This window comes from Hemitrygon akajei, chromosome 4 (assembly GCF_048418815.1).
Source record: "Hemitrygon akajei chromosome 4, sHemAka1.3, whole genome shotgun sequence".
In the NCBI taxonomy this organism is placed as follows: Eukaryota; Metazoa; Chordata; class Chondrichthyes; order Myliobatiformes; family Dasyatidae; genus Hemitrygon; species Hemitrygon akajei.
The window spans coordinates 183943967-184088145 of NC_133127.1; the positions used below are offsets into that span (position 1 = coordinate 183943967).

A 144179-nucleotide genomic window follows, 5' to 3' on the forward strand; every position below is an offset into this window, starting at 1 on the left:
GATCCTCCAATGATTACTGGCTCATGGACCTCTGGGTTCCCTCTTCTGAAAGCTACAATCAGTTGCTTGGTCTTATTGGCATTGAGTGAGAGGTTGTTGTTATTACACTATTCAGTCAAATTTTCAATCTCCGTCCTGTATGCTGATTCATCACTAGCTTCGATACAGTCCACAACAGTGATGTCATCAGCAAACTCGTATACAGTGGTGGAGCTGTATTTAGCCACACTGTCATGGTTATAAAGCGAGTAGAGAGGGGGGGGCTAAGTACACATACTTGAGATGCTCCAGTTCTGATGGAGATTGTGGAGGAGCTGTTTTTGCTAATCCATACTGACTGGGGTCTACAAGCGAGGAAATCCAGGATTCATTGCACAAGGGGGTATTGAGACCCAGGTCTTGGAGTTTACTGATTAGTTTTGAAGGGTTGATGGCGTTAACTGCCGAGCTGAAATCTATAAAGGGCTTCCTGATGTATGCATCTTTGCTGTCCAGATGTTCCAGGGTTGTGTAAAGACCCAATGAGATACATCTACTGTTGCTTCAGTAGGTGAATTGGAGTGGATCCAAGTCACCATTCAGACTGGAGCTGATATGCTTCAACACCAGCCTCTCTAAACACTTCATTGCTGTGGATTTAAGTGCCACTGGGTGATATTTATTTAGGCAGGCTATCACGCTCTTCTTGGGCACTGGTACAATTGAAGCCTGTTTGAAACAGGTGGGTACCACACACTGCCAGAGTGAGAGGATGAAGATATCCAGGAATACACCAGCCAGTTGGTTGGGACAGGTCTTCAGTACTTGGCCAGGTACTTCATCCGGACCAGATGCTTTCCTTGGATTCACTCTCTTGAAGGCACATGATCTTCAGATACTGAGACCAATGGATCATCAGGGGACATAGAGGAGCATGATGGTTCCTCCCTGCTTTGGTCATCAAAACGAGCATAGGAGGCATTGGGCTCATCTGGAAGTGAAGCTCTGTTGTCCCCTATGTTGCAAGTTAGAGGTTACAGCATTCAAATCCTGCCACACCTGTTGATTCCAATCTCGTCTGGAATCTCCATTTTGCCTGAGAGATGAATTTCTGGAGATCATACCTGCACCTCTTGTACAGTTCTTGATCTCCTGTCTTGGGCGCGCCTGGTCTGGCTCTCAGCAGGTTCTGGATTTCATTGTGCATCCAGGGCTTCTGAATAGGGAAAATCTGGAATGATTTTGTGGGAACGCACTCATCCACAGCTGTTTTAATAAAGAATATAATGACCCTGGTGTAATCATTCAGGTCCTCAGATGAGTGCTTGAACACAGCCCAATCCACTAACGCTGGCAATTCTGTAACCATTCCTCAGCCTCCTGTGACCAGCTCTTTGTTGCTTTGATCTCTGGAGCCTTGCTCTTTAGGCTCTGTCTGTATGCAAGTAGTAGGAGTACAGCCAAATGGTCCGACTTGCCAAAATGCGGTCTCAGGAAGGAATGATAGGCATCTCTCATTGTAGTGTAGCCGTGGCCCAGAGTGTTGGGATCTCTGGTGCAACAAGTGACATTCTGGTGATAATTGGGCAGGGTTAAGGTCACTGATTATAATTTGAAATGGGTCAGGATGGAGCAGTTCTTCTTTACAGACACATTGTGCAATTTCACATGTGCTTGCTTATAATTGGCCGTTGGTGGTATGCAGTCAGGATCACGGATGGGAACTCTTGGGGCAAGTAGAATGATCCACATTTAATTTTTAGTTGTTCTAAGTCAGGAGAACAAGAAGCTGACATAAACCCAATGTCCATGCACCAACGAGAATTAATTAAAGAGCATAAGTCCCCACCAGAATTCGAGGTTCGATCCTTACTGAAAATCGTAAAATCTAATGAAAACAATGGCAGAATATCAATGTCCTGCAGACAGTCTAGGTCAGAGCTTCCCAACCTTTTACGTGCCATGGAGCCTCACCATTCACCATGGAGTCTGTGGACCCCAGGACGGGAACTCCTGATCTAAGTGATCTTTTCATACAGACTCTTTAGCATTGCACTCTGGAAAGTGCAATTTTAAAAATTATTCAGAGATGGTGTGGAACAGGCCCTTCCAGCCCAACAAGCCACACCACCCAGTCACCCATCTACTTAACTCTAAACTAATCACAGGACATTTTACAAAGTCCAGTGACCTACTAACCAGTATGTCTTTGGCATAGAAGACCATAAGATATAGGAGCAAAATTCGCTCTGCCATTTCATCATGGCTGATCCAGTTTTCCTCTCAGCCCCAGTCTCCTGCCATCTCCTTGTATTCCTTCATGCCCTGACCAATCAAGTATCTATCAACCTCTGCCTTAAATATGCATAAAGACTTGGCCTCCACAGCCACCTCTGGCAACAAATTCCATAGATTCACCAGTCTCCGTCTGAGGAAATTCCTCCTCATTCTAAAAGGACGCCCCTATATCCTAAGGCTGTGTCTCTGGTCCTATACCCTTCCACCATAGGAAACATCCTCCCCACATCCACTCTATCCACTCTATCAACTCTATCCACTCTTTCACCATTCGTTAGGTTTCAGTGAGGTCACCCTTCCCTCAGAATATGGGAGAAAACCAGAGCACTCAATTGAAGGATTCCCTTCAATTTCTATAAACACCAGCTCAGTGCAAAGAATGTTTTCCATTTATTCCACTTAATGTTTCAAAGCATTAGTTGTTCTTTTATAATAAAGGTGGTGCTTTTGGATGTAGTGGCCTCACTGAGTACAACCAAAGGTTAGATTTCATCCTTTATGTCTTCTTCACGATCGCAAGACACTGGTGTTTATCAAGAATATCGAGTATGGCAGGTCTAGAGCACGACTGAGTTGCTAGAGAGCAAAGGAGCTGGATTTGTTGCGCAACGTGCTATAGCCAGCTTCAGACACCCAGGGAAGAATGCTTCAGGCTGTGCACAATGTAGCAGGTGGTGTGGGTGATTGTCTTGGACATTTCGATTGTGATCGCAGGACCCCGTTGGCCATTGGTACTGCAAGTCTGATTCGTTGGTCCATTGGTGAGACCAACGATGGAGAGCTGCGTGGCCTCGGTTGTGCCATGGACGAGGCCCCAGTTGTACCTTGGGGTCGCCTGTTGCAGCTGCTGAGGAAGAAGGCACCAGCTTTGTGCTGCTGGATTCTGCACTGGGCTGTGGGCTGGCCCCTCTCATCAGTGCTACACTCAAGTGCTCACTTGGCGGAAGGCAAGCGGGATTGCATTGCAGGATATATGAACAGCCACGGGCTTGTTCTTGCAGAAACATGGCTCCTGGACAACATCCATGCATCATCAATCTACAGGCTATGAAACTAAGGGAATTGGGCTATACTATTATTATTATTTTGTCTAACTTTATGTTTTTCTGCTGTTGTGTGTTATGCATGCTGTGTGATGTGTGTGACAATTGGTTTTATGTTTTGCACTTTGGTCCAAGAGGAAAAGAGTTTTGTTTGACTGTATTACTGTGTAATGTTGAATGACAATTTTATGTATTTCTTAATGTCTTATGAACTTCATTCTGAATTTATTATTTATATAATTTTCATAAATCTCTATCAGAGAAGTTCTGACATTAAACTTGGCTGTACTAGTATTTGTAAACCATTGCTTCCCCTCCACCTTTAGTGACATGTGTCTTGACCACATCTGTTTCACTTCTGCTTTCAATACTTCCTCTCTGACACAGAGCACGGTTTGGGTTTCCCATGTGCTTACCTTGCATCCCACCAACCTCCAATTTCCATGGACCATCCTCTGCAATGTCCATCACATGGCTCGGAAGTGTAGTGGTTCATGCAATCGCCTTACAGCATTGGCGATCCCTGATCGGAGTTCGATTCCCATTGCTATCTGTAAAGAGTTTGTAGATTCTCCCTCTGAGCACGTGGGTTTTCCTTGGGTGCACCAGTTTCCTCCCACAGTCCAAAGGCGTACGGGTTAGGGTTGTGGGTTGTGGGCGCCGGAAACATGGTGACACAGCGGGCTGTCCCCAGCACAACCTTGGACTGCGTTGGTTGTTGACGCAAACACCTCATTTCACTATCTGTTTTCGATGCGCGCGTGACAAATCTTCAATATGCTCGGCCAGTCGCTCGGAAAAGTGAGATATAACAGCAGAATCATGTTTAATATCACCACCATATGTCATGAAATTTGTTAACTTTGCAGCAGCAGTACAATGCTATGCATGACATAGAAAAAAAAATCCAGAATCGTTGAGTCTGTGCCTTCATGCTTCTGTACCTCCCCACCTACATCCGGGATACATCCCATGCACTCCACCTCTTCAATAACTTCCAATTCCCCGGTCCCGACTGCTTCATTTTCACTATGGATGTCCAATCCTTATACACTTCCATTCCCCATCAAAAAGGCCTCAAAGCCCTCCACTACTTTCTGGACAATAGACCTCACCAGTTCCCCACCACCACCACACTCCTCCAGTTGGTGGAACTGGTACTCACACTTAATAACTTCTCTTTTGGCTCTTCCCACTTTCTTCAGACCAAGGGTGTAGTTATCCACACTCGCATGGGCTCCAGCTATGCCTGCCTCTTCGTTGGTTATGTGGAACAGTCTATGCACCAAACCTATACTGGTACTGCTCCCCAACTTTTCCTTCGATATATTGACGACTATATTGGTGTTGTTCCTGCACCCATGCTGAGCTCGTCAATTTCTTTGACTTTGCCTCTAACTTCCACCCAGTCCTCAAATTCACTTGGTCCATCTCGGACACTTCTCTCCCCTTTCTCGGTCTCTCTGTCTCCATCTCTGGAGACAGACTGTCCACTGACATCTTCTATAAACCCACTGACTCTCATAACTACCTCGACTATACCACTTCCCACCCTGCCAAATGCAAAAATGCTATTCCCTATTCCCAGTTCCTCCGTCTCCACCGCATCTTCTCCCAGGATGAGGCTTTCCATTCCAGGACATCTCAAATATCCTCTTTCTTTGTGGTTTCCCTTCTGCCATCATCAATGATGCCCTCACCCGCATCTCCTATATTTCCCGCACTTCGGCCCTCACCCCATCTTCCCGTCACCACAACAGGGACTGAGTTCCCCTTGTCCTCACCTACCACCCCACCAGCCTCCAGATCCAGCATATTATCCTCCACAACTTCCACCACATTCGGACCCCATCACTAAGCACATCTTTCCCTCTCTACTCCTCTTCGCTTTCCGCAGGGATCGTTCCCTTCGCGACTGCCTGGTCCACACGTCCCTCCCCACAGATCTCCCACCTGGCACCTATCCCTGCAAGCGTAAGTGCTACACCTGTCCCTACACCTCCTCTCTTACTATCATTCAGGGTCCCAAACAGTCCTTCCAGGTGAGGCAACACTTCACTTGTGAGTCTGCTAGAGTCGTCTATTGCATCCGGTGCTCCCGGTGCGGAATCCTCTACATCGGCGAGACCCGACGCAGATTGGGGGACGGCTTCATCGAGCACCTACGCTCCATCCACCACAACAGACAGGATCTCCCGTTTGCAACCCACTTCAACTCTGCTTCACATTCCCATTCGGATATGTCCATACATGGCCTCCTCTACTGCCATAATGAGGCCAAACTCAGGTTGGAGGAGCAACACCTCATATACCGTCTGTGTAGTCTCCAGCCCCTTGGCATGAACATTGAATTCTCCTACTTCCAGTAATTCCCTCCCTCTCCCTTCCCCCATCCCAGTTTCACTCTGCCTCCTCCTCCAGCTGCCTATCACCTCTCTCATGATTCTGCCTTCTTCTACTACCCATCGTGCTTTCCCCTTACATTCCTTCTTCACCTTTCCTGCCTATCCCCTCCCTGCCTCCCCTCCCCTACCCCTTGATATTTCTCCTTACTAGTTTTTCACCTGGCACCTACCAGCCTTCTCCTTCCCACCCTCCCCCCACCTTCTTTATAGGGCCCCTGCCCGCTCCCTCTTCAGTCCTGACAAAGGTTCTCGGACCGAAACGTTGACTGCTCGTTTCCACAGATGCTGCCTGACCTGCTGAGTTCCTCCAGCGTGTTGTATGTGTTGCTTCGACCACAGCATCTGCAGTGTACTTTGTGTTTCTGTACCTCCTTCCTGATGGTAACAATGAGAAGAGGGAATGTCCTAGTTAGTGAGGATATGGACCTAATGTGGAAATGGGATTAGTGTAGAGTAGAAAGTGACCAGCATGGAGGTAGTGAGCTGAAGGGCCTGATTCTGTGCTGTGCAATGTCGCCAATAATCTTTGAGGGAGAAAACTAGCTGCACTTACCTGTTCCGGCCAGTAGATGGATCCAGAGCCATGGAAATGCCTAACCCCTCACTCCTCCAATCATGGGTGGTGAAATATGCTAGCTTTTCCAGTGATGAAAAAGTCCATGAATAAAGCAACTCAAAGTAAATGTATACAATCATAGTAAGGGGCTCTTTCAGCACACCTCATTAAAGCTGACCATGGGAGCTTTTCTACACGATTCCCATCAGGCCCACCTCTGTCCATGATTTCCTATCCAAACTCTCCAAATTCATTTTCCACTGTATCTGTCCCTATGACCTCTTCTGGCAGCTCATTGCAGATATTTACCCATGCTGTGTGTAAAAAATGTACCCCTCAGATCTCTGTTAAATTTCTCACTCCTCCCCTTAAACCTCCTCCCTCAGTATTTACACTCCCCTGGCCTAGCAGAAAACTTGGACTATATGTGCTATCTATGACATTTCTAATTTTGTAAACATACAAAATGTCACCCCTGCAGCCTTCTACAATCCAGTAAGAGTAAACCCTGCCTGTTGTATATTTAATATTTCAGTAATATTTGAGTAATATTGTAAATATATTGTTTGATTAAGCAACACACACAAAATGCTGGTGGAACACAGCAGACCAGGCAGCACCTATAAGGAGAAGCACTGTCGACGTTTCCGGCCGAGACACTTTGTCAGGACTAACGAAGTCTAACGTTAGTCCTGACGAAGGGTCTCAGCCCGAAACATCGACAGTGCTTCTCCTTGTAGGTGCTGCCTGGCCTGCTGTGTTCCACCAGCATTTTGTGTGTGTTGTTTGAATTTCCAGCATCTGCAGATTTCCTCGTGTTTGCTGTTTGATTAAACAATCTTTTTTGTTTACATAATTTATTGAGTTATATGTAAAAATAGATGAATGTCATATGTCATTATGCCACCTTGTCATAAATGCGTGCTTCATCAAAGTAAAACTAAACATACGTGAGTTACCCTGGATCCCATGCTTTCTTCAATTTAGTTTTATGATTTGAAGTTACAAAACAATAGTGGCAATGAGTAACTTTTATAAAAACCCAAGACGATTACCTACCAGTTGAAGTACAGCACATTTTTTTCTTCAGAATGGTAAGAGAAATGCTTGAGTTTTTAAAAAAATTCATAAAATGGATAAAGTCCATGTGTTCATAAATTGTGAATACCAGGCGATAATCATAGTAAATTTTTAAAAAGCAGAAAAATGCAGGTTATTTAAGAAAGATAAACATAGTTGTGCAACAGATAACTGGGTGACGTGTACTGAACAAATTCAGCAGTATTTTGTAGCAAATGAAATAACCAATGGAAAGCGAGTGCCGGTTTTGCTGAGCGTAAAAGGTAGAAAAGCATAGAAGTTTAACATAAGCACGAGAAATTCTGCAAATGCTGGAAATCCAGACCAACAAATACAAAATGCTGGAAGAACTGAGAAGGTCAGGCAGCATCTATGGAAATGAATGAACAATCGACATTTCAATCTGAGACACTTCTTCGGGACTACAGGAAGGGGAATATGCCAGAATAAAAATGTGGGGGTAGGGGATAAAGTTTACTTAGAAGTTTGACTGCCCCAACCAAACCAATCAACATGAGCTTTGCTGAACTTAATGCAGGAACATTTAGAAAGAAAACCATTGTTGATTGCAGAACACATTAGGTTTCATACGCAGAATCAAAAGGCAGGGGAGTCCATTTCAGCTTACGTGGCTGAACTGAAGAAATTGTCCAAGCATTAATTAATGATATTACTTAATTAGTTCATTAGAGCTCTATTGTTATTGCTGAGGGCAATGAGATTTCAGTGCTACTCCATTTAGTGCCACACAACAAACACACTGGCAATTCAATTACCAAAAACACAATCACTAAATTTAAAATAACGTCTGGGTTATTTAGAGTGACATCTAGGTTACAAATGAATTAAAAATAAACAACTCTGTAATGCAGAATTTTTTTAGTTGCGCCACAGCCCTGGGGAAAAAATTGTTTTCAGTCTGGATGTCTGCACAGAGATCCTTCTGAATCCCCTGCCGGATGGAAGGAGGTTAAACAGCTGGTTACTCGGGTAGGATGTGCCAATCATGATTTTGTGATCCTGCCGTAGACAGCAAGTTGTACGTTACCTTCCCTTCGGCTAGCGGCTTAATCTAGGGGATGATCGCCCCTGGCCCGGCCAAACTTAAGAAATGTCATTTGGGTGGATGCTGCGCTGTGTCCCCTTTTACAAGTCAGTACCACGAAATAACAAACAGTATACAATATGCGATGAAGCAATTGAGCTTTATAATTATTAATTTGACTATATAGTTAATAAAGAAACAAAAAAAGAAAAAGGCCCACTCTCATGAAACAGTCTAATGCGCAAACGTTGGAGCTCACGGTTTCGTCCATTTGTTCCCGTCGACCTCCTGCGAGTGTAGCCGACCCTCGGACCCTCAATCCAAGTCCACTCTGTCAGCTGGTCTATCAACTCTCTCCATTTGCGTCCTCTCTCTTCAACGCTCCCTGACAAAAGACCACAAAATCACTGCTTCCAGACACACAAGAAAGAACAACATCCTGCTCATTGGCTAACCCCTGTTATCTCTAGTCATAACCCAAACTTTGCTGCTACAGAGAAACCATTACCTTAGCAGTGGAACATTACAGAGAAGCCATTACATTAGCAGTGTACCCTCCCAGCGTGTTACATGTAGATGGTCTCCATATCCGATAGTTGTGTCCCAGTGATGTTCTGTGCAGCTCTGATCACTTGTAGGAGTACTTTCTGGTCAAACTGTTACAACTAGTGCATCATACTCTCATGCAGTAGGTCAGTATGCTCTCAATTACACATCAATAAAGGGTTAACAGCAGCTTTTGGGGCAGAAATGCTCTCTTGAAATTCCTAAGATAGAATAAGCACTGCTGAGCCTTACTTACGATCAAGGAGATGATGGTGATGCAAGCGAGCTCCTCTGTGATGCTAACTCCCAAGAACCTAAAGCGGGTGACCATTTCACCTGCTTCACCATTTTAGTCGTGGAGCTTGTTCAAACCTTTTTGATTTCCTGGTCAATAATAATTTCTTTGTTTTATAATGTTGAGTGAAAGGTTATGGCTATTGTACCTTTCAGACAGTCTCTGTATGCTGTTTCATTGTTATCGGTAATTAATCCAATCACTGTGATGTCATCTGCAAATTTGGAGTTGGTGGCATAGGCAGGAGACAGTCGTGGGTGAGAAGAGTGTAAAGGATTTGGGCTCAGTACACATCCCTGTGATGCCTGGTGTTCAGGGTCAGGGAGGTTGATGTGTACTTGCCTGTCTGACTGTCTGGGTGCAGATGCTAAGAAAATCCGGAATTCAGAGGGTTGCAGATAAATGCAGCCAAGAGAGTAATTTTAGGAGTGTCTCTAGCTCTGGATCCAGCCGATTTTTCCCCTAGTGTCACATTTTTAAATGATAAAATTCCATCTGCTATTGAACGCCTATCTCAGCAACTCATCAATTTTGTGATGTAACTAAAGACCAATCTCCTCACCATCAACACCACCACCAAGTGTCACGTCAGCTGTGAACTTACAAATCAAACCTCTGACATTCACATCCAGATTGGTAATGCACTGGTGAACCATGCACTATGAAGAGGGATTTTGCAGTTGTGTTCAGAATCAGTCAGGTTTAATATCATCGGCATATGTCATGAAAGTTGTTGTTTTTTCAGCAGCAGTACCATGCAATACAGAATAAAAACTGTGAGTTACAGTTAATCTATATATAAAATAATTAAATTAAGTAAGTAGTGAAAAAACAAATAAAAAAGTTAATGAGGCAGTTTTCATGGTTTCAATGTCCATTCAGAAACCAGATGGCAGAGCGGAAGAGGCTGTTCCTGAATCGTTGGGTGTGTGCCTTCAGGCTTCTGTACCTCCTTCTCAATGGTAGCAAAGAGAAGAGGGCATGACTTGGGTGATGGGGGTCCTTAATGATAGATTCTGCCTTTCTGAAGCATCGCTCCTTGAAGATGTCCTGGATACTACGAAGGCTAATGCCCATGATGGAGCTTCCTGGAAAAATGCCTGTTTCATGATTTTCCATAGTGTAAGCCCACATCGTCTGCACTTTTATCAAGAGACATTTTTAAAAATTGTGTTTATCATTTGTTATTTTTCATATAGATTCTGGACCTGGGCATAATGTTTTATACCAACTGCGATTGGGGTTCAATTCCCACTGCTGTCTGTAAGGAATTTGTCTTCTTCCCATGACTGCTTTCCTTCTGGGTGCTCCAGTTTCCTCCCACAATCCAAAGACGTATGGATTAGTAGCTGTTGGTGAGTCTTGGGCATGCTACGTTGATGCCAGAAGCATGGCAACACTTGCGGGCTGCCCCGGGACACCGTTGACTATGTGGGTTGTTGACACAAATGACACATTTCACTGCATGTTTCAAAGTTCCCGGGTATATATTACAAAAAAGAGTTATCTCTAATCTCTCTTTAATAAATTTATCATCATATCCTTCCTACAGTGTGGTAATGTTTAAGATGGAATGTAACCAATGTTTTATATAATTACTCCATAGCCCTTCCTGATCTTATTTTCTACAGTGTAGTTAGTGATGAAAGGTTTCAACCCGAAATGTTGACTGTCCACATTCCTCCACAGATGCTCACTGATCCATTAGGTTTCTCCAGCATCTTGTGTGTTGGTCAAAATTCCAGCATCTGCATTGTGTCTCCATAAGGCAAATACCCTATCTCTTTTCTAAACCACATTACAGTATATTCCTGTGCTGGGGACTTTGGACATGCAAGCACACAAAATGCTGCAACTCGGCCAAATCAAGACTTCCCACTTCTTCAGAAAAGAAGCCAACATAATCAAAGACACCCCCCCTCCCACACCTCATTCCATTTTCCATCTCCTTCCTCCCACTGGGATAAAGATACAAAAGCCAGAAAGCTCGTACAGCCAGGCTCAAGGGGAGCTTCAATCCCACTGTTACAAGTCTAATGAATGGTCCCCTTGTACAATAAGGTGGATTCTTAACCTCACAATGCACTTGATAATGGCCTGGACACTTATTTATATTCTGGTATTGCTTTTCCCTTGTATAACAAATAATGCACAGATGCAAGAAAAAAATCTGTATGACTGCCATGCAAAACAAGTTGTTTTTGTACTGTTGCTCAATACAGTTTAAATTTTTTTAAATTTATTTTATTACGATACAGTGCTGAACAGGCCCTTCTGCCCTTCTGGCCCTTCGTGCCATGCTGCCCAGGGATCCCCCGATTTAATTCTAGCCTAATCACAGGGCAACTTACAATTAACCAATTAACCTACCAACTGGTACGTCTTTGGGCTGTGGGAGGAAACCAGAGCACCCGGAGGAAACCCATGCAGTCACAGAGAGAGCATACAAACTCCTTACAGGCAGCGGCAGGAATTGAACCGGGTCGCCTGTACTGTAAAGCGTGTGCTAAGCACTACACTACTCTGCCACCCAGGCATCTCCTATAGCTGCCACTTTCTCTGGTTTAGTAGTCATCGTTGGATTGAGACAGTTAGAAATGTAGACACATCAAAAACCTTCAGCACAATACAAGCCCTTTGGCCCACAAAGCTGTACCGAACATGTCCTTACCTTAGAAATTACCTAGGGTTACCCATAGCCCTCTATTTTTTGAGCTCCATGTACCTATCCAGGAGCCTCTTAAAAGACCCTATCATATCCGCCTCCACCACCATCGCTGGCAGCCCATTCCACGCACTCACCACTCTCTGCGTAAAAAGCTTACCCCTGACATCTCCACTGTAACTTCTTCCAAGAACCTTAAAACTGTGCCCTCTCATGCTAGCCATTTCAGTCCTGGGAAAAAGCCTCTGACTATCCACATGATCAATGCCTCTCATCATCTTATACACCTCTACCAGGTCACCTCTCATCCTCTGTCACTCCAAGAAGAAAAGGCCGAGTTCACTCAACCTATTCTCATAAGACATGCTCCCCGATCCAGACAACATCCTTGTAAATCTCCTCTGCACTCTTTCTATGGTTTCCACATCCTTCATGTAGTGAGGTGACCAGAACTGATCACAGTACTCCAAGTGGGGTCTGACCAGGGTCCTATATAGTTCCAATATTACCCCTCGGCTCTTAAAATCAATCCCATGATTGATGAAGACCAATGCACCGTATGCCTTCTTAACCACAGAGTCAACCTGCGTAGCAGCTTTGAGTGTCCTATGGACTAGGACCCCGAGATCCCCCTGAGCCTCCACACTGCCAACAGTCTTACCATTAAGACTATATTCTGCCATCATATTTGACCAACCAAAATTAACCACCTCACATTTATCTGGGTTGAACTCCATCTGCCACTTCTCAGCCCAGTTTTGCATCCTATCATTGTCCTGCTGTAACCTCTGACAGCCCTCCACAATATCCACAACACTTCCAACCTTTGTGTCATCAGCAAATTTACTAACCCACTTCCTCATCCAGGTCATTTATGAAAATCACAAAGAGAAGTGGTCCAAGAACAGATCCCTGAGGCACACCACTGGTCACCGAACTCCATGTAGAAAACGACACGTCTCCAATCACTCTTTGCCTTCTGCAGTAAGCCAGTTCTGGATCCACAAAGCAATGTCCCCTTGGATCCCATGCCTCCTTATTTTCTCAATAAGCCTTGCATGGGGTACCTTATCAAATGCCTTGCTGAAATCCATATACACTATCCCTACTGCTCTACCTTCATCAATATGTTTAATCACATCCTCAAAAAATTCAATCAAGCTTGCAAGGCAAGACCTGCCTTTGATAAAGCCATGCTGACTATTCCTAATCATATTATGCCTCTCCAAATGTTCATAAATCCAGCATCTCAGTATCTTCTCCATCAACTTACCAACCGCTGAAATAAGACTCACTGGTCTATAATTTCCTGGTCTATCTCTGCTCCCTTTCTTGAATAGGGGAACAACATCTGCAACCCTCCAATCCTCCTGAACCTGGCCTCAGTGTGACTACTTCCTTCTGCTCCTATCTATCACCTCGTCACTCTCCCTGACCAGACGAAGGTCATTGATGATGAGTAGTCATGATATTTCAGCTCGTTTATTAATATTCCAGAGAAGAAGAAAAATCTGAATGATTTTATAACTAATTCTCCACAGATGCTGCAAAGCCATCTGAGAACTTTAATTATTTCCTGTCTTTAATCAGTGACTGATCTTTAGAAACCATGTGTGTAACATCTGAGGCTGCTAATTTCAATGAACACAGATGAATTCCATCCTGTTCCAATTTTAGAATCAGAATCATGTTTATTATTATTATTACCATTGACATATGTTCAAATGGTTCAATCTAATATCAGGGAACGCATACAGTATACAACCTGAAAGTCATACTCTTCACAAACATCCATGAAAGAAGAAATCTCATAGAATGAATGACAGAAATATCAGAGCACTGAAGTCCACCACAACACTAGCATCAGCAGAGGCAATGACCCTCCTCCTCCCCTTTCCCCCACTTTCACCAGCAGAAACACTGAACCACTACCCCCCACCCCACCATGCAAGCAATAACAAAAGCCCCCAAAGAATTGAATTGACTTTATTTCTTAAATCCTTCACATACATGAGGACTAAAAATCTTTGCGTTACATCTCCGTCTAAATGTGCACCTTGATCCAGAGTTCATCAACGCTATTCTAGTACTTTGGTACCTCAGACAAGTTCTCCCTGTCCTTCAAGGGAGCAAGAGCTCATTCCTGCAGCAAGAATGGAGCCCAGCAACTCACTGTTCCAATGTTACAATCTTGTGTGTCACTTTTCAGGGACTGACAGGCTCTTACTCTCCATCAAAAAGGGAGAGGAAGAGGGAGGGAGAGGGAGAGAGAGGGGGAGAGAGGGGGGAGAGAGGGGGAGAGAGGGAGAGAGGGGGAGAGAGGGGGAGAGAGGGAGAGAGAGAGAGAGATCATTCAAGCACAGAGGCCTTCATCGACAGCAGTACGCACAACCCACGGTCTTGATGTTTCAGTCTCCCATGATGCTTCAGTCGGTGAAGCCAGCGAGGAACCGGGTCATCTACAGGGCTGCTCCCCGAAGGTACACATCATCCAGGCCATTCCTGGAGACAGCAAAGCCCCAGGCCGCACAACAGTCTGAAAACTGCAAAGAACTGTTAGATAAAAGAGAGTTAGATAGATACTGTAGATAAACAGACAGATAAATAAATAATTAGTACATGGCAACTCACACAAAATGCTGGAGGAACTCAGCAGGCCAGGCAGCATCTATGGAAATGAATAACAAGTTAACTTTTCAGGCTGAGACCCTTCATCTGGACTGGAAAAACAGACGAGATGTCAGAGTAAGAAAGTGGGGGGAAGAAAGGAGAGGTATAAGATGGTAGGTGATAGGTGAAACCAGGAGAGGGGAAGGTGCTGAAGTAAAGAGCTGGGAAGTTCATTGGTGAAAGAGATAAAGGGCTAGAGTAGGCTGAATCTGACAGGAGAGTGTGGAAGACCATGGAAGAAAGGGAAGTGGGAGGAGCATCAGTGGGAGGTGATGGGCAGGTACGGAGATGAGGTGAGAGAGGGCAACAGAAATGGGGAATGATGAAAGGGGAGCAATTACTGGAAGTTTGAGGAATCGGCGTTCATGCCATCTAGTTGGAGGCTACCCAGATGGAATATAAGTTCTTGCTACTCCAACTTAAGTGTGGCCTTATTGTGGCAGTAGAGAACGCCACAGGCTGACATGTTGGAATGGAAATGTAATGTAGAATTGAAGTGGCTACTGAGAGATCCTGTTTTTTTTTCCGGTGGACAGATCATAGATGCCCAGAAAAGCCATCTCCCAATCTACATCAGATGTCACCGATATACAGGAGGCCACACTGGGAGCGCCGTGTGTGTGTTGGTTGTCCATCGTTTCTGATGACGTTTGTCTGTGCAGCTCATCAATTATTGGGTAAAGAGCTACATGGAGAGAAACCTCTGCAGGAGGAGTTTGAGAATGAGAAAAGCCATTGCACTGGGGCAGTTCCATTCTCTCGGCCTCAGAAACCTTGGTCCAATGCTATGAAAAATCGTCATGATTGGAGACTTCGTCAGCTGCATTGAATATCCATGATGCCCTCTGTGCCTTGTCATGTCCTTCGCTCTCCATGAATCATTGCAGAACCCTCTTCTTGGCTGTTGGATCTTGTAGTTGATCTTGTCCACCTAGTCCACTGAAACTAGCTTTGCATGCTGGGGTAGGCATATCCCTGTCTCTCCGGGGTTGGACGTTCCTGCCTACGCTCACTTGATTTAGCCCACCTGTTGAAGCAGTGCACAGGAGTGTATCCACTGACTCAGGGTAGATCCTCTGAGACACATAGGAACTTCAAGCTGCCCAACTTTTCCACTAATAACTCCTCAACATGGACAAGTCTCTGTTCTCCCGACTTCACCTTCTGGAGTCCACAATTAATTCCACGGTCTTGTTGATATCGAGTGCAAGGGAGTTGTTGCGACATTACTCAACCAGCTGATCCACCTTGCTCCTGTACATCTTTCTGTTACTATCTGTGATTCAGCCAACAAGAAGAAGTAGGAAGTCAATCAAAGAGAGAGGGTGTTTTGCAGAAAGGGAAAATGAATTGAAGAAGCTGATAGAGTTTGCAAAACAGTTTAAGAGTTTCCATTTGTGATCTAGGCCTCAAAACGTGGTGTCAGCTAAAGTTTACAGCCACCAGATGGAGGCATCAAAGCCAATGTGCCCCATCAGGGGTTCAGGGCTGGAGTGGTGCGGCGTCTAGGCTGGAGTCGGTGCTGACCCCAGTGTTTGCTCAGCGGAAGACAAGCTCTGTCGTGATCGATGTCACTCAGATGGACTCGGGGCCTCAGGCTGTCTGGAGAGAGGTGTTAGAGCTGGTGTTAGAGCTGCTAGGGGCAGCATGGTGTAGCATTCAGGCTGGAGTTCACGCTGCTGCCTCCAGTGCTAGCTCCATAGAAGACAAGCTCTATCGTAGTCGGCCGTAGTTAGATGTCTCGAGTTTGACCTTTTTATTGCGTAGCTGTGAAACCAGCATGTGCTGATATCTTGTACAAGCTGTGTGTGTTTTGTGCTGTGTTTGACTCTTGGTAGTGTTTTGCACCTTGGTCCCAGAATAATGCTCTCTCCTTTGGCTGTATCCATGAGTATTCATGTATGGTTGAACTTGAATTGAGTTGAATCTATCAGCCCACAAGAAAGCTTGCTTGTTTTCAGTTACTCACTGCAAACTAAAATAGAGCAGACGTGCGGGAAATGGGAGAGATGCGTTTGAGAGCAGAGTTGATGGTGGAGGAAGGGAAGCCCCTTTCTTTAAAAAAGGAAGACCTCTCCTTCGTCCTGGAATGAAAAGCCTCATCCTGAGAGCAGATGCGGCAGAGACGGAAGAATTGCGGGAAAGGGATGGCATTTTTGCAAGAGTCTCCTTGCCTGCTCTCCATCACCCTCTGGTGCTCTCCTCCCCCTTTCTTTCTCCCTAGGCCTCCCATCCCATGATCCTCTTCCTTCTCAACTGTATATCCCTTTTGCCAATCACCTTTCCAGCTCTTACCTTCATCCCTCCCCCTCCCTCCCGTCTTCTCCTATCATTTCAGATCTCCCCCTCCCCCTCCCACTTTCAAATCTCTTACTATCTTTCCTTTCAATTAGTCCTGACGAAGGGTCTCTGCCCGAAACATAGACTGTACTTCTTCCTATAGATGCTGCCTGGCCTGCTGCGTTCTGCCAGCATTTTGTGTGTGTTGCTTGAATTTCCAGCATCTGCAGATTTCCTCGTGTTTGTGTATTAGAAACAGCTTTACACGAATAGTAGCAATTGTTGCTTTGTTCTTGAGAACTCGATACTCATACAAGAATGAAGTGTGTCATTTGTAATCAGCTGCACGTCAGCTCGTCTGAGCAAAGGTGCTTAGTGCAAACCATGCCTGCTACTTTGTAAATTCTTCACATGAGACAAAAAGCACGGCTTCCTTTATCTTCACACAATCTTTTTATAGTGAAATTCCAAGGCAACACACACAAAATGCTGGAGGACCTCAACAGGTCAGGCAGCATCTATGGAAATGAATTGATGCACCATCAATAACTCTCTGAGACGTGAGACGAGATATCGGCTTTTATTGACTGGAAGAAAGAACAAGCAGCAATTGACCACCATGCTACATCCTGGAGACTGAGGGCAGGGCTCAGGCCTCAATCGCCTTTATACCGGGGTCTGTGGGAGGAGCCACAGTCTGTGGGAGGAGCCACAGGAGCAGTCAGCGGGGGGGGGCGTGTCCAGACAGGTATATGTAGTTCACCACATTCACCCCCCCTTTGTTATAAAAGAGAGTCCCCATGGGGCGAAGTTTCTTACAAGTATATTTACAGGTTAAGTCTATCAGGTGGTCGAATCTGTCGCTGCGATCTACGTAGCACCGGCTGTGATTGCACAGGTGCCGGTGGTGGTGATTGCACAGGTGCCGGTGATGGTGATTGCACAGGTGCCGGTGGTGGTGATTGCACAGGTGCCGGTGGTGATTGCACCGGAGACGGTGGTGGTGATTGCACAGGTGCCGGTGGTGATTGCACAGGTGCCGGTGGTGGTGATTGCACAGGTGCTGGTGGTGATTGCACAGGTGCCGGTGGTGATTGCACCGGAGACGGTGGTGGTGATTGCACAGGTGCCGGTGGTGGTGATTGCACAGGTGCCGGTGGTGATGATTGCACAGGTGCCGGTGGTGATTGCACCGGAGACGGTGGTTGTGCTGGTTCCAGCCTAACTGGAGGTGTCAGCCCACTAGGTGTCAGTGATCCCTCATGCGTGTGCGAGACGCCCGGTATAGGAGTGTCGTGAGGAGTCTGTGTAGGGCTCGGTGTTACCGGATGGGGAGCTGGTGATAAGCGGATTTCAGATCTATGGTCGAGTACACCTTGTACTGAGCTATCTGGTTGACCATATCCGCGATGCAGGGTAGGGGGTACGCGTCAAGCTGCGTGAACCTATTGATGGTCTGGCTATAGTCCACAACCATCCTATTTTTCTGCCCGGTCCGAACAACCACCTGGGCCCGCCAAGGGCTTGTGCTTGGCTCAATGATCCCCTCCCCGAGCAGCCGCTGCACCTCTGACTGAATGAAGGCCCTGTCCCCCGCGCTGTACCTCCTGCTTTTAGTTGCCACAGGTTTACAGTCGGGGGTCAGGTTGGCGAACAGCGGTGGGGGAGGGATCTTGAGGGTGGAGAGGCTGCAAGTGGTGTCAGTAGCACAGCTGTCAGCATGGTGCTGGGTGGGACGTGTGGTTCTGTGTGTGTGTGTGGTCAGTAGCGGGGTATGTGACGAAGTCCCACAAAACTGAGGATTCCTGACAGTGATTGGTGGGAGGGGCCCGTCATATGCCATAGTCACACTTCCAAGGTGGCTCTGGAAGTCCAGCCCCAATAGCACAGGTGCGCACAGTCGAGGCATGACCAGTAGCGCAAAGTCCTGATATTCTGTGCCCTGCACCACCAGTGTCGCTACACAACCCACCCGGATGTCTGTGGAATGCGACCCAGAAGCCATGGTGACCCTCTGGCTTACCGGCCGTGTCACGAGTCCGCAGCGTTGCACCGTGTCAATAAAACTCTCAGTGCTGCCCGTGTCAAACAGGCAGCTAGTCCTATGCCCCTCCACCAGGATGTCCATCATTGACCTTGCAAGCTGGTGTGGGGCGCTTTGGTCGAGGGTTACGGTGGCCAGAGTTGAACTGCTGTCTTGGTGCCCAGTAAGCACCAGTGGGTCGGGGGCGGGGCGTGTTGGCGCCGACAAAGATGGCCGCCCACATCCGGGCATGCAAGATGGCGGCCCCCATGCCTCACACACAGTGCTGCCCGACCCCGCTCGTGGTTCAGACTTACAGACCCTGGCGAAATGGCCCTTCTTCCCGCAGCTGTAGCAGGTCACTTCTCGGGCCGGGCAGCGTTTTCAGGGGTGCTTTTCGAGTCCGCAGAAGTAACACTGCGCGGGCTTGCATCTGGCAGCAGCTGTGGTCAGGTTCGGTGAGTTCGTGGAATCACGACTGGCAGCGACGTTGGCGAATTCGCTCGCGGGAACCGGCGGCGGCGGGGTCTGAGGTGTCCACGGAACCGGCGGGGGATCGCGTGGCTGAACAGCGTCAGCGTTGTGCAGAGCAGCCTCCAGCGTGTCGGCCGTCTCGATCGCCAAGCGTAAGGTAAGATCGGCATTTTCCAGCAGCCGCTGGCACACGTACACTGACCTGATCCCTGTAACAAAGGCATCTCTTACCAAGAGCTCCGCATGCTGCTCCGCCATCACAGCTTTGCAGTCACAAGTTCGCACGAGTGTCTGTAGGGCTCGGAGAAACACGGCGCTCGACTCTCCAGCCCGCTGTCGCCACGTCGCTAAGCGATGTCTTGCGTAGACGGTGTTCCCCGGCCGCAGGTACTGTCTTTTGAGGGCGTCCAGTGCCCCTTGATAAGTGAGTAAACTTTCTTGGGGGTCCAAGTCCAATTTTTCCAGATGTAAAATACTTTCCATGTTTTAAAACTTCCAGTCAATAAAATTGATGCACCATCAATAACTCTCTGAGACGTGAGGCGAGATATCGGCTTTTATTGACTGGAAGAAAGAACAAGCAGTAGTTGACCACCATACTACATCCTGGAGACTGAGGGCAGGGCTCAGGCCTCAATCGCCTTTATACTGGGGTCTGTGGGAGGAGCCACGGTCAGTGGGAGGAGCCACAGGAGCAGTCAGCAGGGGGGGGGGGCATGTCCAGACAGGTATATGTAGTTCACCACATGAATAAACCATGTTTTGGGCCGAGGTCCTTCTTCAGGATTGCAAGGGAAAGGACAAGATGGCAGACTAAAAAGGTGGGGATGGGGAAGGAGCACTAGCTAGAAGATGGTTGGTGAAGCCAAGGGTTTTGGAAAGGAGAATGAATCTGATAGGAGAGGACAGTGGACCAAGGGTGAAAGGGAAAAAGGAGGGGCACCAGGGGGAGGGGATACGCATGTGAGGAGAAAAAGTAGAAGACCAGAGTGTAGAATAGAAGAACAGGGAAGGGGGAGGGGAAAATCTTACCAGAAGGAGAAATCGATGTTCATACCATCAGGCTAGAAGCTACCTTGTTGTAATATGAAGAGTTGCTCCACCAACCTGACCATGGCCTCATTGTGGCAGAAGAGGAGGTGATGTACAGATGTGTCAGAACGGGAATTAGGATAGGAATTAAAATGTCTGGCCACCAGCAAATTACACTTTTGGTGGCTGGAGCAGAGGTGCTCGACAAAGCGGTTCCCCGATATACGTTGTGTCTTCCCAATGTAGACGAGGCTGCATTGGGGGCCCCGGGTGCAGTTGATGACCCCAGAAGATTCACAGGTGAAGTGTAGCCTCGTCTGGAAGAACTGTCTGGGGCCCTGAATGGAGTGGATGAAGGAGGTGAATGGGCAGGTGTAGCACTTCTGCTGCTTGTCGGGATCAGCGCCAAGAGTCAAGTCAAGTCACTGTTTATTGTCGTTTCAAGCATAGCCGCTGGAACAGTACACAGTAAAAACAAGACAATGTTTTTCAGGACCATGGTGCTACAAAAACTACACTGAACTATGTAAAAACAACACAGAAAAAAAACAAGTGAATCTGCAGCTGCTGGAAATAAATAAAAACACAAAATGCTGGCAGAACTCAGCAGGCCAGGCAGCATCTATGGGAGGAGGTAGTGACGACGTTTCGGGCTTAAACAAAAAAAATACTACACTAGACTACAGACCTACCCAGGACTGCATTAAGTGCACAAAATAGTGCAGGCATTACAATAAATAATAAACATTAGGCACAGTAGAGGGCAGTAAGTTGGTGTCAGTCCAGTCTCTGCATATTGAGAAGTCTGATGGCTTGATGGAAGAAACTGTTACACAGTCTGGTCGTGAGAGCCCGAATGCTTCGGTGCCTTTTCCCAGATGGCAGGAGGGAGAAGAGTTGGTATGAGGGGTGCGTGGGGTCCTTCATAATGCTGTTTGCTTTGTGGATGTAGTGTGTGATGTAAATGTCCGTGATGGCAATAGACAATAGACAGTCGGTGAAGGAGTAGACCATTCGGCCCTTCTAGCCAGCACCGCCATTCACTGTGATCATGGCTGATCATACACAATCAGTACCCCGTTCCTGCCCTCTCCCCATATCCCTTGACCCCGCTATCTATAAGAGCTCTATCTAACTCTCTCTTGAATGCATCCAGAGACTTGGCCTCCACTGCCTTCTGGGGCAGAGCATTCTACATGGCGGGAAGAGAGACCCCGATGATCTTCTCAGTTGACCTCACTATCCACTGCAGGGTCTTGCGATCCAAGATGGTGCAATTTCCGAACCAGGCAGTGATGCAGCTGCTCAGGATGCTCTCAGTACAACCCCTGTAGAATGTGCTGAGGATGGAGGTGGTGGGAGATAGACTTTCCTCAGCCTTCGCAGAAAGTAGAGACACTGCTGGGCTTTCTTTGCTATGGAGCTGGTGTTGAGGGATCAGGTGAGATCCTCTGCCAGGTCAACACCAAGAAATTTGGTGCTCTTCATGATCTCTACCGAGGAGCCGTCGATGTTCAGCGGAGAGTGGTCGCTCCGTGCTCCATGCATTCCTGAAGTCAACAACCATCTCTTGTTTTGTTCACATTCAGAGACAGGTTGTTGGCTCTGCACCAGTATGTTAGCCGCTGCACGTCCTCTCTGTATGCTGACTTATCGTTCTTGCCGATGAGACCCACCACAGTCGTGTCATCGGCAAACTTGATGATGTGGTAGTTTACTGGGGAGAGACAAATGGACTAGAGAATCATGGAGGGAGCAATCCCTTCAGAAAACAGAGATTGGGGAAGGGGTAAAGATATGTATGCTTAGTGGTAGTGTCCCATTAAAGATGCCAGAAGTTTCAGAAAATGATGTGTTGGATGCAGAGGCTCATGAGGTGGTCGGCGAGGACAAGAGGAACTACCTCTGTCCACTATCCATCAAAGAAATTAAAAATAGCTTTTCCAGTACCTTAAAAATGATTTGCGGGTTGGTAAATTAATTGGCCATTGTAAATTGTCTCTCATGTGTCAGCGAGTTGTAGAACCTGAGAGGAATTTTCGGGCTGTGAAGAGAACAAAATTTTTTGTTAGTGTAAGTTGGTGTTTAGTGTTAAAATCTGAAGTTTGAGTCTAAACCGGTCTTTATCTCAGCAAATACTTCAGTTTTGCTAAATCTGCCTTGTAATACAAGATTGCGTTAATCGCCTTTCTGCGGTGCATCACCTTCAGAAAGGAAATTAGTCATGCTACATGAATAACAACTAAAATTGGAATTAATGCTTTCAGCCAAACATGTTCAAGGAGGGAAAGAAGAGCTGGCAGCTCACCTCTCTTAGAAGAGGTTAAAATATTTTAATCCCCTAAAAAGGTTGTTGCTTCTGTTACATGAGGGGCCCAGGAAATTCACAAAATTTATCAGCATAATCCACACCCTTCAGCCCACGGTGTTGACTCAGCCCTTTAATTTACACCAAGATCAAATCTTTTGTTCCCTCCCACATAGTCTTTCATTTTTCTGTAATCCATATGCCTATCTAAGAGTCTCTTAAATGTCTCTAATGTATCTGTCTTCACTAGCACCCATGGCAGTATGTTCCAAGCCCTTTCCACTCCCTGTGTAAAAAATACCTCTGACATTCTCCCTACACGTTGCTCCAATGCCCTTTCCACCCTGGGAAAAGTGTCTCTGGCTATCCACTGAGTTTACATATATTTATTTGTTTTTAACAAAATAAACTTTATTCACAATAAAAATTATTTACAAGGATAAACCTTTTCATGACTCTCCATTCTTCACATACATGGTCCTTGCTTTCTTTTCGGTTCTAACACTGCTGTCACTCATGTGACACTCTTAAGTTTTTGTATTAAGTGCATCAGTAGTTGAAGTGTTTCCTTCCCCCACCTGATTTATGCCACTTATCATCTCGTACACCCTAATCAACTTTCATACACTCAACGCCTCCTAACACCTCAAAGTTAAGCCACCCTTGTAAACCATACAAAGAGTTAATTTGAAAAGCCATTCATGTGGAAGGGTTTTTATTTACAAATGCTCAACCACGTTTGGAAAGGGGTGTGGAATTCTATTCCCTGTTTTAACGAGACTTTGGTGTTATTATGTGGAGGGTAATTTCAGGCCTGTTGACAGTAATTATCTTTCCCCCATGAAGTCAAAAAGCACAAGAATAAATCAACTTCCTGTTCTGCAAACAACTGATATCTTTTTGGACAGCTTGGGCCTCAAGAGCGGCTATTTCCCTTCTTGAGCCATGCTGCACAGCCGTAATCACCACCTCAGTATAGTAACACAGCAAAAATGCTGGAGGAACTGAGCAGGTCGGGCAGCATCTATGGAAGGGAATCATCAGACAATGTTTTGGGCCGAGACCCTTCAGCTTGGGCAGAAAGAAAGGGGGCAGAAGCAAGAATAAGAATGTGGGGGGAAGGGAAGGAGGGTAAGCTGGTAGGCAATTGGTGAAACCAGATGAGGGGAAAGGTGGGAGGGGAATGGCCTCAGCCTGAAACATCAACTGCTTACTCTTCTCCATAGATACTGACTGACCTGTCGAGTTTTACCAGCATTTAGTGTGTTTTTCAGGATTTCCAATATCTGTAGAATCTCTTGTGTGCAGTCTTTGATCACTTTTCACAATGGATTTTCTGTTTCTATGTTGTAATTGTGTTCTTTCTTGTAAAGATTCTGTACAATTTATGTTAAATTTATGTTTTTCTTCTGAATCTTGTGTCTTTAATGCAACACACACAAAATACGGGAAGAATTCAACAGGCCAGGCTGCATCAATGGAAAAGAGTATACTGTCGACATTTTAGGCTGAGTATCTTTTTCAGGATTGGAAAGGAAGGGGGAAGATGCCAGAATAAAAAGGTTGAGGGAGGGGAACGAGGCTAGTTGGAAGGTAATTGGTGAAGCCATATGGGTAGGACAGGTAAAGGGCTGGACAGGAAGGAATCTGATAGGAGAGGAGAGTGGACCATAGGAGAAAGGGATGGAGGAGGGGACCTGGGGGAAGTGATAGGCAGGTGAGAAGAAGTAAAAAGTCAAAGTGGGGAATAGAGGAATGGGGGGGTGATATTTGCTCACTGGAAGGAGACATCAATATATTGATATTCACACCATCAGGCTGGGGAGTACCCAGACAGAACATAAGGTGTTGCTCCTCATCTTGGCACAAGAGGAGGCCACGGATTGACACTTCGGAATGAGAATGCGAATCCAAATTAAAATATTTGGCCAGGAAGAAGTCACACTTGCGACAAATGGAGTGGAGGTGTTTAACAAAGCCGTCATCCAATCTGCATTGGATCTCTCCAATGTAGAGGAAGCCACATTGACAGCACTAGACAAGCCCAACAGATTCAGAGGTGACGTGTTACCTGGAAGTGCTGTTTGGGGCCCTGAATGGAGATGAGAGAGGAAGGGAATAGGCAGGTGTAGCATTTCTCTCGCTTGCAGGTATGTGTGCCAAGAGGGTGATTAGTAGGGAAGGGTAAATTGACAACAGAATCATAGAGGGAGAGATCCCTGCAGAAAGTAGATAATAAGAGGAAGTAAAGATGTGTTTGGTGGTAGGATCCCATTGAAATGACATCACTCAACATCATCAAAACCAAGGGGCAGATTATTGACTAGAGGAGGAAGAACCTGGAGTCCATGATCCATTTCTCGTTAGGGGTTTGGAGCTGGAGAGGGTCAGTAACTTCAAATTCCTTGTGCTTATCATATCAGAGGATCTCTCCTGAGCCTATCACGTAAGTGTCATTACAAAGAAAGCACAATGACACTGATTTGGCATGTCTTCTAAAACTTGACAAACTTCAATAGATGCACAGTGGATAGTATGATACTGGTTGTATCATGACCTGATATGGCAACACCAATGTCCAAGAATGGAAAAGCCCACAGGAAGTGGTGGATACATCCCAGTCCATCACAAGCAAACCCCTCCCCACCATTGACCACATCTACAAGCATCAACATTAAGCAGAGTCCATCATCCAGGCCCCCCACTCTCTATACCATGCTCTGTTCTCAGTGCTGCCTTCAGGAAGGAAGAACTGGAGCCTTAGGTTCCACAAAGCCAGCTTCAGAAACAGTTATTACCCTTCAACCATTAAGCTCCTGAATCAACGTGGATAACTTCACTCACCTCAACACTGAACTGATTCCACAAGCTTATAGGGTATCTATAGTACTTGGCAAAAGTCTTAGGTATACCAGAGACATTTTGAAATGATAAATAAACCAGTCGGAGGGAATCAAATTACCATGCCTGGTGTCTCAGGGCTGGGTGTGTCTGTACCCTTACCACTTCCCTGACCCTAGTACTCCTTCTCTGCCTCCTGCCCCACACCCCACCCATGGGGCTGCACTCTCATCATTCCCAACGTCCTTTGCTTCCATCAGATTTACAATCTTGCTCCCCATTCCTCATTGACAAATACAGTACTTTGCACAGTGCTGTAGAAATTTTATGTATTGCACTGTACTGCTTTCACAAAACAAACAAATATTGTGACATATGTGAGTGATGATAAACCTGATTCTGATATGGGTCTCTATTGTGGACTGAGAGTGGGAAGGGGGCAGGGAAACAGAAACACAGAAACAGAAAATAGGTGCAGGAGTAGGCCATTTGGCCCTTCGAGCCTGCACCACCATTCAGTATGATCATGGCTGATCATCCAACTCAGAACCCTGTACCTGCTTTTTCTCCATACCCCCGATCCCTTTAGCCACAAGGGCCACATCTAACTTGAGGGAGAGGGGAATCATGGTTGGGAAAAGGGGAAGGGAGAGGGAAGGGTGTGGGAAGCATCAGAGAGATATTCTGTAATGATCAATAAACTCATTGTTTGGAATCAAATGACCTTGCTTGATTTCTCAGAGTGTCTACACCTTCGCAACCCCACAGCCCCTGGTATTCCTTCTCTGCCTCATACCCCTCCCATGGCTCTCCACTCTCACCGTCTCTAACATCATTTGATCCTGCCAGATTTACAAACTCGCTCCCTGTTCTTCGTTGACAAATACAGTACTGTGAAAAAGTCTTAGGCACCCTAGCTATGTATATTTGTGCTTAAGATCTTTGCACTGCACTGTACATGTCATGTTCTCACTATTTATTTATCATTATTATTGTACTCGAGATAGTCTTCTTTTGCACATTAGTTGTTTATCAGACTTTGTCTGTGTACAATTTGTTCTACTGTGAATGCCTGGAACAAAATGTATCTCAAGGTAGTATATGTGTATTTTGATAAAAAAAAACTTTACTTTGACTTTGACCTTGAAGCAACACAAGTTCACCATCTGAGTTTCTGCCAACAGCAGTGGTGTCACTGGCAAATTTATAGGTGGTGTTTGAGCTCTGCCTAGCCACACAGACACGAGTGTAGATAGAGTAGAGCAGTGGGTTAAGTGTGCATCATTGAGGTGTGTCTGCACTGACTGTCATCAAGGAGGAGATGTTATTGCAGATCCACATGGACTGTGGCTTGTCCTGGATGGGTGAAGTTCTTACTGATCGATGTCACCTTCATAAGGAGCTGCATTTTGTCCTTGATAGTAGTGGGTCCAGTGACCATGATTGACATGACTTAGTCTATAACACTCTGCAGTCTTTTTGAATCCTATCCATTGAAGCCTCCATAACTCTGGAAATCTACTGGAGTATTTGGTAACATACCTAATCATCTCAAACTCCTAATGAAGGAGACATTTCATCAATACATTGGGTCTCACCAGTGTAGATCGTCTGAGATGTTGATACCCAGGAACTGTTCACCCTTCCTCTTGCTGAAGTACACAATCACTCCTTGGGCTTACTGACATTGAGTGCTAAGGTTTTGTTGTGACACTACTGATCCATCTGTGGCAAGAGTCCTTAACAAGGATGGCTTGGACCCAAATGCTGGGGTATTCAGAGTAAGGTTTGAGACATGGTATCACACTTGATGTGAGTACAAAACAGGAGCTAGATGATATCGCTAGTAGGCTTACGATTGAGCACTGAACCTATGTTCAGGGGTTCCTTTAATACTCGATTCTTGGTGCCCAGAAATTGATTATCAATCAGTGGGACTGTCTTGAACCCTTAAAGGGTTTGCTCCAGCTATCCGTAGTCTGGGGAGTTAGAATGTCTAAATCCCAGAAGCCAGTGAGGTTTGGGAGCTTCTCGTACAGGACGTCTCCCCTATGGCTGATTCCTGACAGCCTGGGTTGCTCGGTGAGGCAGTGATGGTAATCGTGGATGAGAGCTGGATCCCAGATTTTTCTTTCGGGCACACAGCACCTCTCCTAGTGTCTGGATCCTTCTCAGTCCACGAGGTATTGCTGAATACTTCACAGTATGCGAGTCTAAAAGTCTTCACACTGTGAAGACCAGTACCTCCTCAATAAACCAGGGTGGTGGCAGGATAGTCGTGGGGCTCAGGGGCTGGTACAGACAGGTTTTAATTTAGAGATATGGAAGTTGGGATTGATCGTTAGGGTCTTGGGGAGCTGCAAGTTGTAAGCCACTGGGTTTACTTTCTTCAGCATTTTGAAGGGTCCAATGAACTTGGGCACCAACTTTCCAGATTCCACTCGGAGAGGCAAATCACAAGTGGACAGCCAGACCTGTTGCCCAGGCTGTAAAGCAAGCCCCTGCCTTCTCTTTCAGTTCACCTTGGTCTCCACTTTCCGGTAGATTCCAGCAAAATCTCTCTTGCCTTAATCCATTTTTACTTGCAGTGTTGGATGAGATCTTCAGCCACAGAGACCCCAACCTCAGCCTCTTGCTCTGGAAAGAAAGGCAGAGGATAACCAAACTAGCACTCGAACGGTGACATCCCGTGTGCTGAATGCTGTAAACTGTTGTGAGCAGCCTTGGCCCACATCAAATGGTCACACCGGTTGGCTAGTCTTTCCGAGGCCAGGCATCTTAGGCTAAATTCTAAATCTTGGTTGCTCTGCTCCATCTGGCCATTGGACTCCAGGTGAAAGGCATAACCAGGTACTCATAGTACCCTATCAGTGTTTTGAATGCAGTCTTCCACTCATTACCTTCCCTAATACAGACCAGATCATAGGCACTCTGTAGGTCTAGTTTTGTGAATACTCTTACTCCTTCAAGCGTCTTGAAAGCCATGTCATGATTGGAAGAGGGTAGTGATTCTTGACCTTTATGTCGTTTCATCCCCTATAATCAATAGGTGGCCACAGGTTCTCATCTTTCTTTTGTACAAAGAAGAAGCCTGTGTTGGCAGGTGAGGTAGACAACCAAATGAAGCCCATGGCAAGCGCTTCCTTTATATACTCTTCTATTGTGCTTGTCTCTGGGCCTGAGAGTATGTACAATTGACCCCATGGGCAACAGGTACGTCGAGGCCTTTTCCTTGATGAAGTCCTCCACTCAGTCTTTGTAAGCAGAGGGGATTTCGACCAGTTTGAGTGCTGCTGTCTCCTTTGGAGATAAGGCTTTCTTAGGTGACAAGGGATATTCAACAGACCTCAGACCTCAGAGTCCCGTCCTTAAGCTCACAAAGTTCATTTGTAGAAACGGCGGCCAAATCAAGAGTCCAAATGCCCGTCTGTATCCTCTGGCAACAGCAGTGATGGTGTTACAGAGGGTTTTGCCCCCCCCCCCCCCACCCTGGGAATAGGCTTCAAGGATTGATGTAAAGGTGACTTTCCCTTCCTTGAAAGGCTGGATTCGTTAAGCTTAGCGGCAAGTTTCCCAGACTTTCCTTTCTCTAGTTCCTGTGGGATCCTGACGAGACAGTGTCGGGACTTACACAGTCCCGTTGGCCGGAACTGGCTTGTCTGCTCTTGAGGACAGGACTAGGTCTCCGGAAGATCTCAGGTTCCCTCACAGTGAAGTCCATCCCCTTATTGATCACTGGTCATGAGGGAGTCTGGGTGTCGGAACACCACGCCACAAACAAATCCTTTTACAATATCTGGACCAAGCAGTTATTCTCCCCTCTCTCCAGTCCACAGATGGGTTAAGCGGGGAAAGCCAAGGGTACCTGAGGATCAGGGGTATGAATGGAGAGTCAATAATGTAGAAACTAATGTCTTCCACATTATCACCCATCCTCATCTGCAAAACCAGCCTGTTGCTGGATCTGCCCTGACCCTAGTGGGCTGATGTCCAAGAGAGATGCAGGCAAGGACTGGTTCAACTCTCACAGTGGTGTATCAAACCGATGGGCAATTCCTAAATCCAGAAAATTACCCATTGCCCCTGAGTTCACAAAAGCCTTCACTTGCCCCAGGTGAAATCTGCCTTCAGAATGAAACCCGAATCTGTGGAACTGGGAGGGGTTGCTGCTACCGTCATAATCCTCCCAACACCGGGCATTCTTAGCAGTTTCCTGACAGTTGCAGCCTGGGACACTCGGCCCGCAGATGACCTGCTTCCTCACAGTAAAAGCAGCGACCTTGACTCCAACACTGGGACCTCTCATCAGCGGATATTCCAGTGTCACTGGCCTGCATGGGGTTTGACTCGATCTTGAGCAGACGACTGCTTTTGAGGTTGGGGAGTGGAACTGGCATGTGTAGGGACTGGGTTCGGACTGCCTCTCTTCGACCCCCTGGCGTGGTCCTACTTTTACTCTGCCAGGCAATTATATTTAAACTGGTAGACTGGTCGACGAGAACCTCTAAGTTCTCTGCTGGCTCTCCCAAGGTGAGGGCATTCTTCAGTTCATCTCAGAGTCTGTGGCAGTACAGCATAACCAAGACCTCCCTGGTCCAACCACTCTCCTGGGTCAAGGTCCAGAATTCAATGGTATAGTCAGCTGCTGACCGTCCTCCCCGTCGAATCTTCATCAGAAGGTCTAACTCTCTGCTGACTCTGGCAGGGTGATGAAACACCTTCCTGAAACCGGCCATGAATTCCTTCAAATCCAAGCAAATATCTGACCTACATTCCCAAAGTGCATTGGCCCAAGCCAGGGCTCTTCCAGTCTCCTTTTTGTGCTCTGAAGGGAACCAGGGCAGCTGGAGTTCAAATACTAATGAGCATTGGACAAGGAAGCCGCGGCAAGAACCCAGGTCGCGGTCGAATCTGTCCGGGGTCAGAAGATTGACTGGCTTCGCAGAGCGACCAACAGCCTCACCTGAGCAACTTTGGCTGCCCTCCTGCAATAGCTGGCACACAGTGACCTAGAGGTCGTTGTATCTCCAGGCTCTGTCTGGACATTTTCTCACTGTGGCTGGCCACAGCAGACGAAAGGCTCAAATACCCTCAAACACACTGTTACAAGAGTCCTTGATGAGGAAGATTTGGACCCAACTGTTGGGGTATCTGAAGCAAGGTTCAAGACACGGTATCAAACTAGATCTGAGCACAAAATAAACACTAGACGATATTACTAGTAGGCTAACAATTGAACACTGAAGCACAGTTCAGGTCTTCCTTAAATACTCGATTCTTGGTGCCCAAAGCATGATTATCAATTAGCAGGATTAGCACTCCAGGGAGTTTGAGCATCCAAGTCCCGGAAGCTGGCATGGCCGGGAGTGTCCCACAACACTATCTCACTCTTGTATGCCTCCTCATCATTATCTGAGATTCTGCCAACAGTTGTGTCACTGGCAAGTTTAAAAATGGCGTTTGAGCTGTGCCTAGGCATGCCATCATGAGCGCAGCGAGAGTAGAGCAGTGGATAAGCATACATAAGTGATGCACACCCTGTGTGTAGCGATGTTATTGCTGATTTGGACAGACTGCGGTCTCTTGATGAAGAAGTTTCGGCACACCACCCAGCAATCCTTGATTTAATGCTAGCCTAATCATGGGATAATTTGACAATGCCCAATTAATTTACAGGCATGTCTTCGGACTGTGGGAGGAAACTGGAACACCCAGAGAAAACATACACAGTCCACTAGGAGGATCTTACAGACTTTTTGCAGATGATGTTGGGATTGAACTTCACACTCTGAGCTGTTATAGCATTACGCTAACCATTATGCTAAGGCTCAGGCTTTGAAACTTGTTGATTAGTACTGAGGGGATGGAATTATTGAACCCTGAGCTATAATGAATAAAGGGAAGCCTGACATAAGTACTGCTGATGTCCAGATGGTTCAAAGCTAGTGAGATTGCATCCACTGTAAACCTGCTTCGGCAGTAAGCAAATTGCAGCACCTTCAGGGTTTGCTCAGGCAAGAGTTATTTCTTATCACATCAATACATCAAAGTTGTACAAGGGAAAAGCAATAACATAATGCAGAAGGTAGTGTTACAATTACAAAGAAAGTGCACAGCAGGCAGGTAAAGGGTACAGGTTCCAATAACAAGGTAGATTGTGACGTCAAGAGTCTTGTCACGATATGCACTAGCAATATTGGAACCCAAGTGCGGAAGAACAACAGACTCCGAGGTAGAGGGTTTAATCATAATAATTCCAAAGGAACATTAGAGCCTTGGCCGAGCAACACAAACAACAACATTAACATTCTCAAAACTAGGACCCCACGATTAGCACTAATCAGGCGTCCGCTTACATAATACAAGTAACGCGGAATACTCGAGCCTATTAAAATAAGCCTAACAAGCTTAAACAGAAATCACCAGGAGGCCTCATTACAAAGAGTGAGTCACTCAAGAGAAAAACCATGAACTCTAAATGATTAAAATTCTCATTGAGCAGCGATTAACCAATGCAGATGCTCTAAACCCTTGGAGTCCAATGCTCACTGGCTCCCCACACAGGCCAAAAGAGCTCATTACAAATCCATCTATTATCTGAGGGAAACATTCAATAGTCTTATAACAATGGGATAGAAGCTGTCCTTCAGCCTGGTGATACATGCTTTTAAAGCTTTTGAACCCTCTGTCTGGTATAACCTTTAACACGGATAAACATTAAAGTTTGCATCGATAAAACTGAAAGTCAAATTATTGCATAAATGAAAATACAATTGGTTGGGGAAAAGGGAAGATACAATGAGATTCAAGTCTCCCTGTAAAGTCATGACTGAAAGGAAGAGTTCTGTTGTTACGGAGTGTTCTAGAGTTATGTAGATAGAGCATATATTAATTTAAACAATACCCGTTTTCAGTTCTTCATGTAAATTGTAGATTGGAAGCTGTAATTTGAAGTTAAAAGCAGACCTTTGAAAATAAATAACTCTGTCTGTGGAGCTCAGAGTGGCCTACAGCACAGGGCTGGCTGATCAAGAGATGCAACGTAAAACAATGGGATTATGTTAATTGGGCCTAAATCAAACCAAGAACAGGCTAAGTTACTTGCACCGTTGCAAACAAATTCAAGGAATATTGAAGACCAGGTTGATATTAAAGTTCAAAGTTCAAAGTAAATTTTATTATTACAGTACATATATGTTACCATATATGGCCCTGAGATTCATTTTCTTGTGGGCATACTCAATAAATCTATAGAATGATAACCATAACAGAATCAATGAAAGATCATCCCATTAGGGTGTTCAACCAGAGTGCAGGAGACAACAAACTGTGCAAGTGTAAAAAGAAGAAATAACAATAATAAATAAGCAATAAATATCACTTAGCACATCAAATAGCTGATCTATCAATAGTTTAGATATCTGGAATCACTGTCCCAACAAGCTTTTCAGCTACTTGTATGAATTGCTTTGTCTCATCAAAGCTGTTTCAACACTCGGTGACATCTGTCACTGTCGATGTAGACATAATTCAACGGGAGCATTGTCAGCCCCAAACATTGAAGTAAACAATGCCATTGTAACAAACAAAATTGTATTGAATCACCTACTGGTACCTTTGATCTTAAGGGTGTAAAAATGTGATGTACTTTTGAGTTTGCGGAACCCTCCTGAGAGGATCCCGAGAAAACTGACTGCTTGCCATGCTGATTAAAGACTTCTTGTATCATCAGATTCAGTGCCTCTCTGGTGACCTCGATCACAGTCACAACGTGTAGTTAGGAAAGAAAGTAGTACGTTGATAACACGAGTGAATCTGCAGATGCTGGAAATAAATAAAAACACAAAATGCTGGCAGAACTCAGCAGGCCAGACAGCATCTATGGGAGGAGGTAGTGACGACGTTTCGGGCCGAAACCCTTCAACAGGAGTGAAGTAACATGGGATGGTCGAGGGGGGATAAGAAGTGGGGGCAGGGATGAAGTAGAGAGCTGGGAAGTGATAGGCTGAAGGGAAATGGGCTAGGGGGAAGGTGGAGAATTATGGGAAATAAAAGAGAAAGAAAGGTAGGGCTGGGGGGAGATTATAGTGAAGGGGGAAAAAAAGAGACAGAAAGAGAACCAGACTAAAATTATAGATAGGGATGGGGTAAGGTGGGGGCAGGGGTATCAACGGAGGTCTGTGAGTTGGATGTTCATGCCCGCAGGTAGGAGGCTACCTAGGCGGGAGATAAGGTATTGCTCCATCAACCTGCGTGTGGCCTCATCTTGACGGTAGAGGAGGCCATGGACAGACATGTCGGAGCGGGAGTGGTCTGTGGAATTGAAGTGTATGGCCACAGGGAGATCCCGCCACTGCTGGAGGACTGAGCGCCGGTGTTCGGCGAAATGGTTTCCCAGTCTGCGGCGGGTCTCCCCAATGTATAAATGGCCACATCGGGAGCACCGGATACAGTATATCACCCCAGTTGACTCACAGGTGAAGTGGTGCCTCACCTGAAAGGACTGTCTGGGGCTGGGATGGTGGTGAGTGAAGAAGTGTGGGGCCAGGTGTAGCACTTCTTCCGTTTGCAGGGGTAAGTGCCTGGAGGGAGGTCAGTGGGGAGGGATGGTCTTCACTGTGAGGGAATGTAAGTACAGGAGCAAATATGTTTTTATGTGGCTGTGAAAGGCTTTGTTGAGACCCTGTCTAAGCTCTCTCATGCAGTTCTAGTTCCTTATCTGAGAATGGATGTTCTTGCCATAGATGGAATACAATCAGCTTGGTCTCATTGCTGGGGTGGCGAGAGTGAGAAGAAAAGTGAAATTGGGCCATTTGGAGTTTAGAGAAATAAGAGTGTATCTCATTAGAAATAAACTACATGGTTCTTACAGGGCTAGATACTGAAAGAATGTTCTTTATGGCTGGAATCAGGAATCACTGCTTCAAGATAGAGCCATTTAGAACAGTATGAATAAGCAGAAAATGCTAGAGGATCTCAGTAAGTCAGGCAGCATCTATGGAAAGAAATAAAGAGCCATGGTTTCAGGCCAAGACTCTTCATCGAGACCCTGATCACTATTTGTTATTCCTTTCTATAGCTGCTACCTGACCTGCTGAGGTTCTCCAATGTTTTGTGTGTTTTACTCCGAATTTCCGGTATCTGCAAAATTGCTTGTATTTAGAACAGGAGGAATTTCTTCACCCCGAGTGTGGTAGACTTGTGCAATTCTGTACTACAAAGGGCAGTGGGGAAAAAGTGATTCTGTGCTCTCAGGAAGGAAGTGACTATATTTTTAAATGCTAAAATGATCAAGATGTGTGATGGGATGATGGGAAACAGGGTATTGATCAGGTGCAATGCACACAATATGCTAGAGGAACTCAGCAGGCCAGGCAGCATCTATGGAAAAAGTACAGCAGACATTTCGGGCAGGATTGGAGAAAAAATGCTGAAGAGTAGATTTAAAATGGAGGGGGAGGGGAGGGGAGAGGGAACCACTGGGTGGTGGGTGAAACCTGGAGGGGGAGGGATGAAGTAAAGAGCTGGGAAGTTGATTGGTGAGATGAGGTGAGAGAGGGAAAAGGGGATAGAAAAAAGAGAATGGGGGTTGGAGGGCATTACTGGAAGTTTGAGAAATCAATGTTCTTGCCATCAGGTTAGAGGCTACTTAGACGGAATATAAGGTGTTATTCTCCCAACCCAAGTGTGGCCTCATCACGACAGTGGAGGAGGCCATAGATGGACATATCTGAATGAGGATAGGAAGTGGAATTAAAATGGGTGGCCCTGGGAGATCCCACTTGTTCTGGTGGACAGATCTTAGATGCCGGTGGAGCAATCTCCCAATCTACATCGGGTCTCAGCAATGTAAGGAGGCCACACTGGGAGCACCGGACACAGTAATTGACCCCAGCAGACTCACCGGTGAAGTGTCGCCTTGCCTAGAAGGACCGTTTAGGGCCCTGGATGGTAGTGAGGGAGAAGGTGTACGGGGTAGGTGTAGCACTTGTTCCACTTGCAAGGCTGGTGCCCGCAGGGAGATCAGTGTGGCAGGACGAATGGAAAAGGGAGTCACATAGGGAGCGACCCCCACAGAAAGCAAAATGTGGAGGGAAGGGTGGTAGGAAAAGGTGTGCTTGGTGGTGGGATTCTATTGGAGGTGGTGGAAGTTTTGGAGAATTATGTGCTAGACGCGGAGGCTGGTGGGGTGATAAGTGAGAACAAGAGGAACCCTATCCCTGGTAGGGAGGCAGGAGGATGGAATAAGAGCAGATATGTATGAAATGGAAGAGATGTGGTTGAGGGCAGCTTTGATGGTGGAGGAAGGGAAGCCCCTTTCTTTGAAAAAGGAGGACATCTTCTTTGTTCTAGAATGAAAAGCCCTATCCTGAGAGCAGATGCAGCAGAGACAGAGGAATTGAGAAAAGACGATGGCATTTTCACAAGTAGTAGGTTGGGACAAGGTGTAGTCTAGGGAGCTGTGAGAGTCCGTGGGTTTGCAATAGACATCGATGGATAAACTGTCTCTGGAGATAGAGACAATGAGAACAAGAAAGGAAAAGGAAGTGTCGGAAATGGACCAGGTGAATTGAAGGCACAGTGGAAGTTGGAGGAAAAGTGGATGAAGTTGACGAGGTCAGTGCGGGTGCAGGAAGCAGCTCCAATGCAGTTGTCGATGTAGAATAGGAAAAGTGTGGGATGGTCGCCAGTACTGGAACATTGACTATTCCACGTAGCTGACAAACAGGCAGGCGTAGCTGGGACCCATGCCAGTGCCCATGGCTGTCCCTTTAGTTTGAAGGAAATGGGAGGAGCCAAAGGATGAATCATTAAGAGTGAGAACAAGTTCTGCTAGGTGGAGGAGAGTGGTGTTGGAGGGGTCTGGTGTCCAGAAAGAAGTGAAGAGCTTTGAGGCCTTTCTAGTGGGGGTGGAGGTGTCTAGCAACTGGACATCCTATTGATCAGGTGATCAGCCAGGAAAAAGCCCAAAGGGTTGTATAACCTGTACTCATTCCAGGTTCTGCAATCTCTCCTTCCAAGCTGAGGTGATTCTTCTTTGGTTGTCCATCAGAATCCAATGACGACGTCCACTCCTTTAACAGTGAGATCTTTGATGACTATACAGTCCTATCCTGGACCCAGAAGCTCTATTGCAGGTGGGACATGTATATGTGGTAGTGGTGGTAGTGATAGCAACCATGGCTGCATTTCTCCTGGCTCTCTTCTGCTGTCTTCTGGTTGTTCTTTCCATCTCCAGAATACGAACCCCATCACTACACAGCTGTCGCCAAGTGTTACGGTCGGCAGCAACATCCTCCAGGTCCTCGGGTCTGATCTTGCACTTCCTTAAATCATTCTTCATCCGATCCTTATAGCGCTTCTTCGGCCTTCCAGCTGAGCGTTGACCATGATGTAGCTGGACGTACAACACTCTGTGGGGTAGCCGACATGGGGGCATCCTTATCACGTGTCCCAGTCACTGCAGCTGACGCTGGGTGATCATAGCCTCAATACTTCTGCAGTTGGTCTTTACAAGTATTTCAGTGTGAGGCACCCCCCTCACGCCAGGTAATTCCCACAGTGCACTGAAGGCAGCTTATGTGGAAGCGCTCCAAGGACTTGATGTGACGGCTGTAGATTACCCAAGCTTCACAGCTATAAAGGAGGGTGGTGACACAGACCGCTTGGTATACAGCGACCTTTGTGGAGGGACGAAGGCTCCTGTTCTGAAAGACTCTACGCTGAAGTCTCCCAAAGGCAGCTGATGCCTGTTTAATGTGGCTCTGGATATCGTTGCCAATGCCGCTATCCTCAGAGAGAATGCTCCCCAGATATTTGACAGATGGCACTACTGACAGCTTTTCATCACCAAGTGAAGGCGGGTAGGGTGGGTGGGACACTGGTACTCCATTGGCAAACCACTTCTGTCTTGGTGATATTGACAGTCAGCCCCATCCTGCTGTGCGCTCTCACTGCCACAACAAGGACAGTCTGAAGATCCTCCGGAGTATGGTCCACAAGAGCACAGTCGTCTGCATACTGCAGCTCCAGGACCCGTTCTCTATGGAGTTTGGTGGTTGCGTGGAGCCTCCTGATGTCAGAAAGGTTCCCATCTAATCTGACATCCACTGCCACACTGCTGCTGTCCTCAACCTCATTGTGGAGCCGCTTGGTAACACACGAGAGGAAGATGTTAAAGAGCACTGGTGCTAGCACACACCCCTGCCTCACGCCTGAGCGTCCAAGGAAGGGCTCGGACTCTTGTCCTCCTATGGTCACCCGAGCAGTCATCCCATCATTGAACTGGTGGAGGATGTTAACAAATTTATTGGGACAGCCAAACCTGAGGAGGACATTCCATAAGAGCTCTCCTTGCACAGTGTCGAATTACCGGGCAACTTTAGATAACCCATCATCCATCAGCATCAGACAGCATTGGCAGGCAGCGGGGAGGAAAGTTCAAAAGGCAATATGGGCCAGACAAAATGAGTGGTGGACTGAAAAGGCACGTGAAATCCAGTCCTTTGCCGATAATAATGACATGCATAATTTTTACAATGCTGTCAAAACCATCTACGGCCCAATAAATCGATGCGTTACTCCCCTGAAAACAGCAGGGGGTCAAACACTTCTGAAGAATCAGAATACCATTCTGCTGAGGTGGGCTGAGCATTTTAACACCCTGCTGAATCAGGACTCTGACGCAGACCCCACCATCCTGGACAAGCTGCCTGAGCTTCCTACTATCCACGACCTCAGTCTACCACCAACCTTCCAGGAAGTTCTATCAGCAAGAACAGTAAGTCCCCTGAGATGATACTCACCCACAGAAAATACTTTCAGAAGATCGTTTAAAATGATTAGTCATATACTTTACAGTGTCTGCTGTAAGATTGGTGTTCAATTCCCATCACTTATTTATTTAGAGATACCACATGCAAACAGGCCCTTCCAGCCCAATGTGCCTGCACTGTCCAATTACAGCCGTGATTTATTAATCTACTAACTTGTACATCTGGTGGAAACAGCATGCAGACACAGGGGAAATGTACAAACTCCTTACAGAAAACAGCGGGAAGTGATCTCGGCTTGCTGGTGCTGTAATACCATGGCACTAAGTGCTATGCTACCATGTCTATATGTCTATAAGGAGTTTGTATGTTCTGTCTGTGACTGTATGGTTTCCTCCAGGTGCTCCAGTTTCCTCCCATATTCCAAAGGCATACTGGTGAGGGTTAGTAAGTCGGCACCACAAATGTTTAGACACTTGCAGGCTGCCAAGCGCATACTTCGCTGATTTGATTTGATGCAAGTGACCGACAAATTATGTAAATACAAAAATAAAAAAGTAATAATAATAATATTAAATAAAAATGTAAATAAGTAAAACTGGGAACGAGTTGTTAATGTTTTCAGACCAGATAACAAGCCCAGATGACATTTAAGAATTCATCACTTCCTCCTCTGCAAGATAACCTTGTACTGACCCTAACACGATCGAATAGATGCCTTATTCCCTTTCTGAAATTGCTCAATACAAGGATGTGCAGTTAATTTTTATACTTCCTCTGAAGACATGATATTTGCACATTTCTCAACTGAATAAGCAACTTCAGAACACCTCAAACTGGAAGTGTAGAAGGTCAAAGTAAATTTATTATCAAAATACATATATTTCATCATATACAACCCCGAGATCTGTTTTCTTGCACGCAAGAATCCATAATAGAATAATAACCATAGAATCAATGAAAGACCACACCAACTTAGGCATTCAACTCGTTTGCAAAAGACAACAAAATGTGCAAATACAATTAAAAAATAAATAATAGTAATAAATAAATAAACAATAAATACCGAAAACATGAGATGAAGAGTCCCTGAAAGTGAGTCCATGAGTTGCGGGAACAGTTTTGTGCTGGGGTGAGTGAAGTTATCCTCTTTGGTTCAAGAGCCTGATGGATGTTGGATAATACCTGTCCCTGACCATGGTGGTGAGACTCCCAAGGCTTCTTCCTGTCGCAGCAGTGCGAGGACTGCATGTCCTGGTTGGTGGGGGGTCCCTGGTGATGGAACCTGTTTTCCCATGACAATGGTTGATGTAAGTGTGCTCAGTAGTGGGCAGGACATGAAAATAAAGAATTGCAACATAATTTATGAAAAACTGTACATAAACAAACACTGACAAACCTCCTTTGTGCAAAAGACAAATCATGCAATTAAAAAATGTAAATAAATAATACTAAGAATACGAGTTGTAGAAATTTTGAATGTGAGTCCATAGGTTGTGGGGTCAGTTCTGCATTGAGGTGAGTGAAGTTATACATACACATGTCTCTATCAATATCAACAATATAAATAAAAAGATGAGTCCAGGCATTATAGGTAAAATGAAGACTCCAGGCATTGTCCAGGGAGCTATGAAAATGGTTAAAGATCAAGATGTTGAAGGTAGTAATCCCCAGGTTAGTATCAGTGGCATATCATAGATAACACAATCAATAGAAGATTGAGGGAATGATGAAATAAACAACAGAAAGCATCCTGATAGGGTGCATTTCAGGCAACTAGTGGACATCACTGCTCAGTCCATCAACGGTCCATCACATCCATCCATCCTATCTTCATGGAACATGGCTTCAGGAAGGCTGACAGTGACGTCAAGGATTCTGTCACACTGGCCATTCCCTTTTTTTCTCTCCTGTCTTCCAATAATAGATACAGGAGCTTGAAAGCTGCAATGACCAGTTTCAAAAAAAACTGCTGTCAGACTTCAGGACCAAACACATCTTTCAAACCTCCTTCCCAATTGTGCTGCCAAAGCCTGGGACTATTAATTTTACCTCCTTGGGTTATTTCACCCTAGTCACATTAGCATTTCTTTTTGCACAACTTCTGGTTATACAGACAGACAGACAGACATACTTTATTGATCCCAAGGGAAATTGGGTTTCGTTACAGTCACACCAACCAAGAATAGTGTAGAAATATAGCAATATAAAACCATAAATAATTAAATAATAATAAGTAAATTATGCCAAGTGGAAATAAGTCCAGGACCAGCCTATTGGCTCAGGGTGTCTGACACTCCGAGGGAGGAGTTGTAAAGTTTGATGGCCACAGGCAGGAATGACTTCCTATGACGCTCAGTGTTGCATCTTGGTGGAATGAGTCTCTGGCTGAATGTACTCCTGTGTCTAACCAGTACATTATGGAGTGGATGGGAGACATTGTCCAAGATGGCATACAACTTGCACAGCATCCTCTTTTCAGACACCACCGTCAGAGAGTCCAGTTCCACCCCCACAACATCACTGGCCTTACGAATGAGTTTGTTGATTCTGTTGGTGTCTGCTACCCTCAGCCTGCTGCCCCAGCACACAACAGCAAACATGATAGCACTGGCCACCACAGACTCGTAGAACATCCTCAGCATCGTCCGGCAGATGTTAAAGGACCTCAGTCTCCTCAGGAAGTAGAGACTTTTCACTTACAAACTCGCTCTCTGCTCCACGTATAGTTATACCGGTGCTTTAAGAAAAACATGGTAACCTGCCTCAATAAATATAGTCCAGCAAATCTTGCAATAGTATGCCTAAGTCTTAAGCAGACACACACACAATAATATATGAGAGAGATCGAGAGGATGCCTGAGACTTTTGCATGATACTGTATTTGTCAACGTAGAGCAGAGAGTGGGATTGTAAATCTGACAGGAGCAAAGGATATTGGAAACGGTGAGGGTGGAGTGCGGTAGGAGGAATGTGGAACAGATGGCAGAGAAAGAGTGTCAGTGGGGTGGGTGGCTCGAGTGCTAATACACCTAGCACCAAGACATTAGGCAAGGTCATTTGATTTGATTACAATCAATTGGTTTATTGATCTTTACAGAATGTCTCTATGGTGCTTCCTGCTCCTGTCCCCTTTTCCCGACTATGACTTCCTTTGCCCTGCCCCCTCCCACTCTTACCTTTTGAATCATTGCCTTGTGAAAATGTCCTTGTTGATGGGAAGGCTTCTGCTATAATTGAGCTGGCTGAATTTACAGCCTTCTGCTGTTTTATTCTGATCCTGTGCATTGGTGCCTCCATACCAGATGGTGATGCAACCAGAGAGGCTTGAGAGTTCCTGAGATCCCCAGAATGATACCATTTGGAATTCAGCCATTTCACAGGGTCATCCATGGTGTTAAGGTCAAGAGGGAGGTTCCAGACTAAGAGTGGCGAAGGTGTGGAAGATGATGACACATTACAATGACAACAAAGGCGGAGAATGACTGCAGAAGTGAAGGGTCACCTGTTGCCTTGCGTCCCATACCACTGGACCCTGATCCCGACCTGCCAAAGGCTGTGTGGTGGCTGCCCATGCATCAGCTTCCCCACATTACACAAGTCATACACAGGCATTCTCCGTTAAGGGAATTCACCCCAACATCCCAGGTTAAGTCACGTGGCGATCAGCAAGTGGTGAAGAGCCAGGATTCAGAATATGTGGATCACATTTAGGTTTCTCCAGCCTTCTGAAGACCCACCAACAGACGACCTTTTAAGAAAACATCACACTCGACTCAAGTGATTGCACTATTACTGCACCAGCAAGACTAGGACCAATATCTATGTATGGCATTTGCTACTGCAACGTTAGCAAGTACCCTCTTCTTTGGGTGGTGGGTTGAGATACATCTCTTCAAAAAGAGGTGTAAGGTGCTTCTTCCTTCTGCTAGCTGGCAGGTCACCCTTGGGTAGAACCTGCTTGGCCCCCTGACCAGGCTCACAAGAAGCCATGGGAGCAGGTGGTGGCTGGTTGTATGAGCTGCTGGTGCACGTCACAAGTCCTGGTTATGCAACCACTGATGCCAGGCAGACAATCGCTGAAGAGTGTTGATAATGGCTGGGGTCACCCATCTTGTAAAGATACTGCCCAGAAGAAGGCAAGGGCCAACCACATCTGCAGAAAAATTTGCCAAGAACAATCTTGGTCAAGACCATAATCGCCCACATCAACAACACAGCACATAATGATGGCGATGATGAAGATCCTCTTCTTATTACTAACACCAGTGGAGGGGGGGGGGGGGGAGAGAAGAACAGGAGCCTAAATACACACACTCAACATTTTAGGATCAGCTTCTTCCCCTCTGCCATCAGGTTTCTGAATGGTCCATGAAACTTGGTGGGAGAAAGTTTATAGGAAAATTGACTGAGACAAGGCTAATAATCGCCTGGAAGAAAATGGATTAAAAAATGTCAAGCTAGAGTTAATTTACATAAAGCAAATCATTTTTAAACAATTCAATAGAACATTTCCTTAAGGTAAGTTGTCATATTAACAGTGACTTCCTTCAGCAAGTGGTCCCAAAGCCATTGGCACAGCACAGTAGTTTTGTGGCATTGAAGCTAATCCTATGGCCATTGTGAATGCAATGTTCTGCTACCGCCGATTTCTCCGGGTAACCCAAACGGATTCACCTCCTATGCTCCTTGATGTGGGTTACCACAATGCAACCTGTCTGGCCGATATGCTGTATGCTGCTACATCTTCTGTAAGTGCCAGCTGTCCTGAGTCCCATATTATCTCTGGGGAATGAAGCCATTGAATTAAAGCTAGAGAAGGATTTTTACAAAGGTGAAGGTCTCACTCTAAGAACTGGAAATTGATTGTAAGCAAAATGGGACAGCAGAATGTCATATGGGGGCCATTGGGAGTGGACCCAAAAGCAAGACACAGACACTGAACTACCAGGAATAGTTCAGACTATCCTGGTAGACTATAGTTCAGACTGGTCAAACTATCTGGTTTGAGTCTCCCCTTCTCTCAATGGAAAAAGCCTTTCCACGTCAACTCGATCTATCCACCTCATTATTGTAAATACCTCTATCAAGCCCCCCCTCAACCTCCTACGCTCCAAGGAACAAGTTAGGTCTTTAAACTTGTTCAGCCTTTCCCTGGTAACTTAGGTGCTGAAACCCAGGTAACATTCTAGTAAATTTTCTCTGTACTCTTTCTATTTTGTTGACATCTTTCCTATAATTCGGTGACCAGAACTATACACATTACTCCAAATTCGGCCTTACCAATGCCCTGTACAATTTTAACATTACATCCCAACTCCTATACTCAATGCTCTGATTTATAAAGGCCAACATATCAAAAGTTTTCTTCACCACCCTATCCACATGAGATTCCACCTTCAGGGAACTATGCACCATTATTCCTAGATCACTCTGTTCTACTGCATTCTTTAATGCTCTGCCATTTATGACGTATGTCCTATTTGGATTATTCCTACCAAAATGTAGCACCTCATACTTATCAGCATTAAACTCCATCTGCCATCGTTCAGCCCACTCTTCTAACTGGCCTAAATCTCTCTGCAAGCTTTGAAAACCTACTTCATTATCCACTACGCCACCTACCTTAGTATCATCTGCATACTTACTAATCCAATTTACCACCCCATCATCCAGATCATTAATGTATATGCAAACAACATTGGACCCAATACAGATTGCTGAGGCACACCACTAGTCACCAGCCTCCAACCTGACAAACAGTTATCCACCACTACTCTCTGGCATCTCCCATCTAGCCACTGTTGAATCCATTTTACTACTTCAATATTAATACCTAACGATTGAACCTTCCTAACTAACCTTCCATGTGGAACCCTGTCAAAGGCCTTACTGAAGCCCATATAGACAACATCCACTGCTTTACCCTTGTCAACTTTACCCATTGATGAACAAATTTCAGTGCATATGTCAATGATAATGGATCTGATTCTGATTCTGATGCTTGCGATCCTATGCATTGCAGCCTTCATACCTGCATGTGATGCAACCAGTCAGAATGTTTTTCAACAAAATCCATCTTTTTCAAGGGGGTTCAAGAACCGAGAAAGCTGGGGATATATGCCCATCAATTATGGAATGTATCAGAGACAAAGAAGAAATGTACAAAGTGATGAGGTCTGTGGAAAGACCAGGCTGTTTCCATTGGTGCACAGACCAAGTACCCTGAGTCACACTTACAAACTAAAAAAGAAAAGATTTAAGAAAAATACCATAAACACAAGAGATTCTGCAGATGCTGGAAATCCAGGGTAAACATTCACAAAACGCTGGAGGAATTCAGCAAGTCAGGCAGTATCTATGAAGAAAAATAAACAGTTTCGGGCTGACGCTCTTTGTCAGTCCTGACTGATGAAGCATTGAAGTCCAGGGCTGATGAAGAGTCTCAGCCCAAAAATGTCTACTGCTTATTCCTCTCCATAGATGCTGCCTGATCTGTTGAGTTCCTCCTGCATTTTGTGTGTGTTTCTTTAAGAATAAAAATTCTTCTGTGGAACATCTGGTTGGAAGCTGGAACACATTGCCTGCTGATGCGGGGGGAATAGTTTTCTCTGAGGCCTTTAACAGAGCAAAGGAAAGCTTGCAAGTCTGCACAGAAAGAAGATGCTGGAGGGCGTGTAATGAATTTTGCTCTGACAGAAAGCCAGCAAGCACAATGGCCCCTTTCTGTCCTCTATTCATTCTGTGACTGGGGCATCTCACGATACCTGAAGGGACAACCTGGGCAAGTTTTCTTGTGGATGGCTTTCTGTGTCTCCTGAACCCTGTTGCCCAACATAACTAAATGTGTTAGTTTTGCAACATTTCCTCATTCTGACTTGAAATATTAACTCTGGCCCTCCCTGTCTGACCCTCTGAATATCCCAAACATTAAAAAAATTATTATATAAAAGACTGGTCTCCTCAGACATTCACAACATTTGAACTTCCTATTCAATGGAACAGCATAAACACAAGAGATTCTGCAGATGCTGGAAATCCACAGGAACAAACACTAAATGCTCCCGAGGAACTTCAATAGGTCAGGCAGTATCTATGGAGAGGAACGTTCAGTCAACCTTTCAAAACAAGACCCTTGGTGGGGCTGGGAAGGGGGAAGGAGTCATAGTAAGACGGTGGGGAAAGGTGAGGAATACTAGCTGGCAGGTGATAGATGAAAGCAGGTGAGGGGAAAGGTGGTTGGATGGACGGGGGTGGCAATGAGGTGAGAAGCTGGGAGGTGAGAGGTAGAAGACGTCCACCAAATAGTTTGCGGGTGTATGATCACTCTGCAATCATATATTTTACAACTAAGTACACCTCATGCGCAGGCTTCTTGGGTACACGAGCCTTGCTCCCAAATTACTATGTTCAGCAGAGCCGGCGGGTGTACAGGTAACTGTCCCGTACCTGCTGATACTCGTTATCTGCCTTGCACTGTATCGTTAGGCGGTGTGTCACTGGGTGGATTCCCAAATTGGCTGTTTCTTAGAATTTCAGGTCCCGCCTCCTTTTTACCTGCTGATCTGACTCGTGACGTTCTGATTTCCAAACGCAACCCAGCTCGCCGTCAGAGAGTGCCCTTTGGAAGTAGCGCAGAGTTTATGTTTACTTTATCGGCATAGCCTCCAGCGTTAGGGTCGTCCCATTTCTGCCCTTGTGTCAAAACCGGCTCCCCCCGGATTCTGGCGCTGGAAAAGCTGATTTTCTCTCAAATCAACGACGTGTTGAACGGATCAAAGTCCCACCAGTCAATCGCCACCTGCTTTAAACTGTAAGTAACTTGCAGCTCCAATAGCGAGCCTAATGAAGGAGAGTGATTACTCCTGCTTTAGATAACGTTATCATTTCGTCTAGTGAAAGTCTGTCATTCAAAGTCTTCTTGTTTCGCAAGTTGCATCCCTCGTGTTAATAATTTACTGTAAGAATTAACGAATATCACCATTTCCCTTATTAAGCGGACGCAAAAGACTGCAGATATTGGAATCTGGAGCAACACACGATACAGTGGAGGAACTCAAGGAGTCAGACGATTCACATGAATGGTCTGACCATCTGACTCCATGGATGCTGTGGTCGCTCAGCATCTCCTGTATTTTGTCACGGACATTAATGTTTCAATAGCATTTCTCGTTTTGATATCGGCATCGGAAAAAATAATAATATTGTTGTTTAATATATTGTTCTGAACACCCAGTTTTGATATTGATCCCTTTGCTAGAGAGTGGTGGATATGTGGAATGCTCTGCCCCAGAAGGCAGTGGAGGCCAAGTCTCTGGATGCATTCAAGAGAGAGTTAGATAGAGCTCTTATAGATAGCGGGGTCAAGGGATATGGGGAGAGGGCAGGAACCGGGTACTGATTGTGTATGATCAGCCATGATCACAGTGAATGGCGGTGCTGGCTAGAAGGGCCGAATGGCCTACTCCTGCACCTACTGTCTATTGCCTATTGCTATGTGTGATACCGCTGCTGCTACTTGAACTTACAGGATTTTTCCAATAGAGAAATTCAGACTGGTATCACTGTGTGTCACAGTGAGCACTGGCAACAACTGAACCCAGGTGCAGAGGAAGGACAGGTCCCCATTGAGACTGAAACAAGAGTTCATCCATACAAGATCGTACAGACCCATTCCTGAAACACCAGGATCCTGCAATAAATTCTTCTTCTCCTCCTCCTCCTTCTCCTTTTCTTCCTCCTCCTCTTCCTCCTCCCCTCCTCCTCCTCCTCCTCCTCAGTTGGCAAGCAGCTTTAAGATGCGTTACTGCCACCTTTTGAAGTGGAGCATGGGTCAGATATCTAAATCCTATGGATTTATATTTGTATCAAACTCTGGGGAAAAAAAACATGTATTTTGCACTTTATATTTAAAGCAATAAGACCGCTAAGATATAGGAGCAGAATTAGGCCATTTTGGCCCATGGGGTCTGCTCTGCCATTTCACCATGGCTCATTCACTTTTCCTCCTAGTCTCCATCTCCTGCCTTCTCCCCATATCCCCTCATGCCCTGAATAGCCCTTTAATGCAATTTTCCCCTTACACTATCTTTTCTACAACTGCTCATTTGCCAATGTTTAGTACCTTTGTTGCTTCGTCCCTCAGCTCTGAATTTTTTCAACCAACCAACTGTGCTCTCAATCACGTGGAATCTTTGCCATACTTGTATCTCCCTGTTAACTTCTTTAGATTATTAGTCAATGCTATTGGACTCAGTGCATTTACTTTACTCCCTTGCTTATACTTAAACATTAATCTAAACTCCTCTCCCTTCAGCTGATCATTGTTCTCTGTCATCAATATAATTTTCTCCCTGATTTCCAGTTTTCCTCCCGCCCACCATCCAGCTAAGAACTTATACCGGAGAAAAGATAACTCCAGTGGGAATGAAATTCATAATAGTGAAGTACAACAACCACAGAGCCACGTTAGGCTTGCATGTGGTAAAAACAGGAGGGCTTGATAGATGGAGGGAGAGTTGGAGGATGTTGTTTACTTGGATTCTCAGAAAGCTTTTTGTCATGTTTTGCAACTCCAATGTTGTCAGGAGGAGTGTCTTCTTTTGTAAATTGTTCAGCTATTATGTTTTCCAAAGGTAAACAGGTCAATCCATCAGCATTTCCAAGATTTGTCTTGAATCAGATTTGTAATTATAAGTCCTCCAAGAAGCACAGCCCATCTCTGCATTTGTGTGACTGAAGCACCTTTCGGTGGATTTAAAATGAACACTAGTAGCCGATGAAGGTAAAATCTCTCCCATAGGAGTACTGGTCGAAATGCTTTACACCCCAAACCAGACTCAAGGCCTCTCTGTAAGTTTGTGCAGAATTTTTCTCTACAGCCCTAAGGGAACATAATGTCAAGAGTAAGGAGCATTCACTTCCGTCACTCTTAATAAGTGACATGCCTGTACATGTACCATTAGGTGAGGCATCACAAGCAAACTTCAATGGTTGATGTGGATCATAACATGTGAGTGCATTGTCTGACGTCACCATTCTTTTACCCTTTGGAAGGCCACCTCATATTGCTTTGTCCATTGCCATTTCTTTCTAATCTGTAGTAATGAGTTCAAGGGGTGGAGCACAGGAACCTGTAATAGTAATTGATAAATCCTAAAAAGAACTGCAATTGTGGCACTTGCTTTGGCTTTGTGGCATCTACCACTTCTTGAACTTTCTCTGCACACTTGTGTAGCCCCTGTACATCAACAGAATGACCACAGTTAAGTGGTGCTTGGTTTAAAGAATTCACAATTGTTGCATTGTTCTCTGAGCCTAAAATCTTCTGATCTTTTTAACAGTGTCTTGAGATTTTGGAGATGTTCTTTGTCATCATTTTCGGTAACAAACATGTTATCCAGGTAACACTGAGTGCCTGGGCAGCCTTGCAGCACCTGGTCCGTAGCTTTCTGCCAGAGTGCAGGTGCAGATGCTACTCCAAAAATAAGCCTCTTATAGCGATAAAACCCTTTGTGAATGCTTATGTTGAGAAGCACTTTGGACTCTTCTTTCATGTCCATCTGTAGGTGGGCCTCAGCGAAGTCCACTCTGCTAATGTTTTTCCCTCCAGAAAGTTTTGTAAATTTATACTCTGTACTGGCCAGATGGCATTGATCTGCTTCTCCACTGACTTTAAAATCAAGGCAGATCCTGACAGAACAATTCTTCTTGACTGCTGGGTCCACTGACATTGTACATGGGTTTCATTCAAACTTGGAAATAATTCCTTCAGCCTCCATGCGATCTAGCTCACTGGCTACTTTATCATGGATGCTATAAGGAACCAGATGGGCTTTGTAAAACATGGGTACGGCATTTTTATTTAACACTACTTTACCCTTGATATGCTTGAGTTTTCCAATGCCATTTCTGAACACTGCTGTGGCATTATCAAGTACCTTTCTTAAATCCACATCATGCAAATGATGGAAGGATCTCCACTCAACTCTCAGCCACTCACACCCCCACAATGCTGGCCCTCCTGTTTTTACCACACACAAGCCCAATGTGGCTTGTTGGTTGTTGTATTACACTGTTACAAATGTCATTCCCACAGGAATTTTCTTTTCTCCAGTATAACTATTTATTTGGATATCTGCAGGCTCCAGTTCAGTATCTTTGAAATGTCATTCAACCTCAGTTTGTGGAATGACTGAAACAGCCGAGCCAGTGTCCAATTTCATTTCAATTAATTTGCCATTCATTTCTGGTGTAAGCCATATTGCTTGTCTCTGGTTATAATACACATTGCGTCACTTTTTCATCAACAGCCCTCAGATTAGTGGGCTTTTTGAAACTGCAACTTGACTTTTTATCTTTTTCTCTTCCTTGCGCAGTCCATTTACTTTTGTCTGAGGAAGGCAGGATAATGGGACTGAGAGGGTCAATAATCAGCCATAATCAAATGGTGGTGCAAACCGGATGGGCTGAATGGCCTAATACTGCTCCTATGTTTTATGATCTTATGAAAGTTAATGTTGCCAGCTCGCTAGCACTGAGTCTGGCTCTATGGCTCAGAAAGGAATGGGCATGAAGGGGTGAGAGACACTGATAGGGGATTCATTGGTTAGAGGAGCAGATAGGACACGCTGTGAGGCTATTGGATGGTATTGTGCCTCCATGATGGTTTTTTGGATCAATTCCATGGCATTCTAATCGATGCTAAGGGGGATGGCGTGCAGTTTGAGTTCATTGGACCAATAGCATAGGCAGGAAGGGTGATGAGGTCCTGATAAGTAGGTTAGGTGCTAAGCTGAAAGACAGGACTTCCAGGGCAGTGATCTCAGGATTGCTACTCATGCCATATGCTAGTGAGTGAGAAATAAGATGATGTTGCAGTTTAACATGGGGATGTGAGGAAGGGCCAAAGAGTTTTGGATCATTGGGCTGTCTCCAGGAAGAGCTGTAAAAATTCCACAGTTTGCACCTGGGCTGGAGGGGGACCCAAAGCTTACAAGAATGATTACTGGGACAGGTCATAGCGGGTTAAGCTAGAATTGTGGTGGGATGGAAACCAAAGTGGCCAGACACAAGTGGAACAGCAGTGGGAAAAGCTTCCATCTGTGCCTATATGCAAAGATGGAAGCTGTAAGGCTGAGCATAGAGAGACTAATGACCTGAGTTGCCTCCATTTCAGTGCAAGGTACATTTTTGTATGTCAGCCTATGGCCTACTCTACTACCAAGATAAGACCACTCTCGGTATGCAGGAGCCATTCCTCATATTCTGTCTAGGTAGCCTCCAACCTGCAACATGAAGCTCGATTTCTCTAACTTCCAGTTATTTCTCCTCCCTTCCCCATCCCTCTTCTTCCATTCCCTATTCTGGCTCCCCTCACCTTCCCTGTCACCCATGGCCCACTCTCGTCCCCTATTGGACTCCTTCTTCAGCCCTTTTCCACCTATCACCTCCCAGCTTTTCACTTCACCACCCCTCCCCTGCCCACCTTCCTTCCCCCTCACATGACTTCACCTATCACCTTCTAGCTTGTCCAACTTCCCCTGCCACTCAACTTTTTTGTCCTGGTTCCTTCCTTTCCTTCTAATCCTGATGAAGGGACGTGGCCTGAAACATCGACTTTATAGAGGCTTTCCAATGGCGCAGCCTGAACTACTAAGTTACTCCAGCATTTTGTCTATGTTATTTTGATAAGACAGATGAACTTGGAGCATGGATCATATGGAGTTACAAAATTGCAGCCAACAGTAATTTCACTGCCATCGTTTGTCTTGTATGTCTTCATATCAGCACACAGCAATTGCAATCAGAGCCAGAATCATCCAACAAGCCCTTCGGCTCAATTTGTCCCATCCAAATCAAAGCTCTAAATACCTTTATTATCAGCGTATGTATACATTATACTATCTTAAGATTCATCTCCTTTCAGGCAGCCACAAAACTAAGAAACCCAAAATAACCCATCAAAAGAAAGGAGAAGGTCAAACACCCAATATGCAGAGAAAGAAAGCAAATCATATAAACAATAAAAGTAAGCAAATAGCACTTGGGATGAAAGTGAGTCCACAGTCATGAAGCCTGAACCAGCCAGAGTAGGCCACAGCCCAAGTCTCAGTTCAGTGCAGAGCTGAGTAAACGTCGCGGAGCAGCAGGCAGAAGCAGTCCAGCCCCGGCCTCTGGTCCCAACACTCAGCCATTTCAAACTGGCCCAACATTTAAATCCTCCAAACATTGCGTTAGGACTCGGGCCCTGTCACTTCAATATGCTCTGGGCCTCGACTCTTCCTTATCTCTGCTTGCTGCAAATTTGTCTCACCTTCGCTCACTTCGACCTCACTTCGAATTCACCTCATAGCTCCTCACTTCAACCCTCGACTCTTCCACACCTCTGCTGCTTCCCCATTGTTTACAGTGATCATTTGCAATTAATTTTACCAGAAAACTGGTATTTATAAAGTATTGCTTTGCATTGTTTTGTTTACTGCAAATAAGTAGTTGCTCGACTTCACCAGTACCACTGTAAACTGGAAGATCCCATTTGCTCACATTTAAACCATACTCATTTAAACATTTCCAATCCATGTGCCTGTCCAAATGCATTTTAAATGTTGCTATTGTGCCTGCCCCATTGACTACATCTAGCAGCTCACTCCATATACATGCCAATCTCTGTGCGGAAGAAGTTGCCCCTCAAGTCTCTCTCCTCGCTTGTTAAATCTATGCTCTAAAGTTCTTTATTCTCCAACCTTGGAAAAAAGACTTTGTACATGACCCTTTTAGTTTTTTTCTTGCATCTGTATGAGATCATCTTTTGGCCTTCTATGCTCTAAGGAATAAAGTTCTAGCCTGTTCAAACTCTCCCTATGACCCTTATGTTCAGGAGAATTGTAAAGATAAGATAGAATGGCACTGACATGATTGCTACCCTTCCCATTGATAATGTTCTGACAAATGTATAAGCATTAGATTGTATATTATAAATATCATAATATCAAGAATACATGGTCGTAGGATGAACTTCCAATCATATGTTAAAGCCATTGTTGGATGCAAAAGTCACACCCATTAAAGTTCAAAAAGAGTAAAGCTGGATGGCAAACCTTCAAAGGTTAAGCAAGAAAAAATTGCAAGGTATTCTATTTTATATATTTATTCTCCTTAGTTTGTGGTGGTGCCATCGTTCTACATGAGTTTGAAGACTCATCACCATGTCGCTCATCCTCCCTTCCCTACAATTGGTCATGATTTGGATGATCACCATGAATGGGTCTCCTTCTGCTTCTGCGGTAGAAATGGGTGAGTAATCACATCTCATACATGTCAGATGATCCAGAGTTAATATCTGTAATCTACTTTGTCACCTTCTGAAAGATGGCATCAATATTCCTTTTCATAAGTAGTTAATCCTTTGAAAGGTTTGTGCAGAAAAACAGCGATTTCCAAAATGCACCATTCCTTGTATAATAACAGTGAAATGTATAAGCCAGTGCAGTCTGCAAAGCTGAAGTAAATGTTTTGCATGAATGATGCAGCAAAATGATCTTGTTACCCACAAAATAACTGTTACTATTTGTAATGATGAAGTCTATATTTGAAGTTAAGTCTTACAGGGTTGTTCTGCTCTGCAAACAGAATTATGAGAAATAATTCTTTCAACATACTTAATGAGTATTCTATCATTTACTAGAGTTGTTTTATTTTAATTTTATATCTAAGTTTAAAAGGATAATGACTGAAACAACATAGAAATGATTAGCTTAACTTTATTTTATCATATGCATTTCGAAACATACAGTGAAATGCATCATTTGTGTTAACGACCAACACAGTCCAAGAAAATTCTGTGGAGCAGCCTGTAGTGTGGCCACACTTCCAGCACAAACACAGCACGCCTGTAACCTACTAAACCCAGCCTGAATGTCTTTGAAATGTGGGAGGAAACCAAAACACCCAGAGGAAACCTATACAGTAGAGAATCCTTCCAGACATTGGTGGGAATTGAAACCCGCTCCTACTGCTGACATTGTAAAGCATTGCGCTAACCACTACACTACCTTGCCACCCAATATAAGACATACAGGTACAGGAATGGGCCCTTCAATCCTTGGAGCCTGCTTTGCCATCTAATATGACCATTGCTCAATGCCACATTTCTCTTTCTCCACTCCTGATGCCTTTGGTATTTAGACATTATCCTCTTATTTACGTATATTCAGTGACTTTGCCTCTACAACTTTCTGTGATAATGAAATCCAAGCTTTCGCTACCCTTAGTTCCTGAATTATTTTTTTTAGTTTTTAAAATTTTTAATTATGTAGTGTGGAGTAAGCCCTTTCGGCCCTTCAGACTGTGCCGCCCAGCAGTCTCCCAGTTTAAACCCAGCCTAATCACGGGACAATTTACAATGACCAGTTAACCTACCAACCAGTTCGTCTTTGGTTTGTGGGGGGAAACTGAAGCACCCAGAGGAAACTAGCATGCTGACGGGGAGAACGTACAAACTCCTTACGGGCAGCAGCAGGAATTGCTTCCAGGTCAGTGGCACTGTAAAACGTTGTGCTAACCACTATGCTAACGTGTCACCACACCTTCTTATCACCTTCCACCTGATCACCTAAGTAGGCTACAGAAATGGTCGTCTTTTGCTCCTGCTTATCTCCCTACAGTAGCCAATTCCATCTGCATCCTCCTAGCTCCATCTGCCTCCTTTTTATTGGCTGCGTCCTTCTTTTATCCACATGCCTCAGTCTCCCAACTCCACGTGTTCTTTTGTTTTTCATCTAATTGTGTTTTTTTCTTGTCAATGCTGCTTATACAATGCTATATTCTGTGATGCTTCCGCAGGAGTGTTTTTCATTGGACCTGTGCATACATGTACTTGTCCATATATCAGTAGTAAGTAAGCTCATCTTTTCAAAGCAATGCCAAATACCAAATTCACTTCTTCCTGTACCTGATTCTGTGATGGATGTTCATTTTGCAGGGCCCAGGAAGCTTATTGCTAAGCTTGGCATTCTGGCAAAGCAGCACAACCTTTCCAAAGGGCCAGAGTTGTTGGTGATAAAATGAAATATATCATAAATATTCTTTGTTTCGCTTTATGCTGCAAACGAGAACCCATTCTCAGTTCTTAATGTAAACTGCAAGCAGCAAGCAGTTTGAAATTGGAGACACGTCTTTGCAAAGTAAAGTGACCATGAGATTTGTCTCCGTTAGCTAAACGCAAGAGTTTAGAATCTCGGTTTAGACCAGGCCTCTCCCTTTCCATAATTACCTTGAATCTAATGGCATTATGATCACTAGATGCAAAATGTTCCCTGACACAAATTTTTGTCACCTGCCCTGTCGCATTCCCTTATAGGAGACCTAGTATCACTTTCTTTCTGTTCGGGTCTTTTTATACTGGTTAAAGAAACTTTCCTGAACACATTAGATAAACTCTTTCCCATCCAGCCCTTTTATGGTATGGGAGTTGTAGTCAATATGTGGAAAGTTAAAATCACCCTATTACAACAACCTTATGTTTCTTGCAACAGTCTGCAATCTCTCTCCAAATCCCAAGGACCACTGGGTGATTGATGATATGATCCCATTAATGTGGCCATATCTTTCTTTTTATTCAGTTCTGTCCATAAAGCCTCACTAGACAAGCTCTCCAGTCTGTCCTGACTGAGCACTGCTGTGACATTTTCCCTGACTAGTAATGCCACCCCTTCCCCTAAACTTCCTCCTGCTCTATCACGTCCAAAACGACTTAACCCCATAACAATGAGCTCCCAGTCCCACCCCTCCTGCAACTAAGTGAAAGTATTCATAGGTCAGATAGGGCTTAAAGTCTTCTTTTGGGTTTGTTTGTGGATATAGTATAAAACAGGCCCTTCTGGCCCAGCAAGTCATTCTGCCTAGCAACCCAAATATTTCACTGTTGACTAATCGCAGGACAATTTGCAATGAATCAGTCGACTAACCGGTATGTCTTTGGACTGTGGGTGGATATCGGAGCACCTGGAGGAAACACATGGTCACAGAGAGAATGCATAAACTCCTTGCAGAGGGTGCTGGGATTGAACTGATGTCCTGAGCTGCAATAGCCGCGAGTTAACTGCTACAGCACCGTGAATGTTGGGCTTTGAGGACAAGGGAGCCCAATACCATCACAATTCATATATAACTTTCAAACAGCTCTAGGTTTGCACCTAAAGATTCCTCTGTGTATCCTTAGGGCCCTGCTAGCAACTGTATATTTTCCTGTTGCATTCGACCTCCTAAAGAGCAATACTTCACATGGGATTAGTCTTCCTCTGCCATTTCTCCGCATAAATTTCAAACTGTTCCATATCCTAAGCAACACATGCAAAATGCTGGAGGAACTCAGCGGGACAAGCAGCATCTATGGAAAGGAATAAACAGTCAACGTTTTGGACCGAGACCCTTCATCAGGACTGGAAAGGAAGGGGGAAGATGTCTGAATCAAAAGGTGGGTGGAGGGGAAAGGAGGATAGCTAGAACTTGATCCGGGACCCTACTGTCTCCCTTGACAACGTTCCTCACCCTCCGCAGCTCCACAAATTTCTGTCTCATCTGCAAACTGACTAATGAGACGTATATTTATCTGCTTCCTGGTGCTAGGTTGTGGGAAGAAAAGCCAGGACAATATCACTTGTTCTCTGTGAGAGGACGCGGGTATCTACTGCTCCTGTGGTGGAGCAGCTCCACTCTAATGCTAATGAAAACACGGGGAGAAAACAACATAGGTGACTCAAAACATCCAGTGAAATGCTTTGAATAACGCTGTTATGTTTGTATGAACTACTCGAGACGTGCCTCCGACTCGAGGGAAGGCACCCAAGAGGAAATAAATTTGGTCTGAAGCTTCACATGTTGCTGTTAGTACTCTACAAGTGACACATTCTTGACATGTTTTTCAGCATTATGTCATTCAGCTGTGGTTCAGCTTCATTTGCACTACCTTTGCTATCATATAGGAAATGAAGTAATCCAGTTATATAAACCACATAAAGATTCCATCAAACTATGTAAAGATCTACACAAATATCAGTCAGGTTTATTATCACTGACATAGAGCTATGTTGTGAAATTTGTGGCTTTGTGGCAGCACTCATAAATTATAATATACAATAAATTATAATAATATTTATTGACTTATTTGTCTTGCTTATTGAGATACAGCGCAGTGTAGGCCTTTCCGGCCCTTCGAGCTGCCCCTGATATAACCCCAGGCTAATCATTGGACAAATTACAAAGACAAATTAACCTTACCAATTGGTACAGTACGTCTTAGGACTGTCAGAGGAAGCCAGTGCACCCAGCGGAAATGCCACACGGTCACAGGGAGAACATGCAAACTCCTTACAGACAGCAGCGGGTATGCTACAACATATAGTACGCAGACTGATGCTGTAATTTATTGCAGGGTGAACATTGTCTCATATTGTGTGTCGTTCTGGTTACCCTCCTACAGGGAAGGTATTAATAAGGTTGAAAGAGCACAGAGAAAATCTAGAAGGACGGGCCAGAATTTGAGGACCTGAGTTTTTAGGGGAACATACTCCTATAAAATTATGAGCGGTATACACAGGGTAAATGCAAGCAGACTTTTCCCACAGAGGCTGAGTGAGAATGGAACTAGAGGTCATGGATTAAGGGTGAAAAGTGACATGGTTAAGGGAAGATGAGGGTGAACTTCACTCAAGAGGGTGGTGAGAATGTGGAACGAGCTGCCTGTGGAAGTGGTGGATTTCAACATTTAAGTGAAGTTTGGATTTTTGCATCAAAGATGAACGGGCTGTCATCCAGGTGCAGGTCAATGGGACTAGGCAGGACAGTAGTTACTAGCTCAACATTGACTAGACAGTCCGAGAGGGCTTGTTTCTGTGCTGTAGTTCTCCATGACTCTATTACCACTAGATTCCTAAAAATCACTGACTTTTATAATTTATATATCATTCATGGTCTAAACCTGTATGCCAGCGTTACACTTTATAGGACTTTGGTTAGGTAGTACGTGGAGTTCCAGTTCCCCCATTACGGGAAGGCTGTGGAGGCTTCAGAAAAAGTTTATCCAGGATGTCGCATGGATTAGAGGGCGTGATCTATAAGGAGAGGTTGGACAAACCTGGATTGTTTTCTCGAGAGTTCAGGAGCCTCAGGCAGACCTGAAAGAAGTTTACACAGTATTGTGCAAAAGTCTTCAGATCATGTTTTACATATCTGGGGTGCCTAAGGCTTGTGCACTGTACTGTACTCCTACCACAAAAAAAACTACATGACATACGTGAGTGATAATAAACCTGATTCTGAAATGAGTCTCTATTGTGGACAGAGAGTGGGAAGGGGGCAGGGAGAGGGGAACCACAGTTGAGAGAAGGGGAAGGAAGAGGGCAGGGAGCAGGAAACATCAGAGAGATGTTCCGTAATGATCAATAAACCAATTGTTTGTTTTCAAATTACCTTGCCTGGTGTCTCACGGCTGGGTGTGTCTGCACCCACACAACTCCCACCCCACCCCGGCACTCCTTCTCTGCCACCTGTTCTACAACTGTCCTGTGATACTCCGTCCTTCCACTCTCAACGTCCTTTGCGCCCACCAGATTTACAAACTCGCTCTCCGCTCCACATTGACAAATAATGTGCAGAAGTCTTAGGCTCCTTAGCTGCACAGTCGGCCCTCCTTATCCGCATGCACGGATTCAACCAACCACGAATTGGGAAAACCCGGAAGTTCTCTCTCCAGCACTCGTGGTTTGAGCATGTACAGACTATTTTTTCGTCATTATTCCCTAAACGATACAGTATAAACAACTATTTACATAGCATTTACATTGTATTAGGTATTATAAGTAATCTAGAGATGACTTAAAAGTACAGGCAGTCCCCGGGTTATGAATGAGTTCCATTCCTGAGTCCGGCTTTAAGTCGGATTTGAAGTCGCAACAGGTACATCTGGTGTTATTTAGCGTCAGTTAGTCAAACGTTTTTCTTAGTATATAGTACATATTTTACCTTTCTATGCATATAAAACACTTAAGAAACATGTATTTCAATAATTAAACCACTGCTTTGCTTAGTAATAATTGTAGCTTTCATCGGGGCAGTGTCTTTCACATACTCCATTAAAATCGTTCCGATTGTTGACCGACTGTAGCCTAATGCTTTTCCAATGACCGATGGCGTTTCACCTCTTTCCGATCGCTTTATTACCTCCACCTTATTTTCAATCGTGATCGTGATTATCTTCGTGAACAGAAACACTGTGGATTCCGAGCTGCACCGCCAGGTCCTAATGTCCGCCGCACAGAGCGTGTTAAATAAAGTCCGGGGTTCCGCTGGGTCCTAAAGACCACTGCACAGAGCCAGGTTAAATAAGGGACTTGAGCATCTGTGTTTTTTTGGTATCCGCGGGGGGTCTTGGAACCAATCCCCCGCGGATAAGGAGGGCCGACTGTATATACTATTGGTGCATGAGACTTTTGCACAGTACTGTAACATTATGAGAGGCCTTGAGAACATAGCCAGTCAGAATCTTTTTACCCCCCGAGCTGAAATGTCAGATATTAGGGGCTGTGCTTTTAAGGAGAAAGAGGGAAAGCACAAGTGAGATGTGCAGGATAATACTTTGTGACAAAGAATGGAAGATACCCTGGAACTGACTGCCAGGGGCAGTAGCAGAAGCAGATAGGAAAGTGGTATTAAGCTTTTAGACAGGCGCATGAATATGCAGGGAAAAGAGGAGTGTGGATCATGTGCAGGCAGAAAAGATTTTGTTTAATCTGAATAAGGAATAAATTTAATTTGAATAAGGAATAAATATTGGGAACATGCGATGAAGAGTCCTTGAAAATGAACCTATAGGTTGTGGGAACAATCCAGTGATGGGACAAGTAAAGTTGAGTGAAGTTATCCCCTCTGCTTCAAGAACTTGAAGGTTGAGGGGTAACAACTGTTTCTGAAGCTGGTGGTATGAGTCCTGAGGCTCCTGTACCTTCCTTCTGATGGCAGCAGTGAGAAGAGAGTGTGTCCTGGGTGGTGGGGATCTCAGGCTGTGATTCAAGTTATTAAACTGGAATTTAAATAAAAATCACAGGGAAGTAAATTTCTTGTTCTTATCCTACCTGGCTTGTACCAGTTCTATCAGTAATCTCTATGAATGCATTGGTCAGTCTCTAAGTTGACTTGAATAATAAAGTGATCCATAGGTAACCTAGTGATTCCTCTCTCACTATTTAGGGATCTAGATCCTGGTTAGTCGGCATCTGTAGAAGGAGAAAACTGAGGTGTAGGTATGATGGATACTAACTGTTCAAAATGCATATTGCTCATATTATCCTTTGTAACACAGCAGATAAAAGATCTCCAAGGTTCAAAATGCTTATTGCTGCTCAATATCGTCAAGAACAGTAGAAAGGCTGTTGAAACTTCCATTACCCTTTACCCATTCACTTGACATCATCAAGAGAAATTATAGTAACGTTATTAACCTGATTGAGGCTAAATAACATGTATAGAACAGTACAATACATTACAGGACCTTCAGCCCATGATGTTGTGCAGACCTCTTAACCTAGTCCATGATCAATCTACCCCTTTCCTCCTACTCAGCCCATAGCCCTCTATTTTTCTTTCATCCAGTTACCTCTGTAAATCGCTTAAAAGTCCCTGTTGAATCAGCTCTACCACAATCCCCAAAGCTCTTGGTACTCCGTGTTTAAATAAAACCACCTGAGAGGAACACAGGGGTCTCCCTACCATCCATCTGGGACGTTTATCAGGAGCACTGAGTATGCAGGGCCCTTGATATTATCGAGGATCCCACCCGTCCATCCAGTATCCTCATTGACTTTTTGCCATCAGACAGGAGACACATAAAAACAAGAACGGTCAGGATAGGAAACAATTTCTTCTCTCAGGCTTCTGAACTCTCTGCTGCATCACATTCAAAGTGTCACTGGTTAATCTACTCCATTCCTTACTGTACAGGTAGACCCCGAGTTACGAGCGTCCGACTTATGGACAACTCGTACTTACGAACCGGGGAAGAAGAACGCCCTCCACCATTTTAAGTCGCTGCAGTTGACACTGTGTTGAGTGTTTAACTTTGTATTTGGCTTATATTTTTCTTAGTAAGATTCACCCTGACCCCGCCCCTCCCGTTCCAGTCGGCTGGTGGCGCAGTGAGATCGGCGCCAGGCTCAAGAACGGAGGTTCCTGAGTTCGATCCAGTGACAGACCACTCCCGTGCTGGGTTGATGTCGATCCAGTGACTCCCGTACCATCCGTGCCGGGTTGATGTCGATCCAGTGACTCCCGTACGATCCGTGCTGGGTTGATGTCGATCCAGTGTCTCCTGTACCATCCGTGCCAGGTTGATGTCGATCCAGTGACTCCCATACCGTCCGTGCCGGGTTGATGTCGAGCTCGCAACTCGACCTCGTAAAAAAAAACCCACTGCCACCTCCTGTTTAAATTCCCACGCGGAATATTGTGGAGGATCAAATACCCAAACCTAGCACAGCCCCCACTTGTCCCATTTAACCTGTCTCAGTGCAGTGGTTCTTAGGATCCAGCGGACCTCGGGAGCCGGCAGAGCTCGGGACCCACCGCCCGCAGTGTTTCTGTTCCATTGACGGGAAGCGATCGCGATTGAAAATAAAGTGGAAATAATAAAGCGTTTGGAAAGAGGTGAAACACCATCGGTAATTGGAAAAGCGTTAGGCTACAGTCGGTCAACGATCGGAACAATTTTAAAGGATAACGGGTAAAGTGAGAATAATGGAGCATGTGAAAGGCCCTGCACTGATGAAAGCTACAATTATTACTAAGCAATGCAGTGGTTTAATTATTGGAATACATATGTTTCTTAATTGTTTTATATGCATAGAAATATATGGTATATACTAAGACAAACGTTTGACTAACTGATGCTAAATAATACCAGATGTACTTGTTATGACTTATGTACAAATCCGACTTAAAGACGGACTCAGGAATGGAACTCATACGTAACCCGGGGACTGCCTGTATTTAATTTATGGACTTTAGTTTGTTTATTTATGCGTAATTCTTTTGTAAACTTTATTCTTCCTTTTCTAAGTTATTGTGTGTTATTTGTGTGCCATGTGTACCATGGTGCTTTACCCCTGATCCGGAGAAACATTGTCATATTTGATGATATACATGTCGAGTGATAGCCCTCACCTTCAAATCAGCATTTGACTGAGTATGGCATCAAGGTGCCCTGGCTAAAATGGAGTCAATGAGAATTAGGGGGAAACCCTCCGCTGGTTGCAATCACGCCTGACACAAAGGAAGATGGTTGTGGTGGTTGGAGGTCAATCATCTCATCCTCAGGACATCACTGCAGGAGTTCCTCCAGGAAATGTCCTAGGACCAATCATCTTCAGCTGCTTCATCAATGACCTTTCTTCCATCATAAGGTCAGAGGTGGGGATGTTCGCAGACGACTGCACAATGTTCTGCACCATTCATGACTCCTCAGATAGTGAAGTAGTTCATACCCAAATGCAACAGGACCTAGACAATATCCAGACTTGGGCTGACAAGTGGCAAGTAACATTCGAGCCATGCAAGTGCCAGACAATGACCATCTCCAGCAAGAGAGGCTCTACCCACCATACTCTGGGACAGTATCTACTCCACCGTTATCAGACTCCTGCACTGAAAGATGAAGCCTTAAATTCCCATTTGCACTTTATTTGTCTAGCTGCCCTGAACTTTCTCTGTAAACACAACACTACATTCTCATTTTGTTTTCTTTTTACCCTCCAATATAAGTAACATTTATATCTCTGTAAGATCTGCTGTTGTCATCACTTCCTTGCTGAGTGACCTTGGGAACTACCTCTTTCTTCAAGACATTTTGGACCAAATTTCCCTGCCTCACTGAGGGAACTTCCTTTATACTTGCCAAGAGATCTCATCTAAAGAGATCTCTCTTTAGAAGGCAATAGAGTGCTGGCTTTAGTAATGGGAACCAGCTTCATTCGTGGGAAGTCCCACAGTGTGTGGCTGTGGTAATTGCTTCTCCAGAAAATCCTTAGCATCTTGTGCTCTAAAGCCTTTCAAAAGGACTCAGGGGAGTGCTGGAGGACATAACACTTCTCAGAGGAGCACAGTTAAGAAAAACTCCAAAGCAACCCATCTATCAGGCACCTCCTTCTATCCTCCACCAACTGAGGAATTTGGCTGCATCTGTTTGGTCTGCAAAAGGGCAGCAGTTACCCGCAACTACGGCTGATATGAGAGGACAACTTTTAAAGTGAGGGGAGGGAAGGTTAGGCTAGGTGTTAGAGTCAAGTCAAGTTTAATTTATTGTCATTTAACTATATATTTTATTCATTCATTCACGGATGAGGGCCTCGCCAGCTAAGCCAGCATTTATTACCCATCTCTAGCTGCCTTTGAGAAGGTGGTGATGAGCTGCCTTCTTGAACCGTTACAGTCCCTGAGGTGTAGGTACACCCACAGTGCTGTTAGGGAGGGAATTCCATGATTTTGACCCAGCAACAATGAAGGAACAGCGATATGTTTCCAAGTCAGGATGGTGAGTGACTTGGTGGGGGATTTCCAAGTGGTGGCGTTCCCAGGTATCTGCTGTTCTCGTCCTTCTAGATGGTAGCGGTTGTGGGTCTGGAAGGTGCTGCCTTAGGAGCTTCGGTGTGTTGTGCAGTGCATCTTGTAGATAGTACACACTGCTGCAACTGTTCGTCGATGGTGGAGGGATTGGGTGCTTGTGGAAGGGGTACTAATCAAGTGGGCTGCCTTGTACTGGATGGTGGAAAGCTTCTTGAGTGTTGATGGGCCTGCACTCATCCAGGCAAGTGGTGAGTATTCCCTTACCTGAGCCATGCAGATGGTGGACAGGCTTTGAGGAGTCAGGAGGTAAGTTAGATGCCAAAGGAATCCTACCCTTTGACCTGCTCTGGTAGCCATGGTGTTTATATGGCTAGACCAGTTCAGTTTCCTGTCAATGGTAACCCCCAGGATGTCGATAGCAGGGGATTCAGTGATGGTAATGCGACTGAATGTCAAGGGACAATGGCACATAATGATGATGATGAAAGTCACCTGTATTGAGACATCACACTTTGTGCATTGATTCCTGTCAGCAGCCAAAGATTACTCATTTTGCATATATCATTCCAGTGAAGAAGTAAATTCCTCCACCCTTGGCATTGGTTTATTATTGTCCCCGGACTAAGGTGCAGTGAAAAGTTTATTTTTCACACTATACAGATCAATTCATTACACAGTGCATTGAGGTAGAACAAGGTAAAACAATAGCAATGCAGAATAAAGTGTAAGAACTACAGATAAAGGGCTGTATAGGTAAATAATAATGTTTTGACTCATAACGAGATTGTTTTGTCAGGAGTCCAATTTGCCATACCACTTTCTTACTGTTCATTATGCTGCTGGTGTTTAGGATAGCAATAAGGGTCCTCTGACTGTCATAGAAACATAGAAAACATACAGCACAATACAGGCCCTTCGGCCCACAAAGCTGTGCCAAACATGTCCCTACCTTAGAACTACCTAGGCTTTACCCATAGCCCTCTATTTTTCTAAGCTCCATGTAGCCATCCAGAAGTCTCTTAAAAGACCCTATTGTTTCTGTCTCCACCGCCACTGCCGGTAGCCCATTCCACGCACTTACCGATCTCTGTGTAAAAAAACTTACCCCTGACACCTCCTCTATACCTACTTCCAAACACCTTAAAACTACGCCCTCTTGTGCTAGCCATTTCAGCCCTGGGGAATAGCTTCTGACTATCAACATGATCAATGCCTCTCATGATCTTATACACCTTGGCTACTCAGATGTAGAAGGATTCTTCATTGTTGGTTCCATAACAATTTTGTTTTACCTGCCAGGGTTGCTAGCCTTGAGTTGAACCCCCAAATCTGGAGGATCAGTAGGCCACTCTTAGTCTGGCCTCTACCTGTGACCTGTTTGGCATGGGTGACCATAACAGAAGCCAAAAAATAAACCACTGACTTCAGCCAGCATAGGTCTCCAGATCATTGAGACATGGAAGCCTCCAAACCCTATAACAAGGTTGTGGTCCTCTTGAAGGCTTAGCAGCTTTCTTGAGCCTGGCGGTATGTGCTTTCAGGCTTTTGTATCCTCTACTGATGGAAGCGAGGAAGAAGAGGGAATGCCCAGGGTGGGTAGGGTAATTGACTATGCAAGGTTACTACCAATAACAATGAATAAAGATACTATCTAGTTCACCAATGTCCTTCAGTGATTGGGTCTGTTTGAAATGACACATTAGACCCCCCCCCCCCCCCAGCAGTAACAGCCTAATAAAATGACGCAGATCCTGTAGGATCAAAGGATATATATACAGTGGCATGCAAAAGTTTGGCCACTCCTGGTCAAAATTTCTGTTACTGTGAATAGTTAAGTGAGTAGAAGATGAACTGATCACCGAAAGTCATCAAGTTAAAGATGAAACATTCTTTTCAACATTTTAAGCAAGATTAGTGTATTATTTTTGTTTTGTACAATTTTTGAGTAGAGAGAAAGGAAAGGAGAGCCATGCAAATGTTTTGGCACCCCAAGAGTTTTGAGCTCTCAGATAACTTTACCAAGGTCTCAGACCTTAATTAGCTTGTTAGGGCTCAAATGGGGGGGCAGGGGAAGGAGGTTAGTTGGAAGGTGATAGGTGAAGCCAGGTGGGTGGGGAAGATCAAGTGCTGGAGATGAAGGAATATAATAGGAAAGGAGGGTGGGCCATAGGAAGAATGGAAGGAGAAGGGGCCCCGGGGGAAGTGATAGACAGATGAGACTGAAATATTTTTTAAATGATGAAAGGGTTAAAGGCACTAGTGTGTTTTCAAAATGTCCTAAGTGATCTTGCACATAAATCACTGTAAATTAACGTGTAGTAGACACATCAGTGATCAGACATTCAATACAGGGTCTTCACATCTTTCCTCAATGTGACACTCTTCAGCACAGCACTTCAGTTGTGTTCCAAACTAATATTTTAAAGCTGTTTATTGACTTTTTTCTCTTGTACTCACTGCCACTATTGACAAAGATAAGAATCGTGGAAATGTTTTTATTTTAACCACGTCCTCAGTCTGCTCTCCCATTTCCAGAGGTCTGTTCAAACATACTCCTATATCTCTTTGCTCTAGTATGTGTTTTAGTGTTGTGCTCATTAGACTGAGTGAGTGCACGTGGGGAGCGAGGCTTGTTTTGCTGTTGTTCTGCCATGCATTGCGTGCATGTTGTTTTGGCGACAGAATGTGTGGAGACACTTGGGGGCTGCCCCCTGCACATCCCTGGTTAACACAAACGATGCATTTCACTCTATGTTTTGAAGCAGAAGTCTTGGACACATATATATAACTGAGGTGCCCGAGACTTTTGCACAGTACTGTATATTATGTCTTTTCAGTTACCAAATAACACTTAATTCTACTGAGGAAATACAAAGCTAAGTACTCCAATTTCTGTTTCCCAACCACCTTGCTGATTTAAACAATATACAGTACTGTGTGATAGTCTTAGGCACTCTAGCTCCATATATGTGCCTAAGACGTTTGCATAGTACTGTACACATGATAAACTTGAATCTTGAATCCTTAACCTATTCACAGTTCACTGATAATCAAACAACTTTCAGATTTTGCTAAGTGTCAGCCAAGTCATGGCTAGGAGGGCAGAAAGAACCTCTACTCTTTGATTTCTCACAGCAACAGCATCTCCAACAGCGCAACACTCTCTCAGTTCTGCTTCGAAACCTCAGTGTTAGTCAATCTTGCACGTTCACCTTACACGTAGTGCAGGATTGCTTGATATTTTGATGCCGAGCTGAAAGCCGTTGACACTCAGGCATAGATTTTACCTCAGCTTCTGCATCTTGCAGCACAAATTTATAGAGAGGAGGAATCTACAATGCATACAAGAGGAACTGAAATACTCTGAGTATTGTGAGGGGATGAGTGCAGACCATCGATGATGGCAGGCAGATGCAGAGGGCTGGTGATTTATGTACTGTATCTCTTAGCAATTATTTTAGATATAGGAAAAAAACGTTTGTTTTAAACAGCTGTTAGAAAGATACAATACAGAGAGTGGAGAGAATAAAACAGGAGGTCATTGAGGCATAACAAGTAAGCAAACAGAAGCTGCTCGCTGTACTGGGCACTACTCAGTGACGGCTGTAGAGTGTTCCATCACAATTGCTGAATGGAGTTGTAATTGAGGTTCAACACAGGGTTACTGCTAAGTACACTTTGGTTGGACAAAGAGGGTATTGCAAGTGTGGAATGAGCTGCCAGTGGAGGAGATGGAGGTAGGTTCATTTGCACAACATCGTGGGCTGAGGGGCCTGCACAATGCCGTAACTGGTTGGGTTGAATTGTTTTCCGATCTTGGTAATCCATTTGCAAACGTTTCATCACCATACAAGGAGACAACATCAGTGTGCTGTTCACTTGTGAGTCCTCCGAATGCTCGGCCTTTATATACTTATTAATCAGTTGGTTGGCCGTCATTACGAAAACTCAATTGTGACCTGAGTGATTTTGTTACATGACGAGCTCTCTGCGTTGTCTGGAATTTTCCCCAAATTTGCTTATAAATGGAATCAAGATCTACATGTCTCTTTATAGAATTGTTTGCAGAAAACTATGCTTCTAAGAATTCTCTTCCATGCCGTTGTCTTTGCTTGCGACATAACTTCACTGATGCCCAGTCAAATTTGTGCCCCTCTGGACCTTCATGGGTAGAGACTAGGGAGCACTGGTCATGGTGCTTGATAGTCAGTTGATATTCATGGATCCTTGTGGATAGCTTTCTCCCAGTTTGACCAATGTAATATTTTCTGCAGTCCCCCTTTTAGATTTCGTAGACCATACTAGTCTTGTCCAATAGCTTGGCTTGTTCTTGGGATCTGCAGGGTACTCTCCTCAGTGTTGCTGTTTGCTTATGCACGACCAAATTTCTATGTTCTTGGAGCAGTCGGGCTGTTATTTCCAAGATATTACAGGACATGTAGCCTTCAATCCCATTTATAAGCCAGTGTGGGCAAAATTCTGAACAATGCACAGAGTTCACTTCTCAACCAATCAACAGCGAGACCCCCTCTATTCGTCACAACTGAGTTTCCATAATGACGACCAATCAACTGATTGATGCTGTATATAATAAAGTGGCCACTGAGGATTGTCCATGGTTTTCAGCTTTGCGTGTTCAGAGATTTTCTTCTGCTGTCCACTGTTGTATTGTGTGGTTATTTGAGTTACTGTTGCCTTCCTGCCAGATTGAACCAGTCTGGCCACTCTCCCCTGACTTCTCTCTTAACAAAGCATTTTTGCTCACAGAACTGCCACTCAATGGATTTTTTTTTGTTTTTCACACCATTCTCTGTAACCTCAAGGGACTGCTGTGTGTGAAAATCCCAAGAAATCAGCAGTTTCTGAGCTACTTAGACTACCTTCTGGTACTGACAATCTTTCCGCAGTCAAAAGCACTTAGATCACACTTCTTCCCCATGCTGATGTTTGGTCTCAACAACAACTGAACCTCTTGACCATGTCTGCATGCTTTTATGCATTGAGTTGCTGATTACAAATTTACATTCCCCAGCCAGTCTACAGGTGTACCTAATGAAGTGGCCACTGAGCTATTGCCACCTATTGCGTCTGATCCCACGTTCAATTACAGCTGATTTTCTTTCAATCCCATCCTCCCTGCCTTTTCCTCATAAACCTGAGATATTGAGAGAATTGGCAATGGGAAATAAAATGTGACCTTCCCTCATCTTTTGAAATAGTGATGTGCAGGTGAAGGGTCTCAGCCCGAAATAAGTTCTGACTTGCTGAGCTCCTCCAGCATTATGCGTGCATGTTTCTTAATGAATTCCTTGTTGGGAGATTCGACAACATTTTTAATGAAATCATCCAATGACACTAGTCTAAAACTTGAGGTTAAAGTATGACTTAAGCCAAGAATGGATGACAAAAATGTTACTAGGACACATTGAATTGACTTCTAGGGAGAGGTTGGACAGGCTTCACGTTTTTCTTGAGTGTACGACACTGAAGGGTAATCTTATAGGGGTAGGAAAAATCATGAGGGACATAGGGTGAATGCAGAGTCTTTTTCTCAGGGTTAGCTACTCAAGACCTCCAAGAGGACTACAACTTTATCATAGGGTTTGGAGGCTTGTGTGCCTTGATGACCTGGAGAACTATGTTGGCTGAAGTCAGGGCCTTGTGCTATGATTCTTGGTCGGGTCACCCATGCCAAACATGTCAAAGGGTAGAGGCCTGATTAAGAGTGGTCCACCTCAGTCCTCCAGTTTTAACGATTCAGCTCAGGGCTAACAACCCCAACTGGTCAGAAGACAACACTTGTTTCGGAAACAGCAATGAAGCGCCAGTGACATAACGGGCAGTAAGTAAGTATGTATAAAAGTCAAGAACTAGAGGCCATGGGTTTAAAGTGAGAGGGGAAGTGTTTAATTGGAACTTTAAGGACAACTTGTTTTCCATAAGGGTGATATGTTTTCCACAGATATAGATATATATATATATGGAATGTACGGAAAGAGGAAGTGGTTGAGGCAGACACTTGTGTGCAGTTTTGGTCACCTATCCACAGGAAAGATGTAAACAATCTTGAAAGAGTGGAGAAAAATTACGAAGATGTTGTCTGGTCTGGAAGAACTAAGTTACAAGGAAAGGGTGAATAGTCTAGGACTGTCTTCTGTACAACGTAGACGGTCAAGGGGAGATATGATAGAGGCATACAAAATCATGAGGGGTATAGACAGGGGAAATGCATGTGGGCTTTTTCCACTGAGGGTGGCTGGGACTACTACCAGAGGTCATCACTTCAGGGCGAAAGGTGAGAAATTTAAGGGGAACACGGGAGGAAACTTCTTCTCTCAAAGGGTCATGGGAGTGTGGAATGAGCTGCCAGCATAAGTGTTGCACGTGAGCTCAATTTCTATGTTTATTGTACAAATTACTGCAAATACTGAATTACCACACTTGAGGCAGTTTACAGTAACCAGTTAACCTATCAACGTACTGTTGTATGTGGAAGGGAACAGGGGCAACACGGTAGCGTAGTGGTTAGCACAATGCATTACAGTACCACCAAACCAGGTTCAGTTCCCACCACCTTTACATTCTCTCTTGGTTTCTCTGGGTGCTGTGGTTTTGTCCTACAGCCCAAAGAGGAACCAGGGAGCAGTGTTGGCCTTTCACCAATGGAACTAGTTAGGAAACTCACCAAGCAATTCCTAATTAATCAAAGCTCACACTTTACTGTCTCTGCACAAACAACAACATAACCATGTTGACCCTGGGCCAATAACTTAGAACATGAATTCTACTGTTCCCTCTGAACCAGTACTCACTCAGACCACTTCTCCAATTTATAACACCAAAATCGGGAAATTCCGTTGGCCAGATGATTGAGTCTTTCTTCTCCCCACCCCTGGTGTGGCAGCTCTTCCTCGCAATGGTGGGTCTCTGGGGAGAGTTATCGCTATCTTGTATCTGAAAACCTTTGCTTTTACATCCATTCCTTCCCAGTTCAACGGCTCCCTTTCAGATTTGTTGGCTATAGATGATTTGACTGACCTCTAACACCTTCTTATTTGATCCAGGAGTGACAACTAGTAATTTTTGGCTCTTTGTTCCCTTCGACTCCGAATGCTTTAAAGCAGTCAAACCAGATGACCCAGACCCTGAGTCTAATGAGATTAGTTCTACAAACCTGCCTTTGTACACAATCCAGAGTTTATCTGAGAATGATCTCAGATTTCACCGTTCAATAGCAGAAACTCCCTGGGTCCACATTCAATTGCTCTGATAAGGGTATCCCAGAGCAAGAATCAGTTTTCCAACAATTCACAAGAGAGAGTCACAGAGCATCTAACAAAATGGCAGCATCCATCCCCTTCATGCACATGGCAAGAACAAACAATTAGTTTGTCTGCTTCCACTGCCCTTAACCCATTCGGGTTTGACGTTTTCATCCATATTTTAATTCCACCATGGCCAACAGCAAGTTAATTTGCCACTGTAAATTGTCCTGTGATTAGGCTAGGGTTGTTAAATTGGAGGTTGCTGGGTGGTGTGGCTTGAAGCTCAGGACAGGCCTATTCTGCACTGTTTCTCAATAAATAAATAAAGAAGGCAAGAGAGCAGCTATATCTCATTAGGACTTTGAGGAGATTCAGTATGTTACCAAAAACACTTGCAAATTTCTACAGATGTACCATGGAGAACATTCTAACTGGCTGCATCACTGTCTGATCTGGGGGGAGGGGTTACTGAACAGGATCAAATTAAGCTGCAGAGAGTTGTAAAATCAGTCAGCTCCATCATGGGCACTAGCCTCCGTAGTATCCAGGACATCTTTAAGGAGTGGTGCCTCATTAAGGACCCCCATCACACAGATTTGACTTTGTTACGTACAATGTAACAGGTTAAAAGAACCAGCAGAAATGGAATACACCTGGAGTTTGGTTTTGCTACAAACAAAACACTATTTATTAGTATCTAGGTAAATCAGTAATATAAAACCAGATAAATCAAACAGGTTAGCAGAGTTTATGCATATATAAGTGTGTAAATATAAAACCCCAAACTCCTTCAAGCTTAGGTGGTAAATGATACAGTCTTATGATGGTATAGAAATGAAGTCAGTTCAGTTTATGATATTGAGTTGAGTTGAAGAGAGAGAGAGAGAGAGAGGTGATTTGTTTTCCAAGTAAGCCAATGCCATCGATTCTCCCATGTTTACTTTTTCTGTTAGCTGTTTGTTAAAGCTGAAATATTGGTAAATATATTTCCTTTGTAATTTTGTACTGATATATGATCCGATATTTTTCTGGTGAAAGATCATTTTGTATGGGGCAGTATTTACACAGCATTAACAACAAACAATGCTCCTTAATCAGAACATCCGAACTTTCCTGTTTGGTTGAACCCAAATCGCATGTTGTTTCTGAAAGAAGGCCTTCTCACCGCTGAGTCACGTGGCTGTTAGCAAAGTTAGCTCAATGAGCCAAGTTTGTATACGAGACCCCAGTGAGGGAGTTGCACATCTAATAGTAATAGGCATCCTTTAGTCTCCAGAGACCATGGATTTGCGCCTTGGCAAGTTTCCAGGGTGCAGGCCTGGGCAGGGTTGTATGTGAGACCGGCAGTTGTCCATGCTGCAGGTCTCCCCTCTCCACGCCTCCGATGTTGTCCAAGGGAAGGGCAAGGGCCGATACAGCTTGACACTGGTTAAGTGCCTTGCTCAAGGACACAACACGCTGCCTTAGCTGAGGCTCGAACTAGCAACCTTCAGATCACTAGACTAACGCCTTAACCTCTTGGCCATGCGTCAGCACATCTAATAATAACATAATAATAAATACATTGATAAACAGAATGGTGCAAGGATACTAGTGCAAGATGAAATAGTGCAAAGAAATGCTGAAGTGTCAATATCAGAATAAGTAACACACGCAAAGTACCGGAGGAACTCAGCAGGTCAGGTAGCATCTATGGAGACAGCAGGTCAGTTAGCAACTATCGATGCTTTGGGCTGAGGACCTTTCATCAGGACTGGAAAGCAAGGGGAAGGAAGCCAGGATATGAAAGTGGGGAGGGGAAGTGGAACTGAAGCCAGTGGAGGGAGAAGGCAGGTGGGGTGAGATGAAGTGAGATGCTGGAAGGTGGTTAGTGGAAAAGGTAAATTGGCTGAAGAAGAAATCTGATCAGAGAGTGAGAGAACTGTGGGAGGAAGGGAAGGAGGAGAGGCACCAGAGGGAAGTGATAGGCAGACAAGAGTAGGGGTGAGAGGAAAATGGGAAATGGGAAAAGAGGTCTTGCACCTCCAACCTGAGTTGCCTTATCATGGTAGTAGAGGAAGCTATGGTCCAACATCTCAGAATGGGAATGGGGAGTGAAATTAAATTGGTTGCACCACTAGGAAATCCTGCCTGTTGTGGATAACTAAGAGAGGTGGAATGAAGAGTCAGAGAATGTGCAGCACCACCTGGAAAAGGATGTGAAAACGATCATTTTTTTTTAAAGTCCTTCAGCACCGGGGGAAGAAGCTGTTCTTCAGTCTATCCATACAAGCACGTAAATATTGAAATATTTCTTGTGTGCAGGTAATCTGTCTTTCTCGATTCACAACATGAACTGGTTGTTTTATAATGAAAACCACATGACTTGTACCTGGGATGTTGATGGGACAGCACCACCAGATACACAGTACTGTTTGTCCTATAGGTAAGCAAAACATTTATTCAAATACTTGGCATTAGTCTGCAGTGCCTACTGAAGCTGGTCAAGGAATACAATAAGACTTTCCTTTGACTTGCTTTGCAAAGACTACTCCATTTGATGGTTAAACTATAAGACTCTAGCTTTTTATTGATCTGGGCCAGGTTTCAAACTAACTGAATGTGCCACTTGCTGAATTAGCCCCTTTCAGTGCTCTGCGCTTAAAGTTTTACCCCTGTACCTTTGTATTTGACCTTCATTCCAATGGCAGCACCCAGTCATCTGGGTTGATGGCTCATCTTTACAGGAACTTATTCTGTTTCTAACATATTTTTCTCCAGGTTAGAAGAACAAACGCATTTCGCTCCTTGTCACGAGATTGAACTGGGAAAAGTTGCTTGTCATGTTCATAGCTTTAAAGAGCATCCCTTCGACTCAATCTCATTTTGTGCCATGGGTTCCAGTCAACAATCAAACGCTACTCACTGCAGAAATATTATACCAGTAATATACTGTAAGTCCAACTCTCTTGGTGATGGTATTGGTTTATTATTGCTACCCGTGCCAAGATACTGTGAGGAGCTTATTGTGCATAGTGCTATTATACAGATCAAATCATGAGACAACACAATGCATTGAGGTAGAACAAGATAAAACAATAGCAATGCAAATTAAGACCATAAGACATAGGAGCAGAATTGGTCTTTTTGGCCCATCAAGTCTGCTCAGCAGTTTAGTTTAATATCAGAGCACATATACAGAATACAACCTGCAATTCTTACTCTTCACAGGCATCCAGAAAAAGGAAGAAAAACTAAAGATAGGAAAACATTAGAATTCCAAAGCTTCCCCTCTCCCTTCCACAAATAAACAGCTGCAAAAGTATGGACCCTCCCCTCCTCCTACCCCTACCTGCCTCGGCAAAAGCCTCAGTCCCCACCTTCGACCATGCAATAGCAAAGCCCGCAGAGATCCTGAAATAAGCTCTATCACAAACCACTGTTCATCCCAACACATTGACATTCCACATGCTGTCTCTCTCTCTCTAATGAGGGGGAGAGAGGTATCGCTTCTGCCACAGTGGGAGGGGAGACCAACAGCTCACTGTTTCGGTGTTACAGTCTGCAGTGTCACTTATTTTGACCACATGATACCTTGCTGTCCCGATGGCTCCATCTCCCGCCATATTGCAAATGCTAGGGCACTCAGCGAGTTCCAAACGTGAGAACCCGCTGCTGTGAAGAACTGCAGATGTAGATCACGGACTGACTAGTCCCCTGCCACCTTGAAAAGTAAAGAAAGTCATTAAAGAGAAGAAATTAAACTGTTTAGTGGATGAACTGGAAGAACTCTCCCTCTAATGAGTCTTTAGCTCCTACTCCAGCATTTAAGCATAACTGATATATTTTCCTTTTCAACCCTTTTGCCTTCTCCCCATAACCTTGGGTTATGACCGGGGAAGTCCAGGTAGAAATAAGTCCCCCCACATGAAACTTGGAATTGTAGAATGCACCATAAGACATAGGAACAAGATTATGCCATCCAGCTCACTCAGCCTACTCCACTAGTCTATCATGGCTGATTGAGGAGGAGCCCATCTGTCCAATTGCATCCATATCTAGTGTAGGGCTCTATTGGATTGTACTTGTCACCCAACATTAAACTGACAAACAAAGATGTAAAAGCTACAAAGAAAATCTAAAATTTTGACAAACTCCGATAGATGTGTGGTGGAGAGTATATTGACTGGCTGCATTACAGCCTGGTATTGGAACACCAATGCCCTTGAATGGAAATATCTTACAAAAAGTAGTGGAAATGGCCCAGTCATGGATAAAGCCTTGCCCTCCATTGAGCTCATCGACATGGAGCGTTGTTGCAGGAAAGCAGCAGCCATCATTGGGGACCCCCAACACCCAGGTCATGCTCTCTTTTTGTGGCTGCCATCAGGAAGAAGGTACAGGAGCCTCAGGCAGGGTGGATTGAGTATCTCAGAAACTGGTGATCTCTTGGGATTTTCATTTTCATGCACAACAGTTTACAGATTTTACCACAGGTTCAGGAACAGTTATTACTCTTCAACCATCAGGCTCTTGAACCAGAGGGAATTCACTCGATGTCACTTGCCCCATCACTGCACTGTTCCCACAATCCTTGGACTCACTTTTAAGGATTCTTGATCTCATATTTATTGCTTATTTATTTGTTATTATTATTGTCTTGTGCACAGGTTGTCCACCCTGTTTTTTAGGGTCTTTCATAGAACATAGAATAGTACAGCACAGTACAGGCCCTTCGGCCCACAATGTTGTGCCGACCCAATTGATTCTATTATGGTTATTGGATTTATTGAGTATGACTGCAAGAAAAAAAATCTCAGGGTTGTATATGGTGACATACTGTATATGTACTTTGATAATAAACTTACTTTGAAGTTTGAGAAAATGCAGTGCAGGTAAACAGTGAAGTGGAAGATTGTATAGTTAGATTGTGAGGTCAGAAGTCCATCTTCATTCTTATGCTGCATTTTTAATACATTTCAGCAATAGAGTGATATATCAGGGAAAATGGGCCATTCAGCCCAACTTACACATGCTGGCCAGTAAGAACCCAACCATATTAATTCCATCTTTAAGCACTTGGTCTTCAATGTGTAAGCGATTCAAGTGCACATTTCGAAATAAACTTATTATCAAAGTATGATATATAACCATATAATATCTTAAGGTTCATTTTCTGCAGTCAAAGAAATATGTTAGAATCAATGAAAAACTACACACAAAGACTAACAAGTAATCAATGTGCAAAAGAAGACAAACCGTTCAAATACAAAAGAAACTAATAAAAAATAAATAATACTGAGAAAATGGAGCTGTAGAGTTCTTGAAAGTGAGTCCATAGGTTGTGGGTCTTCTATACCACCTCGCTGATGGCCATAATGAGAAGAAGGCATACACTGGGTGGTGGGAGTCCTGAATGATGAATACTGCCTTCTTGAGGAACTTTCCATAAGGAAAATGCAACCTAAAGTTAAATCCTGCTCTCTCTTCTATGCACCACCTCCAGCACTATTATTGTGGGTGTCTCTAGCAAACTCAAGTGCAGGAATCACAGTGCCTTCAGCAATTGAAACAAAACAAAAGATTTGTTACAGAAATTATCCGGCAAAAGCAACGAGAGCTCAGGCAAACTGTACAGAATCTTGAAGAACTGAAATCACTCGCAATACACAAAAGAACTCAGTCTGAGTTTCACCAGACAAGGATCCTCAACAAACAACTAAGAGGGGTTGCCATGCCACCCTGAAATACACCCTGGAGCATATGGGAATTCCAGAGCAATCAGACAACATAGGTGTCCAGACAAAGCAATAACTCCTAAAGGGAACAACTACAAAACAAGACACTGAAAATACCATGCTAATTAAATTATCTCAAATGGCATAAAAGTGATCAATACAAAGAGAGCTTAACAATCCCCATGATACCAAATAAAACAAAGTGAAAAACCAGAGTTAGTCCAAAGACAAACAATTAGACATAAAAGGTAAACAGTCCAAGGAACACTGCACACCCATGAGGTGACACTGAGAAAATACAATGCACATGCTCACTAAAAAAAAATCTACCCCTGGTTGTGACAATTCTTACACAAGCCGTTACATTAAATTTTAAAACTTGAACTTAGTCTGTGCATCTCTTTCTTGCCATGAATAAAAATTCAATAAATATAAGCTTTAGCAATGGATGATAAAGAGGGTACTTCCATTAACATTATCTTTCCTCTTTCAGATAAAGTCAGCCCCCCAGTTAATGTCACAGTGAACGGAAGTGAAGTGGTATGGGAGCCACCAATTGGCAAACATCCTTCAGAAAAATTTATTTATCAAATACAGGTTAAAGATTTGCACAGCAAAGTGACAAAGGTGAATAACCACCGCCTGTGGCATGAAAACACCAGAAGAGTGTAACAGGCATCCACAAGCCAATCTGTGGATGCTGGAAACCCCAGCAACACACACACAACACTGGAGGAACTCAGCAGGGCAGGCAGCATGGAAAAAAGCAAAGAGATGATGTTTTGGGCTGAGGCCCTTCCTCAGAACTGAGAGGGAACGAGGTAGATGCCTAAACTAAAAGAGGCTGGCTGGAAAGTGATCTGTGAAGCCAGGTGTGTGGGAATGGTCAAAGGCTGGAGAAGAAAGAATCTGATCAGAGAGGAGAGTGGACCATGGGAGGAGAAGAGGGAGGATGGGAGGAGAAGAGGGAGGATGGGACCCAGGGAAAGGAAATAGGCAGGTGAGAGAAGTAAGAGGTCAGAATGATGAACAGAGGAGGAGGGGTAAGTTTTGTTCACCAGAAGGAGAAATCTATATTCATAACATTGTGTCTGAGGGTACCCAATAACTACTAACACCCTCAACACATCAGAATGGGAATAGGAATCAGAATTAAAATGCTTGGCCACTGGGAAGTCCTGCTTGTGGCAGATGGTGCAGAGGTGACATCTCACTCCTGAGGAAGGATCCTGGCTCGAATGTTGACTGTTTACTCTTTTCCATAGATACTGACTGATCTACTGAGTTCCTCGTACTTTTCTTGTGTGTTGCTTTGGTCTAACACATGAGTCTGCTGCTGACATAAACATAGGTGGGAGGCATACTGTGGTGCAGATATTCGGACCCTGCAGTAGGATGGGGTAGAGTGATGTATGTGAACAAAAGCAGGTCAAAGTCAAAGTTTATTTATTATCAAAGTATGTATGCTGTATTGAAACCTAGAGATTCATTTTCTGCAGTAAATTCACTATAAAGCTACACACAAAGACTGACAAACAAACAATGTGCAAAAGAAGACAAACTTTGCAAACAAAACAAAGTACGTAAATATTAATGAGAACATGGGTTATAGTTACTAAGAACCTGAGGGGCAACTTTTTCATCCTCAGAGTGCTCTGTATATGGAATGAACTGCCCGAGGGAGTAGTTGATCAGGTACAGTAAAGTGCAAAGATCTTAGCCACATATATATGGAGAGCGTGTTGAAGACTTTTGCACAATACCTTAGTAATTTTATGTATTGCCCTGTAATACAGCCACAACAAAAACGTATTTCATGGTACATATGTGAGTGATGATAAACCTGATTCAGATATGGGTCCGTATCATGGACTGCGAGTAGAAAGGGGGCAGGGAGAGGGAAATCATGGTTGAGAAAAGGGGAGGGGAGCAGGAAACATAGAATATAGAAATCTACAGCACCTTACAGGCCCTTCAGCCCACAATTTTGAGCCAACTATATAACCTACACTAGAAACTGCCTAGAATTTCCCTAACACATAGCCCTCTATTTTCTAAGCTTCATGTACCTATCTAAGAGTCTCTTAAAAGACCCTATTGTATCAGTCTGTACCACTATTGCTGGCAGTGCATTCCATGCACCCACCACTCTCTCTGTGAAAAACTTACCTCTGACATCCCCCATGTACCTACTTCCAAGCACCATAAAACTATGCTCCCTGGGAAAAAACCTCTGGTTATCCACATGTTCAATGCCTCTCATTATCTTATACAACTCTATCAGGTCACCTCTCATCCTCTGTTGCTCAAAGGAGAAAAGGACAAGTTGGCTTAACCTATCCTCATAAGGCATGTTCTCCAATCCAGGCAACTTCCTTGTAAATCTCCTCTGCACTCTCTCTATAGTATCCACATCCTTCCTGTAGTGAGGTGACCCGAACCTAACACAGTACTCCAAGTGAGGTCTAACTAAGGTCTTATATAGCTGTAACATTACCTCACAGCTCTTGAGCTCAATCCCACAGCTGATGAATGCCATCACACCATACTGTCTTAACCACACTGTCAACCTGCGCAGCAGCTTTGAGTGTCCTCTGGACATGGACCCCAAGATCTCGCTGCTCCTCCATATTGCCAAGAGTTTTATCATTATATTATCATAATATAATTCTGGAGAAGGATAGGACTGGACCCAGGGTCGAGATTTTTGATTGGAGAAAGGTTAACTTTGAGGAGATGCGAAAGGACTTAGAAGGAGTGGATTGGGGCAATTTGTTTTATGGGAAGGATGTAATAGAGGAATGGAGGTAATTTAAAGGTGAAATCTTGAGGGTACAGAATCTCTATGTTCCTGTTAGGTTGAAAGGAAAGGTTAAAAGTTTGAGAGAGCCATGGTTTTCAAGGGATATTGGAAATTTGGTTTGGAAAAAGAGAGAGATCTACAATATATATAGGCAGCATGGAGTAAATGAGGTGCTTGAGGAATATAAAGAATGTAAAAAGAATCTTAAGAAAGAAATTAGAAAAGCTAAAAGAAGATATGAGGTTTCTTTGGCAAATAAGTTGAAAATAAATCCAAAGGGTTTCTACAGTTATATTAATAGCAAACATATAGTGAGGGATAAAATTCATCCCTTAGAGATGGACCAATTTCTATGCATGGAGCGAAAAGAAATGGGGGAGATTTTGAACAATTTCTTTTCATCAATATTCATTAAGGAGAAGAATATTGAATTGTGTAAGGTAAGGGAAACAAGTAGGGTAGTTATGGAAACTATGATGACTAAAGAAGAGGAAGTACCAGAGCATTTAAAGAATATAAAAGTGGCTAAGTCCCTGGGTCCTGACAGGATATTCCCTAGGACCTTGAGGGAAGTTAGTGTAGAAATTGCAAGGGCTCTGACAGAAATATTTCAAATGCCATTAGAAACAGGGATGGTGCCCGAGGATTGGTGTATTGCTTATGTGGTTCCATTGTTTAAAAAGGGTTCTAAGAGTAAACCTAGCCATTACCGACCTGTCAATTTGATGTCAGTGGTGGGTAAATTCATGGACAGTATTCTTAGAGATGGTATATATAATTATCTAGTTAGACAGGGTCTGATTAGGAGCAGTCAACATGGATTTGTGCTTGGAAGGTCATGTTTGACAAATCTTAATGAATTTTTTGAAGAGGTTACTAGGAAAGTTGACGAGGGTAAAGCAGTGGATGTTGTCTATATGGACTTCAGTAAGGCCTTTGACAAGGTTCCACACAGAAGGTTAGTTAGGAAGGTTCAATTGTTAGGTATTAATATTGAAGTAGTAAAATGGATTCAACAGTGGCTGGATGGGAGAAGCCAGAGAGTAGTGGTGGATAACTGTTTGTCAGGTTGGAGGCCGGTGACCAGTGGTGTTCCTCAGGGATCTGTACTGGGTCCAATGTTATTTGTCATGTACATTAATGATCTGGATGATGGGCTGGTAAATTGGATCAGTAAGTATGCAGATGATACTAAGATAGGTGGCGTTATGGATAATGAAGTAGGTTTTCAAAACTTGCAGAGAGATTTAGGCCAGTTAGAAGAGTGGGCTGAAAGATGGCAGATGGATTTTAATGCTGATAAGTGTGAGGTGCTACATTTTGGTAGGACTAATCAAAATAGGACATACATGGTAAATGGTAGGGCATTGAGGAATGCAGTAGAACAGAGTGATCTAGGAATAATGGTGCATAGTTCCCTGAAGGTGGAATCTTATGTGGATAGGGTGGTGAAGAAAGCTTTTGGTATGCTAGCCTTTATAAATCAGAGCACTGAGTATAGGAGTTGGGATGTAATGTTAAAATTGTACAATGCATTGGTATGGCCAAATTTGGAGTACTGTATACAGTTCTGGTCACCGAGTTATAGGAAAGATGTCAACAAATTAGTGAGAGTACAGAGGAGATTTACTAGAATGTTACCTGGGTTTCAGCACCTAAGTTACAGAGAAAGGTTGAACAAGTTAGGTCTTTATTCTTTGGAGCATAGGAGGTTGAGGGGGGACTTGATAGAGGTATTTAAAATTATTATGGGGATAGATAGCATTGACATGGATAGGCTTTTTCCATTGAGAGTAGGGGAGATTCAAACAAGAGGACATGAGTTAAGAGTTAAGGGGCAAAAGTTTAGGGGTAACACAAGGGAGAACTTCTTTTCTCAGAGAGTGGTAGCTGTGTGGAACGAGCTTCCAGTAGAAGTGGTAGAGGCAGGTTCGATTTTGTCATTTAAAAAGAAATTTGTTAAGCATATGGACAGGAAAGGAATGGATGGTTATGGGCTGAGTGCGGGTAGGTGGGACTAGGTGAGAGTAAGCGTTTGGCACGGACTAGAAGGGCTGAGATGGCCTGTTTCCATGCTGTAATTGTTATATGGTTATTTGGTTATATTACTATTATATTCTGCCTTCAAATTTGACCTACCAAAATGAACCACTTCACACTTATCTAGGTTGAACTTCATCTGACTCTTCACAGCCCAGTTCTGCATAAACCAATGGTCTTGAATCAAATGATCTTGCCTGGTGTCTGGGGGCTGGATGTATCCGCACCCACGCCAAACCCCCCCCCCCCCCACTCTGGCGCTCTTTCTCTGCCCCCACACCACTCCTGTGGCGCTCCACCCATAACATTCCCAACATTCTTTGCTCCCACCAGATTTACAAACTTGCTCTCTGCTCTATGTTTACAAGTACAGTACTGTGCAAAAGTCTTAGGCAGCCTAGCTACTGTGTGTGTATATATATGTATATATATATACACACACACACACTAATAACACTTAAAAAGTTATTTGGCTTTATTTGGGATTAGGGCCAATTGCAAGCAAACGGCATCTTGATTGCCATGGACACATTGAGCCGAGGGGCCTATTTCTGGGCTGAATGATTTAAAGCAAAATATCAGCCCATTTATTTAATCACACTGCCAACATTAGCCTCCTTATATTCAGATCTTGTTTTCTACCTGACTGGCCCTCCTGTTCTTGTAATGATTGTTGTACTGTTTTAGGTTGAAGAACTGAATCTGACAAAATGGGCCATCAACGATCTGACTAGAAGCTATGCTGTGCAAGTGAGAGCAAGAATTCTGCACTTTCTTGATGAAAAAGGAAAGGATTTTGTATGGAGTGACTGGACTGATTCTGTCATTACAGGTAACAGAAATGCTAGCATAGTAGTTTGCACAACATTTGACGGTACAGGTGACCCGGGTTCAATACCCTGTCGCTACCTTTGAGGACAACTTTATATATTCTCCCCTTGACTGTGTGGGTTTCCTCTGGGAGCTCCAGTTTCCTCCCACTGTCCAAAGACCTGCTGGTTGTGATGTTAATTGGTCATTGTAAATTGTGTCGTGGTTAGGCTAGGATTAAATCAGGGGATTGTTGGGAGGCATGGCTCGAAGGGCCAGAAGGACCTGTTCTATGCATATCTTAATAAAATTAAAATTTAAAAATAGATGGTCAAAACACAAGCTATATATTCGTAGTGGCAACTTTATTGGCTACCTCCTGTACCTAACAAAATGGTCACTGACTATGGTCTTCTGCTGCTGTAGCCCATCCACTTCAAGGTTCGATGTGTTGTGCATTCAGAGCTGCTCTTCTCCACACCACTGTTGCAACACATGATTACCTGAGTTACTGTCGCCTTCCTGTCAGCTTGAACCAGTCTGACTATTCTCCTCTGACCTCTCTCATTAACAAGGTGTTTTCAACCACAGAAATGATGCTCACTGGATAGTTTTTGTCTCTCGCATCATTTTCTGTAAGCTCTGAATTCAAGATTTTTTTCATTGATATTACCAGTTCATAAGTGTAAAGGAGAATAAGATAGTTGTTACTCCAGATCCCGTATTGCTAAAAAGAAACACAAAAGTTAAAGGACACAAAATGACAAGCCACAATAAATTTAAATACATAAGATCACTTTTACACATAGATTGACAGTACGTGCATTAAGTGACATGAGGCACAGGAGTGTCTGTACTGACAGGAAATGATAAAGTAGTGGTGGTTGGGGGGCACGGAGAGAGGGGTTACTGGGTGGAGGTGTTGATCAGCCTCATTGCTTGAGGACAGCAACTCTTTTTGCATCTGGTGGTCCTGACATGGATGATACACGGCCTCCTCCCTGTTGAAAGTGGGACAAACAGTCCATCCCTGTGGCCACACACTTCAATTCCACAGACCACTCCCACTCTGACATGTCTATCCATGGCCTCCTCTACCGTCAAGATGAGGCCACACGCGGGTCGATAGAGCAATACCTTATCTCCCGCTTGGGTAGCCTCCTTCCTGCCGGCATGAACATCCAACTCACTGACCTCCGTTGATACCCCTGCCCCCCACCCTTACCCCCATCCCTATCTATTATTTCAGTCTGGTTCTCTTTCTCTCTCTTTTTTTCCCCCTCACTATAATCTCCCCCCAGCCCTACCTTTCTTTCTCTTTTATTTCCCATAATTCTCCACCTTTCCCCTCGCCCATTTCCCTCCAACCTATCACTTCCCAGCTCTCAACCTCATCCCTGCCCCCACTTCTTATCCCCTCTCCACCATCCCATGTTACTTCACTCCTGATGAAGGGTTTCGGCCCAAAACATAGTCACTACCTCCTCCCATAGATGCTGTCTGGCCTGCTGAGCTCTGCCAGCATTTTGTGTTTTTTAGTCCATCCTTCCTGACGTTGCTGGCTCTTTTCTGGCTGATTTTTGTACGTATGTCCTTGATGGTGGGTAGGCCTGTGCAGGTGATTCATTGGGCGGTTCTGACTACCCTTTGTCAAGCATTCCTGTCCGCCACTGTACAGTTTCTGTTCCAAGCCATGATGCAGCTTGTTAGAATCCTCTCTACTGTGCATCTGTAGAAAGACATGAGTATAGGTATGCAGAGTCCAGATATCTTCAGCCTCCTCAAAATGTAGAGGCATTGGTGAGCTTTCTTGACTGTGTAGGATGTGTTCTGGGACCATGAGAGGCTGTGTGAGATGTGCACTCCCAGGAGTTTGGAACTGCTTGCAATTTTCATTGTTTACCACCGAAGTGAAGGGGGGGGGGGGGGAAGGGGTGTGAGTGGTACGAGTTCTCCTGTTTGGTCTTGTTGGCAATATGGAAGAGGTTATTTGACAGGCACCAGGCCTTGAGCTCTTCCACCTCCTCTTTGTAGGCCGTATCATCATTGTTTCTGATAGGTCATGACGCTGGCGAAATTAACAATGTGATTGTTCGGGTGTTTGGCCATGGAGCCAAGTGTGAGCAGAGTGTTCAGCAATGGGCTGAGCACACAGCCCTGGGGAGAACCCATGCTGAGAGTGAAGGGGAGGGAAGGGCAGTTGTACATCCTGACTATCTGAGGTCTGTTCGTCAGGAAGTCCAGCACCCAGTTGCACAGTGGTGTATTTAAACTGAGGAATAGGATTTTGTTCACCAAGGTCTATAGTACAATCGTGTTGAATGGTGAACTGAAATGCAGTAACAGTATTTGGACATAGAGACTGTTGTGCAAGAAAATCACAGGGGATCAACAGTTTCTGAAATACTCAGACCGCCCCATCTGGCACCAGCAATCACTCCACGGTCAAAATCACTCAGATCACATTTCTTCCCCATTTTAATGTCTGGTCTGAACAACAACTGAACCTCTTGCCCGTGCTTTTTTATGCACTATGCACAATTTGATGCATTGAACATTGGGACATTGAGGAAAGCCCCCTCTCCCCATGAAGAATAGACACTTCACCAGCTCAGCTGAGGTGAGGAGGTTCGCAGCCAGGGTAAACCCAAGCAAACTGTAGGGCTGGACAGCCTACCTGGAGGTGTTGAGGAACTGCGTGGATCAACTAACAGAGATCTTAATTGACATCTTTAACATCTTTTTGAAGCAGTCCACTCTCCCTGCAGGCTTCAGGGTAGCCACCATTATTTCAGTGCCCAAAAGAACAATGTTCACTAGCCTAAACAATTATCATCCATTGGTACTGACTTCAATATTCATGAGTGGATGGTAATGGATCATATAAAATGCCATCTTCCAGCTACGTTGGACCCTTTCAGTTCACCTACTGCTTAAACCGATCCACTGATGATGTCATAGCTTTGGTCCTCCACTCAGTCTCGTCCCACCTAGAAAATGATGCCTCATACTTCAGAATACTTTCCATTGACTTCAGCTTGGAGCTTAACCTGATCATCCCTCAGATACTGCTGGGTAAACTGTTCTCATTAGGACTCTCTCTGTAAGTGAATCCTGGACTTCTTAATGGAAATACCCCAGTCAGTCTAAGTTAATAGCAATATCTCAAGCTCCATCACACTGAGCACTGGTGCTCTTCAGGGCTTTGTGCTCAGCCCACTGCTGCTCACACTGCTGACCCATGACTGCACTGCCAGATTCAGCTCAAATCTCATCATCAAGCTCGCTGCTGATACCGTACTACAGCGGGTGGCCTCATCAGCAACAGTGAGGAGACAGGGAGCCTTGTCAAATGTGTGAGAACAGCAACCTGAGCCTCAACATGGACAAGACAAAAGAGATCATTGTGGGCTTCAGAAAGGCACGGGTTGACCACTCTCCATTGCACATCAATGGCTGTCGCAGACAGAGTGAAGAGCACAAAGTTCCCTGGTGTGCACATTATGGACGATCTAATCTGGACCCACAACACCTCACTAGTCAAGAAGGCATAGCAACAACTACACTTTCTGAGGAAGGTGTGCAAGGCCTCCCAGCCCATTCTAACAATTGTCTGCTGGGGCACCATTGAGAGTGTCCTCTCTGGCTGCATTGTGTGGTACAGAAGCTGCAAGGCATCAGACTGCAAAACTCTGCAGCAAATAGTAAAAACCGCCAAGAGGATCGTTGGGGTCTCCCTCCCGCCTGTTTGCGACATTTACTGGGAGTGTTGCAGACAAAGGGCCTAAATTATTGCTGAAGATCTCTACTACCCATCCCCACATGGTCTGTGACTATCTACCGTCAGGAAGGAGGTACTGGAGCAACAGGACTAGGACTTCTAGACTGAGTAATAGCTTCTTCCCCCAGGTCGTGAGACTACTGAATACTCTGCTACCACTGAGGTCTCATCACGAGGACAGCAAGATGTTTATAGTTTACTGTTTACTTGCACTGCATGTTTTTAATTATATTTTATTAACTTATTTACGGTAATATTTTGGTTTATGTTCTCTGTGTTATATGTTTTGTGGTTGCACTGAGATCCAGAGGAATGTGGTTTCATTTGGTTGTATATACAGTATTGTGCAAAAGTTTTAGGCATGTTTATATAGCTAGGGTGTCTAACATGTTTGCACAGTACCTATTTTATGTATGCACTGTACTGGAGCTGCAAAAAAAAATTCATGGCATATGTGAGTGATGATAACCCTGATTCTGATATATACCATATTATATAGGAGCAGAATTAGGCCATTTGGACCAACGGGTCTGCTCTGCCATTTCATCATGGCTGATCCATTTTCTCTCTCAGCCCCAATCTCCTGCCTTCTGCCCATCTCCCTTTGTGCCCTGACTAATCAAGAATCTATCAGCCTCTGCCTTAAATATATCCAAATACCTTGACCTCTGCAGTCAGACGCAGCAACGAATTCTACAGATTCACCACTCTCTGGCTAAAGAAATTCCACCTCATCTCCTTTCTAAAAGGATGCCCCTCTGTTCTGAGGCTGTGTCTTGCAATCCCCCACTGTAGAAAATGTCCTCTCCACATTCACCTTATCGAAGCCTTTCACCATTTGATAGGTTTGAATTAGATCAATCCTCATTCTTCTGAATTCCAGTGAGTACAAGCCTAGAGCCGTCAAACACTCCTCGTATGATAGATAGATAGATACTTTATTCATCCCCATGGGGAAATTCAACTTTTTTTCCAATGTCCCATACACATGTTGTAGCAGAACTAATTACATACAATACTTAACTCAGTAAAAAATATGATATGCATCTAAATCACTATCTCAAAAAGCATTAATAATAGCTTTTAAAAAGTTCTTAAGTCCTGGCGGTAGAATTGTAAAGCCTAATGGCATTGGGGAGTATTGACCTCTTCATCCTGTCTGAGGAGCATTGCATCGATAGTAACCTGTCGCTGAAACTGCTTCTCTGTCTCTGGATGGTGCTATGTAGAGGATGTTCAGAGTTATCCATAATTGACCGTAGCCTACTCAGCGCCCTTCGCTCAGCTACCGATGTTAAACTCTCCAGTACTTTGCCCACGACAGAGCCCGCCTTCCTTACCAGCTTATTAAGACGTGAGGCGTCCCTCTTCTTAATGCTTCCTCCCCAACACGCCACCACGAAGAAGAGGGCGCTCTCCATAACTGACCTATAGAACCTCTTCAGCATCTCACTACAGACATTGAATGACGCCAACCTTCTAAGGAAGTACAGTCGACTCTGTGCCTTCCTGCACAAGGCATCTGTGTTGGCAGTCCAGTCTAGCTTCTCGTCTAACTGTACTCCCAGATACTTGTAGGTCTTAACCTGCTCCACACATTCTCCATTAATGCTCACTGGCTCCATATGAGGCCTAGATCTCCTAAAGTCCACCACCATCTCCTTGGTCTTGGTGATATTGAGACGCAGGTAGTTTGAGTTGCACCATATCACAAAGTCCTGTATCAGTTTCCTATACTCCTCCTCCTGTCCATTCCTGACACACCCCACTATGGCAGTGTCATCAGTGAACTTCTGCACATGGCAGGACTCCGAGTTATATTGGAAGTCCGATGTGTACAGGGTGAACAGGACCGGAGAGAGCACGGTCCCCTGCGGCGCTCCTGTGCTGCTGACCACCGTGTCAGACCTACAGTCTCCCAACCACACATACTGAGGTCTATCTGTCAAGTAGTCCACTATCCAATCCACCATGTGAGAGTCTACTCCCATCTCCGTTAGTTTGTGCCTTAAGATCTTGGGCTGGATGGTGTTAAAGGCACTAGAGAAGTCCAGGAATGTAATCCTCACAGCACCACTGACCCCATCTAGGTGAGAGAGTGATTTGTGCAGCAAATACGTGATAGCATCCTCCACTCCCACCTTCTCCTTATACGCAAACTGAAGAGGATCCCGGGCGTGCCTGGTTTGTGGCCTCAGATTCTGTATTATCAGCCGCTCTATGGTCTTCATCACGTGCGACGTCAAGGCAACAGGTCTGAAGTCATTCAACTCCTTTGGTTGTGGTTTCTTCGGTACCGGTACAAACCTTTCAATCCTGGAATTATTTTCATGAAACCTCCTTTGAACCCTCTCCAAGGTCAGTATATTCGTTCTTAGATAAAGGGCTCAAACCTGGTCACAAAACTCCAAGTGAGGCCTCACCAGTGCCATATAAAGCCTCAACATTACATCCTTGCTTTTATATTCTAGGCCTCGCAAGATGAATGCTAATATTGCATTTGCTTTCCTCATCACTAACTCGATCTGCAAATTAACCCTTAAGGAATCCTGCATGAGGACTCCCAAGTCCCTTTGCAGCTCAGGTTTTTGAATTTTCTCTCCATTTAGAAAATAGTCTATGCTTTTGGATCTTCTACCAAAGTGGCTGACCAAATACTTCCCAAAACTCTATTCCATATGCCATTTCATTGTCCATTTTCTAACCTGTTTAAGTCCTTCTATAGCCTCTCTGATTCCTCAAAACTACCTGCCCCTCCACCTATCTTTGTATCATCTGCAAATGTGGCCATGAAGCCATCCATTCCATTATCCAAAACAATGACAAAAACATAAAAAGATTAAGGTAATAACACGGGCTCTTAACTTGTTAAGCAGCCTCATGTGTGACACTTTGTCAAAGGCCTTCTGAAAATTCAAGTACACTACACATCCATGGATTCTTCTTCGTCTATCCTGCTTAATGAAACCATGCTGACTACGGCCTACTTTATCATGCATCTCCAAGTACCTTGAAACCACATCCTTAAAAATTGGTTCCAACATTTTCCCAACCACTGAGATCAGACTGACTGGCCTACAATTTCCTCTCTCCCTTCTTGAGGAGTGGAGTGACATTTGCAATTATCCATTCCTCCAGAACCATGCCAGAATCAATTGATTCTTGAAAGATCATTACTAATGCCTCCACAATATCTTCAGCTTCCTCGTTCACAACCTTGGGGTGTAGACCATCTGGTGCAAGTGACTTATCTGCCTCGGTCCTTTCAGTTTCCCAAGCAAAGCGAGTGCAAATGCACTCACCTCTGTTGGTTTTTAAAAGCTTCCAAAACTTTCCACTAATTTTTGCTCTATTAGAGTGTATGCCCTTCCTTTGGTTTTGACTTCTCTTGTCAGCCACAGTTATGTCATAATGCCTTTAGAATATTCCTTCCTCTTTGGTGTTTATATATCCTGGGCGAGGACAGAATGACAGATGAGTACTAAACATTGGCATTGTCAGCAGCTCATGAATGAATGCAAAGCAGAGTTGGGTGAGGTGCCAAGATCCCTCGTCATCTTCCCTGTCTCGTAAATGTCTCAATGTTTATATATCATTTTCACAATGTGTCACCGAATGTCATTTGAAGCCACAGAGCACTTTCACAAGCTTTTATTTTATAGTCACGGTATTTTCAAATCCGGGATATATATATATCTCTCTCTCTCTCTCTCTCTCTCTCTCTCTCTCTCTCTCTCTCACACACACACACACACACACACACACACACACACACACACACACACACACACACACACACACACACACACACACACACACACACACACACACACACACACACACACACACACACACACACACACAAAAAAGTATTCAGCCCTACTTGGAAGTTTTCATATGTAATGCCCTGGTTCAGATTTTTACTGAGGACTATGCTGTATGTATTTCATTTCAGCAGTTCTGTAAGTGCAGTCTGTTCTGCTTTCAACCTGTTTAGGTTACCATTAAAGATAAGGGATACTTAGAAATGTGTGCCATCCAATCAGGACGCTGGGGGAGAGGTGTTGTAATGGACACTAAGGTGGGTCGAGATCATTTTCAGTGGGAGATGGAGGGAGAAGGAGCTTGAGAGAACTGGCCATAGCATTCAGTCCAGCGGGAACGTGTGATCTTTTATTGGGAAGTGGTGAATAGGAGTCGGTGCAATGTGTACATCGAAAACGGTGGCTTCTGGAAGATTTGAGCTCCACCGTGCACATGTCACTGTTTAAGTATAATGAGCCCTTTTTGCTTTTTTCATTCTTTCCACGAATAACTAGTTACTTAAATTAACATTTTTAAATATACTTTATAATTGCATGCGGTGTACAATCTGTTATTTCTTGTTGACGGGTAATTGTAGGGGGACAGTAAATTACACAGCATTCACACAAACTGGGATTTGGGTGGACAAGAAATCCCAATCTCATGAGTTTGGCGGGACCAAAGTCATTTACACCCTAGATGCATGGAGCCTGAGAAAGGTGGTTTCTTCACCGTAGAGTCCAGTGGCTGTTTGCAGGGGGCTAACGAACTGCATTCACAAAGATGCCCAGTAAACAGGGGTTTAACATGTTTTATTGTTTTACAACATTGAATCACAGTGGATTGTATTTGGCTTTTTTGACACATTAACAGAAATAGACTCTTCTGTGCTGAAGTGAAAACAAATCTCTACAAAGTGATCTAAGTTAATTACAAATATAAAACACAAAATAATTGATTGTGAAAGTATTCACCCAAATCATCAAAGATGCAGCCAATTGGTTTGCAAAATCATATAATTAGTTAAATGGAGATCACCTGTGTGCAATCAAGGTGTTTAATTGAATAGAGTAAAAATACACCTGTATCTGGAAGGTCCAACTGTGGACCTAGGCTGAGATTGAACTGTTGGTTGGTGTGTAAGTGTGGTGCTGGTGTGTTAGGAAATAGTGTAGGTTTAAGTAGTGAGGAGGATCTGGAAAGGGAACCAGAAATGCAGGGTTTGGGTGAGTGCAGGTTGATGGGAGGAAGCTGGAATGAAGTTGAATCTAGATCTGGTAAACAGAAAAAGAAACATAATATTGGAATGATTTCAAGTAATGGAGAGGTATGGAGGGAATCAGGAGATAGATACAAGAAAATGTTCAAGTCACTGAATATGCATTGGAGTACAGTTAAGTCAATCATCAAGAAATGGAAAGAATTTGGCATAGCTGTAAATCTGCCTGAAACAGGTTGTCCTCAAAAAGCAAGAAGGGGACTAGTGAGGGAGGCCACCGAGAGACCAATGACAACTCTAGAGGAATTACAAGCTTCAGTGGCTGAGGTGGGAGACACTGCCTGTACAACAACTGTTGCCTGGGCAATCACAGCTTTATGGGAGAGTGACAAAGAGAAAGCAACAGTTAGAAAAAAAATATCTCAGGTGAATTCTTGGCTAGAATTTGCCAGAAGGCATTTGGGCGACTCTGAAGTCTATACTCTGATGAGACCAAAATTGAGCTTTCTGGCCATCAGACTAAACACTGCACATCATCATAAACACACCATCCCTACTGTGAAGCACGGTGGTGGCTGTATCATGCTGTGGGGATGTTTCACTGCAACAGGCCCTGGAAGGCTTGTGAAGGTAGAGGGTAAAATGAATACAGCAAAATACAGGGAAATCCTGGAGGAAAACCTGATTTAGTCTGCAAGAGAGCTACGACATGGGGAAGGTTTATTTTCCAGTGAGACAATGACCACAAGCATAAAGCTGAAGTTACACAGGAATAGCTTAAAAAAAAAAAACAAAGTTAATGTCTGGAGTAACCAAGTCAGAGTCCTGACCTCAATCCAATTGAGTATTTGTGGCTGGGCTTTAAAGGGCTGTTCACTCACAATCCCCATGCAATCTGATAGAGCTTAAGCAGTTTTGTAAAGAAGAATGGGAAACATTGCAGTGTCCAGATGTGCAAAGCTGATAGAGACCTATCCACACAGACTCAAGGCTGTAATTGCTGCCAAGGGTGCTTCTACTAAAAATTGACTTGAACTGGGTGAGTAATTATGCAATCTTTTTTTTGTGTTTAATAATTGTAATACATTTAGACAAATTTGTAGATATCTGTTTTCACTTTGACATGAAAGAGTCTTTTTCTGTTGATCAGTGTCAAAAAAGCCAAATTAAATCCATTGTTGACTCAGTGTTGTAAAACAATAAAACATGAAAATATCCAAGGGGGTGAATACTTTTTATAGGCACTGTAGCTAGGGTGCCTAAGACTTTTGCACAGTACTGTAGTAATTTTATGCATTGCACTGTACTTCTGCCACAAAAAGCAATCAATTTCATGACATACGTGCGTGATGATAAACCTGATTTTGCTATGGGTCTCCTTTGTGCACTCAGAGTAGGAAGCGATAAGGAGTGAGGAATCATGGTTGGGAAAAAGGAAAGTGAGCTAGAAGCACCAGGGACATATTCTGTAATGATTAATAAACTAATAGTTTGGAATCTAATGATCTTTCCTGGTGCCTCAGGACTGGGAGTGTCTACACCTGCACCATCCTTGGCCCTGACATTTCTTCTCTGCCACCTGTCTCATACCTCTCCTGCAACACACGTCCCACACCATTCCCAATATCCTTTGCCCTGCCAGATTTACAAACTCACTCTTCACTCCATGTTGACAAATACAATACTGTGGCAAAGCCTTGGGCACCCTTGCTATATCTATGGCCTATGACTGTACATATGGAGAGATGACAATAAACTTGAACTTAAGTTACTGCCACATGATTGGCTGATCAGATATTTCCATTAACAACCAGGTGTGCATGTGTACCTAATGAAGTGGATACCGAGTAATTATTTATTTATTGTGATACAATGCAGAACTGACCCTTCCAGCACTTCGAGCCATGCCACCCAGTAACACCCCATTTTCTCCCAGCCTAATAACAAGCCAATTTACAATGACCAATTAACCTACTAACCATTGTGTTATTGGGCTATGGGCAGAAACTGGAGCACCTGGAGGAAGCCCACAGGGTCATGGGGAGAACATCCAATCTCCTTTACAGGCAGTGGCCGGAACTGAACCTGGGTCGCCTGCACGTCTCCTGAGGGGCTGGAGTTTTGCAACTCCAGGTGTTTGCAGACATTTGCAGCGCAGCGTAAGGCTTTTTTTACTCATTGTACCAACGCCAGCCATTGATACCTAGCACCTCCTACCAAATTTCCAAATAATATACCACGCTCTAAATTGTCCCTACCACGTACAAGATTCAAAACAGTTTGTTGTCATTTCTTCAGTACAGGGGTGTAAAAGAGAACAAAATGATTGTCACTCTGGATCCAATTCAGCATAAAAAATTTATAAGCATAAAGAACAGAATAAGACAAAAATATACTGTACTGTGTGAAGGCCTAAGGCACATGAGCTATATATGTGCTTAAGACTTTTGTATAGTACTGTTAAAATAAAAGTAATCCTGTAAAACACAATATACAAATAACTTGTGTACATACATAGATTGATTCTATATGCATGAAGGGAGAGTAGGTAATATGTACAAAATGTAGTGGTGGGGTGGATTAATGGGTGGAAGTAATGACCTGCAGGTATTACTTAACATAAGCCATCAGGCTGGCCATTTACTGTATTCATTAACCCACCCCACCACTTTTGAGACTAGTGGTCCTGGTGTTGTCACACTGCGTTCTTGGAGCCAAGTGCAGGATCACACAGAGGCTTGGAAGGGTAAACAAAACTAGGAATTTTATTAACAAAAGGGACAAAACAAAACAGTAGAACATGAAAGGTCTTGCATGACTTGAAATAACTCATCCAGAGCTTCACTGGGCATGGATCACAAACACCAAGCCCCGAGCGGTTAGTACTGCCTATTGAAAACATAACACCATAAGATATAGGAGCAGAAATAGGCCATTTGGCCCATCAGGTCTGCTCCACCCCTTCATGTCTAACCCATTTCCATCTCAGTTTCAATCTCTGCCTTCTCCCCACATACCACCATGCCCTGACTAATCAGGAACCAATCAACCTCTGCCTTAAATATACCAGATCACTTGGCCATCACAGCTGCCTGTGGCAATGAATTCCATAGATTCACCTCCCTCTGACTAAAGAAATTCCTGCTCATCTCCTTTCTAAACGAACATCCCTTTATCCTGAGGCTGCACTTTCTGATCCTAGACTCCCCCACCATAGAAAATATCCTCTCCACATCCACTCTATCGAGGACTTTTAACGTTCGATAGGTTTCAATGAGATCCCCTCTCATTCCAGTGAGTACAGTACCAGAGCTGCCAAACATTCCTCCTATGATGAGCCTTTCAATCCTAGAATCATATTCGTGAACCTCCTTTGAACCTTCTCTGTTGTGCTCTGGAGTGCATTTAACTCTGTGTCCAGCTAATTAGAACCACTGTCTCTTGGCAATCTTACAAGTAACCATTCCGATAAGAGACAAAAGTGCAAGAAAACTTAATTGAATACCTGCAAAGTCTTGGAGGATTAATTGGAAGTATTGAAGGACAATTGCAACTTAAAGGTAGACTAGTGAAGACCTAATACATAAAGACCTAAGACATTAAAAAAAAACCTTAAGTACAATCATACGTTATAATTATAATTAATGAAATTCAGAGAATGCAAAAAACAAAACATCAAAAATCTCAGAACCCTCAGAATACTCTACCCACGAACTGAGGTTGTGACACGTGTGGCTACTGTGTAGCCTCTTTCCTAATGGGAGTGGGACAGTCAGTCCATGAGCAAGGTGGGTAGGATCTTTCATGATGTTACTGTCCCTCTTCCGGCATGTTTCTGTATCTATGACCTTGATGGTGGATAAGCTGGTGCCTGTGATTCATTGGGTAGCTTTGGCTACCCATTGTAGAGGCCTTCTGTCCACCACAGTGGCAGTTTCCATACCAAGCAGTGATGCAGCATGTTAGGAGGCATGCTATTGGGATAACAGAAATTCCTTGGAATAGAGCATACTGAGGTAGTTGGGTTGAGGAGAGAGACATAATTTTGAAGGGCCGAGAATGGAGAAAACAGGAATTAACACATTTCATTACCTAACAGGCCAATTTCGATTCAAATTCAGGTTTTTTATCACTGCCATAAGTCATAAAATGTATTACTCAGTGACAAAGTTAACTAGTTTCACAGCATATGCCAGTGATATTAAGTCTGATTCTGATTTAGCATATAGTGCAAAAATTACCAAAAGTTACAATAAAATTTGGAAAAAAGTGCAAAAGAGGAATAAAGAGGTAGTGTTCATGAGTTTGTGGCTGTTCAAAAATGTCATGAATTCTGTTCAGAAATCATAATGTTACACTTCCCTGTAGTATTTCTACCTGGTTAACATGGCAACCTAACCAACCCAACACGAGCCCCAATCACCACTGCTTCATCATTTCCTGTCAGTCACCTTATGTACAGACACTCCTATGCCTAGGATCACTTTATCTACATAAACTATATCTATGTACATAAGCTATCGTTTATTATGTTTTTTTTACTTTGTTTTTATATCATTGTCCTGCATCAGATCTGGAGTAACAATTATTTTGTTCTCCTTTACACTTAATCTTGAATTGTGCTAATCTATTTGCTGCTTTTATAATAGTCATTTTACAGTGAAATACATTGTTTATGTCAAAAAAAATCAGCAAGGAATTGTGCTGGGTTCCCACAAGTGTCGCCAAGCGTCCATCATCAACATCGCGTGCCACAACTCGCTAACCCCAGAAATCCATGGAGTGAGAAAGGAAACCGGAGCACATGAAGGAAATCCATGCAATCATGGGGAGAAAGTATAAACTCCTTACAGGCAATGGCAGGGATTCAAAGTACAGAGAGTAGAGCCCACATATACACATGACTGTGCGGCTAGGCATAGCTCAAATACCAGCTACAAATTTGCTGACAATACAACCATTGTTGGTAGAATCTCAGGTGGTGACGAGAGAGCGTACAGGAGTGAGATATGTCAACTAGCAGAGTGGTGCCGCAGCAACAACCTGGCACTGAACATCAGTAAGATGAAAGGGCTGATTGTGGACTTCAGAAAGGGTAAGACGAAGGAACACATACCAATCCTCATAGAGGGATCAGAAGTGGAGAGAGTGAGCAGCTTCAAGTTCCTGGGTGTCAAGATCTCTGAGGATCTAACCTGGTTCCAACAAATTGATGTAGTCATAAAGAAAGCAAGACAGCAGCTATACTTTATTAGGAGCTTGAAGCGATTTGGCATGTCAACAAATACACTCAAAAACTTCTATAGTTGTACTGTGGAGAGCATTCTGACAGACTGCATCACTGTCTGGTATAGAGTGGCTTCTCTACAGGACTGAAAGAACCTGCAGAAGGTTGTAAACCTAGTCAGCTCCATCTTGGGCACTAGCCTACAAAGTACCCAAGACATCTTTAGGGAGTGGTGTCTCAGAAAGGCAACATCCATTATTAAAGACCTCCAACACCCAGGACATGCCCTTTTCTCACTGTTACCATCAGGTAGGAGATACAGAAGCCTGAAGGCACACACTCAGTGATTCAGGAACAGCTTCTTCCCCTCTGCCATCTGATTCCTAAATGGACTTTGAAGCTTTAGACGCTACCTCACTTTTTTTAATATACAATATTTCTGTTTTTGCACATTTTTAAATAACCTATTCAATATACGCAATTGCTTTACTTGTTTATTTATTATTATGTTTTATTTTATTTATTATTTTCTCTCTCTGCTAGATTATGTATTGCATTGAACTGCTGCTGCTACGTTAACAAATTTCACGTCACATGCCGGTGATAATAAACCTGATTCTGATGATCAAAGTATGGATACATCCTAGAACCTTGAGATTCATCTCCTTACAGGCAGTCACAAAACAAAGAAACCCAAAAGAACCCATTTAAAACGAAAAGAAGACTGTTTAAAAACCCAGTATGCAATCCCCTGCAGTTTGCCTACCAGGAGCACAGTGGAGTCGAAGATGCTGACATCTACCTGCTGAACAGAGCCTACTCCCACTTGGATAAGCAAGGCAGCTTATTTCTTGATTTCCCAAGTGCCTTCAATACCATACAGTAGTGGTCCCCAACCACTGGGCCGCAGACCAGTACCGGGCCACAAGAAAATGATATGATTTGGCGATATTTAATGTTATGAGTCAGCTGCACCTTTCCTCATTCCCTGTCACACCCACTGTTGAACTTGACCGCACACGAGGTCATCAGTCGCCTAAACGCAGTGATACCCTCGCGCCAGATTTCACTGGTTGGCCTCGGGTAACCGGCCGCCTCACGTGGCTGGCGAGAAGTGCCATTGCTACTGGCCCGGAGTGTGGGCAGATGGGCGCCGCCTCTAAACCTGTTCAGTACAACGAATGTTTGTGGGGAAGTCAGTGCTAAAATATTCGCAGACGACCTAATTCGGGCTCAGGGTTTCGTAAGTAGCAGAGCAGCTACCTTGCTGCGATCCACTGAAAGTCATCCCTCGAGCCAAACTTTTGTTGGCCGATAGATCCTTCCTACCCACAAGTGGGGCAGGCGCGCGCCCTGTCGCACTCCTCGCTCGGTCAGTCGCTCTCTTCGGACTGCGACTGTCACGGCCCCAGTACGGGGACCTCCGGCCCTTACTGTGTCCTCTCACGCCACCCACAACCAGCTGCACCTGGCTAAGGCATCTGGTGGCGGGCTGGAGGCTGGAGTTCGGGCCTGGAGGCTGTCTAATGAGGCAAGGAAGCCCTCGAAACTGCTTCAGCACCTTGAGTCCAACCACCCTGCACGTAAAGACAGACCCGTTGAGTTTTCTGAGCGGAAAAAAAGTGAGCAAGCAGGACAGAAGCAAGTGCTGAGAGCCACAAAAACTAAATTGCGGAATAGACTGGGCATAAGGAACCCCCTTCAAGTATCGCTGTTACCCATCACCCCTCGATGGGAGAGGTGATGCAGGGAAACAAGCCCAGAGCTTCCACTGATACAGCAATATTGGTGTGTTTCAATGATTTTATATGTTCACACGAGGAAAATATGCGCTGTGTGTATAATATCCAAACGTTACTTAAAATGTTATGATGCTATTGACTTATAAGTGACTTATAATTGACTTATCACTGTGTGCTTAATATTAAATTCATTAGATAAACACTTTTAGAAATGAAATTGAGTGTATTAGCCACTTATAAGTGACTTATAGTCGACTTATCGCCTATATTCTGGTCGTGATTAACACCCCCCACCTCCCATCGGCCGGTCTGCAAGAATATTGTCAATATTAAACCGGTCCGCGGTGCAAAAAAGGTTGGTGACCCCTGCCACACAGCCCACATTGCTGGGGGAAATGCTCCGCACAATGCAGGTTGGAACCTCTGTCGTGAATAACGGACTACCTGACTGGCAGACCACAGTTTGTGTGGCTTCAGAGCTGTGTGTCGGACATAATTGTATAACCATATAACAATTACAGCACGGAAACAGGCCATCTCGGCCCTTCTAGTCTGTGCCGAACGCTTACTCTCATCTAGTCCCACCGACCTACGCTCAGCCCATAACCCTCCATTCCTTTCCTGTCCATATACCTATCCAATTTTACTTCAAATGACAATATAGAACCCGCCTGTGCCACTTCTACTGGAAGCTCGTTCCACACAGCTACCACTCTCTGAGTAAAGAAGTTCCCCCTCGAGTTACCCCTAAACTTTTGCCCCCTAACTCTCAACTCACATCCTCTTGTTTGAATCTCTCCTACTCTCAATGGAAAAAGCCTATCCACGTCAACTCTATCTATCCCCCTCATAATTTTAAATACCTCTATCAAGTCCCCCCTCAACCTCCTACGCTCCAAAGAATAAAGACCCAACTTGTTTAACCTTTCTCTGTAACTTAGGTGCCGAAACCCAGGTAACATTCTAGTAAATCTTCTCTGTACTCTCTATTTTGTTGACATCTTTCCTATAATTTGGTGACCAGAACTGTGCACAATACTCCAAATTTGGCCTCACCAATGCCTTGTACAATTTTAGCATTACATCCCAACTCCTGTACTCAATGCTCTGATTTATAAAGGCCAGCATACCAAAAAGCTTTCTTCACCACCCTATCCACATGAGATTCCACCTTCAGGGAACTTTGCACCATTATTCCTAGATCACTCTGTTCTACATGGTTATAAGCAGCACTGGGGCCACTCAGGGTATTGGCTCCTTTCCTGCTTACCCAGTATACCCAAGACTTTAATACAGCACTGAGTCATGTCATCTGCAGAGATTCTCTGACGATTCACCAGTAGTTGGCTGTATAAAGGGAGGATGGGAGGATGAATACAGGGTCCTGGTGGAGGACTTTGTCAAATGGTGCGAGCTGAATTATCTGCAGCTTAACATCAGTGAGACAAAGGAGATTATGATGGACTTTAGGAAGATGAGGCCTATACTGCTTTCTGTTATATTGCTGGTGAGGACATAGATGTGGTGAGAACCTACAAGTACCTGGGGGTGCACCTGGATGACAGACTTGAATGAAGCACCAACACAGAGGCTGTGTACAAGAAGGGCCAGAGTCACCTCTACTTCCTGAGGGGACTGAGGTCCGTTGGAGTGTGCAGGCCTCTCCTTCACATGTTCTTCCAGTCTGTTGTTGCCAGTATAATCTTTTATGTGGTGGAGTGCTGGGGAATGGCATCAACACGGGTGATGCCAACAGGCTCAATAACCTTATTAGAAAGGCTGGCTCTGTATTAGGAGTCAAACTGGACACACTAGAGGCCATGGTAGAGCAAAGGATCCTGCAGAAAATCCTGGTAATTTTGGACAACGTTTCTCACCCTCTGCATACCACCTTGGCTGAACAAAGCAGCACTTTCAGTAATAGACTAAGACAAAGACCACTATAAGAGGTCATTTTTACCCTCAGCCATTAGGCTCTATAATGAGTCAACCTATAGCTGGGAAAATGATGACCCCCCTCCTGTTAGACTGCTTGTGGTAACTTTTTTTAATTCTTTCTTACTTCTCTTCTAATATTTGTATATCTGTGCACTTGTAATGCTACTGGGACAGTGTAATTTCCTTTGGGATCAATGAAGTATCTACCTATCTTATCAGACTCTCAAACAGCAAGATGAATTTGTAATTATCCGAATATCATTGTGGTCCTTGCACTTTATTTGTCGACCTGCAGTACATTTACTCTGTTGCCACCACGCTATATTCTTCAGTCTGTTTTCTCTTTACTGCTTTGATGTACTTAATGGAATGATCTTCCTGGATGGCACACTCTGAAAAGCTCTTCACTGTATCTCAGTACACGTGACAACAATAAACCGATAATAGTACTAATATCAGATAATATTGATAAATGCACATTTGAGAGGGAGATCAGTGGCAGGCCTCATCCACAATCGAGCCACCATGAGGGTAGTGAGCAGTGAGATTGAGATTCCATCCTTGTGTATTGAATCTGATAGGGAGGGCCCTTCTCACCACGACCTAATCATAGTCTTGTGTTCGGCCAGTGTCACTCCTATGCCACGGTGAGGCGCCAAGGTAGGATTTTGTAGGAGATTCGTTCTCTGGCAGGTCTAACCTAGCCATGAAGGAAATGTTCCATCGGTATACTACTAGACTAGATTTAGTAGTAGGACCGTGGCTGGCTAAGTCAAGGAGGTAAGCATGCCTTTGCTACTTTGTAGGTTATGCCTCTTCAGGCAAAGGCTGCACCCAACGAGGACACCGGCAGCAGCATGTCTGATGGTGTCTGTGGCAGATGAATCCAAAAGGGTCAATGGTACAGCCACCTTGGTGACGTGCGGAGGAACCGGAGTGCTGGTCAACGGATGGCATCACTAGACTAGTTAGTTGTCACTGCGGGGCAGCTTCCTTATCCGCTAAGTCTGTTACACTCCTGTGTACCACTTAGCATCAGACTTGGAAGCCCAGAGTGGGGGCACGATACTGTTTGTCTTATTACTGTGCAAGGCATGTTGGAGTAGAGTTTCTGGACAGTGCTGATCCAATGCTGGTCTTGTGGCCCATAAACGTGCCTGCAGAGACTAAACTCTCAGCACAGTCAACATCGAAATCGATGGACAGCCGAAGAAGAAGAATCATAGTCTTGTGCTTGTTTGAGAGTTCACCTGATATGTTTTGGTCTTATCCTTTTTTGGAAAAATTTAGGAAAGATATTTTTGATACATTCTCTACAGTTTTGCATATTGATTTACAACCTCACCCTGTTACTGCAACTCTTGGCTTACGAATGATTAATCTGCCCTCTTCAGCTCAGCAGATGACTGCATTTGCTACTTTAATGGCTAGAAGATGTATTTTATTGAATTGGAAAGAGATAAATCCTCCAACTACATCTCAATGGTTTTCTCAAACCATATCCTGTTTTAAATTTAGGAAAAATTAGAAGTGGTACCTTTGATTCCTCGCTTAAATTTGAAGAAACTTGGAGGCCTTTTATTCAATACTTTCATAGAATATGATTTGACCTTTTCCGATTCCTTTATATCATTCATTAATTTGAGTGGAGGAGCGGAGTTGACAACACTAAATTTTTTTTTTGATGTAATAGAATAGCCCATCTTGCTTTTCTTTTAGTTTAGGTTTAGTTGTGTTTAGTTCAGTATATTTTGTTTTTTTTTTTCAATTTGGGGTTTTTTTTCTCATCTTTTTATTTTTTTTCTGGTATCCTGTGTTATATTTAGGGTTTGGGAGGTCTATTATATGCTGTTACCTATAGATTTTACTCATGTGTTAACTATCAACAATGTAATCTCACTCCCTTTGTACTATTATGACTTGTGTATCTGCTTTCGAAAGATTCAATAAAAAGATTGAAAAAGGAAGAGAGTTCACTGGATGAGATATCTTGCCAGACAAAGACACAAGAGACTGCAGAAGCTGAAATCTGGAGTAATAAAATGCTGGAGAAATTCAGCAGGTCAAGCAGAAAGTAAGGAGGGAAAATATAGTTGATTTTTCAGGACTTTTGCCAATTGGCATTGATAGTCTTCTCAGGGAATAGGATCCAGCATCTCCTTTTCTCACAAGATGTTGACGATATGTCATGCAAACACTGCCTGACTGACTTGGGTGTTTATCACCATAAACCTTTGTACGAGGGGAATCGAATGGAAAGGAAAATTTCCTGGCAACCAAGGGTACCATGACCAGACCCATGTCTACCAAACTCAATGATAGATAGAACCTCAACCTCAATATTTATTGCCATTGGTATTTGCCTACCCATTATCTATGCACATCTCTACATAACTGCAGACAAAAAATAGCCATCAGCATGAGGACTTCTCTAGGTTAATTTTTCCTCCTTTGGCTTAAGATTTGCTGATCAGAGGTTGGACAAACTTGGCTGTTTCCTCTGGAGCAGTCCAGGTTGAATAGGAGCCTGATAGAAGTACGTACGATTATGAGAGAATAGAAAAAGTAGAAAGAGTAGACAGAATATTTATTCCTGGAACAAAATGTCTTATACTGGAGAATATGCATTTAAGGAAAGACAGGGTAAGTTAAAAGTTAGATATGAGAGGCAAGTTTATTTATACAGTGTGTGATGGGTACCAGGAATGTACATCCAGACGTGGTGATGAATGTAAATACAATTGAGGCACTTAAGGGGCTCTCAGATAGGCAAGTGGATATGCTAGAATAAAGGATTTGGACATTGTGTAGGCAGATGAAATAAGTTTAGCTATGTTTAATTAATTGGGCACTACATTGTTGGCAGAAGTGGTGCTCTATTTTCTATGGTCTACAGATGAAATGGAAGTATTTCAGGTATGGGCTTTACGTGTCAGTCGGGTTCTTTCCTACGGTCAGGAGGGAGAGCCACCGTCACATCTTCAGTTTTTGCTTCTGTGTTGTTCCTTATTTGGTGAATACCCCAGTTCCTCCTCCTCTCAGGGCTCGGTTTGGGATGGTCCATGGCAGAGTTCAGTCAGTGCAAGATATAGAAAACCACTATCAGTTAAATAATAAATAACTAGGTAGATGGATAGATAGAAAGATACATAGATAAATAGATGGATAAGCAAATAGATAAATAGATAGTGCTAAAGAGGAATATTGTGATAATTTCATAGGTTTATGGGCTGTTCAGAAATCTGATGTCAAGGAGAAAGAAGCTGTTCCTAAAACATTGAGTGTGTGTCTTCAGGCTCCTCTAGTTCTCTCTAATGGTAGTACTAGAATATGAAGAGGACATGTCTTGGATGGTGAAAGTCCTTAATGATCGATGCTGCCTTCCTGAACCACCCCCTTTTGAAGATATCGTCAGTAGTGGGGAGGCTGTGCCCGTGATGGAGCTGGCTGAGTCTACAACCCTCTGCAGCCTCTTTCAATCCTGTGCATTGGAGCCTCCATACCAGGCGGTGATGCCACCAGTCAGAATGCTCTCCACCGTTTATCCGTAGACATTTGTAAGAGTGTTTGTTGATATTCAATATTTCCTTAAATTCCGAATGAAGTATGACAGCTGGCATGCCTTCTTTGTGATTGAGTCAATATTTTGGACCCGGGGGATATTAACAGCAGGATAGAAACTGTCCTCTAGCCCAGAGACTTCAGAATTTTGTACCTTCTGCCCAGTGGGAAGGGGTTGAAGAGAGAATGTCCAGGGTGGGAGGAGTCATTGATTATGCTGCCTGCTATTGTGACAGTGAGCAGTATAGACGGAGGAGAGTCCACGGAGGAGAGTCTGGTTTCCATGATGTGCTGAGCTCTCTGCAGTTTCAGGCAGAGCAGTTGCCATATCAGACTATGGTATATTCAAGTGGGATGCTTTACCGGTTGTGTGCAGTGCCAACAACCCTCAATAGTCCCAACACCACCCAGGACACAGCCCACTTCACTGGCATCCCATGAAGCACCGTGAGCGTTCGCTCCTTCCGACTCGGTGTACGCCATCTACAAAGTGCACCGCAGTTACTCTCCAAGACTACTTCAACAGTGTCATTGAAGCTCATATCTACAACTTCCAATATTTCATGGGTTTCAGTGAAATCCCCTGCACCATTCTTCTCAACTCCATCAAGTACAGGCCCAGAGCCATCAAACATTTCTAAATGTGTAAACCTTTATATTCTCAGGATTACTCGTGTGGACGTCCTCTGGACCCATATCAACGCCAGCACATCCTTTCTTAGATAAGGGTCCCAAAACTGCTCATAATACTCCAAGTGCGGTCTGATGAACAGCTTATAAACACTCTGCATTACATCCTTGCTCTTATATTCTTAAAAAAACATTTCATGTGCTGTACTATTGTCTGATCTTTGCAAGGAAATGTGGTAATGAGTTAACATAATCAATGACAGATGTCTGCTTTATTATTTGCAGAAAAAGAACAGGCAATTTCCACAACTTTGAAAATCTTTATCGTGACCATAGTTATTATATTTCTGATGGTGGTCCTGCTGATGTTCATTTATATAAGGTAAGCTTCATGTTGACTTCTGCTTGTTACTCACTGATGGGCAGGAGAGGACTGAAATGACTGTGCTAAATGAGGAGCTCCCTGGAATCATTTCTAATGCCAGGTCTCTCTCTATAAGCAAACTCATTGTTAGTGGAAAATTAACAAACTGCAGATGCTGGAAATCAAAAATTTAAAAAAAACACCAAAACACTAGAAGAGCTCTGCAGGTCAGGCAGCATCTGTGGAAAGGTAAATGGGTTTATTTACCTTTTTACTGAGATACAGTACAGAGTGCCACAGTGGCCTGGTGGTCAGCACAACACCTTGCAGTACTGATTTAATGCTAGCCTAACCCCCGATTTAATCCCAGCCTAGTCATGGGACAATTTACAATGACCAACTAACCTACCAACAGGTACGTCATTGGACTGAGGGAGGAAAATGGAGCACCCGGAGGAAACCTGCGTGGTCATGGGGAGAATGTACAAACTGCTTACAGACAGTGGCAGGAGTTTAACCCGGGTCGCTGGTACTGTAGAGTGCTGTGCCAACCACTATGCTACCATGCCACCCCATACAGTGTCTTACATAAACATCCACCTCATTCTTTATGTCAACCTGCCAATCTTCAGGCCATGCCATTCAGATGACATGACAATATTATTTCATGACTGTATGTGCTGGATCATAACTATATGTGCTGTTATTTGAACCTTGGCCCCAGAGAAACGATGGTTCATTTAGCTGTATAGATGCATGCGGTTGAATGACAATAACCTAGAGCCTGGCGGTAGGTGCATCCAGGCTCGTGCTTTTTCTGCCTGTTGGAAGGTGGAGATGTTGACTGCTTTACTGAGGCGGCGAGAAGTGTGGACAGACTATGAAGGGGGGCTGTATCCACAAGTCACTGCATTTCTTGCTGTCTCAGGCAGAGCACTTGCCATGGCAAAAGTTATTGACTCAGTGTTTCAGGTTGAAGACACCTTGCCAGACTCTTTGACCTGAGGCATTAACTCTCTTTTACTCCTCACAGATGCAGCCTGACCTGCTCGTGATTATTTTAAGCCCACTGCTGGCACTGGCTCACTGATTAACATATGAGAAGAGTTCCACGGCTCTGGGGCTGTACTGACAGGAGTCTAGAACAATCGGGGTGATCTCATAGGAGGAATGTTTTCTATAGTGGGAGAATCTAGGACCAGAGGGCGCATCCTCAGAATACAAGGATATCCCTTTAGAACAGAGATGAGAAGGAATTTCTTTAGCCAGATGGTGATGAATCTATGGAATTCATTGCCACAGCTGACTGTGAAGATAATATCATTGGGTATATTTAAAGGGAGGTTAATAGGTTCTTGATAAGTAACGGCATCAACGGTTTCAGGGAGAAGGCAGGAGAATGGAATTCAGAGGGATAATAAACCAGTCATAATGGAATGACTGAGCTAACTTGATAGGCCAAATTACTGGCTGGTTTTAAAAAAAACGTTTTTTGGGGACTAGGAGCTGTAATGTTGAATCAGGTTCACCTGTCTAGCAAGTGAGACAGAAAGCACTGTCTGTGAATAGGTATGTCAATAATTTGCAACACGAGTGAATCTGCAGCTGCTGGAAATAAATAAAAACACAAAATGCTGGCAGAACTCAGCAGGCCAGACAGCATCTATGGGAGGAGGTAGTGACGACGTTTCGGGCCGAAACCCTTCATCAGGAGTGAAGTAACATGGGATGGTCGAGGGGGGATAAGAAGTGGGGGGGAGGGATGAAGTAGAGAGCTGGGAAGTGATAGGTTGGAGGGAAATGGGCTAAGCAATACCTTATCTCCTGCCTGGGTAGCCTCCTACCTGCCGGCATGAACATCCAACTCACAGACCTCCATTGATACCCCTGCCCCCCACCCTTACCCCCATCCCTATCTATTATTTCAGTCTGGTTCTCTTTCTCTCTCTTCCCCCCCCCCACTATAATCTCCCCCCAGCCCTACCTTTCTTTCTCTTGTATTTCCCATAATTCTCCACCTTCCCCCTAGCCTATTTCCCTCCAACCTATCACTTCCTAGTTCTCTACTTTATCCCTCCCCCCCACTTCTTATCCCCCCGCGACCATCCCATGTTACTTCACTCCTGATGAAGGGTTTCGGCCCGAAATGTCGTCACTACCTCCTCCCATAGATGCTGTCTGGCCTGCTGAGTTCTGCCAGCATTTTGTGTTTTTCTATATTAATAATTTATCTACAAACAGTAAAAATTCAACCAAACATTCATGTTCCCCATGTTACAGGCACTACAAGGATGAATATTCAACAAATATGCTTAATGAAAAGTGTACGCAGAGCATACCTTCTCAATGATCATGTGTTCCACTTGGGAGAGCGAAGGGAGAGAGAGAACTTCCCACATGTGCTCTCTCTATACCCAGGATAGTTGAAACTGGACACCAGGCAGCTAACCAATGGGAAAAGCAGCTAGAGTTTCTAAACTAACCAATCACGGCAGAAATTACTTTTGACACTCAGAATAAGCCTCCCCCCCCACCCCGCCCACAGGACAGGAGCTGAAACACCCGTTCCAGGGTAGTTAACCTCACATCATCTCATTTTTAACATAGAGCGACACAGTAGAGGCCCTCCAGCTCTTGATGTTGCTTTTGAGCAGGGAGGTTGTTCAAGTGCCAGGCCATGAGAAATACCTCATAACAAATTAAAGGAACACTGTACTGTTGGAAGTGCAAGCTGTTCAGTAGGGAAACTTGGTCAGCATGGATCAGTTGGGAATCTCGGTGGGAATGGATCAGTTGGGAATCTTGGTGAGAATGGATCAGTTGGGATTCTTGGTGGGTATGGATCAGTTGGGATTCTTGGTGGGTATGGATCAGTTGGGATTCTTGGTGGGTATGGATCAGTTGGGTATCTTGGTGGGTATGGATCAGCTGGGAATCTTGGTAAGCATGGATCAGTTGAGTCAAACGGACTGCTTTTGGGCTGTAGGACTCTATTGATACACAAGATACAAATGATAACAGGATATTTTCTTACAGGCTTCATGAAGGGTTTTGGCCATAACATCCACTATTTATTCCCCTCCATTGATGCTGCCTGATGTGCTGAGTTCTTCCAGCACTTTGTGTGCTTTCCTAAAGATATCTAGTGCCTACCTGCAGAATCACTTTTGTTAGTGGTGGGACATGGGTTAAGGGTGAAGGGGGAAAAGTTTAAAGGGAACATTAGGGGGAGCTTCTTCACACAGAGTGGTGGGAGTGTGGAATGAGCTGCCAAATGAAGTGGTAAATGCAGGCTCACGTTTAACATTTAAGAAAAACTTGGACAGGTACATGGATGAGAGGTGTATGAAGGGATATGGTCCAGGTGCAGGTCAGTGGGACTAGGCAGAAAAATGGTTCGGCACAGCCAATAAGGACCAAAAGGTCTGTTTCTGTGCTGTAATGTTCTATGGTTCTATGGTTTAGGATATATTTTTTGTCAACATTATCACCTCAACCAAACTGTCCAAGGTTTGTTTTACACAGGTTCCCCTCCCGTTAAGTAAAAGTGGTCTTCTGTCTTCACTGAGGCTTTATAGTTATTGATCTCAGTGCATGGAATGTTCCAATCTACCATGCTGAGTCATGGAGGGCTTCTTGTGTTGGAAACAAGCATCTTCCACTGAGAAGCAGAATCACTTTATCGCCAGTATGTGAAACACACCAGAATTGATAGTGGTTCAATGCCAAGCATAAAACACAATAACACAAATACAATAACTGACAGCACAATAGCAACCAACAATTTACAAGGCATTGGTCCAAACAGTCATAAGCTATCAACAAATAGAGAAAATGTCAATAATCAAACTTAAATGTGAACTTATGAACAGGCTAAATAATTATCAACAGAACAGAGAGCAGAAGAGACCATTTAACAGGTGCTGTGCAGGGACTTTTTCGGTGTTACATTTGAGTGAGTTTTGTTGAAGTTGGATAGCTACAGAAAGGAAACATCAGAGATGATGTGTACTCCTGGTGGTGATTGGGCTTCTCCTAATGGCAATTTGGTGAATAAGTGACAGCTAGGGTAGGTGGACTAAGCTGTAATTTTTTCAGCTCTTCACTTCGCTCTGGCAAAGAACAGGTCTTAGAAAAATAGAGGACTATGGGTAACCTTAGGTAATTTCTAAAGTAAGTTCATGTTCGGAACAGCATTGTGGGCCTGTATTGTGGCTGTAGATTTTCAATGTTCTATGTCTTCTAATGTCAGTAGCTGCCAGCTAATGATCTTCTTCACTGAGTGAGCCACTCACTGCCACCTGGACTTGGAGGCTGCAGGAAACCAAACGATGATAGAGATGATCACAACACTCTCAAAGATGGCTGTGTAAAAATTCATCAGGATACGCCCTGAGTTAAGTTTCCTAAGCTGGCGTAGAATGAACAACCTCTGCTGGGCTTTCCTAGTGAGGAGAATAACATGTTTATAATCTTCCAGCACAGTCACCAAGCACAGAAATGGTCTCCTCAGTACTCTATTTCCATGATGACCTAGAGTATACTAATTCCATCTGCTCTCATTAAGATCATAAGCCTCATGTGTTTAAGTGTTTTCATCTTAACAATAGTAATCATATCTGCTTCCATCACCCCTTCTTGCAGAACATAAAGGTGAAAAGTTTAAGGGGAACATGAGGGGGAGTTTCTTCACTTAAAGGGTTGTGAGAGTGTGTAACGAGCTGCCAGCACAAGTGATGCATGCGAGCTTGATTTTGGTGTTCAAGAGAAGTTTGGATAGGTACATGGATGGCGGGGGGTATGGAGGGCTAGGATCTGGGTGCAGGTCAATAGGACTAGGCAGGTTAAGTGGTTCGGCACAGATTAGATGGATCAAGGGGCCTGTTTCAGTGCTGTGCTTTTCTATGGCTATATAGCATTCCAGTCAGCAACTACTCCCTGTGTCAGAAAAAAAACTCAAAGCATACAACATATAACATTACAGCCCAGTGTAGGCCTTTGGCACATGATGTTGTTCTAACTTCCAGGTCAGTCTAACTCTTTCATTTCACATTGCCCTCCATTTTTTGCCATACAAATCCGTTTTGAAGCTCCTTCCTCTCACCTTAAATGAATGTCCTCTTGTTTTCTGGTAGACTTACCATGGGAATAAGATTTGACCTATCTCTCCTATCTGTGCCTCTCATAACCTGATATACATGGAGCCTCCTTTGCTCCAAGGAAAACAAACACAGTCTCTTTCAATCTCTTCACCCTAATGAAAGCCCTCCTAACCAGGCAACGCCCTGCTACGTATCCCATTTACTTCTCCGAGGATTGTCACCTTATCGTAGTGGAGAGGCTTGTGAGATCTTGAGATCCTAAGAGCAATGCCATCAGGAGCCTAGCTCCTGATAGATCTTCCATAGTGGTAAGGTCAAGCAGGAGGTTCAGGATAAAGAGCAATAGAGCCAAGATCTCAACGGAGGACCTGGCAGAAGATGGTGACACATCTCAATGGCAATAAACATGGAGGAAGGCTGCAGCAGTGAAGATGTCTTCGATGCCATGCCAGTGGACCCTGACCCTGATCTGTCAAGGACTGTGTGGTGGCTGCTCATGTATCAGCCTCCCCTTGTTAAACAATAGGTATTCTCTATGAAGGGAATAATCCTTTGGAAGAAGATGACTCGACTTGAGTGATTACACCACTACTAAATATCCTATGCATTCTCTCCAGCACAAAGGCATCCTTATAGTATAGAGATCAGAGCTGTGTCCAGTAAATGGCTGATGTTTCTTTCAGTGTTTTTCCCTGGCTATGGCCTAACAAACACAGAGTGCCAATGGTTACACAATGAACATGTTTTCTAACATACTTTGCAGTTAGGGTGTGGATTGCACTGCCAGATTCAATTACAGACTTCAAAATGAAGCTTGGAGATGTACGAAAAGGAAAAGGATTTGCAGAGAGAGAGTAAGAAATTGAGATTACTTGAACCAATCCTGAATAGAGTTACAATGAGATGAATAGCTTCCTTCCATGATCCTTGTGAACTAAGAGTTATGCTGAAAAGGCAGATAGGTTCAAACTTCAAGCTTCACAGTACATTTATAACCAAAATACATATATGTCTCCATACACAATACTCCGCAAAAGTCTTGAGTACATGTAAAAAAAATTCTGAAAAGCAAGAATACTTTCAAAAAGAATGAATTGTAAGGTTTCTAAATATCAAAAAATTCTGCAGCGAGCAGTAAACAGTAAATAAAAACCTAAATCAAATCAATATTTGGTGTGACCACCCTTTGCCTTTAAAACTGCATCAATTCTCTTAGGTCATGCAGATTTATAAGAAAAATTTGCTCGTTGGTTGTTCCAAGTATCTTGGAGAACTTGCCATAGTTCTACTGCAGACTTTGGCTGCCTCACTGTTTCTGTCTGTTTAGGTAATCCCAGACAGCGTGATGATGCTCAGATCAGGGGCTCTACAAAGGCCACACCATCTGAAACCATATAAAAAGTCTAAGGTGCCTAAGATTTTTGCACAGTACTGTGCCACCCAGAGATTAATTTCTCCTTCTCCTAGGTCCTATGTGCTCTCTTTAGGACAACTTCCACGAATGGATATTGTATCTACAAATACCGAACACCCCTGTATAGAAATAAGTGTGCCACAGCAAAGGAGGGCAGAGAGCAAATTTTACATAGATTGTGCTTTCTCTAACTATTTAAGCAGTAGGGTTGGATGGAAGAAATGATATTAAATCACTCCATTTAGATATTTCTATTCTTCTAGGTGCAAGATACTGAGATGTCTGGGTCAACAAATTCCTGATCCGAAACAGAAATTTCATGGTCTGTTTGAGAATTATAATGGAGAATTTCAGGTAATCAATAATAGAAATCCCATTTATCTTTGATTCCTGCATCCAGAATAATAATGCGGCTGGTAAAAATTTATTTTTATTAAAACAAACTTGAACAGAGAATTTCAAGTGTTGTTCAAAATAAGTCTGAAAACACATTTTTAATTAATTTGCATTTGTGCAGAGGCACAGCACAGTTGTGGACATTAGCAGCAACGACGTCCCTGAAAATTTTGACATGAAATGTGATAGTGGATACAATTGTTCATTTGGCAAACACGAGGAAATCTGCAGATGCTGGAAATTCAAGCAACACACACAAAATGCTGATAGGCCATTTCCCGCACATCTGCCCTCACCCCATCCGCCCACCACCCCACTTGGGATAGGGTCCCCCTTGTCCTCACCTGCCACCCCACCAGCCTCCGGATCAAACGTATAATTCTCCGTAACTTCCGCCACCTCCAACAGGATCCCACTACCAAGCACATCTTTCCCTCCCCCCCCCCCCCCCACCGCTTTCCGCAGGGATCGCTCCCTATGCGACTCCCTTGTCCACTCATCCCCCCCATCCCTTCCCACCGATCTCCCTCCTGGCACTTAACCTTGCAAACGGAACAAGTGCTACACCTGTCCTTACACTTCCTCCCTCACCACCATTCAGGGCCCCAGACAGTCCTTCCAGGTGAGGCGACACTTTGCCTGTGAGTCGGTTGGTGTGATATACTGTGTCCGGTGCTCCCTGTGTGGCCTTTATATATTGGTGAGACCCGACACAGACTGGGAGACCGTTTCGCTGAACACCTACGCTCTGTCCACCAGAGAAAGCAGCATCTCCCAGTGGCCACACATTTTAATTCCACGTCCCATTCCCATTCTGATATGTCTATTCATTGTCTCCTCTACTGTCAAGATGAAGCCACACTCAGGTTGGAAGAACAACACCTTGTATACCGGCTGGGTAGCTTCCAACCTGATGGCATGAACATTGACTTCTCTAACTTCCGTTAATGCCCCTCCTCCACTTCTTACCCCATCCCTGACATATTTAGTTGTTTTTTGTTTTTTTTCCCCTCCTTTTTTTTTCTTTCTTTCTCTCTGCCCATCACTCTGCCTGTTCTCCATCTCCCTCTGGTGCTCCCCTCCCCCTTTCTTTCTCCCTAGGCCTCCCATCCCATGATCCTTTCCCTTCTCTAGCTCTGTATCCCTTTTTGCCAATCACCTTTCTGGCTCTCAGCTTCACCCCACCCCCTCCGGTATTCTCCTATCATTTCACATTTTCCCCTCCCACTCCTACTTTCAAATCTCTTACTATCTTTCCTTTCAGTTAGTCCTGACGAAGGGTCTCGACCCGAAACGTCGACAGAGCTTCTTCCTATAGATGCTGCCTGGCCTGCTGTGTTCCACCAGCATTTTGTGTGTGTGACAATTGTTCATTTGATTTATTTTTCCTGCATTTTACGTTAATGCTGTTTATCCTTAAAATAGAGAATTACAGGTGAAACATTGTTTATTAAAAAGTAAAGAAGTGACGTAAAGTCGGACAATTAACTTAAAAACTGCCCATAGAATAAAGGGATCTTATTTATATTGTCTGACAACGTAAGTAACCAGAACAGAATTAGGCCATTCAGTCTGTCATATCTGCTCTGCTATTCCATCATGGCTGATTATTCCTCTCAACCCCGTTCTTCTGCTTTCTCCCTATAACCTTTGACACCTTTACTAATCCAGAACTTATCAACCTCTAGCTTCAACATGCCCAATGACTTGACCTCCACAAGCATCGGTGGCAATGAAGTCCACAGATTCACCACCCTCTGGCTAAAGAAATTCTTCCTCACCTCTGTTCTAAAAGGACTTCCCTCTATTCTGAGGGGAATGTGCAGCGATTGGGAAATAAATGAGGGGAATGCACTGAGAACTTGCTTAGACTTTGTGGAAAGGAAGCATGAACTTTGCATAATCATCTCTTTTGAATATGCTTTTTTAAGTAACATAAAAACATAGAGGACCAATGACCAACAAAACAGAAAAACAAAAGATGAAATTCTGAATTCCAGAGTAACATACAGACTCAAAATGCTGGTGGAGCTCAGCAGTCAGGCAGAATCTATGGAAAGAAATTAACAGCCGACATTTTGGGCTGAGATCCTTCTTCAGGATCAGGACCCTACATCTGCTAGTCCAGATCGGGATGAAGGGTGTCAGCCCGAAATGTTGACTCTTTCTATAGATGGTGCCAGATCTGCTGAGTTCCTCCAGCATTTTGTGTATGTTAATCAATAATCAAATGGAGTATAGTTTTGATTATCCTATTATAGGAAATATGTCATTAAGCAGGAAAGAGTGCAAAGCTGCTTTGCAAGAATGTTGTCGAACTTGAGGACCTCAGTTATAGGGAGATGTTGGGTTGGCCTGGATTATGTTTATCAGTGCACAGGTGAAGTAAGGGTGATATTTTCAGGTGTAATAGGATCGCATTTAGATTTATTTATCACATATACATGGACATGTACCATGAAGTACCATTTGCATTAACAACCAACTCACCCAAGGATGTGCTGGGGACGTCTTGCAGATGTTGCCAAACTTTTTGGCGCCAACAGAGCATACCCATTGTGCTCTGCAGAACCACACAGAACTGACGTATAGAGACAGTAAACACATGTATTAGTTTTTCGCGGAGAAAGGAAGTTGAAATCCAGACGACATAGGTTTAAGATAAGAGCGGAAGATGTATTTATTTATTATTGAGATATAGCACAGAATGGGCCTTTCCAGCCCTCTGAGCCACACAGTCCAGCAACCCCTGATTTAACCTTGCCTAGTCACAGGATGATTTACAATGACCAAACAACCTATCAACTGGTACATTTTCGGACCATAGGAGGAAACTGGAACACCAGGAGGAAACCCACGGTATGTTGTTGGAGAACGCAGAAACTCCTTACAGGCAGTGGCAAGAAATAATCCTGGGTCCCTGGTACTGTAATGTACTGTGCAAAACCACTACGCTACTGAGCCACAGGGATCTGAGGGGCATCTTCAGGGTGGTGTGTATGTGGAGCAAACTGGAAAAGGAAGCGGGTGATGCAGCTACAGAGGACAGTATATACAGTCAATGGCCACTTTATAAGATACACCTGGTTCAGTTGTTGTTCACACCAAATAGCAGAATGGGGAAGCAAAGATGCCAGATGGAGTGGTTTGAGTACCTCTGAAACTGCTGATCTCCCGGGGTTTCACACCTAACAGTCTCTAGAGTTTACAGAGAATGGTGAGAAAAACGAAAAAAAATAACATATAGTGATTAGCAGTTCTGTGAGTGAAAGTGCCTTGTTAATGACAGAGGTCAGAGGTTCAAGCTGACAGGAAGGTGACAGTAACTCAGATAACCATGCACTTCAACAGTGGTGTGCAACATGTTTAATTTTGAAGTGAGTGGGCTAGAGCAGTAGACCACCAGCGTACAATTAGCAGACAGCCCAGTGCATCTGCAGATGTGAACTTCCCTCTCTTCAGGACATTTACAGAGACAGCTGCTTAAAAAGGGCCCACAGAATCACTGGGGACCTGAGTCACCCCAAACATAAACCGCTCTAGCTGCTACCATCCAGGAAACGCTACCGCAGCATAAACGCCAGGACCAGCAGGCTCTGGGACGCTTCTTCCACCAGGCCATCAGACGGACTAATTCACACTGACACAATTGTATTTCTATGCTATATTGACTGTCTTGTGGTACATACTATTTATTACAAATTACTATAAATTGCACATTTAGATGGAGGCATAATGTAAAGATTTTTACTCCTCATGTGAAAGATATAAGAAATAAAGTCAATTTAATTCAGTTCAATTCAAGTTTAAAAGGTACCTTCTGTCCCTAATAAAGTAGCCACTGAGTGCATATTGAACTGACTAAATGAAAGTGGTTGATGCAGTTATGATTACAACATTTAAACCCTACTTGAACGGGTATATGAATAGGAAAGGGGTAGAGGGATATCAGCCAGGCAGGGGGAGTAGACACTTTTGTCAGTATGGATGATTTGGGCCAGTGGGCTTGTTTCTGCGCTGTATTGCTCTGTAACGCCGACGTTTTATGCCCACTGAATGTATGTGCATGATCTTCTGCTGCTGTAGCCCATCCACTAGGTTGTTTGAGTTACTGTCACCTTCCTGTCAGCTTGAACCAGCCTGGCCATTCTCCTCTGATCTCTCTCATTAATAATGCACTTTCATACACAAAACTGCCACTCTCTGGATTTTTTTTTTGCTTTTTGAACCATTCTCTGTAAACTTTAGAGATTGCTGTGTGTGAAAATCCCAGAATTTTCAGAGATACTCAAACTATGCTGTCTAGCACCAACAATCATTCCACAGTCAAAGTCACTTAGATCACATTTCTTCCCCATTCTGATGGTTGGTCTGAACAACAACTGAACATCTTAACCTTATCTGCATGTTTTATTGCATTAATTTGCTGATTAGATATTTGCATTAACGAGCAGGTGTACAGGTGAGGCCACTGAGTATATCTAAGATAAAAATAAATAATAATTCCATCCACAGAAACAAAATTTTGCTGTAAGTCTCCTCCCTGTAATGGATAGCTTGGTGTGTTAGTGACATACCCTTCGTCTCAGTGACAATATGTAATACGATTTCTTTTTATTTTCTACAGAAATGGATTAATGCCTCTCACCCAGACACAATGGATCCCAAAGAATGTGACATAGCTATTGTTGAAGACTAGAATCTCGAATGTGGCTTTGGAGAGATAGTAAATGTGCCGATTTTTGTTAACATGTAAAAGAATTTAAAGCATCTGTACCACTCCAGGTAGACGCCCTGTGGGGAAATCGGGCCAGGAATTGCCGTCTCCCTCTGCCCTAGCTCGGATGTCATTTACATAAGAGATTCTGCAGATGCTGGAAGTACAAGGTAGCACACACAAAATGCTGGAGGAACTCAGCAGGTTTGGCAGCATCTATGGAGAGGAATAAGGAGTTGATATTTCTGGTTGAGACCATTCATTAGGGCTGTAGATATTTTGTCCTCTTGCACAAAGTATGCTGCAGATGCTGTGGTCAAATCAACACATGAAAACAAGTTGGATGAACTCAGCAGGCTTGCTTGCATGTGTTGAATTGTCCTCTTCCACCTTTCTTTCCAGATCTGATGGAAGGTCTCAGCTCAAAACATCGACCATTTATTCCTCTCCATAGGTACTGGATGGCCTGCTGAGTTCCTCCAGTATTTTGTGTGTGTGTGCTACCCAGGTGTCATTGCTTCGATCAACTTCGTTAGCAAGATGTCTTGGCATAGGTTTCTGACTTGCCTGAGGATTTGTATCAATAGTGGTATCAATATCAATATGACCTTCAGCTTTTGTTGTTCCCCTCCTGTTAAAACAGGAACCAAATCAAGCACCATGTGAGAAACCTTGAGGTGTTCCTGCTCACCATTGACCTTATGGATGTTTGTTGTGTCCTCCCTACCCATTTATTTGTTTTTCTCTTTCTTTTACCTAAGTAATTCTGAGAAGATTACTCAGAATTTCTGAGAAAGAAAACTGAAGGGCTATGTAGGAGGGGAGGGTTCGATTGACCTTAGTGTAGGTAAAAGTCCAGTACAACATCGTGGGCCGAAGGGCTGCACTGTGTTCTCTGTTCTATGTGTAAATCTTAGAATACGTGTTTGGGGGAATTCATAGATGTAATGATAAATATAGCAAGAAATGATTTATTGGGGAAATTTGCATCTTTAAAAGTTGATAAATCATTATAGTTGAAAAAAAAATACCAAGCCCTCAACAGAAGCACGGATGTGCATGGTAAGAGTCCTGAGAAAGGAAAATGTGGACTATGTGTGAGGGAAAGTTTAGATTCATCTTAGAGTAGATTGAAAGTTCAGCACAATATTGTGGGCTGAGTGGCCTGTACTGTTCCATGATCTTTGTTTTATAGTCTATGTTCTAAAATTGTTTCTCTGTCCACTTACTGCTTATAGTGACTATGCCTTCCGTTATTCAAATGACAGTCATGTGGTTACAACGTGGGGCCAAATCTAGTAGCTCCATGGTATGGGGTCCTCATCAAAAGCATTTCACCCTAACCCCTCACACAATATGTAGCCCCTCCTCCATTCCCATCCCACTTACATCATCCCCACATCTCCACGACAACCCGCTGCTCCCTGTGTGGCTGTCATGGAAAATGAACTTCGGTAAAGCTGACCATCTTCCCAACAGGCATGTGTGAATAGCACATTTCAACTGGCCACTGCTCCCTATAATCACAAGTCCTTTGGCATTTCTGGGAGCTGACCAGCTAGTGAAAGTGACTCCTTAAAGACCAGACATCCCAACTCCAAAGTTCAATTTTTGCAGACCGCCTCCGCTCCTCCCATATTTGGTCCTGGCACTATGCACAGTGTACAATTAATACACAGAAGTTCACATGTCAAGTTGTGGATGGGTTGGAGCCAGAGCATTTGCTGTACAAGAGAAGAATTGTAAACAACAGATCTGAGTCCTTCCAGCATTTTGTGTGTGTTCCTCTGGATTTCCAGCACCTGTGGAATCTCTTGTGTTTAAGTTTTATATATTTAATACTTAGTTACTTACTTTCCTGTTATGTGGATTGTATTTCGGCTGCAAAAATGAATTATACCACTCTTTCTTATTCGCTATGGGCTGCAGTTTTCAGTAAAGTGGGTCAGCTTGACACAGGAGTACCTGTATCTCACATAGAAGGGACACAAAACAACCATAGCCTAAACAAATAGGTGTTAACCATGTGCACAGTGGATCAATTTAAGACATCCGTGGAGGAATGCTGCTGACTGCAACATGCCAGGCTGCAGGAGTAGGTGCTGAGGGATCCGCTGAGTCCTGACCAGCTACTGTAGGAGCTCCATGGGAAAGGGCCACAGGAGAAGTTACATCCATGATTGGATAGGGAGGGGCCTGGTTGGGTGAGGAAGCCCCTCAAATTTTTGTGTACCACCACATGAGTGACAACACTCCTTGTGTTTACATGGATTGTAATAGAACAGTACTTGAAAGCATTGACTATGAAAATAAGAATGAAAAGGCACTGTATGGTTTATTTGTGTAAATAATTCTATTATAAATAAAGTTTATTTTGTTTAAAAAAAACTGAAGTAGAATTTGTCCACTAAAATCCCATCCCACAGGAATATTTTCTCTGTTGTTGTAAATGATCCATGGTAGAGCTCAGAGGAAGAGAAAGGCAAATGCTTGGTATTCTGGGCAACATTTACACTCCGTGTCCACAGTATTTGGTTTCTCTGTACGTCTCCTTTCTAATGCTAGTCACGTGGTCAAGTGGTTCAGTTGTTGTTCTGACCAAACACTTGAATAGGGAAGGAATGTGATCTAAATGACTTTAACCATGGAACGATTGTTGGTGCCAAGACTGGGTGATGTGAGTCTCTCAGAAACTGCTAATCTCCTGGGATTTTCACACCCAATAGTCTCTAGAGTTTACAGAGAATGGTGCAAGGGACAAAAAAAAAACAGCCAGTGGGCGGCAGTGCTGTGTGTGAAAATGCCTTGTTAATGATGGCCATAAAATGTAGGAGCAGATTAGGTCATTTGGCCTACTGAGTCTGCTCCACTATTTCATCATGGCTGATCCATTTTTCCTCTCAGCCCCAATCTCTTGCCATCCCCCCGCCCCCCACCCTTTCATGCCCCAACAAATCAAATATCTATCAATGTCTGCCATAAATATGCATAAAGACCAGACCTGTACAGCTGCCTCTGGCAATGAATTCCACAGATTCACCACTCTCTCACTGAAGGAATCCCTCCTCACCTCCATTCGAAAAGGATGCCCTCTATTCTCAGGCTGTGACCTTTGGTCTTAGACTCCCTCACCATAGGAAACATCCTCTCCACCTCCACCCTATCTAGGCCTTTCACTATTCAATGGATATCAATTAGGTCACCCCCTCATTCTTCTGAATTCTAGTTGTTACCGGTCCAGAGCCATCAAATGCTCTTCAAATGACAAGCCTTTCAATACTGCAATCATTTTTGAGAACCTCCTCTGAACCCTCTCCAGTTTCAGCACATCACATCCTTTCTAAGATAAGGTGCCCCAAAATGCTCAGAATAATCCAGGTAAGGCCTCACCAGTGCTTTATAAAGTCTTAACATTATATCCTTGCTTTTACATTCTAGTCCTCCTGAAATGAATGAAAACGTCACATTTTCCTTCCACACTACAGACTCAACCTGCAAATTAGATAGATAGATAGATAGATACTTTATTCATCCCCATGGGGAAATTCAACTTTTTTTCCAATGTCCCATACACTTGTTGTAGCAAAACTAATTACATACAATACTTAACTCAGTAAAAAATATGATATGCATCTAAATCACTATCTCAAAAAGCATTAATAATAGCTTTTAAAAAGTTCTTAAGTCCTGGCGGTAGAATTGTAAAGCCTAATGGCATTGGGGAGTATTGACCTCTTCATCCTGTCTGAGGAGCATTGCATCGATAGTAACCTGTCGCTGAAACTGCTTCTCTGTCACTGGATGGTGCTATGTAGAGGATGTTCAGAGTTATCCATAATTGACCGTAGCCTACTCAGCGCCCTTCGCTCAGCTACCGATGTTAAACTCTCCAGTACTTTGCCCACGACAGAGCCCGCCTTCCTTACCAGCTTATTAAGACGTGAGGCGTCCCTCTTCTTAATGCTTCCTCCCCAACACGCCACCACAAAGAAGAGGGCGCTCCAAATTAACCTTTAGGGAACATACACAAGGACTCCCAAGTCCCTTTGTGCCGCCGATTTTTGTCTTTTCTCTCCATTTCAAAAATAGTCAACCCTTTCATTACTTCTGCATGACCATACACTTCCTGACACTATCCCATCTGCCACTTTGTTGCCAATTCTCCTAATCTATTTAAGTCCTTCTGTAGCCTCTTCCTCAAAACTACTTGCCCCTCCACCTGTCTTCGTATTTTCTGCAAACTTTGCAACAAAGGCAAGAATTCCATCATCCAAATCATTGAAATATACTGTAAAAAGAATTAGTCCTGACACTGACCCCTGTGGAACACCACTAGTCACTGGCAGCCAACCAGAAAAGGCTCCTGTACTTCCCACACTTTTCCACAGGCCAGTCAGCCACTGCTTTATCTATGCTAGAATCTTTCCTGTAATATCATGGGCTCATAGCTTGTTAAACAGCCTCATGTGTGTCACCTTGTCAAAGGCCTTCTGAAAATGCAAGTTCACAACATCAGCTGAATCTCCTTTGTTTATCCTGCTAGCTACTTCCTCAAAGAATTCCAGCAGATTTGCTAGGCAAGATATTCGCTTGAGGAAACCATGCTGATCATGGCCTATTTTATCATGTGCTCCAAGTACACTGAAACCGCATCCTTAAAAATCGACTCCAAGATCTTCCCAACCACTAAGTCAGACTAACTGGCCTATGGTTTCCTTCCTTCTGCCTCTCTCCCTTCTTGATGAGTGGAGTGGCACTTGCAATTTCCAGTCTTCAAGAACCATTCCAAAATCTACTGATTCTTGAAAGATCATTACTAATACCTCCACAATCTCTTCAGCCACCTGTTTCAGAAACCTAGGGTGTGCACCATCTGGTCCAGGTGACTTATCTACCTTCAGACCTTTCGGTTTCCCAAGGACCTTCTCTATAGTTATGGTAACTTCACACGCCTCATGATCCCTGATGCCTGGAACTTCTACCATTCAGCTGGTGTCTTCCATAATGAAGACTGATGCAAAATACTTATTCACTTCTTCCACCATTTTGTTTTCCCCCATTACTACCTCTCCAGCATCGTTTTCCAGTAGTCTGATCTCCACTCTCACCTCTCTTTTACTCTTTATGTATCTGAAGAAACTTCTGGTATCCTCTTTAGTATTATTTGGAAGTTTACCTTCGTATTCTATATTTATATTCTGAATGACTTTTTAGTTGCCTTTTGTTGGCTTTTAAAAGCTCCCCAATCCTCTAACTTCCCACTATTTTTGTTCCATAATATGCCCTCTCATAGAAACACAGAAAACCTACAGCACAATACAGCCCACAATGCGGTGCTGAACATGTACTTACTTTAGAAATTACCTGGGGTTACCCATAGCCCTCTATTTTTCTAAGATTTTGAATATTTCTCTCATTGGCATTTATGTTGGCTTTGGCTTCTCTTGTTAGCCACGGATGTGTCATCTTTTCTTTAGAATACTTCTTCCTCTTTGGGATGTATATATCCTGTGCTTTCCAAATTGCTTCCAAAAATTTCAGCCATTGCATCTCTGCTGTCAACTCTGCCAGTGTTCTCTTCCAATTAATTCTGGCCAACTCCTCTCTTGTGTCTCTGTAATTCCAATGTAATACTGATACATCTGACTTTAGCTTCTCCTTCTCATATTTCAGGGTGAGTTTGATCATATTATGATCTCTTGTCCCTAAGGTTTTCTTTTTATCTTAAGCCTGCCAATCAATTCCAGTTCATTGCATAACACCCAATCCAGAATAACTGATCCTCTATAGGGTTCAACCACAAGTTGCTCTAAAAAGCCATCTCATAGGCATTCTAGAAATTTCCCCTCTTGGAATCCAGCTCTATCCTGACCTTCCCAATCTACCTGCATATTGAAATACCCTGTGCCTATTGTAACATTTCCCTTTTGGCATGCTTTTCCTGCCAGCCATTGTAATTTGCAGACCACATCCAATGTTTGTATAATGTTCGTACCAATGTTTGGGAGTCTGTATACAACTCCCTTCAGGGAGTTTTACCCTTACAGTTCCTTAGCTCTATCCATAATGATTCAACACCTTCTGACCCTATGTCACCCCTTTCTAATGATTCTGTTTTTAATCAAGATAGCGACACTACCCCCTCTGCCTTTCTGACTGTCCTTTCGATATAGTGTGTATCTATGGACCTTAAGTTCCCAGCTATAATCTTCCTTCAGCTATGACTCAGCGATGCCTGCAACATTATACTTGCTAAAATGTAACTGTGCTACAAGTTCATCAACCTTATTCCATAAACTGTGCACCTTCAAATATAATACCTTCACTCCTGTATTGCTCTATCATCAGCCCCTCCTTGCTCGGAGTCTTACTACACATTGCCTCTGTTTGTAAAGAAACTACCTCATTTTCAGCACTATCACTCCGACTCCCATCACCCTTCCAAATTAGTTTAAACCTACCCGAACAACTCTAGACAATCTGAGGTCAGAGGAGAGAAGCCAGACTGGTTCAAGCCAATAGTGAGGTAACAGTAACTCAAATATCCACGTGTTACAACAATGACGTACAGAAGAGCATCTCCGAATGGACAACATGTTGAATCTTAAAGCAGATGGACTACAGCAGCAGTAGACCACATTGGGTTCCACTCCTCTACTTAACAAACTGGCCACTGCACGTACAATCTTGGTGCTCTTTAAGTACTAGTACTCATGCTTTGAAAAATTCTATCAAACCTTAAATGTTTCAGTTGATCCCCAGCATCATTAGCTTTTAAGGTGAATATATTTTACACTTCCAAATTAATGTGATACTGTCTGGAGTTCCACCTACAGTACCTGTTACTAATCAGAAAAAGGGACGGTAAGTGGCCAGTAAAACCTCAAAGTTCAAAGTGCATTTATTGTCAAAGTAGAGATTCTATATACAACCTTGAGATTCTTCTCCTTACAGGTTCTAACCAATAAAATTCAAATTATAAAACGGATCTACTTCATGGCATGTTCCCGCCACCACGGACATTTACACTACATGCTGCATCCGCAAAGCAAACAGCATTATGAAGGACCCCACGCACCCCTCTTACAAACTTCTCCCTCCTGCCGTCTTGGAAAAGGCTCCGAAGCATTCGGGCTCTCACGACCAGACTATGTAACAGTTTCTTCCCCCAAGCTATCAGACTCCTCAATACCCAGAGCCTGGACTGACACCAACTTACTGCCCTATTGTCTTGTTTATTATTTATTGTAATGCCTGCACTGTTTTTGTGCACTTTATGCTGTCCTGTGTAGGTCTGTAGTCTAGTGTAGCTTTTTCTGTGTTGTTTTGTACATAGCTCAGTGTAGTTTTTGTACTGTGTCATGTGACACCATGGTCCTGAAAAACATTGTCTCATTTTTACTATGCACTGCACCAGTACATTCGTAATGGTCGAAATGACAATAGAAGTGACTTGACTTGACTTGACTTGAAAAACTGTGCTCTTTCCTTTGATAATCAGCAATGTTCTTGAGAAGGAAGTGATCAAGAACTTCAAGATATTCAAAGGTTCAAAGGTTTATTTATTGACTAAGTACGGATGCAGTATTCAACTCTGAGATTTGTCTTTTCCGGATATCCGTGAAACAAAGGAAAACCATGGAAGTAATTCAAAGAAAGACATCAATCACCCCCCCCCCACCATCCTTGCACAAAAAAGAACACCAACACAATCCTCCAAACCTCCCTCTCCCCGTACAAAAAAAAAGTAACAAAATGGAACAGGAAAATTGAACAGAAAACTCCCTCCCCTGCATAAAATGCAACAGAAACATTGAAAAACAAAACTCCTCCCCACACAAGAAAAATCAACAAAATTCATCAAGAACATCAACCTCCAAACACCCTCTCCTCACAAAAAAAAGTGAGAAAAAACAAGCAGAAATACGGAACATAGAAACCATAAGACTGAAAAAGTCCAAAATCCGTAAACACAATAGTGCAATCCAGAAATGCAGAACCTCAGTAACATCCTCCAGCATCATCAAAAGAGAGAGACGCCACTCGAGTGTAGAGACCTACACTCCAGCCACAGCGAGCCGCCACACAGTGATAGGCCTCCCTACACACAGACTTCTCCTCTGGCAGCAGAGGAATCCCATCAGCGATCAAAAGACAGGCAGTTAGCACTGAACCTTCCCTCACCTTCCACATTTGCCTAAATGCTTCAATGATTCTTGAAGCTTTAATCAGCGAGAAATGAGCGACTTAATCGATGCAAAGGCGTCGAACATCGGTTCGTGCCCTTTCTCTAAATCTCTTTTCCTCAAGAGTGCTTGAGCTCATGCTTGCATCCCGGAATCTTCTCAGAGAGAGCAAAGCACTGGATTACTCAATCAATCTCCAAACTGTAAATTGTAGACTCTAACAGTTCTAAACACACATTTAAGATGAAAAACATGTGTAAAAGAAGTGAAATAAACAGTTTTGTGGATTCTGGAAGACGTTGACTGGGACAGCACTGTACATCATTACCACCTTGACCTCAAGTCCAGTATGGACAATTTTCTTATGACTCTAACTTCTTGTATTATTAATCTCAGTTGATAGTACACTTACCTCGGAATCAAAGGGTTTTGGGGCCAAGCCTTGTGTACAATATGTAGATGTGTTGCATTTTCGGATAGCACTGAGGGAGCACCACTTTGTCTGATGTGCATCTTTGAATGAACTCTGTTAGCTGAAGAGAATATTCAATAGTCACTGCTAACACTGGAGTGCAGTGGCACTATAGGCCTGACAAAATAGCAGCAAAGGAGTAAACAGAGGAATATTTAAATATCAAATATCAAGGTAATAACCAGAAAATTATATTTGAATATCAAGAAAATTTTAAAGTCCCTGCTTTTTCTATAAGAAGCACTTGTACACAAAGAAATAAAATAAATTTCAGGCTGGATACTACTGGATTTGAATAAGACTGTTTGTGGGTTTTGCAGTCACTGGTGAGAAACACGCACCCATTGCTGAACTATGCAAGAACCTGCATTGCCTCTTGTTCATTCTTCCATAGAATGGATTTTATAAACATTGACAAGGCTCAGTGCAGTGGCAGATTCCTATGCACACAAGTGCAATCACGCAAAAGGGAGTGGCAATGGAACACGTTTTGACGCTTTAGAGAGGGTGCATGGGAGATTTATCAGGACTATTGTCTTATGAGGGTAGGTTGAGCGAGCTAGGAATTTCTCTTTGGAGTGAAGGACGATGAGAGGTGATTTGATAGAAGTGCATAGGATGATAGGAGGTATAGACCGAGTGGACAGCCAGAGACTTTTTCCCAGGGCAGAAATGACTAATAGAGGCATAATTTTAAGGTGATTAGAGGAAAGTAAGGTCACCTTTTCCAGGTAGCTGATGAACCCAAAGGAATGACAGAGACCAATAAAGTTTGGCACCAGCAATGTCAGAGGAGTTTTCAGTCAGTGTTCAACTCAACATAGGACTGCCTTAGGGACCTCAGCTCTAGATTTTGCCCTAGGAGGTTTACTCCCGAAGTCTCCTCGATGCATGGGTATAGCCACAGGGCAGTGCTCTGTGATGAGCTGCCAACTATAGCTGATGAGCCCAATCTGTCTGAAGTGACTGGTTTTAAGGTGCCAGTAACCCGCCTTTGCCCCTTCTCCTGTCAGTAGAGCCTATTTGAAGTCCACACCATTGGCAGCATTTAATAGGCAGTGGGAGCTTGTCCCCATTACCACACCCTGCTATAACAACCTTGGGGAACCATAAAAATATCATGAATTATTTGACCGACACACACAAAATGCTAGTGGAACACAGCAGGCCAGGCAGCATCTATAGGGAGAAGCACTGTCAACGTTTCGGGCCGAGGCCCTTCGTCAGGACTAACTGAAAGGAAAGATAGTAAGAGATTTGAAAGTAGTGGGGGGAGGGGGAAATACAAAATGATGGGAGAAGACCGGAGGGGGTGGGATGAAGCTAAGAGCTGGAAAGGTGATTGGCGAAAGTGATACAGAGCTGGAGAAGGGAAAGGATCATGGGATGGGAGGCCGTGGGAGAAAGAAAGAGGGGTGAGGAGCACCAGAGGAAGATGGAGAACAGGCAGAGTGATGGACAGAGAGAGAGAAAACAAAACAAACAACTAAATATGTCAGGGATGGGGTAAGAAGGGGAGGAGGAGGGGCATTAACAGAAGTTAGAGAAGTCAATGTTCATGCCATCAGGTTGGAGGCTACCCAGCCGGTATATAAGGTGTTGTTCCTCCAACCTGAGTTTGGATTCATTTTGACAGTAGAGGAGGCCATGGATAGACATATCAGAATGGGAATGGGACGTGGAATTAAAATGTGTGGCCACTGGCAGATCCTGCTTTCTCTGGCAGACCGAGCGTAGGTGTTCAGCGAAACGGTCTCCCAGTCTGCGTCGGGTGTCACCAATATATAAAAGGCCACACCGGGAGCACCGGACGCAGTATACCACACCAGCCGACTCACAGGTGAAGTATCGCCTCACCTGGAAGGACTGTCTGGGGCCCTGAATGGTGGTGAGGGAGGAAGTGTAAGGGCAGGTGTAGCACTTGTTCTGCTTACAAGGATAAGTGTCAGGAGGGAGATTGGTGGGAAGGGATGGGGGGGACGAGTGGACAAGGGAGTCGCGTAGGGAGCGATCCTTACGGAAAGCAGAAAGGGGGGGTAGGGAAAGATGTGCTTGGTAGTGGGATCCCGTTGGAGGTGGCGGAAGTTACGGAGAATTATACGTTGGACCTGGAGGTTGGTGGGGTGGTAGGTGAGGACAAGGGGAACCCTATTCCAAGTGGGGTGGCAGGCGGATGGGGTGAGGGCAGATGTGCGGGAAATGGGAGAGATGCGTTTGAGAGCAGAGTAGATGGTGGAAGAAAGGAAGCCCCTTTGTTTAAAAAAAGAAGACATTTCCTTCATCCTGGAATGAAAAGCCTCATCTTGAGAGCAGATGCGGCAGAGACGGAGGAATTGTGAGAAGGGGATAACACTTTTGCAAGAGACAGGGTGGGAAGTGGAATAGTCCAGGTAGCTGTGAGAGTCTGTAGGCTTATAGCAGATATTGGTAGATAAGCCGTCTCCAGAGATGGAGACAGAAAGATCAAGAAAGGGGAGGGAGGTGTCGGAAATGGACCAGGTAAATTTGAGTGCAGGGTGAAAGTTGGAGGCAAAGTTAATGAAGTCAACGAGCTCAGCATCCGTGCAGGAGGCAGCGCCAATGCAGTCGTCGATGTAGCGAAGGAAAAGAGGGGGACGGATACCGGTATAGACTTCGAACATGGACTGTTCCACAAAGCCGACAAAATGGCAGGCATAACTGGGACCCATACGGGTGCCCATGGCTAAACCCTTGGTTTGGAGGAAGTGGGAAGAGCCAAAGGAGAAATTATTGAGAGTAAGAACTAATTCTGCTAGACAGAGGAGAGTGGTGGTAGAGGGGAATTGGTTAGGTCTGGAATCCAAAAAGAAGCGAAGAGCTTTGAGACCATCCGGGTGGGGGATGGAGGTATATAGGGACTGGACGTCCATGGTGAAAATAAGGCAGCGGGAGCCAGGGAACTTAAAATCATTGAAAAAATTTAAAGCATGAGAAGTGTCATGAACATAGGTGGGAAGAGATCGAACAAGGGGGGATAAAACAGTGTCAAGGTATGCAGAAATGAGTTTGGTGGGGCAGGAGCAAGCTGAGACAATGGGTCTACCTGAACAGGCAGGTTCGTGGATCTTGGGTAGGAGGTAGAAACGGGAAGTGCGGGGTGTGGGAACTATGAGGTTGGCGGCAGTGGATGGGAGATCCCCAAAGCTGATAAGGTTGTTGATGGTATAGGAAACAGTGGCTTGGTGCTCCTTTGTGGGGTCATGATCAAGGGGTAAATAAGAGGAGGTATCAGAGAGTTGTGGCTGTGCCTCAGCCAGGTAGTGATCAGTATGCCAGACAACAACAGCTCCCCCCTCATCAGCAGGTTTTATAGTGAGGTTGGGATTGGTGCGGAAGGAGTGGAGAGCAGAGCGTTCGGAAGGAGTTAGGTTAGAATTGGAACAGAGTGTGGTGAAGTCGAGACGGTTGATGTCCCATCGGCAATTAGCAATAAAGAGATGAATTATTCACCTTAGTACGGTTCTATTCAATCTTCCATTTCTCCCCAACCAACGGCCTACATTCAGATGCACTTATCACAAGCACTCTGTGTGGAGGAAGTACTCTGTTTCTATGTAGAGTGAAAATGTCTCTTTCGTGCTAACAACCAACACTCCCAGGGATGTGCTGGGGAATCCACATGTCACCACGTATGCTGGTGCCAACATATCGTGCCCATCATGCTCAGCAAAACAAAACAGAACATACCAAGTAACCAGGCAACAAATCAACAACACCAAAGCAAGCCCCGTTCCCTCCTCTTGCCCTCCCATCCACGCACATACACAGTCCTCTAACCGCAGTACAGGCCACATTCTCCAGCCTCCAGTGAACTTATGGAGTCACAGACACTGGGCCTTTGACTTCCCCAACGGACTTGCAGCGATTTGTAGACTCAGGGCATCGAGCCATGAATTCTGGACTTCCAATCAACCTTTGGGCGACACTCTTCAGAATCCACCCAGGAGTCGCCGTTGACAATGAATGAGGTGGGTGGGACTCAGAATGCTAGGCCTCCAACTCCAATCTTTCAATTCGTGTGCCTGAGAGGTTTTCTGAGATTTATGGGATTGTTGGACTGTACTTTTTCTGGTTTGCTTCCATTTTCGATGTTTCCTTTCTTGTGGAGGATTGGCAGGTGGGTGATCTGTTAACTTTTTGAGTGTAAGATGAGGGGTGTTGGGGCCTGGTGCTGTTGTCGCTATTCTTTTCTGCAGGTCGGGGGTCAGGAGGTGTAATTGTTGCTGTTCTTTTCAGCAAGTGAAGAGGTTAGTGACTGTCATTGTGGCTGTTTTTTGCCACGAGAGAGGGGGAGTTTTGAGGTCTGTCCAAGGATAAACTTGCTCGATTTTATTCTTATGTTAATCCAACCTGTGACAGATGTCATTCTGAAGTAGCTTCATTGACCCACATGTTTTGGTCTTGCCCTTGTTTGCAAAATTATTGGAAAGATATTTTCGGTATTATTTCAACAGTTCTGAATATCAAATTGCAACCGCATCCTATTACTGCAATTTTCGGTTTACCAATGGTGGATAATAGTTGTTTATCCCCCTCAGCCCGGCGGATGATTACATTTGTTACATTAATGGCTAGAAGATCTATCCTATTGAACTGGAAAGAAATTAATCCTCCAACTATATTTCAGTGGTTTTCTCAAACTATCTCTTGCTTGAGCTTAGAAAAAATTAGAAGTGTTGTCTTTGATCCTTCAGTTAAATTTGAAGAAACTTGAAGACCATTTATTCAACATTTTCATATGAGCTAAACTGACTTTTCCTAAACCTTACTTTTATAATCCTTAATTAGTTGGATGGAGGTATGGAGTTATTGATGCTACTGTGTATATTTGACATAAAGCAATGACCCATGTTGGTTAGTTTTTTTTTTCTTTTTTGGGGGATTTTTTTTATTTACTCCTTTTTTCGTAATTACTATGAGTTTGGGAAGTTACTATATATGGATTATCATCTATTTGAATGTATACTTAACCTATTAATTATGTACTCTCCAAACTCTGTATTCATGTTTCATTTATGTTTGTTTAAAATTAATAAAAAGATTTAAAAAGAAGAGAAAAGGATTTTGAGGTCTGCGAGTTTTGTTTCTTTTCTTTCTCAAGCTGGGTGGGGGGGGTCGTTGTTTTTTCTTCCGTCAACACCCATAGTCTTTCTGTATTTAATGGCTATCTGGAGAAAACAGACATCAGAATTGTATTGTACTGTATATGCATACTTCGGCAATAAAATGAACTTTTGAACCTTAGGAGATTCCTTCCTGGTCTGCTTACGTTGACCACGTCTGCAATTCTGACCTTCGAATGCAGAGCCTAGACTCCAGCCTGTCATCTAGCTCCCCATATACCTGTCCCTAAGCCTTAACCTGATCTCTAACTCCCTTCTCTATCCCAAAACCATCCCTAAGAACCTAAAAATCAAAACGTAGTCTGAGCCGTGACAAAAAGAGAGACTGTGTATATATGCTTCCTGTACCTAATAAAGTGGCCACTGATCCAGGCCAGCTCTCGTGAATCCTCCCCCTGCGTGGAAAGTTACATTTGACCGACACAACATTCCTAAGTTGGACAACATGGCTCCTTATCTTTAGCCGAAGCCAGAATACTATTACTAACAGGACACACTGTTTTTACGGAAAACTGCCAAAATAAAATACCTCACAGCACAGCAGCAGAAATTCTAACCAAGGCATTGCATCTGTAAATTCTGGACACCGTTGTGCATGAAAATCCCAGGAGATCAACAGTTTCCGAGATACTCAAACCATCCCGTCTGACACTAACAATCATTCCACGGTCAAAATCACTCAGATCACATTTCTTCCCCATTCTGATGTTTGGTCTGAACAACAACTGAATCTCTTGGCCACGCCTGCATGCTATTATGCATTGAGTTGCTGCCACATGATTGGCTGATTAGAGGTGTACCTAATGAAGTGGCCATTGAGTATATATCAGGATCTGATGCAACACAAAAAAACACTCCAAGATAAAGAACACATTGATAAAAAAAATAATAAATATAAAAACATAAGATACTTTATATACCTAGCTTGATTGTGTGTCAATAAAGTGATGTTTAGTATAGGAGTGTCCGTACATAATGTGACTCTAACAAGAAATGATAAATAAGTGGTGGTTGCGGGTGTGAATGGATGGGCTAGTGGGTGGAGGTGTTGATCAGACTTACTGCTTGGGGAAAGTAACTGTTTTTGAGTCTGGTGGTCCTGTGTGGATGCTACATAGCCTCCTCCCTAATGGGAATGGGACATCAGTGAGATCTACATGATGTGTTGGGCTGTTTTATTGTAGAGCCTTCCTGTCCACCACAGTACAGTTTCTATACCATGCAGTGATGCAGCAAGCTAGAAAGCTTTCTACTGTGTATCTGTAGAAGGATGTGAGTACAGATGTGCATAGTCCAGCTCGCTTTAGCCTCCTCAGAAAGGAGAGGTTCTGGTGATCTCTCCTACTTGTCCTTGGACTATGAGAGGTTGTATGAGATGTACACTCCCAAGATTTTGAAACTGCTCAGTTTCCACTACTGTGCCACTGATGTAGAGAGGGGTGTGCATGGTGCGAGTTCTCCTGAAGTCAATAAACATCTCATTTGTCTTGTTGACATTCAGAAAGAAATTATTTGCCTGCCACCAGGCCACAGGGATTTCCTTCTCCTCTTCCTAGCTTATCATCATTTCTGATGGTGAGTCCCAGCACTGCCATGTCATCAGCCAACTTGACAATACGATTACTTCGATATTTGTCCATGCAGTCATATGTTAGCAGGGTATACACCAATGATCTCTGTTGTGTTCTGTATATTCATATGTACCGTGGGTTACTAATAAAGAACCATGTTCTGGAAGAAATAGAACTTTTATTTAACAACAACCACCGCGTTCCTACAATGCATGTTTCTCGATCTTTCTACCATCCCTGCGCTTGCTCAGAACTCTCTCCAATCACATTCTTACACGTCATATCACCACATCTTCCTTTCCCTAAAAAGAAAAACAATTAGCAATATTGACCAGAGTAAATGCATAATTTAACATGTCTCTATCAGTCTCTCTGGGGGTTTATCAACACGAGTAGACCTTCTAAGTAGTTCACATTGTTCTTGTGTTTCATTGTTATTTCCATGTTTTGTCTGGTCTGCATCAGTTAACTGAAACTCTGAAGCTGGCTGTTTCTTGAGATCTTTGTGATTTCTTCTTAACACTGCTCCTTCTGTTTGGACCATGTATTATCTGGGTTGGACTTCTTCAATTACTGTAGCTTTCTGTGTCCACGTGTTCATTTTGTCTTGTATCCTCACTTCATCTCCTTGGTGCAGTTCCGGTAATGGAGGAGAAAATCTTTCAAAGTAAGTTTTCTGCTTTGCTTTGTTCATCTTTCAATCTTTTCACTTGTTCACCTCCCTCTGTTCTCAGAAGGCTCTCATCCATTGGCAGATTGGATCTCAAATGGCGTCCCATCAAGAGCTGAGCAGGTGAAAATCCACATTTAAGTGGAGTACTGCGATAGGCTAACAAAGCTTTATAAAAATCACCTCCATTATCTTTTGCTTTGTGCATCAGTTTCTTGATAATTCCTACCAACATCTCAACTAATCCATTGGACTGAGGAAAAAATGGACTGGATGTTATATGAACAAAGCCCCATTCATGAGCAAAATGTCTCATGCATTCACCATTGAATTGTGGACCATTGTCTGTGAAAACTTTATCAGGTACACCATGTCCGGAAAAATACTGATTTCATGCATGTAATTACATTCTCTGCAGTTGTTCTGCTCAGGCCACACACTTCAGGATACAGTGAATAGTAATCTGTTATTAATGGATAATCTTTGTTGTCAGTTACAAAAAGATCAACACCTACCTTCTGATAAAGTCTCTGAGGGCTAGGATGTGGATGCAGTGGCTCCTTAGGGTTGCTAGGTTGGTATTTAAGGTATATTTGACAAGAAGACACCAATTCTGCAATTTCTTGATTCCTCCTGGGTCAAAACATCACTTCCCGTGCCCTTCTCTTACACTTTTCAATACCTAAGTGGCCTTCATGAATTTTCCTAAGCATTTCTTTACAGAGACTTTTAGAAATCACAGTTCTGCTACCCTTGTACAATATCCCTTCCACAACAGACAGTTCTGATCTGTGGTTCCAATAATCTTGTAATTCTAAAGTACAGTCATGCTTATTATCTGGCCATCCATCCATCACCACTTGTATTACCTGCCTGAGAATTTTGTCCTTCTCTGCCTCAAGATGCAGCAGTTCCAACCTTTCAGGAGCAACAGGTACAGTCTCTATGATCATATCAACAAATGCCTGAACGTCAACAGCGTCCCTGTGACTGTCTTTTGTTATTGGATCCACAGCTCTGGAAAGTGTCTCAGCCGTGTACATGAATTTTCCAGGTGTGTACGACACATTCAATGCATATCTTTGCAATTTGATCATCATTCGCTGAATTTGCAAAGGACAGTCACTTAAAGGCTTGCAAAACAATGCAATCAGAGGCTTATGATCAGTTTCAACATCAATAGATTGCCCTGACACAAACTGATGAAATCTCTCACAAGGAAACATGATACTGAGCAATTCTCTTTCAATTTGAGCATACCTTGTTTCTGGATCAGATAATGAATGACATGCATATGCCACTGGTAGCCATTCCTTATCATGTTTCTGGAGTAACACTGCCCCTAAGCCTGCTTGAGATACATCACATGAGGTTTTGATGGGTCTCTCAGCATCACAGAATTTCAACACAGTTTCTTTAGTGAGCACTTTCTTGAGATGTTGCCATGCCTTCTCCTGTTCATGATTCCAGCTCCATTCGTTTTTCTTTTCTGTTAGCTGCCTCAATGGAGCAAGCTGTTCTAAAAGATCGGGTATGAATTTTCCCATGTAGTTGACCATTCCCATAAACCTTGGAACATCCTTTTTACATTGTGGTCTTGGCATGTTCTCAATAGCAGAAGCCTTCAATAGATCAGGACGCACACCCTCTTTGCTGATGATATCAACCACAGAGGTAAGTTCAGTCACTCCTAGCTGACATTTGTCTTTATTCAACTTCAGGTTTGCCTTGCGCGTTGCCTCTAAGACTTATCTAAGTCTGTTGCCACAGTCTTGTTTAGATGATCCCCAAACAATAATTTCATCCATGGAAGTATCCCCACCCTCAATGTACTCATATAGCATGTGAATGGTTTTATGGTACACTTCAGGAGCTGGGGTGGGGGGGTTAACTCTGGACCCCATTTCCATCAGGTCTGTTCAGCACTCATAACACCCCCATCCTTCAAGGAATTTTCACCAGGGTGAAAATTAACTAGTAAAGCACATTACAGAGTCTAATATAATACAGAAGTGGTCATTAACTACAAGAGTAACACAGACATGCTTTCAAATTAACACCTAGATAAACAATCAGCAATTACATTGTCACTCCCCTTTACATGTTGTGTTTTAATATTGAATTCTTGTAACAACAGACTACTACTTAATAACCGCCTATTTTTATTCTTCATGCTAGTCAAAAATACCAAGGGGTTATGATCAGTGTAAACTATCAATGGTCTCTGTGCCGAATAAATGTAGACCTCAAAATGCTGTAACGCCAGGATAAGTGCCAGTAATTCTTTTTCTACGGTGGAGTAATTCTTAACTTAGGTGTACGTTACAAAGTGTGAACCAATACATGTGTGAATATAATGTAGTACATTACAGAAGTTTGTGCAAATACTAATCTCTATTTTACTTTTAAACCTAATTCAAACAGTCAATCTTGTCTTTATCTTTCACAAGCTTCGTCTAAAAAAAAAGTCAAATTCCCGCAAAACCAGATCCTGTTATTCAAAGTGGCATTTGGTCAACCCTTGCCTCATTTCCACTTAACTCTCACGTGGTTAGCTTGCTTACCAGCTTGGATAAGGCCCTCACAGACACCCTTCACAGGGGCTAGCTTAACACTAATGTTTTCCAGACTAAGCCCATTTGCTGAACTTCCACACCACTCAATAATTTTAAGCAGGTCCTTAATTTTATCTTCAGGTTCTTTAGTTATATTAGTTTCCAGTTTAACACCTGCAGGTGATCCCTCTTGGTCAAAACAACACTTCAAGTTCTGCCTCTCCAAATCACATACTTGAACAACATCACCAAGTTGTTTATCCTTAAATTTCAAAACAAACTGTAATTCACTAGCAGGCATCTTGTTAACAAACCATTGTTTAGTTAATGGTCCCTTCACTTTGATCAACAGTCCTGGAACCAAACCCGACTTTAAATTTACTTTATTCAAAAGTCTAGGAAAAAAAACTTTTCTCTTTTCCTTCAATAATATTCACATCACCAGCTTTCATCTCATCACTAACTTTTAACACACCTTCTGACACAAGTGACTAAGAATTCTCACTTCCCACTGGTGCCGAGGTTAACCCTTTCTTCACTGAATCAAGTCCATCTGACCCAAAAGAATTGCATTCCTTTTCAACTAAGTCAGACCCCTCAGACTTTTTCTGAGCTTCAACACTAGGTTCAGTACCCTGTGATTCCACAGGTACCTTCACAACCTGAACACAGGCAAACGGGACATCTGCCTCTTCTAGGCTTCCAATACCATTCCCAGTTTCAAATTCTAAGTTCCCCTGATCCTCCCAGTTACTCTCTGGGCCACTCCCATCTGGAGTAAACTCAAACTTGCGGGTTAAAACAACCTCATCTGCTAACCCAGCAGACTCCCTCGAGGTAGCAGCATCCTTTCCATCTAGGACTGCCCTCACATCATCGGGAACACACTTAAATTCTTCAACTACAAACAGCTCTGTCAAGCTACATAAATCACCAGTGTCGAACCCTGGATCTTCTAGCTGCCACATCTGTTTCTCATCTTGGCTCTGTGCCTCCATAACCCCCTTCCTCACTCCAAGATGTCCACCTAGGGGTATCTTATGGGCCACGTTCAAAATCTCGTTCCTTGACAACACCAAATCTGCTTCATCTCCCTTACTTTCCTTAACTCCACTATCCTTTTTCTCCTCATCCTCTAACCCCTTTTGATACAAGGTCGGTAAAAACGTCTCAGCTAAATCAACACTGGACTCATTTAAACTGGTTCCTGTCTCAGCCGCCTTTCTAGACATGCTGTGAGTTATTGCACAGGCGAGATAAATCTTGGAATCCAGGGGCGTGTCCCCAGCACTTACAGGCTTGCTTGTCAGCTTCACTGCTGAATACACATCCCCACCTGCAAGATCATTACTGAGTAGGACGTCCACACCGTCCATCAGTAGTTCCGACTGCACCCCTATTTTGACTGGTCCAAATACCAAGTCACATTTCAGAAATATCCTGTGCAAAGGTACGGCCTCGGTCCCTTTTCCGATACCTTTTAACACAACACAACCTCCCCAGTCTCGGTCTCAGCACCAAAGTCTAACACCTTCCTTAGTTCAATGACTGATCAGCCCCAGTATCTCTCCAGATCCACACGGGAACTGGGGTTTCTCCCTCCTTCACAAGTACCATCCCCTCTGAAATAACCCTCTCACGCCCCTCTTGGGCTCTATCTAACCTTGTCTTCCTCATTGGTCTGCTGACTGGTTCAATGCAACCAGTCGGAGTTGTCGTCTTTCCTTTTCCTGTCTCCTTCTTCGGAGCCATGCACTTAGATGCTATGTGGCCAGCTTTTCCACAATTATAACACGTAAAGCTGGGAACCTTCTTGCCAGCCTGCTTTTCTCCTCCTTGCCTTTTCCAGTAGTCCCCGGTTTATTCTCTGCCTTAGCCGGTGGGCTTTCTCTACTGTCCCTACTGCCTCTCTGGTAGCTCTTATTTGGGGGGAATTTTATCTTGTGGGTTAAGGCATACTCGTCTGCTAACTTGGCAGTCGCAGACAGAGTCTCTGTCTTTCTCTCATCCAGATACGTCCTCATACCCTCAGGGTCACAACTTTTAAACTGCTCGATAAGCATCAGCTGTTGCAGTCTATCAAAATTTCCATTGACCCCTTTTGAGGCACACCACCGATCCCAATACATTTGTATCTCACGGGCAAACTCTAAATACGTGCGGTCCCACGGCCTCCTCAAATTCTGGAACTTCTGCCGGTATGCCTCTGGAACCAACTCGTAACTCCTCAGTATAGCCCTTTTTACTTCATCATAATCTTTAGCCTCATCCATAGACATTGCAGAATAGGCTTGCTGAGCCTTCCCCTTAAGTACACTCTGTAACAGAACAGCCCACATCTCCTTAGGCCAGTCCTGATTCATAGCAACTTTCTCAAAATGGAGGAAGTACCTATCGACATCCATCTCCTCGAATGGGGGTACCAACTTAATCTCCTGACCAATCTTGAACCCCTTGTTTGGGTCTGCTGCCTGGACCCCTCCCTTCGATGACTTTAACCTTTCTTTTTCCAGCTCAAACTGCCACTCCCTCTCCCTTTCTTCCCTCTGCCTTTCAGCTTCTTCCCTCTCCTTTTCAGCCTCTTTCCTCTGCCTTTCAGCCTCTTTCCACTCCAGCTTCCTTATCTGGAGCTAATGCTCCCTTTTCTTATCCTCCTCAGCCGTCACACTGTGAGCTTTATTGACCGATCTCCTGATTCGGTCCTCTAAGCCCCCACCGTCCTGTTGGTGCACAACACTCTTCCAGTGTCCACTGGCATGTCTGAGGGTGTATCCCCAGATCCGTCTTTTATCCCCACTGACGGGGTATCAGCCATCCATCAACTCAATATGTCCGTGTCCATCAAACTAGGCCGCTCCTGCTGTCTCCTCAGGAATGTTAACGAGCAAAGAAACGTCTTTGTAGTGAAAGGTAAAAAAATCAGTGAAGAGCCATAATACATAAATCAACTGTCTCTCTTTCTCTCTTATCTGTAGCAGATGTCTCTACCTCTGTTCATCGTCTCTCTCTCTCATTAGCAGCATAGTTCCCAAAAGGGTGGGGGGTTAACTCTGGACCCCATTTCCATCAGCTGTGTTCAGCACTCATAACAGTACATCTGCTGGCTAATGCAAATATCTAATCAGTCAATCCTCTGGCAGCAACTTAATGCGTAAAAACATACAAAACTGGTCAAGCAGTTCAGTTGTTCAGACCAAACATCAGAATGGGGAAGAAATGTGATCTAAGTGACTTTGACTGTGGAATGATTGTTGGAGCCAGACGGGATGGTTTGAGTATCTCAGAAACTGCTGATTTTCATGCAAAACAGTCTCTAGAGTTTTCAGAAAATGGTGTAAAAAAAACCAAAAAGCATCCATGAGTGACAGTTCTGTGGGTGAAAATGCTTTGTTAATAAGAGAGGTCAAATATGAATTGCCAGACTGGTTCAAGCTGACAGGAAGTCAACAGTAAATCAAATAACCATGCACTACAACAGAAAATTGTCTCTGAATACACAACATGTTTACATTCTCAGTAACTCTGACACACGGAATACAGCATGTCAAACAGGAATAAGTTAAAGCAAACAAAATGTAACTGGATGGAAGTTATATTGAATTATATGAAAGGTTACATAATGTCCATCAGAATATGGATAGCATTTGATAGATAAATTCTCAGATGCTGACATCAAAATATGAAATATTTGAAAAATATTTCTTGGTCCATGGGAACAGGGTGGGTTTCTTCATTTGCTTTGCACTGGTAAAATTACTCAGTCCAGATGATACTCCTCCATCTTATCGAAGATTGGACTTCTTCTTGGCAACAAATAACATTACCGCAACTTTGAAGTTTAGAGTTCAATTCCAGCACCATCTGTAAGGAGATTGTACATTCTGTGACCTCATACATTTCCTATGGGTGATCATGAGAATGTTTCTGGGAATGAAAGGGGTATAATATAATCAGTGATTGAAGACTCTATGCCTGTATTTGATGGAATTTAGAAGAACGAGGGGGGATCTCATTGAAACCTATCAAATGCTGAAAAGGCCAGTTAGAGTGGATGTGAGATGACGTTTCCTTTGCTGGGGGAATCTAGAACCCAAAGGTACACACTCAAAATAGAGGGATATCAATTTAGAACAAAGATGAGAAGAAATTTCTTTAGCCGGAGAGTGGTGAATCTGTGGAATTCTTTGCCACAGGCAGATATGGAGGTGACGTCATTAGGTACATTTAAGGCAGAGGTTGATGGGTTCTTGATTAGTCAGGATGTGAAAGGGAGAAGGTAGGAAAATGGGGTTAAGAGGAAAATTGATTAGCCACAATGAAATGGCAGAGCGAACTCATTCGGGTGAATGGCCTAATTCTGCTCCTATGTCTTATGGCCTTATAGGTGCTCTGGTGTCCTCTAAGAGTGCAAAGGAGTACCAATTAGAAGGTTAATTGGTCATTGTAAAGTGTCCTGTGATATGCAAGTGCTAATTAGTCAGTCAGGTTGTTGGGCTGTGTGGCTCTTTGGGCCAGAAGGTTCTGTTCCAGGCTGTATCTCTAAATTCTATAAATAAGATTCAAGATTTAAGATTCAAAAACGTTATTGTCATTCTAACCGTACATCAGCTCTGCAGGGCAGAATGAGACAGCGTTTTCCAGGAGCAGTGCAATCATAACATAACCAACGCAACACTAAATAATAAGCATAACAATAAATAGTAAAACACAACAGCCACATGTCAGTTAAAAACAAGTTATAAGTGTCCAGTGCAAGTTAAAAGTGTCCAAAGCAGAGTCAGGTAGAGCAGCTATTTAGCAGCCTGACTGCCTGTGGGAGGAAGCCGTTTAGTAGCCTTGTGGTTTTAGTTTTGATGCTCCTGTAACGTTTACCTGATGGCAGAAGAACAAACAGTTCATGGAGAGGGTGTGCGGGGTCTTTAATGATGTACCGTGTCTTCTGGAGGCATCGACTCTGAAAGAGGTCTTGGACAGAAGGTAGGGAGACCCCAATAACCTTCTCTGCTCCCCTAACCACCCTCTGCAAGGCTTTTTTGTCGGCAGCACTGCAGCTGGAGTACCAGGTTGTGATGCAAAAGGTCAGCACACTCTCAACCACTCCTCTGTAGAATGTAGTTAAGATGTTAGTGGGGAGTGATGCTTGTTTAAGCTTCCTCAAAAAGTGCAATCTCTGCTGGGCCCGTTTCACAATCCCAGTGGTGTTCCTGGACCAGGTGAGATTGTCCGAGATCTGCACCCCAATGAACTTGATGTTTTCCACTCTCTCCACTGTGGAGCCGTTGATGCTGAGGGTTGTGTGCTCAGGCTGAGACCGTCTGAAATCGACGATCATCTCCTTGGTTTTGGTGACATTAAGCATCAAGTTGTTGTCACTGCACCAGCTCTCTAGGTGTTTAACCTATAAATAAATAAACCCAAAAATCAGCATCCATGGGAGGAAAGAAATGATCAACAATTGACAAATCAAAGTCTTCCTTTTTAATACGAATTTCAAGCTGCTTTCACTAAAGGTAAACAGGGTGTCATGAGATTATGGGAAAGCCCACTGGTTCTCATCAGAAATTGCCTGTTTGTTAGGCAAGATACATTGGAATTAACCCTTGATGACTTTCAATTCAGAGAAATTAATGATATTCAGATCTTTTTTTAATATAATGTGTCTTCACAGTAAATAGCAAAACAAAACATTATGCTGTTGTAACAGATTCCATTTCTAGTAAACATGTATTTGTACAGGAAAGTGTTATGCAAACTTCCTTTCTACACCCTTGCAGATCTTTAACTCATCATACTCGTGCTTTGAAAAGTTCTAGCAAGCCTTAAAATTTTATACTGGTCCCCAGCACATTGGTTTTTGAGGTGAATTTATTTTACACTTCCACAACAGACAGTTCTGATCTGTGGTTCCAATAATCTTGTAATTCTAAAGTACAGTCATGCTTATTATCTGGCCATCCATCCATCACCACTTGTATTACCCGACTGAGAATTTTGTCCTTCTCTGTCTCAAGTCTCAGCAGTTCCAACCTTTCGGGAGCAACAGGTACAGTCTCTATGATCATATCAACAAATGCCTGAACATCAACAGCGTCCCTGTGACTGTCTTTTGTAGTTGGATCCACAGCTCTGGAAAGTGTGTCAGCCGTGTACATGAATTTTCCAGGTGTGTACGACACATTCAATGCATATCTTTGCAATTTGATCATCATTCGCTGAATTTGCAAAGACAGTCACTTAAAGGTTTGCAAAACAATGCAATCAGAGGCTTATGATCAGTTTCAACATTGTTACGTATTCAGGCAACAATAAATATATGTGAGTTAGGCAAGGGTTTTTATAACAAATAACACGTTTATTAAACACTGAAAACAAATCCCCCAAAAGTAAACAAACACTAACGTAACCAGAAAACACCTGCTGTGCGGCAGCTCAAACAGTTCTTAAAACGATATGCCGAAAGTTCAAAATGCTCACAGTCCATTTAAAAGGAGAGACTTTTTAAGGCAATTTAAATTCTCTTCCAGGTCGTTGTCCTTCGATCCCCGGCATCGAACTCTTCCCACGTAGAATTTTTATGGAACGTAACGGTTTAAAGGCACTGACCTCTTCTTCCACACTCTGTCCTCAATCTCCTGCTATCCCAGCAGAGATTAACATGAGAACAGTCAACAAAATCCTCCCGAATGAGGATCACACAAGGTCGAACCCAATCCACCGTCGAAAATCGATTCTCCTCGATCTTTAACTTCCTAAACTTTTATCTTCACTCTCCACTAGCAGTATTGTAAGAAACTGCTGGCAATGACCTTTTAAACTTTAGGCATTAGATAAAACTTCATTTTCCAACTAAACTGCGTCATCACATTAAATCACGCAGTGGCATGAAGTCAACTTGGCAAATCCAGCCACAAACTGCCCCTCCCCACAGGGTGGAGTCTTCCTTTTATACCCTGTAAAAAAAACCTGTCACATGACCTCTACTGGCGGGAAAATGATGTCACTCCACCATCACAAGACCATTACCTCAAGTCCAGTATAGCTTCAACCCCAGTCACGTGACAAGGGTACCACTGTCACGTGTCACGAGTACGTAACACCTCCCTCCAAAAAAACATTTTTGGTCTGACAAGAACAAAAATTTCAAAAATTATTTACAAGAAAAACAAAAGTGTAAATATTATAACACACAATATACAATACCATCATATAACATCTTACAACTCACAATACAGTAGGAGTGTTACAATCAGAAAAATAACCACTCCATAAAAAGAAATTACATTGTACATTCAACATTGAGATAGACAATCAGCAACCACATTATCTTTACCTTTAACGTGAGTTATCACAATATTGTACTCTGTAACATCAAACTCCAATTTAATAATCTTCTGTTTTTGTTTTTCATCTTACTCAGAAAACCTAACGGATTATGATCAGTGTAAACAATAAGTGGTTTTTGAGTTGTACCAACATATACCTCAAAATATTCTAAAGCTAAAACAAGAGATAACAATTCTTTCTCTATTGTCGAATAGGTTCTTTGATACTTATTAAATTTATTAGAAAAGTAAGCTACTGGATGATCAACCTCATCACCCTCATTCCTTTGCATCAATACTGCTCCCGCAGCTTCATCACTAGCATCTACAGCTAATGAGAAAGGTTTTTCAAAGTCAGGTGCTTTAAGCACAGGTTGTTGACATATCATTGTTTTCAATTTTTCAAATGCTTCTTGACAAGGCACTGTCCACACAAAATTCACATTCTTCTTCAAGAGGTTAGTTAATGGAAGGGCAACATTAGCAAAATTCTTACAAAATTTTCGATAATATCCTACTATTCCCAAAAATCTTCTAAGAGTTTTTTTTCCCCGTTGGAGTGGGAATCTCTAAAATTGCCGGAACTTTTGCCTGAACAGGAGCTACCTTACCTTGACCCACAACATAACCAAGGTAAGTCACAGTAGCATGTCCAAATTCACTCTTAGCTAAATTAATAGTTTAAGTTAGCTTTTGAAAGCCTTTCAAACAATTTCTCCACTGCAATAATGTGTGCTTCCCAAGTATCATTTCCTGTCACTAAATCATCAATATAAGCATCAGTATCTTTCAATCCCTGAATCACAGAGTTAATCATCCTCTGGAAAGTACCTGGGGCATTCTTCATCCCAAATGGAAGAACATTATATTCATATAACCCAGATGGAGTTACAAATGCAGAAATCTCTCTACCTCTGTCTATTAATGGAACACACCAATACCCTTTCAATAAATCAATCTTTGTAAGGAACTTTGCTTTTCCAACTTTATCTACACAATCATCTACTCTAGGAATTGGATATGCATCTGTTTTCGTTACAGCATTCACCTTCCTATAGTCCGTACAAAACCTAATACTACCATCTGGTTTTGGCACCATAACACATGGCGAACTCCAATTCGAGTTAGAATGTCTAATAATATCATTCTCTAACATGTATTCAATTTCTTTCTCAGCAAATTCACATTTTTCCATGTTCATCCTATATGGATGTTGTTTGATAGGTTTGGCATCTCCAACATCTACAGCATGAGAAGCTATAGTAGTCCTTCTTGGAACATCTGGAAACAAATCCTTATATTTAAAAATCAATTCCTTCATCTGTTGTTTCTGCTCTAGCTGTAAATGTGCTAATTTCTCATCCATATTTTCCAGAATGGTTGAATTTGGTAACCTAACAGAAACAATGTTAGATTTAGAATGAATGTCAGATGAATCATCTATCATGTTCCTAGTTAAATCAAACTCATTCTCACTAACCACAACAGTCACAGTATCAGATTGTTTCCCAAAATATGGTTTAATCATATTTATGTGGCAAAGTTGTGTTGACCTTCTACGATCTGGAGTTTTTATTACGTAATCCACATCATTGATTTTAGACACAATTTCATAAGGACCATGAAATCTAGCTTGTAAAGGATTTGTCTGCACTGGGAAAAGAACCAACACCTTATCTCCAGGCTTAAACATCCTCATCCTAGCTTCTTTATCATACCAAGTTTTCATTTTCTCCAGAGCCAACTTTAAATTTTCCTTGGCTAAGCTTCAAGCTTTAGATAGATAGATAGATAGATAGATAGATAGATAGATAGATACTTTATTCATCCCCATGGGGAAATTCAACTTTTTTCCAATGTCCCATACACTTGTTGTAGCAAAACTAATTACATACAATACTTAACTCAGTAAAAAAAATATGATATGCATCTAAATCACCATCTCAAAAAGCATTAATAATAGCTTTAAAAAGTTCTTAAGTCCTGGCGGTAGAATTGTAAAGCCTAATGGCATTGGGGAGTATTGACCTCTTCATCCTGTCTGAGGAGCATTGCATCGATAGTAACCTGTCGCTGAAACTGCTTCTCTGTCTCTGGATGGTGCTATGTAGAGGATGTTCAGAGTTATCCATAATTGACCGTAGCCTACTCAGCGCCCTTCGCTCAGCTACCGATGTTAAACTCTCCAGTACTTTGCCCACAACAGAGCCTGCCTTCCTTACCAGCTTATTAAGACGTGAGGCGTCCCTCTTCTTAATGCTTCCTCCCCCACACGCCACCACGAAGAAGAGGGCGCTCTCCACAACTGACCTATAGAACATCTTCAGCATCTCACTACAGACATTGAATGACGCCAACCTTCTTAGGAAGTACATTCGACTCTGTGCCTTCCTGCACAAGGCATCTGTGTTGGCAGTCCAGTCTAGCTTCTCGTCTAACTGTACTCCCAGAGTAACCTGTCCTTAAATTTCAAAACATAGTCCAACAAATTAGTGTGTACTTCCTTACTAATCCACTGTTCCTTCAATAAAGCTAAAGGTCCTCTAACTCTATGCCCAAACACAAGTTCAAACGGACTAAAACCTAAAGATTCCTGTACCGATTCCCTTACTGCAAATAAAAGTAAGTTTATACCCTCATCCCAGTCACTTTCATTTTCCACACAATACGGCCTAATCATATTCTTGAGGGTAGAATGAAACCTCTCCAAGGCACCTTGCGATTCTGGATGGTATGCAGACGAAGTGATTTGTTTAGCTCCGAATTTATAAACTATCTGTTGAAACAATCCAGACATAAAATTA

General features: G+C 43.7%; 1 protein-coding gene across 1 annotated transcript; it reads left to right on the plus strand.

The window, feature by feature from the left end:
- The first annotated feature begins 45896 nt into the window (after positions 1 to 45896).
- Positions 45897 to 117808, plus strand: LOC140727028 (interleukin-5 receptor subunit alpha-like). Its single transcript, XM_073044194.1, has 9 exons — positions 45897 to 46126; positions 52475 to 52608; positions 72495 to 72615; positions 72951 to 73123; positions 76401 to 76534; positions 81438 to 81582; positions 103748 to 103844; positions 110606 to 110696; positions 115366 to 117808. The coding sequence occupies exons 2-9, from the start codon at positions 52521 to 52523 to the stop codon at positions 115435 to 115437; spliced, it is 921 nt and encodes a 306-aa protein (XP_072900295.1). The 5' UTR covers positions 45897 to 46126; positions 52475 to 52520; the 3' UTR covers positions 115438 to 117808.
- The last annotated feature ends 26371 nt before the right edge of the window (positions 117809 to 144179 follow it).

What these genes read in the sequence shown, in the direction of transcription:
- LOC140727028 (XM_073044194.1), top strand. Translation starts at nt 52,521, where the DNA reads ATGTCGCTCATCCTCCCTTCCCTACAATTGGTCATGATTTGGATGATC. An exon ending in TGCTTCTGCGGTAGAAATGG is followed by an intron (nt 52,609 to 72,494) that starts GTGAGTAATCAC and finishes TCTTGTGTGCAG; the next exon opens with GTAATCTGTCTTTCTCGATT. An exon ending in GACTGATTCTGTCATTACAG is followed by an intron (nt 81,583 to 103,747) that starts GTAACAGAAATG and finishes TATTATTTGCAG; the next exon opens with AAAAAGAACAGGCAATTTCC.